Here is a 121896-nt window from a genome sequence, read left to right on the forward strand (position 1 = left end):
TGGTCGGTGCTGGCTCATGTGCAGGACCGCTTGGGTTCGCGGAGATCTGCAGGCGCTCCCTCAAGTTGAGGCCCGACAAGAGACCTCAATGTTGCTTCCAATCAGCAAAAAGGCTCTTATTTGCTGCCGGTGTAGTGGTTGGTAATCACTATGTAAAAGCCTTTCAACAGAGCAAACATGAGCGCAAGGGCAAAAAAGTTAACGAAGGCTTCTTCTAAGAGGGTTGCTTGCTGCTCTATGACATGCTTGCTCATTAACTTCATTATTAGCTGCCATGATGACATGGCTGTTTTGATTAACCAGCGGTGAATCAAGTTCTCACAAGAAAGGCACAGCCAGGGGTACCATGTCGTCTTAAATGTAGAGTAGCACAAGGTAAAACTTGCGTGTGGTTGGACAGTTTGGTACTGTTCGAGGCAGCTGGTAGGGACCATGTGCAGCAGTTGCAAGCCAGTAGTTTTAGCCCCTTGCAATGGTCATTGTTTCATGTGTCTTGCAGACACAGGAAGCGTGCGGACATTGAGTTTTCGGGTAATGTTGAACTTCTTATTAGGGCAGGTCAGCCTCTGTTAACAGCCGATGGCACAGTTTCTCGTTTGAGATGCTGAGTCATTATTGGTTAGCAAGAACACTGATTTTTTGTTACTGCACCAGTAATGAGTGAGTTGAGCAATCAGTTGACTGCCTTCTCGGTGGTGATGTCATCAAAAATATGAGTGGTGGCACTGGTGGGAGAGTCTGGAAGGGATAACCTCATCAATATGAATGCTGCGGGGTTTTTCTAGAACAGCCTAATGTTAATGCAGCCAGCAAGGCTATGAATGACTCTTGATTTCTAGCCCAGTTTTCCAAAGGTCACTTGACTGTTAGTTGGCAATGATGGGGGAGTCGAAAGACAAACTGCACTCATTCATTGATTACTGTGAGCTGAATGCATTTGTCGAGTGTTATACTGGTGGTGACCTAGTGGCGGTGAGCGCTGATAAGATTGAGAAATCGCGGCAGCTGCGAGGCAAGTGACAAGTGCTAGACCTGAAGTCAAGCATTTCCAAGAACCTGTGGAAGTATCAGGTCGTGAGGGACAAGGGTGTGCACTATGCTTATGCGTTATGGGTTTTGGCCTGCATTGCGCCCAATCATGTGCCATGTGTCTTGTGAATCAAGTCCTCAATTCTTAAAAAGGTTATTGGACTGTTCACTATATTGATGACATGGTGGTTCAAAAGTCCGTGTTGAGTGCTAAAGAGTTGAGTGACCACTTGGCTGGGTATGGGCTTGAGACAAAGGAGCCTGGAGCCCTAGACTGAGGCGAGTTGCTGAGTGTTGCTTTGCGGAAAGATACCAGCGGACATCAGCAGATGCCGAAGGAAATAGCTCTTTCGGAGCACAACTTTGAGTCATCAACGCTCACGAAGAAGGAGCTGTCTGGGCTCTGGTCTAAGTTGTGGCTGACTGGTCGACCACTACCCTATGGCGGAGTGCCTGCGACCACACTGCAGTTTTCTAAACCAGCTAGGCTACAGTGGAGCTTGAGACTTTCCTGTTGGGAAGACATTTAGCAGTCTGGAAAGTGAGCTCTAGATGGGAGCCCCATCGTGAGGACCCAGTCAAAGAAGATTGGAGGGTGCACCCTCACAGTACTGTTACAGTGTGGACTGATGCAAGCTCCTTGGCATGGATGTGGCCTTAGAGGTTGATGGTAACGTTGTGGAGGGAGTCTGACCATCAGCACATAGTCAGAGTTGCTGAGTTGGAGGCAGTTGGTCAAGGGATCACCTTAGGACACTTATATTTCGCTAGTATTTAGTTTCGTGAGTAGCGTACAGAGTAAAATTTCGCTGCAACTTAATTTCGCAGCTCTGATGAGTGCGAAAATATAGTGATGTGAAAAAAATGCAGTGGAACAAACATCATCAGATTTCTCAAGTCTAGTTCACTGGTACAAAATAATTTTCAATTTGGGACTATCGTACTTTTCGGACTATAAACCTCACCTCTATATAAGCTGCATCCGCTTTATTGTCCAAAAACAATAATAAAACAATACATAAGCCGCATCTTTGTATAGGCCGCAGAACTAAAGACTGTGCTTTTTAACGTGGCAGCAACTTTGACGTTTAAAACAGAACAGTGCAGAACGGCACAGTTTCGTATTATCCAACACTTTTTAACTTAGTGTCTAATGGGCCAGTACCGACAGGCATTGTTTCGAATTTTTTTTCACCGCTAGAAGCGCACTAATTGGAGATTCCCGTTAGTGTGCCCTAGCGGTGAAAGAAAAAGCCACAGATTAGCCGCACCCTTATATAAGCCGCATGGCTCAAATCATCAGAAAAAAGTAGCGGCTAATAGCCCGAAAAGTACGGTAGTTTGTATTTGTGAACCACAGGTAGAAATGTGTAGGCGAGATCAATAATGCAATTTGATTGCTTGCTGCCATTTGTTTCCTGGACTATCAATGACGTCAAGGTCCCTGCCGCCGTGGCTGATGTGGTACCAATATTAGAATTCAAGTATTTATAGCACGTGGTGCTGCGGTGGCCATGGCTCCGGGTTGTTATTGCTTTTGGTTGGTAATAAAATTCATCCCCACGATAATTATTATTCAATTTTATGACTTTCCCTACCAGACTGTCACCCTCATTAGTTACAAATTCAATGACTAAACTAATATCATCACCTTCCTCATTTGTCTAAGCTTTTCCAAAAAACTTATTATCTTATATTGTTTTGCTATGTTACTCAGTCGGTGTATTAGCTATAATGAGTTTAGCAAAAACTGCCCAATGAGTCAACCACACACGAAATTGCCTGCATTTCTAATATGACGATTTTATTGTGAATATCAATGAACAAAGCCATTTAATTTCGCATTTTCGCTCGTTCGTTGTGATAGTTTAGTTTCGCTCATGAAATTTCCGCAGGAGGATGTTGCCGCGAAAATGGGAAAGTTAGATGCCGCGAATACATAAGTGTCCTAGGGTAATTTGACAGCTGTGTGGGAGTTCAAAACTTTCACGTTGGCTATTGATTCGCCTACAGTTGTTACCTGGTTGACCAACACCGTTGATGGAACAACCGCGTCTGAATGAAGGTGTTGCGGTGATGCTTGTGAAGCGTCGTTTAGGGGTAATCCGTGACACGATAGCCGAGTATGGACATAGTCTCTGTTCACTTTGTTCCTTCTGTAAGGAACAAAGCTGATCGAATGACCAGGGCACTAAGGCATTGGCTAGAGCACCAAGAGGCTGACTGTAAAGCAGCTGAGGTGTCATCTGTGATGGTCAGCCGCGAAGTCTTGAAGACACCATTTGGGCAACACGCCTCACTGTTTGAGAGTTGATAGAACGCTGTACCTTGCACGACAGATTCTTCACGATTTTTCACGGGCCCGAGAAATGACTAAGCTATGCCAGCGCATTGATCTTGCACAGCGGGGTGAGAGTATTGTGGCCATTGCAAATTTGGCCATAAAAGAGAACTGGTGCCAAGTTGCTATTGATGTGACTCATTAAGGTGACACTTTTTCTGTCAATTGTGGACTATGGCCCGTCACGGTTTTCCATCTGGCATAGACTGCAAACTGAGTCGGCAGCACAGATAGCAATGCAGCTGTGTAGTATCATGGTTGAGCGTGGGTCGTGTAATGAGTTGTTTCTGGACAACTCAGTGGTGTTCAGGTCAGCAACTGTTTATCAGTTTGCTGACAGGAAAAGAAATTCTCTCTATTTTTGAGCTGCCTATGCCCCTGGCAGTGATGGAATAGTTGAGAAAAACCACTAGACAACCAAAAGGATTGCCGAAAGGGGTGAGAATACTCCAAAGGAGGCGAATTTTTTATATAATGGGACGCCTCGAAAGGAGATGGAGGAGACCTCTGTTCTTTTGAATGTGCTGTTTCGATACCAGTGGCGAATACCCTTTGATATTAACAGTAAGCCATCTGAGAAAGATGTCGAGAGCTGTTTTAGTGTGAATGAAGGGGTAAGGGTAAAACCATACCCCCATATTGCACAAAATAGTGGACGCTAGGTCAAGTTACTAGCCTCGTCTTTAAGCACACAATGTGTGGATTGCATATCTAAGCATGTGAGGGATGTCAGGCGATGGCACTATGGCAGCGATGGAGGTACTGGCCACGTCAGCCATGAGCTTGTCAGTGTCATTCAACTTAGACCTTTGGGTTTAAGTCACAACCAATTCCTGGAAGCGAATGCCATCGATTGCAGTCTGTGGAGATGACTGCTCACTGTGTACAGCCTGTTGAGCCTCTAGGTAAGGCCGATAGAAAGGCAGCGGAGAATCAGAGAGGCGACGGAGCTTAGCTGCCAGCTGAAGAAGTCAAACCCGAAGCTGATTCAGATAGGCCGGTGGTCAATATGGACAGACTGTCTGAGCAGCCTGAACCGCCTAAACAGTCGCAGCATGTGTGACGATATTCTGTGTATCTGGAGAACTATGAGGGCTAGTGAATGGAGACCAATGCATCTTTTTTGTGAGTTTTCTGAGAACCTGGGGAAGATGTAGAATATTATGTGAATATCCGAGGTTTTCCCATTACTTAGCACGTAATGCATGGGTTAGCTTTTATGGAAAGCTTTTATGGCTGGCTTTTCACAAAAAAGCCAGCTTACAGCCAGGAAAAGCGGGAGAACTATCTAACAGGTATTGCTATATAAGCAGACAGGATCCAGAAGCTTGGGAAGAGAAGCCTCAGCAAAGAAAGTGTGTGAGCGGATCTAGTGAACTGCCAAAGCTTTTACTGACAGGAAATCTATGTGTGTTGGTCGGGATTGAGAGTTCATATAGCAGCAAGGCTGCTTATTTCATTTGCCTACAGGTTGGCAGTAGAGACTGCCGTGAGATTGGTGACAGCATTCTGCTTTGTGCCTCACTATAGGGGCGAAGGCTGGTGGCGAAGGCTGGTGTGCCATCGTAGCAGCTTTGTGCTGCGCAGCAACATCCGTGTTGTTTTGCCGACAATTAAATAATGTCTTTATAAATTTCTATCAACACCTGTCAGCCTTCCATTTATTTTTGCATCAAAAAGAAATTAGATTCCTTTGACAAATTAATTTGGAGCAAAATTGTATTAGTGTCATGGCTACCATATTATTGTCACTACTATTATTATGAATTCAATTAGATTTAATTTTTAATAATTTAAAAATAACTCAAAATAAGTAAGACAGTCTTGATTTGTGGGACAAACAGACGATCCTCAGATTAACTTGCTGACAGCTGGTTAGGCATGGAAGGCAGACCTTTAACGCCTCAATAGCAATGAGTGCACAATGATTGCTCTATCACCTATAGAAAAGGAATGCCTAAAGATACATATCGATAAGAAAACAACACTAACCTGTCCAGAACTTTGACCGACACACAGAACTATGAACTAATTAATAACTTAATGTTGTGTAGATGAGACATGGAACTAGCTGGTTAAGATTAGAAACAAAATCAAACTATCATAACAGCAGCCCGAGAATCATTACATCTGAGTGGTGAACAACCTCGGCAATGCACTGAAGTAGATACTACTACAACGTAAATAATCCGTTCCCGAGAACATTTATGTATTAGAGATTTTATGTGATACAAACAGTAAAACACATGCAAATTACCTAATTCATTTTAAGATCGTCTCAAACTCACTCCTTGAACCTTTAAAAACCAAACTGAACTTTTCAATTTAGTGACTGTACAGAAACTGTGGTATTATTGGTTTGTATCGACTTTTTCCTGTTTTATTATTTTCACTCAGTTTAGGGTTCATGACCCGCCAACTACAGTAATTTCCCATCAAGTTAAGGAAAGTGCTCGCATTCAATTGCAATTTAAATCTATCTTTTTTCACTTGTTTCTAGACAGCAAGGACTATGCTGCAAATAAAAAATGAAAAGGAGGTTTATGTTATAGGTGTGTCAACTGTATATTGCTTTCCGTGTGAATGCAACAGAAAACTCCAGTCCCCTAACATGTGGGCTTGAAAGTTGGTATCTGCCTTGACAATAAAATACTGATTTTTTCATTAGGCTATTAATATACAAATACTGTTTCAATGAAACAATATTTGTATTAAAAAAATGATATTTTATTCTATTGTGCTTTTATATAAGCACTTTTTACAGATATTAAATGACTGATAGAAAAATAATTGTTTTTGAATTTTGACACTCGTATGACTAATTAACTTTAAAAAGGTTAAAGATGAACTTGCATATGATTATAGTAGAGTTTATCCGAAAATATTACTATTTTTCTATCATTTGTGATTGTTTTTTAATGTTTGAGGTGCTCTGACTGCCAGGATATATCAAGATTTAAATTAATACTATTTGATCATGATTAAGACATTCAGATCAAATTAAAGTGAGATCATGACATCAATAGTTACGAAGAGACCAACAGAATAGGGACGCGTAATGCTGCAACTCAAACACAACCGATATCAACTATAGCAATGATAGCAACTAGTGACGTCATTTCGCATGTAATTTTCTTCTGAGAATACTGATCATGATCAAGTTATCTCGATTTCAATCTAGAAATATTCTGGCAATCAGATCACCTCAAACATCAAAAACAATCACAAATGATAGAAACATACTGATATTTTCTGAAAAATTCTACAAAAATCTTGTCGAAGTCCATCTCAAAAGCGAAAAAAAGAATATATGCAAAATAGTTTAATAGGCGCCAGACCACTGCTTTTTGCCTCACTAGATAGCAACCAATAAAAACAAAGACATTGCAGCGTAGGAACTGAACTGACTGAATAAACAGACGATACGCTGTAGATGATGACCATATCTGCACGGCTGCCTTCTTGTGAACAGAAAGACTCGATTGAGCAATCAACGACATGTTGTGCGTGATGCAAGATTATCTAATGAGCAAACAATCGCCACACTTGTACCCACTCTACCTCATCACTCTCTTCAAAATCACTTGACAATAACATCAGTGCAAATACAATACTTAAAATATTTATAATAATATTGATTTTATTCTCAGAAAAACAAGCCAGCTTTCAGCCTCCATTGTTTCATGCAAAACATTAATTCAACAACTTGGGATTCCTCGTCATAATGTAATTTTTCATGTATAAAGGTGAGTGGACATTCTCCGGTGTTGACCGACACTTATCAAGTGCTGCGTGTCATTGCATGAAAAGAAATTGAATAATATCAAGACATTGAATCGAGCTACTTAACAAGATTAAAGAGAGAGAGAGCAACGATCAGGAGGGTGTTCCTGCAAGGACAATCAGCTTCCACAACCTGACTTGATAGAAAGCCTCCCCTGCTCCCTCCCAGTCAAACATTGGAAGAAATAATGCTGCTAAAATCCTTCCGTCTGCTGTCATCTCTATGGCTACTCACAATCCTCAGCACCACCAACTTAGGTAAGTACCACGAGTACTTACAGCTTAGTGAGGTATTTTGTGATAGGCTTAAATAAAGTTGCTGATAAAAAAGTTGCAACAGGAAGGACTAAAGCCGTTGTCGAAGGTAGGTAGGGGAACATAGGATTTCTGCATCGGCAAGTATGGCCAGAATGACATGACTAACAAGTGTTTCCAGATGGGTTTGTGGTGGCACAGCAGTACGTAGAACAGTTAAAATACTTTTACAGCCCAGTTGGCTTGTAATTGCCAATCAAGGAGAAAAAACTAAGGCAAATTTATCAATCCAGTGTAAGCATCGCAAATCAGAAACATGGAGACATGGTTTACACTGGATAATCAACCCGAACACAAAAACCGAGTTTTCATGATGGAACAGGTTAACATCTTAGAACTCACAGCGTTGAAGGATATGGGCTGCAAGGCGTTTGTAGCGCAAAATAATTTTACAAAAGATTTGGAAATAATTTTTTTAAGCTGTAAGTATAGGATAAAGGCATGTTGTGAAGTGTTTAAAAACAATGTTAAGTGCGCTAACAGAAATAGGTACAATAGCAAATACAGAAACAGGTATCGAATGTTCAAAGTATAGTCAATGTTAATATTTAGTTATTTCAATACCAATTCTCATTTTGAAAAATAAGTAAGTTTATAATGACAGTTTGTATACATTTTATTGCAAAGATAAATAGTTATAGGACACCTGCTTAGCTAGTCAAATGCGTGGAGAAATGATTTTAGCACATACAATGCGTAGAATGATGCATAGCTAACAATATTAATATTTTCACATTCTAAATGACTTACAATGATTCACCTCTGTCTCTCGATGTAAATATATTCCACTAAATTTAATATCTATTAACATAATCAACACTCTTCTTGACTGCTATGAAGGGTTGACATATTTGAGCAAAAATGAAAGATATAGTGCTCCGTCGCATTGAAACAAAAATAGAAGAAATTTGATTTTTCAAATTTCTGCTAATTTCTGTGTCGACGCCATGACTCCTAACCAACCAATTTTGAATAGCTATAGCGCTTGACACAAGGATTTCATATCTAGTTTACGTTGTTCCTTCACTGCTTTAAATTGCCTGATGTTTTCACCCTATTTGGAGAGAACAAACATGTATTAACTACGTATGTTATGGCTATATATGAGTCAATGCTAGCACTTGTAAAGCAGGAAATCCAGTTGCCTAAGCAACATAGACCGCTGAAATGCACAAACCAGTAATTGGTAGAGTCCTATATATTGGTGAATAACTCTTTTTAAATATAAAGAAGGTGACATACAACAATTTAATTGCAACATGTATTTTCTACTCTCTCTCTCTCAGCAAACATGCATATATGTTTACTTCTATGATTGCAAATGAAAAATAGTATGCAAAATATGTAAATATGTTTGCATGCGAAGGTTTGCTTTGCCTTTCTCCGTAGCATGGTGATATCATATCAGATTAGATTTGTTAGTTCTAATGCAAGCAAGATGACTTGCCTTCCAAGAGCAATCTGAAAATGTCTGAGAAAATCTGAGCAATCTAGGTATTCTTGAGTATTCTATGTAACAACATTATTTAATATATATAATTAATTGATGAGTTCATCACAGTAGCTAATGTAGGCAGGCCAACAATAGCATTTTTATGATTATAAACCCGCTTGTGATAAAAAGATTATGTTAGATATCAATAACTGCTTCAACAGATGATCATCAACTTTCCATACCTGCAGATGATAAGACCAAATATGGCTTTAGCTGAAGTATGATAGACTCTGTGGTGCTGGGAGATATAATGGCCTCATATATTGCATCAACAAAATACGCTTTCCAACATCTACAGAGCAGACAATAATACATTATCCTATATGACTTCATGTTATAATTATTCTCTGGCAGAATTGTAGAATTCTTAATGCACCAGAACAAACTGTACATACAGTATATAGGCGGATTAAAGCTCTTGTTGAACTATGCTAATATGAAACAGTCTGTTAACACCAAGTTATGGAATAACACCTTACACATTGTAGGCCATTACAGTCAGTTCTCTTGTAACTGACTTAAATCAACAGGCATTGGTTGTCCACAACATAAAAAAGATATAGCCTCAACCATGCATTTAAGAGTATATTATAATGAATGATAGTTATTTATAATTATATATAATAAATTTAATAATATATAATTCTATTATATAATTATATACAATTAAAGCTAATATAATAATATATTTAACTGATAATATATAACTACATTATATATTACATTACGTTTTAATTGACATTGTTCGCTGATGCAGGTTTTTCATATTTTGTTCTGTTCTAACACCTTGTTCCCTTTTACTGCTGATAAACGCAAATACAGTTAATCCGTTCTGATATTTTTTGTGCAAGTCAAATCATCATGCGCTGAGACAAATATTCTTATAGGCATACACATAGGGAATTTATTTCAGAACCTAATAAAAAACAACAAGAAAACTTCTGAGTCATTCCATAAAGCCTTAAATCAAATGCATCATATAAAACTATGTGCAAAAATTAATGTAAAACTAAATTAATAACAGAATAATAATAACAATAATAATAGTAATGATAATAATAATACATGTAATAACAATAATAATAATGAGTAAGAAGATTTTGCTGTTATTTTATCATAGAGACAAGTGAACAGAAGTGCAGACTCAACAATGCCTTGGATCAGTACTAGAGTAAGTAGTAATAATACCCAGCGTAACTTACTCTAACGTACTCTTTACGTAACTTACTCTAACTTATACTAGACAGAACTCAAATTAATTTAAATTAAATAATTGTTATTTTTACATTTTGAATTTCTACCAGCTTCTTTACATTTACTGACAAAACTGTAATGTTTCATGACAGTGCGATAAATATGACCTGTTGAAGCAAATAGTTCCACAAGTTTTATGTAAGAAACCAACAAATTTGTGAGTCGATGATTGACTGTAAGCTGTATTTTTGCATATTCATGTTTCAGGAGGTTAAGAGATCTGTAAGTGTATAAATGGATACAATTCAAAAATATCTTTTGAGAACTTTTTAGAAAACTGTTGAATGCAACAAAACTAAACAAAAGGAAATAGACAGCTTGGCGCTTTTCTCCATAAATTGTATCAACTTTATACTGAGCTTCTGTATTATTTATAAAATCACCCAACTACAAAGAAATGACAGCAAATATAGTCTCAAACCAAATAATTATACAGCTGACGAAAATCAGCGACAATAGTAAAATAATACCATGAGGAATTGATATGTAAAATTATGTCAATGTCTGACAACAGATTTATTATAATTGGCTCCGTGAGCAGGACACATGGGGATACATGAAAGGCTAGCGAGCTATAACAAAATGCTATTAGAGCACTGGGGAGTATCCTACTTTACGATGCTTGTTGTATGACTCTTACAGACCAGACTTCCTGCCTTCATTACCGCATGACAAAAACAGAATAACAGATGTCATATGTGCAATTATTTCTGTAGAAGAGCTGTAAATCTGTAGGAGACCATGTTTGCTAGTTTTAACACACAAGAGATATTTGCTAAACTGAGATTTTTGTCACTGCAATATTGCTGTCAATTACTAAATATCACGAATATGCAAGCATCAAGTCCAGAGTGATAATATTAGAGTAGAGACAATGATAGCTGACATATTGGATACTACGAGTTTCACTTTTGAAAAAATAAAGCTCAGATTATCAAAACTGCTATAGGAAAAGTTCCCGTTTAACTCCTCACATAGCTGACATCAAAATACTAAATGATGCCATTTTTTATTTCTTTCTGGTAGCCACAAAGGCAGCATAAAAATTTTAAAACTAAAATTTTAAAAGTCCACTAAAAATTTTTTTATTCCTGTCTGTCTCATGAGACACTTGGTGACACATGTGATATTTAATAGAAACATTTTTGCGCTATAAAAATTCAAAATTTTTAATTAGTTTTAAAAATAATTATTTAACATGGCATTTATTTTTAGTATGATTATTAGTATTTGTTGAGTTTGTAGTTGTCTATCCTTTAAAGTATAAGCTTCTCGAACTTAAAAAAAATAAACAGTTGAAGTCACTTAGATGAGCATTTTGAAACTTGATGGTCGTAGTATTTCTAGTCCACTAACTTTATACAAGAGAACATTTGAAAGTCAACCCTTGTGGAAGGCTAAACAAGAAGCAAAATAAGTTTTTGCAATTAAAGGTTGTGAAGAATAAACAACTCCCCATATCTGAGTCATAATGTCAAGTGGATAGTGAAGGGATTTACACACATGCACCTCAACCGTTAGCTAACTTTTCAACCCGCTCGTGGCAAAAACAGTGAGCAATGACAATAATGACATAACTACTATCGACATGTCTTTTTGAACAAATAATAATTTATTAATCAATTATTATTTATCAAAGCCAGTAAATAATTGATTAAATAAACAATAACTGTAGACTAGATATAGATTAGTACTCTATTTAGAAATAACGTGAAGTCAAAAAGTCATGTGAAAGAAGAGCACGACTCCAACTACTTTTTCATAAAATAATAACATGGCAGCTTCTGGCTAAGTTATTGCTCTTTGTAGTCGAGTTCTCTATTGGATAGCCAGTGTTTAGTCACACCTTTACTTGCAGTGAACAGGAAGTGACAATCAGGTCAACCAGAGTTTATGCACCTATTAACTTAGTCGTATAAAGGTGTCAAAGCCTTACACGTCTTACTATTCTCCATTATTCTCTCGCTAACCGAGCAGACACTACTTAATTTTAAACACAACTACATGTAAATGCAACGTAATAATTATTTCCTTCAGTAGAAAAAGGCCATGAGATAAATATTTTTCATCCAGCCTTGCAGTTATAAAAATAACTCTGCAATTCAGATATGCAAACACTTCACAACAACTAATCTTGTTTCATTGTAGTTGAGATGAAAATAAAAAACTGCTTACATAAAAGCCTAAGCCGTCAGCAATCAATAGAGATATTAAGAGTCTTGTCCTTTCAAAACAAGTCAAGACAACTTCCTGCAGAAGAAATTTGCATATGCTCAAGTATGCTAAACACAAATGTAATTGAAATGTTTCAAAGTTGAATGATGATAAGACTGGGTAACTCCCAACATCAATAGCCTGAAATGAGAAGGCCTGATAACAAGTCTCCAAGTTTTCTGGCTATCAGTATTTGTATGATAATCGGTGCTAGGCTCTTTAGATAGGACATGGCGATAACAATTTAGTTGTTGATTCATCAACAAAGCATTATAAAATTTTAATTAAAAATCTTTAATCAAAATCTGAAGGCTAATTTGCAAACCAAATTCACAAACATGTAGTGATCTATTGGCATTAACATACAAAGGAGTAATAGCAGTAGGTGTAGATAAAGCTATTATGTATTATGGCATCATATTTATAAGAAATTGAAATAACAATGAGCTCTTCAGTATATTGAAAAACATGCTTTTTTCTTTAGTATATGGATTAATCAATGAGTCCAACATCTTCAGTATATTAAAAAGCATGCTTATTTTATAGGATATGAATTACTTAATGGGTCCAACATCTTCAGTATATTGAAAAGCATGCTTACTTTTAGGATATGAATTACTCAATGGGTCCAACATATTCAGTATATTAAAAAGCATGCTTACTTTTAGGATATGAATTACTCAATGGGTCCAGCATATTCAGTATATTGAAAAACATGCTTATTTTTTAGCATATGGATTACTCGATGAGTCCAACATACCGGAAGAGTCTCGGCTGAAAGCAGATTTGTTAAAGTACTATGATCCGTCCGTTCGTCCTGCTTTCGCCTTTTCTAATGCTACACGAGTAGCAGTTGACATAGCGTTACAGCAAATCATAGACGTGGTAGGTAATGGTTTGCTTTACCTATAAATCTATTATTAAGTTCCCATATAGCGACAGTCTAGCGATACCTGGGGCGATACCTGGGGCGATACCTGGGGCGCCAATGCAGTGGTGCTTTACTGCGCTGACAAGCAGATTCTGGTTTCCATAGGATGCTAACTAGTAGAGCGATGGTTGTGCGACATCTTTACATGTTTACATTTTTATGGCAAGCAGGTCATGCTTAATAGGGTGCTATAATAGAGGGATGGTTGTGCGACGGCTTGTGTCAAGGTTGTATGTTTGTAACTGAGTCCTGCATCACTTCAGTTTTGATAAAATCGTTGTTGGCTAGAAATTTTGACATCTTTACATAAAAATTTAAATGTTTCTACCTTTTAGTATTCAAAGGTTGACTTGCAACAAAATTCACATTACAGTTATTTGATATCAAAAGATTCACCATGTCTTACTCAGCTGTGTTGTAGGTGCAAAATATGTGGAAATGTGATTACAAGCTCTTAAAAGTTCAAAAACGAACAGTTAATCGCAGCCATCACAAAACCACCGTAGATTGTGACGGCTACGGCAGTTTTGTGATGGCTGAGACCAACAGCGTTGCACAAGTGCAACGTCGTTGGTCGCTAAGGCCATTTTCATGGCACAAAGATGGCGCATTGCACGGGTGTCTCGCTTACAAACAGCGTCACTGAACCACGACAGAATGAGAGTGACACTGGTGTTTCCATGATGGCATTGCAGAGCAATATAAGGGTGTCGTTACGCTATCACTCTATGGAAACTCAGTGGTTATTAACCCATTCAGGACTAATTAGTTATTGGTTGACTGCTCCCCCAGCCCAATTAATTTTTTACTAGCCTTACAATTAAAATAGAGCTACATAAAATTGAGTATAACTAGAGTTCTTTTCAAAATAATCTTGATTTGTTTTTTGAGCTTTACAAAGACATTCCAGGCTACAATGTGATATAAGTTTTGTGCCCCTTTACAAATTCTACTGACCACAATTTCTAATAATTCTGTGAACTTTCTTTTTATCAAAATTGTTTTTCATGTTTCGTTGCAGCTCACAAGCAGTTTTTTGATACTGACATTGTTGGACCTATGTTAGATTGATAGCAAACTTTATCAGCAGCAAATAAAAAAAAAGATTTCTCAATTCCGAGCAATAGAACAGGTGTTGCTAGCTTCTAACCAACACTACGTCACTGACAGTTTTATCAATTATATAATCAAACAATTTGTTAATTTATATTGAAATGCATTGCAGAGGTTATTATGAATATATTATGCATAAAAAATACTCAAGTTACCAGCTAACAGACAATCAATTACCAGCAAAAAAAATAGGTGTAAAAATACAGTAAAATATATTGTTAAAAATACAGTAAAAATGAATATGCATGAAAACGAAACAATATATACATGTATAATAAGGGTGTGTTCATTAAAAAAGTATGACACGGTGAGAGTTATTTGATGCCAACTACACATGCATATTTGCTGCCATTATAAGTTAGTTGATGCAGCATTCATCAGATATTGGTGTTGAAGCCCTAGGCTCATCATCAACGGCATCATCACTCACAAGCCCTTGACTGTCTTCACCTTCATGTAGCAAATATGATACAGCCTAAAAAAATTGTGCTTTAGTAGCTTTTCAGAGTAAATACCTGATAACAAATTGAAAATAAGTAGTCTACTGCAGCTAACAATTGGTAATACAAATTGCAAATATTTTTTGATACCGTAGATATAAACACAAAAAGTCATGAAGATGATTACTGTGGTAAGTGTCCCCTATCGACCAATATTAGAGCCTAGTGGTTGGGGCTAGTTTATAGTAGATGTTGAGGTTGAGAACTATATGCTTGCCTAATTGTGGGTTGAACAATTGGATATAAATGAAATAAGAAATTTTTATTATCTTGTAGTTCTACAAGGAAATCATAAAACTATTGTTTATTATGGGGTAATAGAGTGATAAGTTCATGCTGCAAAAAGATCTAAATTTTATTGGATTGAAAATGTTATAATCATGTGTATCATGAAATAAATCCATATCTTACACTGTTAGAATAAAGTTTGTTAGAAATTCACAAGAAAAATTTTGGCTTTTTATCGTTTTTATTTTCAGTAAAATTCTATAAATAGCAACATAAAACTTACCTTCTTCCATCAGAAAATTCTCAATTTCTTCTTGAACATTACTTTTGTTGCTATTTTCTTCCCCTGAGCTGATTACCGCATCTAACTCACTTAAAAATTTTGCCATCGTTCGAATAAACTTTTTCCAAAATGGCGATCATCAAATTTCCAAAATAGTTGATATCTATCACATAATTTGTTAGTTAAAACTTTCTTGTCCAATCACATATTTGGTATCAAAATGATGCCCAGACTCTTAAACTTCGTTTGGTGAATGAATAAAACCGATGTACCTAAACAGCTAAGCAATAGAGCAAATCAAAGTTTAACCCGAGTACTTCGGGAATGGGCCCTGGAGAGCACAACTCTTCCCGAGGTATTCGGGAACAGTCCTGAGTGGGTTAATAAATCCCACTTTGTAATTATGTCTGTCTGTTAGTCTGCGGAAAAGCTATGCATTTCTAAATTTTTTTGGTCGAGTTCGTCAAAACTTCACATGCTTGTGCTTCATGCCTTCCGCCAGGTCTCCAAAAATATTTTGTTTTCAAACTTCATCTGATTTCTGAGAATCAGCCTCTTAAACACCCATCTGCTGACTATCTGACTGAAAACAAAAGAAAGCCTAAGTTTACTGTTTGTCTCATATAGAAGAATAAGTCTCCCAGCTAATCTTGCAGGGAGACTAATAACCTGGATGATTTTGTGTCCAATCTAGTAGATGGCCATAGATCGTGGCCCAGACGTCTAGAAAGTCTGACCGGCAGACTTCAAAACGGCAGACTTCAGACTTCAAAAGTTATAACTTATGGTTCAATTTTCTGAAAATGCTACTGGTGGTTACAGGAATGACATCAAACATTTAATTGCTCTCTTGAACTGAGCATGTCTCCAGTCATTGAGATTTCCTTGCCACTAGACTCAGACATGTCCAGCCAGGATCACAGAGCCATTGTTTGTGCAACAATGCTCTTAAAAAACACGTACAGCCTCTGTTTGCTGTAAACTGGACTGACATCATACTCGATCAGTGAGCGATTTCTCGTACACATATAACTGACCAGAAACCTTTTTACTTAATAAGGTGACATTTTCGCAAAACTCACAAATCTTGCCAAAAATGGATATGAGGCAACCAACTTTACTCTAAGTGGGTTTTCATGAAACAATTTGTAATGATTTGACAAGCTTGTAAACAAACAGTAACACAGGTCAATGTCAAAGGTGAATGACAATGTTGCTAACTATCTATTCAACTAAATAATAATACATTCTTTATAAGTAGTGCACTATCAGCGCGCCATTTTTGTTGTTCAACGATCTTAAAAAAACTTTGCTAAAGGTATCCAAATATTTGTCACGAAAACATTCTTACTACCAACATTATTTCAATTGTGTTGTCATTCCGATAGCTCTTCATTGCTAAAGAACTTAAGTGCACTAGCGTAATTGTTTTCATATTGCTATTGAATTAGCAACGTTTATATTACATGTATTTGAATTTCGCTTTATTTTTATCAAATTTTGTTAGATATTAGAAAACAACTCATTCAACGTGTTGATAAGACTAATTTCATGTTACTAAAAAACTCCCAAAATAAATTTCATCTAGCTAACACTCATCCCTTTTTCATTTTCAACAAACCAATTTGTCAAACAGATCCCACTAAATTCTTAGGTACTTTCATTGATTCAAATCTCACTTGGAAAAAACACATCAAATATTTACTAAAAAAACTGAGACCCTTATCAAGCTTACTCCACCGCACATCTGAATATTTACCCCGCAAACCTCTGCTTTTATTATGCAATTCCATGGTTAATTTCAAACTTTCATATTGCATTGAGGCATGGGGCAATGCACCTCCCATCTATCTTACAAATTTAATAACATTTCAAAAGCGCATGATAAGGACCATTCACAAAAAACCTCGCCTCACCCACACCAAACCTCTTTTCAAATCATCATCCATACTACCTATCAGTTCACTATATTCATACCGCATTATACCTTTAGGCCATCAAGAATTTTATTGTAATTACGTCCCTCGCACAATATATCAAAACCGATTCTAAACCTTGTCTCAATCTCCCACAATCTTCTTCCCGTGCAGGCCATCGCAGGGTGGATTTCCAACAAGCCATTTTTTGGAACCAACTCCCTAAGACTATTAAAGGCATAGAGAAGGTGGTCAGTTTCAAGAGAGAACTCTGGTTGTATCTGTTAACATGTGAATAAAACCCATGACGACCAGCCCAACACCCCGACTAGCTATGCTATTGCGTATTATAAGCTTCATCACTCCTCCAGCTTTTTCTTTTGCTCAACTAATTTTGTTGATGAAAATAAATCACAAATCACAATGTCTACCATTTTTAGCTAAGCAACAAAATATGAAAACAACACAAATTTTTAATACATCTGCTTATAGTATGTACTGTACAGGCAGCAATTACCCTGCATAGCCATCAGAATTTCAACCCAACATCGCACAAATATATAGTTGGTTTAAGCACGAAAGCAGGCTGCAGAAAATTGTTACTGTTTAAAGCTAATAAAACTCTGGTGTCCTGCCTTTTCTAAAACTCAATTTATACAAACAGACTAAATCCTGATTCTTAAAGGAGAAGAGTGCAGTGACTCACATGTTTCCGGGAGTTGTCAGTCCGCGCTTGCTCTAATCACAATAGATTATAGATTATACTAATGACAGCTTTTTTAAATTCACAACTATTTCATGTCAGCTTTAATATTGTTGGTGTTTTCGCAGCACCATGTTATTTCAGTGCGAAACATTTCATTGAGCATTCAAGACATGTCTATGAGCAGATGACTCCAAAAGTGGAATGATCCAAAATCAAAAAATTTTTTTTTGCTCTGGTCTTTCGTCTTAATAAGCAATGAAGTTCACACAAAATGAGATAAAACTATTTGCATTTATGTCTATGAGCTGGCAGGAGGCGGGTCCAAAGAATTTTTAAGGTCCAAAGAATTCTGAGGGTCCAAAGAATTATACTTAACATGATATTAACAGACTGTTTTACATTGAGGTCGTTCAATAGAGCCTTTTAATTGAATGTTTGCACCTTAGCAACTTTATTCAAGCCTGGTTATTTTGTAGATCCTCAAGTACTTGGTTGCAGTGCTAGACATGATTCGTGAAGGGGCAATGGTGGGCTATAGTTTATAAACTCATGCTACCCACTCCTCACTAGCTCTCTTATTCACCCGATAACAACATAAACTCAAGTATCAAATCAATAAGGAGTAAATATTTATATGGATCTCTGGCATATTTAGATATGTCTGTACGACTAGGTCAGTTAGCTTTTCATCTGTAAAACTGAGTGTACACTAGCGAATAATCAGACAAATTTTACTACAATCTCAGTTGACTGATAATTTTTAAAAACCTTTACCATCAATTGACCAAAAGTCTGATGAAAAGCTGGCACAACTTTAGTTTAAGCACGTTAAATCTGCAGACGAATATTCGAATACAACAACCAATCATAGCAGATAAAGCAGAACAATTGCAGTCTCATTTGACAAAAATAAATAAAAACTCTATCATGTTTTCGTAATGCCAAGATGAACGATGAATGTGTTTGTGCACTTTTTATCAACCAGCAGGGGAGATTGATCAAAGTGCTCGCTTGCGACACGAATAGGTTGGTACAAAAATAAATGACAACTAATGACAGCATATGATTGGCTAGTTAAAACACAGTTTAAGTGATCTGCTGGAAGAACAGAAATGAATTTTCCGACTTATTGTAGGATGAAAAGCAGCAATTGGTACAGGCAGCAGTCTGGATGAGATTGGTGAGTCATTCATAATTGTATAATTTTGTGTCCAAAGATTCTTTAAAGATGACCTTACACAAAACTTTAGTAGATTTTATCAAAAAGAATCAGTATTTTTCTATCATTTGTGATTATTTTTGATGTTTGAGGTGATCTGACTGCCAAGATGTGTCAAAAGTAAACTTGATGCTGTTAAAACCACTCATTGCTAATGTTTGAGGTGATCTGATGGTCAGGATGTTTCAAGATTAAAATTGATAAAACTTGATAACGATTAAAACACTCTGAAAAAATACGTGTGAAATGATGTCCCTATTTTTTATCATTACCGTAGTCCATATTGGCTGTTGTGTTCGAGGTGGAGTGTTACGCATCTCTATTCCGTCTGTCTCTTTGCAATTATAGACGTTTTTTGCAACCTAGTTATAGCAACTTTAATCCTTTAAACATCCTGGCAATCAAATCACCTCAAATATGCAAAACAGTCGCAATTGATAGAAAAATAGCGATACTTCCTAATAAAATCTAAAGATTTGTTATGTAAGTTCATCCTTGAGAACACAGTCGCTAAGTGCAACTAAACATACCTATGCTGATGTTGCAGTATTGGAAAGATGAATATATGACTTGGAACCCTGCAGACTATGGAAATGTGGCCAGTGTTAAGTTTCTACCTGAAAAATTGTGGCTACCGGACATCTGCATATATGATGCGTAAGTGGCCTTAGATCTACGTAAACAACAAGCCCTAACTATAACAAGTAAAGAAACGCAATATCAGCTTGGTAGAGCAAGAGCGGCTTTAGTGCTTAGTGTGTTCTCTACATTTACATATATCCGAATGTTACCAAATATTACTGAATGTTTGCTATGAAATTTAAATAACAATGTTATTTAAATTGTTATTTAAACCTAACTAAATGTATATTTAAATAATAATAAAAACAATTTTACTGATTAATATTATATAACGTAAAACTTTTATTTGGATGCCCCTCTAATAGACCGTCACGGTAGAAAAACATTTAGTAAAAATGCTGAGATGGAAGGCATTAGTATCGAATCACCGGAAAGGGAGTGTAAAATATAAGCGGCATCAGTATCGCTTCACCTGCAAAAGAGTTCAATTTATCTTCCCAAAAATCTGACGAGCTAGTCGAAAAATACAGATCCACCCTCTATTTGAATGTCACCTCTAATAAAACGTCACTATACGAACAGGGGTGAAGTGTCAGAGTGGGGTGTCAGGGTCGGGTGTCAGGGTTGGGTGTCAGGGTTGCCTAGTAGTAGCGCCTTTGATTGTCAACCTTGGGGTTGGTGGTTCGAGTCCTGCTTAATGACGATCTGACAAAAAACTCTCAGCAAACTTTCAACCTTAAAATGCTGGGTCTTTCGGATCTAGACCATAGTTTGGTGGTCCCGTGTACCACACTGACATTGTGGGCATGCTAAAGATCCACCTATGTCCTTCACAAATTGCGCAAGTAAAATGGCTACCTGGCTCTGTCATACTGGACGTGTTGCAAATGCATCCCTTCGGATTAATCGGACAGTTCCGGAAGTGGTAGATACTGAGAACAGGGTCACCTCTTCTCTACCATACTGCTCGACCAAAGCATGCCTCACTATGATGCAAGTTAATGTCGATTTCTGACAGACAGCAAGCCACGTAGGAGAAGGGTAAAAAAATAGAGCAAGATGGTGTTCAAATAGAGATTTTACGCTATCATCAGTCTTTACATATAATTTGGTTTTTAGCATAATTTTCAGAAATTAAGAAATACCAAATTGTTGGGCATAATTCTCCTTATTACAATTTAAACTTTTACAATTTAACATGAGAAACAAGTAATATAGCAAATATCATGTCAGGTTGAGTTTGCTTACACTGGATGTTGTCTGACTGATAAAACAATCATAATGACTGACATGAATTGAGATTGGTTGGCAGGTGGTTAGCAGGTGGTTAGATTGAAGCCTCAATTAGCGTTCAGCCACCTTTTACTATTTTTGCACTCGTAACATTAAAGGTTTTTTGTAGTGAAGTTGAATTGACAGTAGAATAGCTGAGAGGGTACTTGTTAATGAATTTTTACATAAAATACCACCAAGAAGGTTGTGTAGTTCAATGTAGTTTTGAACAAGAATGCTTGTTTGTAAAAAATCACAGGTTACTGTGTTGTTATCCTTTCAATGCCCCGAACATGGACCCTAAATGAACCCTGCACCCCTGTTTGCAACTCATTTTTATTTTTACTTTAGCTTGGAGCCTGCTGTCCATGCAAACGAAATGCAAGACTTTTATGTTTCTATCGACCATAAAGGAAATGTACTCTGGTTATCTCCACTAGTCATACAATCAGTGTGTCATCTCAATGTTCGCTATTTCCCTTATGACACACAGTTCTGCAATATAACAATTGGCAGCTGGATCTACCATGGAAATGATGTAGATCTCTGGAATAAAAATGAGGAAGGTAGGCCGACTTAAGAAATGTTTGATGCTAGCAAATATCACAGTCTGTAGCCAGCAGAATCTGAAGTCAATACTCACACTATAAAAGACCCGTCACGAACCATCCACTGCTCCACTTAAAGCTAACCACTTTTTTGAGTATAAAGTATATATTTGTCACAAATATATATTTTATACAAATATATACCATATAACAGTTAACAGTGTGTGCCCACAGATTAAATGCAATGGCTGAGGCTTTCCGTGCCTTGCTGGTCCTTGCTGTTGCGTCTCCTTATATACGGGCTGGCTCCGCTCTTTTTTTCCGAACTTGGTCGGTATTCTCAATGCTCGCCCAGTGGCTGATCGACCTTCTTGGTGTCAGCCTAGTGACTGGTCGGTCATCTCTTTACCGCCCAATAGCCAGCCAGTCGTATTCTCGACGGCTTTGTTCAGTTGGCCCGACTTTATCAGGCAGCTTCTTTCTCGGCCTGGCCAAGCCCTTTCTCTGCCAACCTGCTGGTATGGTGGTCGGCCAGCTGACCGTGTTGTTATCATTCGGCTGGGGGGCTCTGTAATCGTCCTTTAAAATGCCTCAAGTATTTTGCCCTTTAATCCATTGTTTGATATTAGTTTGCTGGCACCAAGATAGGTTTGATGATAACTATTTTTCATAAATTGTTACTCAGGTGACATTACAGCATTCAAAAGCAATGTGGAATGGGAAGTGACCAGTTTTGGAGTTATCAGAACAATACATTATTATGGTTGCTGTCCTGAGCCATATCCAGGTGGGTAGCTGAATTCCGGTGTACTGGATGGAACTGTAATCGTAGATATCAGATATATTTTCGTTACTATTATCCTACTACTTTGTTATTATTGAAATAGTTTCATTTTTACTGCAAACTATTAGTAGCAGTTATTAGTAAGAAAGCTATACTCTCTACGCAGGCAATGTGGAAGTCTAACAATGTGAATGAGACAGAGAGAGGGGAAGATAAAGGGAAGGAAAAGGGAAGAGAGAGGGAAAGAAAGGGGAGAGAAGGGGGGAGAGAGAGAGGGAAAGAAAGGGGAGAGAGAGAAAGGGGGGAAAGAGAGAGAGGAGAAAGAGAGAGGGGGAGAGAGAGAGCGGAGAAAGAGAGAGGGGGAAAGAAAGAGGGGGAGAAAAAGAAAGGGGGAGAGAGAGAAGGGGGGAGAGAGAGGGGAGACGAAAAGAGAGAGAGAGGGGGAGAGAGAGGGGAGACGGAAAGAGAGAGAGGGGAGACGGAAAGAGAGAGAGAGGAGAGACAGAGAGAGGGGGAGACAGAGAGAAAGAGAAGACAGGGAGAGAGAGAGGGGAGACGGAGAGGGAGAGGGAAGATGGAGAGAGAGGGGAGATGGAGAGAGAGAGAGGGGACGCGGAGAGAGAGAGAGGGGAGATGGAGAGAGGGGAGACGAAGAGAGAGAGGGGAGACGGAGAGAGAGGGGAGACGGAGAAAGAGAGGGGAGACGGAGAGGGGAGACGGAGAAAGAGAGGGGAGACGGAGAGAGAGAGGGGAGATGGAGAGAGAGGGGAGACGGAGAGAAAGGGGAGACGAAGATGGAAAAAGAGGGGAGAAAGGGAGAGGAGAGAGAGAGGGGGAAAAGAGGGGGAGAGAGGGAGAGAGGGGAGAGAGAGAAGGAAGAGAGAGAGGGGAGAGAGAGAGGAGAGAGAGAAGGGAGAGAGATAGAGAGGGGGTAGAGAGAGAATGTAAGTGAGAGAGATAGAGAGGATAAGATAGAGTGAGAGAGCAGGGGTGAAAGATAGAGAAAGAGAGAGAGAGAGAGGGGGTGAGAGATGAAGAAAGAGAGTGAGAGATGGAGAAAAAGAGTGAGAGAAAAAGGGTAAGCGGGGGAGACAGAAGGAGGGAAAAAGAGAGAGGGAGAGAGAGAGCGAGAGAAAGAAGGAGAGGGGAAGAGAAAGGGGGAGAGAAAGAGTAGAGGGAAAAAGGAGGGTGAGTGTGGCTGTCCAGTACATTATCAGCAGTTTTCTGTATGACACGCACTTCAAGCTGTTGATAGTTTACCCGAGTGCTTTGATCTTCAAGCATATTTTTACCATACTCGTATTTTTATTTACTTATATTATAAATATTGCTGTTAGCAAGTGTAATCTTAGTGTGTGTTACGTCACATGCTGACAAAATCGGTAGACTGCAACAGCAATTGACTACAGTTTGCGGCTAAGGAGACAGCATACTTGCTCTAATTACATCTTTCCCAAGAAGAATATGAATAGTGGTAGTTGTCTTTTCTTGGAAGACTTGATGCAAAATGACAAAACCATTCGCTTTTCAGAGTAATGGTTGTTTACTATATACCACGGAGTGCAAACAGGAATATACTTTATGCATGTCTTACCTTTTTATAATTGGTTGCTAGCACGCCTTGAGTCCTTAAACCAAATGAAAGCTCGTAAGTACCTGTACATAGACATTAACCAATACCTTCATTGTAGTTGTTGACTTCACGCTGATCATCCAAAGAAGGCCAGGGTTCTACATCACATATCTCTATATCCCGTCGGTGGTGATCATCGTCTCGTCACTCTTTGCTTTCTACTTGCCCCCTGGATCAGATGCTAAAGTAGATTTAGGAGTTACAGGCCTCCTGTCACAGACAGTCTTTCTCCTTCTTATATCTGACTTGATGCCACCAGACTCCCATAACCCTCCACTGCTAGGTACGTTTCTCATTCCTTCAAATGAAAGAAGCACCAGTTAGGTTTGTTAGACCAGCATGTCTGTTTTAAACATCTTAAATATTGCAAATGGTGTAAGAAAGACGAAAAGACTGCCTTTACAGTATACAATGGATTCTCTACTATGATTTTACCTGTATTTTACTAGCCAAAAGCAACACAAAAAACTTAGGCTATGTGAAAAAAAATAAATACATAAATAAATAAAATTATAACATGTAAATTCAATAGGATTTAAAACAGTAAATCCTATAATATAAGGATGTTCTAGATATAAGATGTTTGTCTGTGATCGTTTGTATCAGTGATTTTTGTATGTAGAGTGAAGCTATGAAGTGGGTGGCTGGGTATACAGGATAGTCTGTTGAAGTACTTTGGATACTAGAGATTTAAAAATAACCAACATTCATCCAGCCCAAAGGCCTCCAATCGTTGATCATAATTCTCTATATAAGGCAACATCACTCCAACATAGTCTTTGTAGTCTTTCTAGCCTCTCCATATAGTGTATATACATCGCAAAGTTTGTATGTCTTCCGGTATGTCCGTCTATAGCTATTCAAATCTTGGAGTGAAAAATCTATATTGCAGAAGATTTGATCTCAGAAACTCCCCTTCAACTTCCCGTTCACAAGCTTAATGGATTCTATGGGCAATATATGTCGCTATGTGGGTGAAAATATGCTAACGCTCTCCGTTACGGTGCAACTTCATTCTATGTATTAGTAAGAACTTACGTAAATTATCCAATGGCAATGTGCCAGACTAATGACAAGTGGCATTGTTTATGAGCTGAGTTTATAAGTATGGTATTGTTATCACTGATTAAAAGCTGACTTTTAATACCAGTGCAACACCGAGCATTCCGCTAGTATTTCTATACAATAAATATGAAAACCAGCAAGAAGCTGTGTATGACAAGATGGATAACATTGCCAAACCTACATTTCCACTGATGTGTCTGTAAATTAAAACAATAGTAAGACAAAATTACTAAATATTATTTTATTGATTTAGACTTCACATAGAATTGTCTTCAAAATCATTTTATATGTAATTATTTGAAGGATTCCTTCTTACTTTTTGAGCTCTAAAATGAACTAAATATAAATACAATGTATTTTTATTAAATAGTTGCTCCGACAGGACGGGTTTGACATAGGAAGCAAATATTGGACTAGACTAATTTTGTATATCAAGATTTAACTGTACACACATTTTCTAGAACCATTAATTTTTGTACTATCACCGACATATTATCTCCAATTTCAGGCAGACAAAACAGGTGTCTATCAGATATAATTACTATTTTTATTATCTTGTCATTCTTATTACTGTTTCTTTTACAAAGCAGAAAACTCAACTAGTTGTACTAAATGAATCCTTATTTAATCCAGGAATATGTCTCACGATGCTGCTCCTGGTACAGGCAATCGCTGTGGTCGTCATTGTCATAATCAAGAGGGTCCATGATGACTCTGTGCACAAAAAGAAGCCTCCTAAAAGGTGGATGTATACCCTGATGAATTACCTGAAATATCCGTTTTTACTTCACCACATCAATTACAAGGCAGAGGCTAAAAAGTACTACCCTTCTAAGCCAAATTCAGGACAGAGAAAGAAAGTAAATGCAGAAAAATCCGATCCAGATCCAGAAGAAATGACTGAAGCAAAAAAAGAAATAATTGGAACAGAAAGCAAAAGAGAAGTCAATCCTGTGGGCATAACGAATGGTGCATTTATGGGAGATATTCAAAATGCTAGTAGCAAACAGGTATGACCAAAGATGGAGCCATAAGAATCTCCAGACATTAGTTAGATGGGTCAAAGAATTAGCATAATACAGATAACTCTATGGTTAGTGACTCTAGTACAACCCAACACAGATAACTCTATGGTTAGTGACTCTGGTACAACCCAACACAGATAAATCTATAGTTAGTTACTTTAGCACAACCTAACACAGATAATTCTATGGCTAGTGACTTTAGCACAACCTAACACAGATAATTCTATGGCTAGTGACTCTAGTACAATCCAACACAGATAACTCTATGGTTAGTAGCTCTAGCAAAGCACAGCCCAACACGGATAACTGTATGTTTAGTGATACTAGCATAAAGCAATGCTGATACTCTATGGTTAATGAGTCTGGCATATCACAATGCTCCTATAGCTGGTAGCTCTGATGTAACCCAATACTGACTTCTATAGTTCTCAACTCTAACACCGCAATGCTGATAACTCTATGGCTAGTAACTCTAGTATAGCTCTATACTAATAACTCTATTGTTTCCTATAGCTTTAGCAGCTAAAAGCTGTGTTGATTTCTAATAAAATCTAAAGCTTTTTAATAATATTTTGTATACAAACCTCTTCAAAATTATAATTTTATTAGTTCATTTTTCACCGACCATTTGAATTAGTGAATCACCGCTGATCTTCAAAACTATGACCGCAGCAATATAAATCCGATTAGCTGCTACAAAGTATTGCCATTGTTCACTTTATAAATTTAGCCTTATCTATGTGTTTGATCTATGCATTTGATCTAAGCGGTGTGAGCTCGAGTGTTTTGCTGAACTTGTAAATTTCAAACTGGTAAAATTCAAATTAGCAAACTTCAAAGAATATTTTAGAATAAACTTAATACTAGGCTGTGTTTTCACTACAGAATGGCTACCATGGCCCTACATTCAAGAAGAATGGTGTTGAAACATCTGACGATATTGACAGTCTCAGTCATATCATAGATTTCAAAGATAGACATTCCTCAGCAAAACGGAATACACAAGACGCTAACAGACCCAGTGACTCAACAAAGGCTAAAATGGAACTCTTGTTAAAACACATGCTGTCAGAGCTGAAGGAGAAGAGAGCAAGGTACACTGAAACACGCAATGAAGAAGAGATAGTCGAGCAATGGCAGCTAATGACGGCAATGTATGACAGGCTGTTTTTCGTCATCTTTTTAGGCATTGTGGGTGGCATTTCTATTTGGTTCCTCAGCATGGATGCGCGAATCTAGCCATGCAAATCACAGCTTCACAAACAATAGTCCTTCCAATGTTATTATCATTTATAGATTTTTAGCAAAAGAATATTTTTACGTTGTCTTTATTTTTTTACCTAAATATCCTACTTTTCTTGAATGCTGACAGCATACAATTACATAATTAAGGAAAAAGGCTATCGATAAACTATGAAACCATAATAATAATAATACTTGTAATACGCACGAGGCTATGAAATAATTGGTTGTTTGTTACCCCGTAGACTGTCAGCACCTTTTGTACCCAAAAACAAGGTGGGGCCAACTTTTTCAAAAATGCTGAGTATGTCATGTGAATAATAATAATTTTCATGAATAATTTTCAGAGATAGCGTTATTGTCTAGCAATACTTTTTAACATTACAGTTCAATAAAGTGAACCACTCAATGACAAATAATCATTACTATCACGATGTACATAAAGAGCTGATTCATCTATAATACTCAAGTATATTAAAAATGGTCGTATGGGGAGTAATTAGAGACAAACACTCCAGCATTGCTCCAGCATCCTGTTATGCTTCCTACAACAGGGTCTTCTACTGTTAAAACAGCTGGACTCAGCCTGTTTCAGGTAGGCCATAGCTTTCTTTTTGTTACATGAATGTAGAGGTGTATAATACACACCACCACATTCATGTAAGTAGGGTAAGTATGACTGTTGCAGCCAGCATTCCTTGTCAAATGTTGATCCATAGCAATTGTTGATGAATGTCATTATTGAAATGCCCAGACCATAATTAAATTGGTTTTGCACATTTTATGTGGATATTCAGCGAAATATCGCAAAGGTTTGATAGCTACAATGTTTCCAGACATATCCGTGTTGCCTCAGCGATGTCTTCAGTTTATGATGCACAGACAACTCCGACCTACAGCAATACAGTGTGAACTGACCTAACCTTAGCCGACAGTAAACCACACTCAAGTGCATGACCACCAACCTTGCATAAGCATTCTCAAATGCAACACTTTTCTGAATGTTTATCATAATTGGTGCGTTGAACTGTGGCAGATATAAAACACAAAAGACGGGCTACATGAAAATATGCTGACATCTTTTACTTGAGAAAAAGTTTCTTGCAACTATGTAACTTTGAGTTTTGTTATTCTTAGGGAGCATATTAGAAAATGTAAATCAAAAATATATTAATAATCATCAATGATATGTGATACTAGCAGTAGGCTCAACATTGTCTAAAACTTTAATTCGAACAGCCCACATGTTGTGGTTTGAGAGGCCAGCCCTCAGGAGCCAGACTGAGCTTTGAAACCAAATATTATTGGAACCTGGCAAATGGCAAATGGCATAGAGCATATGTAAGTGAAGTTTGCACAAAATCAGTCAAAAAAATTTGAAAATGCGTGTTTATGCAGACTAGCAGGAACACGCACGCACCAAGAGGGATTTATTAATTTGGATAACAAAATATTTATTATTATTTATTGTTATTTATACATCCAACAGATAAAATCACTCATTAGCTATCACTGCTGTAGCAAAGATTTACTGCTGAAGCAAAGATTTACTGCTGTAGCAAAGATTCACTGCTGAAGCAAAGATTTCACATTGAACAACACATTTTTGAACCACTCATTTGACTAGGAACTTTCTCGACCAGTAATATGGCAGATATCAGAAAAAATATCCTTAATATATGTTTTTATACATGTTAATAATATTTTTTATCATTACCATGGCAAAAATGTGACTAAACTTTCTTATTATATTAAAGTACTAAAAAAATGTCCGGCGTTGCATGGGTGATAAAAAATGTTTTTACACAAAAAATTTACTTTTAATCAGCAGAAGCAACGTTGACCATTCTAACTTTTAAATGAAGGTGTTTGTTTATTTCTGCCTGTGTTATAAGTTTAATTAAGTTTATGCTATAGATACATAATATTTAGAGCACTTTGGGAAAGTAGAGGCATATACTTTTCTTCTAGTAGTTTAGGAATTTTTGCTGAAGCATGCGTATTTTTACCAATCGCCATTCAAGATTGGCAAGTGTAATAAGTAGGTTCACAATTGTTCCATAGTATAGCAAGGTGGCCGCGTGGTGTAGCGGTTAGCACGCCTGCCCGCAATACCAGAGTTTTCGAGTTGAATTCTAGTGCAAACAGGTTTTTAGTTAGCATATTTTATCATTGAATTGGACATACGGATGACAGACTAACAAACACTTGGACTTATTTATAAAGAATCAGTACAGATGTTATGTTACTACTGCTTACTTTTATGACTGGAGTCAAACCTCAGCATTCCAAATTTTTTTTCATGTTAAAGCCTCTATATTTTAAATGAAATATTTCCAAAAGCATACATCGTATTCCAGTTAATTCATTCCAACGAATTAATGATGAAGCATTTGAAGAAATATATTACATAAAAATACAGAAACACATTAGTAAAGTAGTAATAAATTAAAAAGAGGCGTTTATCATCATACTGTCTTTATCTTATATGTATCTCTGAAAATTAGTGTCAACTTTAAAAACAAGACCTTCCATGAGAACATGTAACCATTTGCTTCAAAGACAGTATTGGTGATACAGAAGAAGGGTGTTCAGCAGATAAAGGTGATGAATAAGGTAAAGGGGACTTAAATGTAGAGTACACATACTCTGTTTATAATTCTTTATATTTATTAGGTTTTGTCATTAATTATCCTGCTCTTTCACTTTGTATTAGGCTTTCTTTGTATCACATTCAGTTTCTTCACCACACTAACTAGTTTGCAACATTGTAGAATTTCTAAAGAATTTATCAGAGAATGCTTGTTCATGTTATTCTAGAAATTGCAACTTTCATGCTAAGGATAGCCTTGCCTCCTTCCCTTTTTACCGCTACTATTACTTGAACTAGACTGCTTTGGGTTCATGATTTTAAAGCTAAAACAGAATATTATGAATGAATGAATCAATGTGAAGAAGAGCTGCACATATATGCACTGCAACTTTGTGAGACGCTTCAGATGCTATATACTGAAAACAAAAAATATTTTCTTACTTTTTACATCAACTGTTTAAAAGTTCATACATTAATGTGATTGCAAGTCGATGATTGTTGTACTAGATTATAGCGTTCTTGTCATAAGCAGACAACTCCTGAAAACTAATACAGCAAACACTGCCATTAACCATTTACTATGATTATCAATGACATTTGAATTGCTCAACTTTAGTTGGCTATCACAAGTCTGTCATATAAGCTCTACGAGTGGCACCATGCTACACGTTGTGAATGACACAAGGGAGGAGATTGAACAGACCAGAAGCATGTTTATTATCATAAAGTATGGCAGTGAGTAATGCATTAAATACTTAGCTTGCTCCTAACCTAAAATTAACTATATGCAGATTTAAAAACATGTTTATCTTTAAGAACTTTATATAACAAATATTAAAGACCTGAATTATAAGCAAAATTTGAGTTTTTGCTAACATTGTTAAAACGTTAGCGGGGTTAAACGCAAGTTTGACTTCGAATTAACCCTAAATTTACACTTATCTAACTATTTAATGCTCAAATGTGAAACAATCATGCAAAACTAGGAAGATTATATTCAGCTTATTACAACTTGGAATTGTCTCCTCATGGTATAATTAATTATAACTAAACTTCAATCGCTAAACCGCTTTTTGTTACGTTTTGTTCATGCAAACCAGAAAGGTTTTCCTCTAGCTGATGTGCACGCAAAAAACCACTGACCTTACACTATTTTATTCTGTACACTGTATAACTATGTGCAAAACTCCATACAAACTACAAACATTGCTTCTAGCATTAACCATAACAATAATAATAGCAGTATTGACACTGATCGCAGGTGGCCTCGAGAGACTGATCATAAACCCTGACTGCCAATGCAAGGTGCTTGTTGCTCATATTCGAGCAAAGGTTCCCCTCATCCAGGCCTATGAGAGTCAGAATGAAGATGAAGGTAAATACTCAATTGATCAAAAATCACGCTTTAACTTTCGAGCCAACTAGTTGATTTGCAGTGGCGTAGTCACTGGTTGGCTAAAGGCTAGACAACTCCAACTTAATATTATTGAAGTCTGCAACTAAACAAATTTTAGTACCTTTGGCCATGATAGAAGCAGTTGATTACAAATGAAGGCCGAGAGCTATCATAAAAAGTTTGGAACAAAAACTATTTATTTTGCGAATAAGTTTTCCCACGACCAAACGAGCGGAGCGAAGTGTGGGAGTTTTTATGATAAATGTATGTGCACACAACTTACGAAAATTATTCATCAACAATGCGACGAACCCTCGTCAAGAAATTTCATCAACAAATTTAAGCATTGTTATGTAAAGTCGTTAAAGTATAATAACGATACAAAACACATTTAAACCTATTTAAATATGTTACCAAGTCTTTGTAAACCGTTGGTATTATCTTAAAACTTTCCCATCTGATCGGATTATACACAAATAGACAGATTAATTTCAACAAAAATCGCCACAAAATACTTGAAAAGCTTGGTTTAATAAAAGTTAAGACCGAAAATTGAAACGCCGAGGGACAGATAATAGAACGATAAAGTCTTGCGCATTTCACGAAAAAATAACGTGCACTTTTCACCAGTCTATAGCATTGTCGAATTGCCGATGGTTTTGGCAATTAACATATGAGTACAGAAATCGTTTCATTTTTGCCAATTTCAATTTTTTCATTTTCATTTGCCGACACATTTGAATACTTTCCCATTCTAACTGATGTCCAACGCAGTATAAGTAAAGCAAATGACGATGATATTTTTTAACGTTTCTTATGAGATTATTACAATAATTAATTATAAGTTTGGATGACTACAGAACAATGACTACGTAGTACAGACTTTCTAAAAATCTAACGCAGTGTAAGTAAAGGCATGACGATGATATTTTTTCTAACGGTTCTAATGAGATTATTGCAATAAGTAATTATAAGTTTGGATGACTACAGGACAATGACTACGTAGTACAGATTTTCTAAAAATCTACATAAATATCACAACTTCGTGATATTGTTAGCTATGCCTTTTTGAAATGTAAACAAAATTGTCCATTGGTTTTTTATTATTACTATATAAATAATATTGGTTATTCTAATAATATTAGTGCATTTTACTTCTAATATTGGCCAATATCGCATTTCTTTTTTTGCAGGAGGAGAGATATAAACATATAATCTTTTCCTTTCATTATTGCTATTTGTTGTATATAATAACACCCAGTACATTACAGCTACCATTGCAGTTATCCTATTTGACTGCTAATATTGCATTTCTCAACCATCAGTACCCTTTCTTTTTTCTAATATCACTTTGGTCGTGGGCTGTATGACAGTGGAATTTCTAGTATTAACACTGGCTGTTTAGTTAGCTGATCAGCCAAGTCATTTGCTGCGACTTTTAGATCGTCACCAAACAAATAATTTTATGTGATGTCAAAGCCTCTCATGTATCCGTCTCAATTTCTCGATGGTTCTATTCAGGGCCATGGCAGCTTGACCTTTGTGATGAGAATGGATACCTGAGAAATCTTCCAGAAAGATCTCCACTAGAAAACCTCAACAGATTGTTTGAGCAGCGAGCAGCATACATTCCCATATTAGTTACGAGTAGGTGGAATTTAGTTGTTATTCTATGAGTTAGTAGTAGGTGGAGCCTAGTTGTTATTCTATGAGTTAGTAGTAGGTGGATAGTTGTTATTCTATGAGTTAGTAGTAGGTGGAGCCTAGTTGTTATTTTATGAGTTAGTATGAGTTAGTTGCTAGTAAGGTGGAGCTTAGTTGTTCTGCTAAAAGTTAGTAGTAGGTGGAGCTTAGTTGCTACTTATGTATTAGAAGCCCTTAAAAAGAAGCTAAAATATTCCATATGCAGACTTTTAAGGCTTATTTGCAGAGACCCCTGAAGGGCAGTTTAAGAATCTAGTACCATTAATAGAGGATGTCACAACAGAGATGGACAGTAAGTTATTATGTATTACGTCTATTACATTGGTTCAAGAAAAGGACTTCGAGCTGTATAATACGCTCCTTAAATTTTTGGTTTAAAGAAATTTTTATACTCATTATTCCGAAATACTGATGGCGGAACAAAACATTTGTGCGACTGAAACCATTACATGTAGGATTTATTATCTTAAGTGATTTCGGTAATATAATAAATAACAAATTTTAAAGGAAGCCATTACTCATGAGCCCTTTTGTAATTATGGAGCAGTCGTAATCAATGAGTTAATAACATGATAGAAACTATGAAAATACAAAAGTTGATTAGTAGAATGTATCATCTCAGTTCAGTAGATTAGCTGTCTGTGACTTAACTATTTGTTAAAGTGGTTCAGTATTTCAAAGACCACATAATCTTGTAGAGCGATTAAAGAAATACCTCCGTGCAAGGAAAGGACAAAAAGGATTGGATGACAGCAAAACAAACAGCCCACCCTTTAGAAGCAAAAAGTCTGACAAACTAGAGCATCCTAAAAGAGAGAATACTTCTCCAAGCTCCAGCGACTTTAGAAAAGACAAAAAGAAATCCGCAACAAATCGCTCTCGGAATTAATCATTTTCTAGAAAGTTGTTGGAAAATTCATGAACATATTCATAGCGTCGTTTCTGATGATGTTCAGCTACCAAACGAAGTACAGAGTTAGTTTTAGCTATTATCATTAATTCCAACATTAACATTTCATGAACAGGAAATCACCAGAACAAAAAGCAAAATGTGACGAATGCCATATCAGAAACATCGCAAACATGAGGGCTTGGTCTGAAAATTACCAACACACTATCTTAAAATTCCTAGCACACACATTATTTGTGATAAACCTTAATATGAAACTCTGCGCACAAATTATAACAACAAACGTTTTTCTCAAACACAATAACAATACAAGGCAATTCCTCCATAGCCTGTGTTACCACTGAAACCACTATTCCTACCATTATTCATACACTACTACCTTGAAGCTCAAATAGAAATTGCTACAGGACAGAGCTAAAATAATACAAAGGAAAGCTTAGACAAATTTGAGTATTATTTACACACCCGAGGTTAGTTTAATTCACTAATTCGGTTTATAGTCTAAAGAAACAGAGTGTATATGATTTGTATCAGAAAGTCTTCAACACTAAACACACTTAATAGTTTTAGTGAACACAACTCCTACTAAACTGCGTCTCAAGCAGGCCTATTTCTCTGCACTTAATTAAGGACAACATCTGGTTCTATAGGTGACCAGCCAATTTAACAATTCCATTTTCATTAATTCTATGGTTTATAATACTTGAATCCACATTATTTTTGCCATGTGCCAAGCTGCTATCTAAGTTTGCTGAAGTATTGATTGCCAAAGCTTTCATGAACAGGGATGATGTTGTAAGGAAAAGGGACTGTCTTATAAAAAATTCCATCTGGTAATATATATACAAATTATCTGCGATTTTGGAATTCAGGTATATCAAGCATTGCGGTTTAACATATACCAGTGATGCAAAACTCCAAATTACTACAAATAGTAATTTTTTTAAATATAAAAATAATAGAGAGAATGAAACTCTTCAAAAGAACACAATTTATTAACAGTGAACAATTTTAATCTACTATATCAGAGAATTCCAGCCAATAATGAATTAATTATATAGCCTACAATTATAACTTCAGTTGAATATCTATGTTACTTACTCATTGCTTAACCTCTCAACCTGCTTGTATTAGAAATTGTAAACTAAAATAATAGAATTATAAAATAAAGTAAATGAAAATAAATATAACTGAGTTATTTTGATTTGAAATTTATCTAGTTTAGCGTCATGCCTTAATCGTATCACAACACTACCAGCTTACCATTTGTCTCCTGTATTGCCAAGGCCATACCTCAATTAGTCTTTCACTAGTGTCAAGGTCATGTAACAATCACATTTATTTTTATCGATTATTAATTAATAATTAAGCTTCTTATGAACAATATTTTTCATTATAATGCTACGTATTTATTTTACAAGTTTGTAGGTCTGTAGAATTAAATGACATATATTTATTGAAATATATGCTCCAATATATGCTGCACATATATTTATTGAAATATATGCTCCAATTACCGACAATCTTAACATACGAAGCAAATATCAAAACATATGGCAAGAATTAAAGGTTTACTGGTAGCTTTGGCTGTAGCAAGGAAAATATTTTCTTGGCATGAAACTTTTAATTGTTGAATTTCTATCAGCGCGCCTTAAGATACCTGATCCATTGTTTGCTTTATAAAATATTTTTGAACAGAAATGTCTCTATAAAGATGACTGGCAAAGAGAATAGTTGATTTCAAGATTTCCTGCTATATCAGGTTAGTTGCGGTAGCGTGTATTTCTCAAAACTATTCGCTAACACTTAAATCCTTGAAGCAACTCAATGTGACAACCGAAAACAGTATAAAATATAGCAATTTGAAAGGTGACTGACCATCAGCTTGCCTATTGCGCGAATCACTTGGACTAGGCTGTTTGAGATGAACTTTCAGAGAACTTTCAATTATTCAAAGGTTTTCGTTGCCAGAAAAGCTGTACAACCCAGCATTGCCCGGGTAATAAAAAAGTCTTTGCATAAAAAATTTATTTTTATTTAACATATATACCATTTATCGTTCTGACCTTTAAGTGAAAGTATTTGTTTATTTCTGTATGTCTGGCCAATACATTATTAAAAAATTTGAAAGCTCAAGGCAACAGATTGTTGAAAAACATTTTTTACTTAGGCTACAAATTCACAAGATTTAAAGCAGTTTATAAATAGTGGCAGGCAAGATAGTTGCCATAGGCTAAGTTTCTTTACCCAATAAATTTGAGGAACTTAATCTAGTATAAATACATATAATAAAGTTTTTGATATACCAAACAGTTCATTATACGTTTGATATTTTCAAAGTTACAAAAACAAATTATTTGATTTAATATGAAGTGATAACTGCATGCAAAAACAATTAAAAGGCTCAGTTTATGTCAAAAACAAACGAATTGTCCGTTTGTTTATGAGCTCAGCTTGGAGCTTTGTGTTACTTTGCACAAAGTAATGCCTTTTTATCTCAGCGCTTATCATCATCGCTAGAAAATTACTTTTAGCTTGAGTATTGCTGTTTAGCCTCAGTGACTAAGTGTGGATAGGAAACAGCATACGAGTCAGATAAGCACCAAAACAATCTTGTGCCTCTGTCTATGTATTGCATAGTTCAAGTCTTATTCAGACCTACTTCTCTAAAACGGGACTGAAATACATCTAGGTGCAGCTAGTGACTGACAACGTTAGTTGAATGAGTTAAACTTTATATATTTGTTATCTAACTGCCGACAGACTAAATTCCATATATAAACTAGTAGACATCAGTATCGGCAAAGAATTCATCCCTTCAATAAAATTTGTAAAACTGGAATTGATATACCATAGCAAGAAATCAAGCTTACCTTTGATTTGATTGAAAATTGATTCGAACTGATCTGATTTTCAGAATACCTACAGACAGTCTAACAAACTAGCATCCATGATAGATAATTAAATACAATATCATATTTATTAATATAATATTATACTTATAGTATTAGAACTATCCCACGACCAAACATGAGCGAAGCGATTGGTTGGGAGATTTATGATAAATGCACATGTGCACACAACCCCCGAAAATTATTCATCAACAATGAGGCGAACCCTTAAATCAAAATTTCATCAACAAATTTAACCATCGTTTTGCAGCGTCATTAAAGTATAATAATGATACAAAACACATACAAACTTATTTAAATATGTTACCAAGTCTTTGTAAACCGTCGTTATTATCTTAAAACTTACCTATCTGATCGGATTATACACAAATATTTGGACGAAAATCGTTATTAAAACTTGTCAAGCCTCACTTTTATAGAAGTTAAGACCGGAAATTGAAACGCCGAGCGACAAAGAATAGAACGATTAAATCGTGCGCATTTCACGAAAAAATAACGCGCAATTTTCACCAGTCTATAGCATTGTCAAAGGTTTCGGTGATTAACGTAGGAGTACTGAAATCGTTTCATTTTGGCCGATTTCAAATTAACTGACATTTCAGACACATTTGAGTACTTTGGTATTTTAACTGATGTCCAACGCAGTGTAAGTAAAGGATATGACGATGATATTTGTTTCTAACGATTTTCATGAGATTACGATATTTAATTATAAGTTTGGATATTCTTGTTGATACTTATTGATATTGTTAGCTATGATGTTTTGAGATGTAAACAAAATTGCGCATTGGTTTTCTATTATTACTGTATTACTATATTAATAATATTGGTTATTCTAATAATATCAGTGCATTTTACTTCTAATATTGCATTTCTCCTATTGCAGGGGGAGAGATATAAACATATAATCTTTTCCTTTCATTATTGCTGTTTGTCATGACCAAACACTTTTTTAAATAGATTTTCTAAAAATCTACATAATAAATATCACTTTTTGATATTGTTAGCTATGACGTTTTAAAATGTAAACAAAATTGTGCATTGGTTTTATATTATTACATGTACTATATTAATAATCTCTTATTAATATCTTGGTTATTCTAATAATATCAGTGCATTCTACTGCTAATATTGGCCAATATTGCATTTCTCCTATTGCAGGGGGAGAGATATAAACATATAATCTTTTCCTTTCATTATTGCTGTTTGTTGTATATAATAACACCCACACCCGGTACATTACAGCTACATGTACCATTGCAGTTATCCTGTTGCACTGCAGTGTCATTTGACTGCTAATATTGCATTTCTCAACCATCAGTACTCTTTCTTTTTTCCAATATCACTTTGGTCGTGGGCTGTATGACAGTGGAATTTCTAGTAATATATATTACAATTATTAAATATAATATATGTACATGTATATAATATATATACTGATAATATAATATATAATGTATATAATTATTAATATGTATATTATATTTAATAGTATTAATATTATATATTGTTACATATATAGACCCACAACAACCGTGATAAAAGATTAAAGGTAACATGCTAGAGTGCTGTGCATAGGCAGAGTATGAAATGCTTAGAGTAATCTTCTCTTGCATTTTTCTCTTCAAGATGATGGCTTTTCAGTGTGAACCAAGAACCGACCTGATTGAGACCTACCCTGCTTGTGTGAATAATTTTGCAAAGTCTGAGCTGTATGTCATCAGGTATTGTATAAGGATATTATGATGCCATACCATAAATTTACTCTACATACAAAATTTTCAAATTACGAAACGTCTTTTAGCAGAAATTTTGCGTCGACTTACAAAAAATACTTCTAAATGCGAATGGCCTTTGAGTGCTTTGATTTGCGTGTTAGTGTCATCCCTTGGCCCATTCGCTTTACAAGTATACTGCTTATAACACATCTCACTCAGTTTCGTCTGTTTGAGAAATTTAATAAATTGATGGTTTTGTCTTCATACATTGTATACGGTAATTTGAAGTTATCATATCTTAACTTATCTAATGCCTCATACAGAGTAAGACAAGCTGCGTTTCTAGCAATTTATGTTCAAGCTCTCAATATAATGACAGATTTTCTGGACATGCCGATAAAAATAAATTTATCAAATTACGTTTTTGAAAATATTTTTTGAGAAGAACAAAACCAAGACAACAATAAAACACCCACCGTTTCTGACCGACATCTTCCAACTTCCCATAAGATTTTCTCAGCTCCATCTAGAAAGCCACTGAAAACAAACCAAAATACTGTTCATAGTTTTTATTCTTATTTCTGTTTTTTATTTGTACTTTTTCAATTTATTATGTAGTAGTATAACTTCTAACAGATATTTGTTACATATTAAACTTTATCAGGCTTTACCCATTCATTATATGTATTTATAATTAATGCAAATCATACATCTGAGTTTTGTGAAAGTTTGGAACGGTTCAGGGCATTTATATGGTAACATCAGTTTCAACCTGAAATGAAATTTTCTACATATGAAACTGCTTCCGGAACAAATTATTTTAGTAAGTAGAGGGTCCACTGTGTATATTTAAATAATAAGCCTAATTATTGGGTTGATTTTTCCAATCTGCAGATGTGAGAGCTCAGAAATCAAAGTAGTAAAAACAGCATTGCAATTGCAAAGCAAATAATCATTCAGCAGCAATGATCAAAGCTATAAATAGTTTATTCTTCCGGTGCTCAGTGATTATATAAGATTCGTAGTACAGCCATGCCTTGAGATACGAGTGTCCTGACATACGAGCAATTTGAGATGCGAGTAACATTTTGAGCTAGTTTCTGCTTTGAGATATGAGACAACTTTGAGATTTGAGCTGGTTCTTGATGAAGCCGCGAAGTATGCGAAAGGTTGCTTTCCAGAACGGCTAAGCTTTTAATGTTTAAAAAAGGCCAGCTAAAGGTTGAAAAAAGGCATCAAAAAAGCCAAACCAAAAAAATAAAATAAAAAGTTAACGCGTGAACAAAATTAGAGTTTAGTAAAAGATTAAAACTAGCTTTAAGTTGGTGTTTAGTAAGCAAAGTTCATTTAAGTTAAATTTAAAGTTTTTTTATGAAGTTGTCACATTGGTTTAGCGCACCAAACGTGTTGCCCTCAAGTCTCTCACACCGCCATTAGCCGCTACAGCCGGTCGCGAAGGTAAAATCTCTATAAGGTACTGTACATAATTATGCCACATTTTATAGCAGTTTATAACCATTAGATAGGTATTTGTTACTTTTTGAACATAGGTGAAAAGTTAGAACAATTAAAAACATGTTTTTCAATGCAATATCCTATTTTAGCTGGTTTTTCAGAAGTGAGAATGAATTAACATGCATTTAGTTATTTATATTAGAAAAAATTGATTCGACATACAAATGAATTAACATACGAGCTCTATCCCGGAACGCATTAAGCTCGTATTTCAAGGTATTACTGTATAATTAATGCAGTTCCGGTGGCATAAGATTTCAGATAAGTTTGTTGAAAGATCTGCTGACAGATGGATTGCTAACTTTTGACCATCTGCCGTGTGACCATTAACTTATCCGGCTATAGCCTATTTCTCAGCCAATATAAAGTGCATGATTAGATTATAAATACAGCATATCCTATGTCTTAAATATGTGAATGCTGAATCACAAGAACATCGGCTACCACATGAAATTCTATCATAAAAACTGTATAAAAATAATGCACACATGGATGCATTGCCTGTATTGAAGCACTCACAAAACTCATCATATGTACATCACCACAATATATGTAGCCTACAGAGCTGTTGTCATCAAATTCAGGCAAATGTAGCAATTATATAGCTTTTCTTGGGCTGAAGGGCTAAGCTGAAGGGCTGAATAGGCGGTTATATAAAAATGTAAGCATTGAAGAGCGTGCCGTATAGAGTAAGAGATAGCTTTGCATTAGAAACCTTGTTCACTCACCGGTTTAGTTCAACTTGGGCACTAGTCATGTCGACGCATTTCATCATTGCACTGCGTCGGTTTTCCACAATAGTGTATCGCTAACGGACAGTTACGGTCAGTCTTCCACTATCGCGTATCACACTGTAAAAACAACGAGTGCAAATAAGTAACCTGTAACAATTGTAAAAAATAGACTATATTACTATAATTTTATCCATTTCTATCTTATATATGGCCTGAATGTGTTCTACCCTACAACACCTGTAAAATATACTAACACACTATTTATGTTACAAAAATGCTTTACGACTTATATGCAAAGACCTAAACATATCCTATAAAAACCATCACTTACCACCTACCAACTTAATAACAAGCACTACTGGTGTTCTTCCCTTACCTAAGCTATAACAGTACTTTACCTGCCTCAATGCTCATTCAATACTCCACGATAACTGCCCTAAATATCTCAGTTATAGCTTTCAAACTGTAAACCATGGTCACAAAACGAGGACAAGATTTAAATTACCTAGTGCCATAAACCACAACAAACTCAACAATAACCTGCTAAATTCCTTTAATAACCTCTGCACTCATTTAAAAACTCTTCCTCTGCAATCTTTTAAAACAAAACTCAAACTACACCTACTATCCTCTGACCAATAATACCATTCACCATATAGCCTTACCTATTTTAACATTTTTATATTACACGTTGTTTCATAACTCGAAATTTGTTGTCATAGATAGGTATAACTATTTTCACAGAGCTTTTATTTTTCCACTTTACAACATTATTATATTAGCTAGACTATCCACTAGTGTTTTTAGTTTAGACTATAGTTTCTTTGCGTTTTTTTTTGTACACTGCTTTTTAGTTAGTTTAATTGCTGTGGTACCTTGTGGTAAACATATTGTAAAATATGACTATTGATTACCACAATAAAGATGGCTCATATACAAGTACTTGTGCAAGAACACATGGACATCTGTAACCACCTTGCTTTGAAGGCATTATGAAGAACACGGGACCACAGCTAAAAACCCGTTCTTTCAAACTAAACTGCAAACATCTGTGAACTTGTTGCGAAATCTGATTGCGCGACCTAATTGGCTATTTTGTCGGTTACGGCATAATTATTGGTACATGCATTTGTTAATGAGTCAGTTTTATACGTTTGTAAAAATGTTTCTCCGGCGTAATTTTGAGATACAGAACATTAGGAGCTGCTAGATTTTAGCTTTTTGGTACATAGCGGCTGGTATAAAATAACTTAATTCTTAATGTCGTTATTTGTAAAGTGGGAACTTAAAAAATCTGTGAAATGGTAAAAAGTTGTCAAAATTGCCAAAAACGTCCATAATTATCTGTATATACAAATGTAGCCTATATATGAGCAGTCTTTATTGTAGTAATCAATAATCATATTTAACAACATGTTTTTTTACAAGGTACCACAGCAAGTAAGCTAACTAAAAAGCAGTGTACAAAAAAACTATAGCCTATATTTAAAAAAACGAATGAAACTAATGAACTAATATAGGTATAATAATGTTGGAACTGAAAGCATAAAGTATGTAAAAAGCAAACTTGAGGATTGATATGAATATTGTTTAAACAAAAAGTGGACAAATAAAAGCTCTGTAAAAATAGTTATGCATATCTATGACAACAAATTTTGAGTTATGAAAACAAGGTATAATATAAAAATGTTAAAATAGGTGAGAGTAGATGGTGAATGGTATTATTGGTCAAAGGATAGTAGGTGTAGTTCGTGTTCTGTTTTAAAACATTGCAGAGGAAGAGTTCTTAAAATGAGTGCAAAGGTTCTTAAATGAATCTTGCAGGTTACTGTTGAGTTTGTTGTGGTTTATGGCACTAGGTAATTTAAATCTCATCTTGGTTTTGCGATCATGGTTTACGGTTTGAAAGCTATAGCTGAGATATTTAGGGCAGTTATTGTGGAGTGTTGAATGAGCAGTGAGGCAGGTAAAGTACTGTAATAGCTTAGGTAAGGGAAGAACACCAGTAGTGCTTGTTATTAAGTTGGTAAGTGGTAAGCGATGGTTTTTATGAGGATGTTCAGGTCTGCATATAAATGGCAAAACTTTTTTGTAACATAAATAGTGTGTTGGTATATTTCACAGGTGTTGTAGGGTAGAACACATGTAAGTCATATATAAAATAGGAATAAATAAAATTATAATAATATAGTCTGGCAGTATCAAAGTTCATAAGATGACGAATGTTATAAAATAAACATAGGTTAGATGATATTTTATTTAAAATGAAATGAGATGTGATCCAGCCATGATAAAGATTCATTGATGATAAAGCCAAGTAGTTTAGAGTTAGATTGTCTTTTTAGGGCACTGTCAAATATAGAAATTGTCAGAGAGAAATTCAACGGTAGATTTAAGATATAGTGAGATTTCGAGATGTTAAAAACATTTGATTTGTCACGCAGCACACCAGCAGTAATTTAATATAAAACCAAGATTGATGTAATTCAATGATTTATCATATAATGATGCAGAGCAGACATTACCAAGCATGAAGGAGAGCTAACAGGTGCTGTCGTTCTGAAAGAATACATTCCAGAAGATAGTGCTTTCACATTCAAGGCTAACGATAAAAGGGCGAGAAAAAAAGTTGAGGAAATCTTATTGTCTCTGCCAGTGAAAAAAGTTAGCGCAACTTTGGACTGCAAGCACCAGGTTGTATCTTAAAACATTTATGAAAAGATAGGAAAAAATAAAAAATAAATAGGAATAAAGATAGAAACTTGTTGATAAATTACTTGGAAATGTAACATAATAATTTTGAGTTATAGACGAAATGCAATTGTAGTAATAGAACTTTATAAAAGTAATTCTATGCCATAAAACAATAACATAATGTTTTAAATGAAGTTATTTCTATTTATTGTTAATGCTATAAATTTATGTATCACAATTAGTGTAGCGATATTTTACGTATCTAAATTATGTTTGATTTTAAATAAAAATCTCACCGATAGTAACTCTAGCAGTTCTATTAATAGCCATTGTAAGAATGTTTGCTATCTTTATCTCAAACGTGATGAAGGTACTACCATACTACATAACCATATTTCATTAAAAAACATGTATTATAAAATATATATATTAAAATATATATGCGTCATTTATATGCATTATAAAATATCAGCAATAGTCTTATCATAATTATAGCTGCCGTCAGTTTCTAGGTTTCTATGATCTTTAGGCTGAAAATTGCAGGAAGCAATAAGTCGACTGGCTAAAGATTTTATTTAGTATCAATATCATTTTCTTTAAAAATCTACGATAGAGGTCGAATACAACCTCATAACACTTTATTTTTCTATCTTACAACACTCATACTGTTCATAGAAAACTTAGAATCATTTTTTAGAGCTGTTCACATATTAATCATTAAGAACAAACTAAATCATACAAAATTAAATATTTTTATGGCAACAAGTTTAGCCGATCTTCAAATTAACATTATTTCCGGAAATACAAAAAATAAACATATCTTACCATTCTACAGCTTATCCCACACTTCCAGCACATCATACTTTTATTTCTAAATTTTAACGCTAACCATTAAAATATAATCTCTTCAAATCAACTCTTTCGATGGATGTTTTGGAATTTTTTGCAAGGATCGATCATTTTCCCCAAGAAGACTTTCATTTTTCAGAAGCCTCGTGGAAGGTATTGAACAACCAGAAGCTGTTCATTCCATCGAAAGCAACAATCAGAACGAAGCTATCCGAGCAAACGATGCGAATATTTTTGTTTTGAAAAAGCTAATTTTTGTTTCTGCATGTAGTATACTTAAAAAACTTCGAAGTATTCGGACCGTGTTAAACAAGGAACCACTATTAGCCTTAGTAATTATTTCTATGGTGTTGCTTTCAAAGTTTCATATGCCATATGGAACATAAATTTAAACCATCTCTTATATATGTACATGCATGTGGAAGTATCAGGACCGCGTTAAACAAGGAACCACTATTAGCCTTAGACAGTAATTATTTCTATAGCGTTGCTTTGAAAGTTCATTTACCATCATAAATTTAAGTCAGTTTTCATATATGAAGGCTACATTGTAGTAGAAAGACTGCGTTATACAGAGAGCTACTACTAGTCTGGTACCATTATTGCTTATTGCTATGGTGTTGCTAACAAAGTTTTAATGAAAAAACGAAAAGCTTTGGAATTGGACAACAAGAGAATTGATTGTTATTGATATAAACAATTCATTATTAATACGATTTTGTGAACATTTTTTCTACTGATCAGCTGATATTATGGGCTCGTAAAGATCAAATAATGTCATAGTGGCGGTCAAATGGAGGTGGCGTTCAATTGGAGAGTGGCGGGTCTATTTGTCAACCCTCCTCTCAGGGTGGCGGTCAATTGGAGGTGGCGTTCAAATAGAGGTGCCGTTCAAATAGAGGTGCCGTTCAATTAGTGGTTTTACAGTATATTTTTGTCACTTGCTCATGAATGTATATTTGTAGCATTTGATACGGTAGATTATTATTATTATTATATAACTTGAGAATTTTGCAGGTTTACAGCATATTATTTGATAACATCATTGAGGTATTCTGATCTTACAATTTATTGACGCTCTTAACTCCTCTCCTATTGCACATAAAAAGCTAGTTTTGGCTGCAAACTGTAGCAAACATATCAATGAGTGCAATGAGATTTTATGCAATGTTGATAAATTTGGATATAGAATAAAAAATTGGTCTTCAAATTTAGGATGAAATAAAATTAAAAGCAGCAACAATTTACAAAGCAGGACACAGGCTATAATATCATTGCAGGTTAATTGCAAGCAATAGATATCAACTGATAGAGATATTTCTCGGTTTCTCAATGCATATTTATTAAGAGATCTTTGACAAGTTGGAGGTAAGTTAGTAGATTTATTGCATCCAAAAGGTTTAATATCGCTCCACCTTAAAAATAGGGCAAAATATAGGTAACATTCGTCTCGTCCGTACAAAGACTAAATTTGTCCTCTCAAAATTCTGACAAGGCATCTGAAAAATTCAACGCCAGCTCCTATTTGAACGCCACCTCCAATTGGCAGCCACTATAGAGTAAGGGTTGAAAAATAAAGCGACATGGCATTCAATTAGAAGTTGTACGGTAATTGTTATCGTAGCACGGTAGCAATGCGGTTCTGGGATTCCAACAATTTTATGAATGGTATACAGGGCTGTGTTCTAGAGTTATTAGTGTGCAAGATTAGTAAGCAAATTAGCAAATCATTGAGAGCACAATAACATTTTATATAATCGGCGGGCTTTTCTCTTAATTGATTCAGTGATAGTTGGTAGTTTACTTACATCTCACCCAACTATCACAAAGACATAAATATAAGTACTAAACTGGAATTATTCTGTTGTGTTGAGCAATCGGCTATTTGTAGTACTCTAATTTGTCTATAACAACATAGCTGCTTAAAACCAATGTATTATATAATACATATATTATATGTATTATATAACACATATATATATTATAACATCAAACCAAATAAATAATATACATTATTATACATAGAATATTATATAATACATGTGAATATAATATATGTACTATATAAGGCATTTTTGTATAATACATATATTATATAATACATTCGTATACATTATATAATACATATATACATGTATATATTTATTTTACTTGAGGTTATAATATATGTATTATATAATACATATATTATATGTATTATATAACACATATATTATAACATCAAGCCAAATAAATAATATACATTATTATACATAGAATATTATATAATACATGTGAATATAATATATGTACTGTATAAGGCATTTTTTATATAATACATATATTTTATAATACATTCGTATACATTGTATAATGCATATATATATATTTATTTGACTTGAGGTTATAATTTATGTACTATATAATACATATATTATATGTATTATATAATTCTTATATTATATATTGTAACATCAAGCCAAATAAATAATGTATTGCATATAGATTACTTCAGAGGCCAATTTTAAAAATCTAGAATATATAATGGCAAAATATCATAAAGTTTTTGTACTATATCACAGTGTTGTATTTTGCCAGCATATAGTTCATCGTGGCGGCAATGTTGACCCTTAATCTTCTGTTGCATGAACTCTACTAGCTGAGATACGCTATGAATATGTCACTATCAATTACAATAACTTTATGGAATCATGTTTATTTGGATTATTATTACAAATAAAATATTATCATATTTTATTTGTATCTGCAGAATAAATTGTGGAGATGTGATAGCTTTATAGAAATACACTTTGATGGCCTCAATTGTCTCTCAAAGTCTCATATGGATTAACTGATATAATTCTGAAAATTATGCTTCCAGGCTACAGGCTTTATCATCCAAGGTCTGCTCCCAAAAATATCTAAGGAGAGTCTCACCTACAGAGTTCTGACACTCTCAAAATGGCAAACGAAGGAAATGGCGACGCTAGTTCGGGTAAGCAACTACACTGTACTGCATCTTTTGCACACTAGCAATAATCTAAACCTTTTTAAATATTATCAAATTTGATTTTATTATCTTTAAATAGTGACTTGGCCATTTTTATTTACTGTAACGAAAATAACGAAGCAAGCTGAGGCATATTTCATCAGTATGTCTAGCCTTCTAAAAGATGTTTTCCAGTTACAAACTAAAAAGCAGAGCTTTCTAGCATAGTTTGGGTGTTTACTGGCTGCGCCAATGAAGCATCTAAAAATTCAAACTTATTTTCGAAGTTGCTTTCTCTTCTATCTTGTAGCAAATTTATAAACAATAGTCATCTAGCTCTAGCTATATGTAATAAATAGCCTCACAAAGCTACTCTTTACTAGAAGAAACTTCTTTATAGCATCTGACTTTTCATGGTTACTTTTTACATATGTATGAAAATATTTGGAGGATATTGTTAGAATCTAACTTTATGCCTGCAAGTATTTGATTGCACTTTCTTTGCTCTTGTAGTTTGTTCTCGTGGTGGTTGTCAATCCGCAAAGCTACGCTATAAGATTGTGTTACCTGTTCAATGTTATATTATTGATCAGGGCAAAGGTTATCGTTTGAACATCTACTTTCTTCAGCACTTACCTCTTTGGTTGTTGGTTGTCTAATTATTTTTAAGTTTTACTTCTATGCAATGTAGGTGCTAGTGGAGTTATCCCTAAGCATTTCTATGAACTTGTAACAAATAGCATAAACTTTAATCCTTACACCAGACTGTCACCTGACCTGTGACACCGGACTGTCACCCGACCAGTGACAGCCGACCTGTAGCAACAGACAGTCACCTGAACAGTGACACAAAACTGGAACCTGATCAGTATGGCGCCTTACAGTGCCTCGCGTTGCGTGTTTGCAACTCGAGTTGTACAACTCAAGTTGCCGAGTTGTACAACTCGGCCTGGGTTTTTGGTCAACTCGAGTTGTGTTACGCAAAACTAACACGGGTTTGTAAAAAAAAGTAAAGTGAGTAATTGGGGTGTCTCATTTACAGAACATTTACAGAAATTTTTAATAATAATAATTTAAATACATAGACACATTTAAGTTATATATATTGACGATATTTGCGCATATTTATTTCTATAAATATAGCGAGACAAAAACAATTGTAGAATGTAAAATGCAAACTAAAAAACAATCTATGTGGGAGTCGGGCCACTTCTTTTTCAAATGAAAAAAGAGTTATCTCTCAAGAAACTGAATGAACACCGAAAATGAACATAGAAATTATTTCAACGGCGTTTAATGATGCACCAAAAAAAATTCCATATAGAAAATATAGCTAGAGAAAATGAAATGATGAGATGTTCTCAACTCGAGTTGTTGAACTCGAGTTGCTGTTGAAAGAACTCGGCTTGGGTTTTTGATGAACTTGAGTTGTGTAACTCGAGTTGTACAACTCGAGTTATATTTACAAACTCGAGTTTGTAAATATTACTCGAGTTGCACAACTCGAGTTGCAAACTCGGGACACTATAATTCGCCATTAGCTCTAGTTTTACAGTACATACATACATAGTTTAATTTCTATTAGCTAACGAGTGCCTATTTATGTACCATTGTTAATATAACCAGATCTATGGTTATGCTACTGTAATACCAATATATTGCACCTTACTTTTACAAAGTCGCGTTCCGTGTTCACAACTCGAGTTGTGAAGACGCAACGCGAGGCACTGTAAGGCGCCATAGACCAGTGGCACCAGACTGTCACTCGACCAGTGACACAAAACTGTCATCCAACCAGTGACACCAAACTGTCACGTGACCAGCAACACTAGACTCTCACCTGACCTGTGACACCAGACTCTCACCTGACCAGTTACACCAGACTTTCACCCGACCAATTACACCAGATCAGTGACACCTGACCGGCACGGCACCAGCAGGGAAAGTATCATCTCAAGATAAGTATAAGTTAAGGTCAAGTTGTCATCTGCTTTCCACCATGTTGCTGATGCAAAGTGTCCTTGGCAAGAACCATTATCAGGTGTCTAATGCTAGGGATCGTCGGCAAAACAGCTAATGATGAATCAATACTTTTGGCTGCTCAAGAACAGCTGCTGCCTGCCAGACAGGTAGATCTATCACCCTGGGATAAGCATACTCACAAAATGCAGCCATTGTCTGAACAGCAGACCAAGTCAAAATTAGTTTTACCTTGGTGGCAAATATGTCAGGAAGTAATTTGGAGGTGTAAGTTTTGTAGCCGTTTAGTTTAGGAATACAACAAATGTAAATGTATCACTTATTGATGTTACATGTAGAAGTTGGAAGTTGATGATCATTTTAGCTTCAACTCTATAAAATTCAAGGTAAGACGAAGCTTGCCCATTTTCTGCTAAAAATGACCATAAGCGAGTCAGAGTACTTTCGTGAAAAAGGACCATACAGGAATAGCCGTCGCTTCAATCTAGCACAAATATGTTCTGACCAATTACTGTCAGCTTGACTCACAATAAACTGTATACAACGGTCTGGGTGCAATCACATAATTTTCTAACAAATGACTTTGTGTGTAATTCTTTTTGGGTTGAAAAAAATGGAAAAGCTGTAAACTGATAGTTTGTGGCTAAAGATTCATGGATATAAAATAAGAATAAATATATTACAGGCAGTAGTGCAGAAAAAGCCAGAAGTGGATACGTACCAAGCGGAGCCCCACCACCCAGCAGTTGAAGAATACATACCGTGTCAGACAGCTGATAGACTTATGCCTGACTATGTTTTTGATAATGCTGGAAATCAAAGGGTAATCTATTGATACAAACATTCTGGTTCTGAGAGATGCCAGGCTGCTGATTGCTGACTTGGAGGCGTTTAGTAACGCATAATTATACCATTCGTTACTTGACAATTCAATTGGTGTTGTCACCCTTTTCCCCTCTTTCCTTCACTCTTTCAACTTCCCTCCTCTCTCACTCTCCTCCTTCCCTTCCTCTTTGTATCTCTTTCTCTTTTTCTCTCTCTCTCACAGTTGTTCATTTCGACAATGACTGTCTTATGGTTCTGTTGTCACTGAAGATGTTAAGCAGATGTTTCTTTTTTAATAAAGAATTGTAATGTCAAGTGGCAAAACTGTTCTACAATCAGACTTGGGGCGAATAGAATAAAGCTGTTTACTTGTCTTCTCTTTGCTATAGCTTATAGCTTTGTTGTTTCTCTCTGTTATGTTTATAGCGCTTCACGATTTCCAAAAATCACCAGAATTTGATATAGTAAATACATGATTTGCGATATTATTATTACGTAAAAAACTTGTAAATTTCTGTTAATGTTGTTTGGTATATTTTAACTCAAAAAGAAACTGTTTCCTGTTCATGATAATAAGAAATATTTATGTCATGAAAATCTTTGTGCGAAAAAGACCATGGAATGAGCTTATTATAAGACTATGGGTAGAAGGTTCGTGCACTTTAGTTCCAGTATCACTAACTCTGAAAATTATTAGGTGTGAAATAAATCATCATTACATGATTACATCGTTTATGCGACTGTCGATATCTCTTTAAATGGTGGCGAGTTTCAAACCGTCTACCTTAAAAATTGCCCCCTAACAACTAAATCGCCACATCATGAAGCTCTAATGTTTTTCACATTTTTTGACAACTCCAGACTGTCAATGCATACTGAATAGAAGTTTTTATGTTTGTTTGGTACGAATTCTGTACCTTTTGATATTTGGATAAATTCAGATAACGGTCTTAAAGCGTTGAAGTAGCACAAGGCTGTACTTTTTTATTGCTATACTTTTTAGGTCCTAGGTTCACAGGCTAATCAACCCAGTTCATAGCAATGTTTTCAGCTATGGTGACTCAAAGCTTACCATCGTGTAATGTATATTATAAATCTCTTTCACCTCATCAAAGCCTATTGGATATTTTAACAGGTCATTTTAGAAATCCTCACTGATGTATTTTTAAAACTGACCAATTTAGCGATGTAGTTTTTTTGGACTTCAAAAACATTGTAGCCTAAGATGTAATTTGCTCTGTCTAGGGGATGGGGAGGGTTACCTGTATATATTTTCCATAGGCTACCGTAGCCAAATTTTGCTACGGATTCTGCTAGCAAGAAAGATAAATGCGTCACTAGATCAGTATACTTTACCAACTCAGAAACTCCTTACATGGAATGCTGATGTAATATCTGTTTACGCTCATCCATTACAGGGCCTTATTCGGAAAGTTCGCAAGAAGAAGCTCCATAAATCTGACAGTCTAATAGCAGCGGGTATTGCTGAGATCACGGCCACCTATGAAAACTCAGTTAGACTGATGCCAGAGAATGTAGTGGAGCGTTGCAGGCCGCCTCAAACTATTATCTGCAAAACCAGCACGCCTGTGATTGAGTGCGCTCAGCCTCGTCTTGTTGTGCCTAAAGAGTCTGTTACAGTCAACAAAGTGGCTAGCGTGATATCTAACGTTTTCGAAAAGGCCATGCATGGTCAGGTATGATTTTGAACTTTTGAAAGATTTAAAATTTCAAATATTCAAATTTGTGTTCTAACAATTAAAGCACCAATAGCTAACCATGCCATTGGTTTATTGTAGCTTTATAAAATATATAGGTAGCTTTGCAGAATAAACTATATTAAATTGCTGGAGTTGCTATCTCTAGTTAATTCTGCATGTTTCGCTATTATAGCAATCTATTCAATATTGTGTATCAAATTCTCTGCTGTATATTTGTAGGTTGCTGTCAGCTCTAACTTACCTACGAGTAGTAATCCAATGTTTGAGAAGGCTCTGACAAAGGCTGTTAAGGAATGCAACATAAAAGAGCCGTTTTATGTGCAGGTAACTCCTGCTTGCGAGGGAAGCCCAGACAATGTAAGTTTGCTGTTAGCTATTTAGTGAATGAATTTGTAGTTACTAGAACTACAATATTTAGAGAAGCATGCAATCATGAGCAGATAAATCTAACAAACCACAAATGGATATCACATCAAATACCAGTATTATTCTCCTGGTCTAGAAGTGGATTTTTCTACTAGCAGACTACCGCTAGTAGCAGACTACTGCTAGTAGCAGTAGTTTGCTACTAGCGGTAGTCTGCTACTAGCGGTAGTCTACCACTAGCGGTAGTCTGCTACTGCTAATAGCAGACTATTGCTAGTAGCAAACTACTGCTAGTAGCAGACTACCGCTAGTGGCAGACTACCACTAGTAGCAGACCACTGCTAGTAGCAGACTATTGCTAGTAGCAGACTACAGACTAGCTACTAGCAATTGCTAGTAGCTACAGTTAGTAGCTACTAGCAATTGCTAGTAGCTACTAACAGACTACTGCTAGTAGCAGACTACTGCTAGTAGCAGACTACTGCTAGTAGCAGACTATTGCTAGTAGCAAACTATTGCTAGTAGCAAACTATTGCTAGTAGCAGACTACCGCTAGTAGCAGATCACTGCTAGTAGCAGACTATTGCTAGTAGCAGACTACAGGCTACTAGCAATTGCTAGTAGCTACTAGCAGACTAGTGCTAGTAGCAGACTACTGCTAGTAGCAGACTATTGCTAGTAGCAAACTATTGCTAGTAGCAAACTATTGCTAGTAGCAGACTACCGCTAGTAGCAGACTACCGCTAGTAGCAGACTACCGCTAGTAGCAGACTGCCGCTAGTAGCAGACCGCCGCTAGTAGCAGACTGCCGCTAGTAGCAGACTGCTGCTAGTAGCAAACTACTGCTAGTAGCAGACTACTGCTAGTAGCAGACTACTGCTAGTAGCAAACTACCGCTAGTAGCAATATGTACATGTATATATAATATGAATCATGACATAAAGCTACTGCCAAATCATTTAGTAATTGAATGAAAGACATATTAAGTGTTCAGATCAGTTTCACTATTTTCAAGTGATTATGTATGCGTAGATGTTATTTAATATAATCAAGTTTTAATACATTCAATGAACACGTGATGCATTTTATTTTATGGATTAGTTAATAAACATTTAATGTGTCATCAACTAGTGAGAATAGATGTTTGCTAAATTTATCCAAAAAAATTGTGTTGTATTCCCGTTTTTCTTGCTAAGCTTGATGTTGTTTGTGTTATACGAGTTTGGATATTATTTCACATGCTATTTAGAGCTTTGACATAACTGCTATGCCTGTAGGTTATTATCGTTCCAAAAAGTGTCTTTGATACGAATCCGCGACTAAAAGAAGGGGGCGGAGTCTGGACACTACGCACTCCTCCTGGCTACCAAGTGCCTGTCAGCGTGAAGCAGCAAAGGAATGATCCAATAGTGACCGAGTTACATCCTCAGCAACTGCCACCAGAGACAAGCTCTGAGTTTTATTCCACCTTCACAGATATTGACTGCTCCGTTTCAAACTCAAATCCAAATTCTACCGCTTTCAATTCATTCAACACTCCTAATTCCTCATCATTTGCGAAAATGGCAACATTTGACCAGCTACGAAATGAGCCGAATGTAAAGCGGAATGTTATCGGAAAGCCTCCTCTCAACTATGGAAATCAGCTAAAAGTGCCCAGCACCTCTTATTTTAGCCAATCAGACAACTCAAGCAAGGCGAAGAAGACATGTGATTGGTTGCTTAGCGACAGCAGGAAAAAACTCGAGAAAGAATTAGATTTCTACAAATACATGCTCTGTGGCAAGGACTGTTGGGACGATAAGATGGCTAGTCGACTTGAAGGGCCGATGCAATATTAGAGAAGCTAGTTAATGGCCTCTTTGTATCGTTTGCATTAGCTGAATATTTCTTGTGAAAGATGCTGCCTTAATGCACGCTGTTCTAAGTATTCTGTATTCAAATATAGTTCGTAAATTCTGCAAGAAATGTTAAATGTTTTTTATTTCTCACTTTATTACTTGCGTTTTAGCAGCTTCGCATTTTTAAAACTCTACAGCTTTTTGTTGAGTACTTGACTTGGGCAATTGTAAAATGTATAGATAAATATACACATCTTTAAAAAGTACCATTTAAATAAAATAGGCAAAACTCATGCTAAAAAGCTCACACTGCCATAAGAAGTAGTTATACATGTATATGTTAGGGATTGAAAATTACTAAAACAAAAGCTCAAGCATTAGCTGATGTCTCAATGGACTAGATAAGTTTTGGAATCAAACCAGGTAGGATCCGAAACTGTCTGCTAAGAGGTGCCCCTGTTTAGCTCTTGGTGTAAACAAGCATCATGATACGTGGTACGCCCCGAGCTGTAACTGAGGTTAAAAACTAACAATGACCTGTCATGGCTGCATTCATCTTATCTACGCTACGGTTGAGATAACAGAGATAGTGTTGGTAGTAAGTTACTAGGATTCAACTTGGCAGTTCCAGTTCAATGGCTTCTATCAAAGGATTAACTTTGCGTCTACCTTTTGTTTTATATACCAGTTCTCATCTCTATCTCGCTGCAAGGCAGGTTAGTAAGAACTATTACTAGTAAATCACCCTTATTCTCAATTTGTTGTATTACTACACAAGTAACAGTGGGTCTGTGGAGTTCTTCTGAAATTGACATTAGAGGTAAGGACACTACCAGCTATACCATGCTATCATATGCATGTACATATATGTATATATACATCTATACAAACATGCATAGCCTATGTATATTATACATATGTGTATATACATTCATATATATACACAGACATATGTACATATGTATATACATGCATGCATATATACATATATATATACATACATATAATAAGAAGTCAGATCTACTGCTAACAGCACTCCAGGCTATGAGAAGGTGACTGATGGTGATTCACCACCAGTCACCTGAAGAGTGCAGAAGCACGAAACAGAACTGTGGTGACTACAAAGAAAAACATCAAGGTGAATAAAAATAAGGTACGGTTAACGTATTCCAACACTTTAGTTATTTATATGTGTATATGCACGTATATAATATACATATCTATTGTTTGCATAATTAGGATCATTCCATTGCAGGTACTGGCTAGATCTATTGTCGGTTTGAGTGGGTGGTGCCTTCTGTTTGTTTCCGGTTGCTTCAATGTGGCTTTAGCTTGTTACTTGAGTGCAGCATTGACTGCTTTACTAATTTTAGGTTGTTCTGAAATTTTTCTTTCTCTCCTATTTTAAGACAATTCTGTACTTCTAATGGGCCTTAGTTCGATGACTTTAATACAGCCGTCACCGCTTTTGCTCTCATCGAAATTGCTATCATGTTTGAGAAGTTATCCCCTCAGTGAAGACAAAGCGTGAAGCACTATTTAGATGATATTCTGCTGTTATTAAAACCAGAGTCACGGCAAAGACTCGCTACCAAGCATTTTTCGGCATAGATTGTTAAGTTTCGTGGCCATCTCTACAGTCATGATGGGTCTTTGTTGCTCTGCCCCAAACCCCAAAACCCTGCACAATTTTATGGTAGAGCTTCATGATAAGGAAACTTAATCGATTGGTGGCAATTTTTAAGGTAAGCGATTTAAAAACTACCACCATTTAAAGAGATCGACAGTCGTATAAATGATGTGATGGTGTAATGGCGATTTATCTCACACCTGACGATTTTGAGAGCGAGCGATACTGGAACTGAACCGCACGAGTCTTCTACCAGTTGTCTTAAAATAAGCTCATTCCATGGTCTTCCAAGCGCATGGGCATTCATAAAATGAATGTTTCAAATTATCACGAACACCAAATAGTTTCTATTTCAAGCTTTACTTTAAAGCTATACCATGTAGCATGTATGTGTAGACAGGTACACATGTAGAAAACATGTACACTATGTATGCGTCTATATTATATTGTATGGCTGAAGAGATGTTTTAGTTGACAGAAAGGACTGGTGCCCCACCACTTGTTGCGTTGCCACTGCTAGTGGTGACCTTAGGATGTTCCATAGACAACTTTCGTCTGACTTTAGGAGTTGGAACTTTGGGAAAATGTCTGACCTATATATCCTATTTCTTACATCTCGTAGTTCTGCCCATCCTAGTGTTTTCAACCGTGATTATAATGCAGGTATGTGGATATCTTAAACACAAACATATCAGACTATATAAATGCCGAGTCATCGTTAAAAATACTTAGCATTATATTATGCTGTTCACATATACAAACCTGACATAAACTAGCCTGTATAGTATGGATATCAATGGCAACTTGTCTCGAAGGTATTACAGCCTTTTCGTATTTTTTCTTCAAGCATAACACGCTACATGTAGATTCTCTATCTTTCATCTTGCTAAAAAAACCTTAATAAGGGGTTGTGTAAATCTGGGACTTGTGGGAAATTATGTGAATATCAGAGGTGTTCCTGTTATTAGCCAGTAATGCAGGGTCTGACTTTCATGAAAAGCCAGGTCTTTTGATAAACTAGCTTTCCACAGGAAAGTCGAGGGGGAGGACCTTTTAAAAGGTCTTTCTATATAAACGGGCCTGAATCAGTGATTAGTGGGAGAAGCCCCAATGAGGAGAACAGAGAGAGTAAAGTTAGTTACTGAGTTACCGTGCCTTTGTTGATGTGTGGTGGTCTGAGCATACAAGACCATCGTATAGCAGCGAGGCTGCTGATTGGCTTGTGCACAGGTTAGCAATAGAGACTGCAGTGAGATTGGTGACAGCATTTTGTTTTGGGCATGTAACGTTGTAGTGGTGAAGGCTGGTGAAAAAGGGGAGATTAGTGTGCCATCTATGCAGCTTGGTGCTGCGTAACAATGGGCCTTATAAGTACAATACAATGAACCAAGTGGGGCAACTAGCTCAAAATGCAATATAACGTATTTTCATCTATCTGAGTTTGCCTTATGGCCCTGCCTATAAGAACACAGACTGTTCAAAATATAAAAAAGTACTTGCTCACAATCACCGAGTAGGTCATGGCAGTGTCATAAAGGCCATATTGAATGTGTCTCTACGGTGTGTTACAATTACCTTGCTATGTCACCATGTTCATCACGCTAGTACAATTCACTGTATTTTCATGCTTCGAATGGGTTTGAAGTTGCCCGCTGCAGGAAAATTTGCACTCTACAGTTTTAACAATTTGAGCTGCACTATATAGATCGTTGCAAGGTTCATGATGCACCCCTCAAAACAAAACTTGTTTAAATAGGCTCGCTTTCTCACAGCAAACGCCTTCGCACAAATTTAGCGAAGTGACACGCCGTTGAATGTGCTCAGATTTTACCATTTTCATGATTCTAAGTGGAAGCAACCCCGAACCTATTCGAAGCATGGACCCACAGTGATTAAGGACAGGAGGTAAATATGGTGCAGTAAAAATCCAGCGCAATAGAAAACTACACATTCCTGAACATTTTACATGAGTTCCTGTTGCAGGACTTCACGGGTGGTTTAAAAGTCGGCGCCATGAGTGAGAGAGCTATTAATGGCATAGCTATATTATTGGTTGCTGGACTGACCATAGACGGCTTTTACATGTTCTTCCAAGACGTCTACCAGAATATAGTAGTGAAGCCATCACCCACCAATGGCCTGAATCAATATGGACTAATTAAGGTGGGTAGAATTGCTCGACTACCTGAATAGCACGGCACCTGCACCAAAGCATGCAAGGCTGTATGAATAGCAATTTACAGAAAGAAATTTAATAATAGTGTACATACCAAAATCCTACATTTCCAAATTGAGTACGAAAAAGCACTGAAGAAGTATGCACTATAGTCGGCCGTAGCACTCACTACAGACCTACTAATAGTTTATTTCTTTAACCTTGCAATTTTACAACTTCTAGCAAAAACCTGTCATCTATAGCATGAAGATTTACTTTGTGGTTGTAGACACCGCCGAGGTTCCTTCTGGGAGTTATTGTCCTAAGCCTTTCACTGCTGATTTCCACAGCCCTCTGGTGGAAGCAAAGAGGAGAGTATTCTCACTTTCTTGTACAAATTATCTGTTTTATTGGACAGGCTGCAACGCCTGCTGTAATATCTAGAACTTGGCTAATGCAAGCTATGAATGCATTTGAAGTGGTTGTTATTGCTGATATGATGTCAATCACTGCAGCAGTCTATTAGCAGCTGGTTTTATATAATTTATGAGCAAATGACTTTCATTAAGTTGAATAAAAATAATGAAATATGTTTTGTATCATCAGGCAGCTGCCTGGGATGCTCATCTGTTGGCAGACCTGCTGCTTCGAGCCAGTAGTGATGTTTGCGAAGAGCTTTCTGCCACACGTGATGATAGCCATAAAGTTGAGTTTAAACAAGAGCAGATAAACCTCTCTGATGACGATTTCAGAATTGCAACACTAATATCCATGCTTGTGTGGGTCTTTCTATTTGTCAACTATGAGGAGTACATAGGTATAAAAATATTCAACATTTGATTATAACCTTATAGAGAACCGTAAAACTAATCGCAACAGGAAGGAGGAAGTGAACAGTGTCCATTGACTGCATGCGGCTCACCAGCTAAAACTTCGTTAGTTATGCAATGCTTTTGTACTGTCGAGTCCCATGAACAGGAAATGAGCTCCTCCGAGTTCCAGACCAAACCGGTCACGAAGTCCGAGTGATTCTCTGACATATATCTACAAACAAGATTAATTCTGCCTCATAGCTGCAACTTAGCAATGAAGCTCACAAGGTTTAGGGAAGATGAGAGTTACACGGTTATTAAAATCTAGTTCGCGAGACGGTTCAATTCAGAGAGGAGCAAAGTTGGTGTGACCTCACCACATTCCTACCAAATGGCAAACTAATTACCAAATCAAGTCACCAAATCTAAAGTACATTCAAACCTCAATTTACAAGCATCTCTGGCCTCAAGCAATTTGGAACACCAACAAAAAGTTCCAAACGTTTTCCTTCGGATGTCGAATAAACAGCAGGAACTCAAACGCTGTCATTGATGACAAGTGAATTTAAAATAAATCAGATGAATGGATGATAAGGCTATGGCTGTGTAAATTAAAACACATATGAAGGTTTGAACACAACTATAATGTTTATTGCTTTATGTTACCGAATGTAAATAGCTTGTCTTCATTGAATTCTAACCCAGTAACTCATATTATTTAAAAATCAAAACATGTCACACCTAACAATATTCAACCTATAAGCTATTTAACAGGGTCACTAGTCTGGTGTCGCTGTACTTACCGCACAGCATAAACATCTCTGACGACAAGAGGATGATTGTCGCTAAATTATCAAGTTAATGCTTACAGAATTTCTTAGGAAAAAATAATAAGTGAATATTAGCAAGAGCAAAGAATTATATTCTGTAGCTAAGGATATGAGAACAATGAAAAATGATACCATTTGTTTAGAAGTTATCAGTTCATTAAAATATTATTTTGTAGTAACTCAGGCAATGAAAACTTGTTATAGAAACTACTTAATGAGTGACACTAACTTTCGGCAGATGTAACGGAACAGAACTTTGCAATGCTTACTGTACTCGGGCAGTCACTGCTCAAACACTGACAAACGCTAAAACTGGCAAACACAGTTTTACGTAAGACATCTGTTTACTGTGACGCAGTTGCAATGCAAACATTTTATCTAAAGACATATAAAGCAGTTAAGGAGCTGGACCGATGTCAACCTAAACATGGATCACAGGCTATAAGAAATAAGTTAGCAAACTCACATAGACTGAGTGTTTAGCAGATCATATTGGAGGACAGAGACAACACCATCCTCTCCTCCTGTAGCAATCCAACTACTTCTGAAATACAGAAAAGTGTGAGTTAACCTTTACATTCAGACAAATGAGACCTTGTCAACTGGTTGTTAGTCATTATTTAGGTGCCAATCTTACTAGAAGACTTCTGATGGGGACTTGAGCACACGGAATCAACCTTCACATACGAGCTGGTTGTTGAACAGTTGGTAGTCAATAATCTAACACATATGATTATAACAACACGGCTACCTTATAAATATTGTCACTTATAAAAACATGTTGATACAATTGGTTTAAAGATGTGGTTGCGTCAAAAAGGTCGATTTAATGAAATTAAGACCAATAAAAGGCTAAAACATCAGTTACAATTTGGTGTCATTTTTGTCTTTATAGACTAACCCTGTCCAGAGATATATGCATTTGAATGAGGTCATCTTTTAAAAAGCTGAAATGTTAGTGGGTGCTTCATTCGTGACGTAACTAGTGATACATCTGAAAAGAGTCAACAAGCGATAAATATAGGATCGCTTCATTAGCCAATCATCAGCACGAAATTTTTATATAGGTCGTAATAAATGTTATCACTCGTAAAATGCGTTGTCTGTGATGTCAAATTTAGGGATTTTACTCTATTATTAAATTGCATGAACATCGATATTTACTAAATTATTTTAACATCGGTACTTTAATTAATTACTCGATCGACGCGTTTTATTGACGAAAACAGAATTGTAAAGTTACTGCGAAGGTGACCCCAAGTTTTCTGAGCATCAGGTGGTTAAAGTGCTAGAGGAAGATAGGAGATCGAAGGTAAATTTATCTTTCACTTTGAGTTTCCTATATATATACTGTTGTGTTTATATTCAGATTATATTTCCCTGTTTGAGGTTATAATGTAATTTCCTGTGCGCATGCGAGATAAGGATGCATAATGAGTTCTTGACGACTTCATTTTAATCCATAGCATCTAGCAATACAATGGCTTAGATTGATGAATATAGTAAAGGTAATACTTTTAGTACTCACGAATACATTTACTAATTAATAGAATAATAACTTTTTGCTATCACCAATCATCGTTTTATAATTTTTTTTCGTTTCCCCTAGCTATATTTGCTTCAAATTTTCTTTGGTAATTTTAGCTAGCAAATTAGATTTATGATTTGACTTTATGTTCACTTCTCACTTGTAGAAAGTGAAGAAAATCGATTGATCAATGCTCATCTTTAACTTCCAAAACCAAAGCTAAAATCTTCAAAATTCTCATTCAAAAAATCATTCAAAAAAAGCTCAAAACTTCCAAAATTACGCCAGCCATTGTTGGCTTGGCGTAATTATGATTTTGTTAAACATTTATTCATTTTTAAAATTACACTCTCAATCCATTTAACTCCTAACTTGAAAGCTTTCAGTAGATACGCGTTAAAACAATATATCTATGAATGACATATATTTATTAGATTTGTTTTATTTGTCAGTGTGGAAACTGCCATATAAATAGGAAAGAGAGACTTGAATGGGTGCTGCATAAACGATATGTTTTATTTGAGTTTCCTGTGGTAGATAAATTTGTCCTATTGTATGAGCTGAAACTATGTGAGTAGCCACGACTTGGATGGATATTTTTAATAAAAGCTTTATGCGGATATGAAAATTTTTTGGCTTGTAAAAATTATATAATGAAATAATATTGTTGAAGATAATGCAAAACATGATTTGCAGAATATTGAATACATCATAGCCCCATTGACACCTGTGCAGAAATCTTGTCTGATAGATGGATTTATGAAGTGCAATCAGAGCTGCATAGACAGGCGTTTTTGCATAGCTCGACCATTGGTTTAGTACTTGAATACTAATCTAATGTGACCAGTGACTTTTTTTCTACAAATTGATACCAATAATGACTCGATAACGTTGACAGTCGACTATACAATGTACATGACTTTTAGGGATGTAGTTTGTTTCGCCACATATTCTTTTTCAAAGACGCAGGTTGCTTATTTTACTTAGTAAGAAACTAGTTTTCGGTGCGGGCAATGATATACAGCCCCCTCCCTCAGGATAGGCGACGGGCATCATGTGGGTGGGGCTTTTGGGGGGCTGTATATTATTAGTGCGGGTAGCGACGGAACTGTGCCGATACAAAGACCTTCTTCTACATAGTTTGCTTGACAGAATTACCGTAGACCGGTAGAATTGGTAGTCAGTACTAAGATGTTTACACAGCATTTAGAAGAAGCTAATATGACAAGCTTTTAATTTTCCTTGTTTGAGGCGTTTGAGACATTAGTAATAATGTATCTGTAGTTGGATTTAAAATTTTATTCTAGCCAAGGCGAGCAAATACAAGATAAAATATATGCCAATAGAGCCGCGTAGGACTAGACTTTTATCGCAATAGCCGATGTGATTACGAGAGATAGAGACAGGTTGTATCACGCGTTACATCACTTTGGGCAAGTCTGGGCATGTTTTTTGGCCTAAGCGTTTTTACTGCGATAGAATTTTTTCGATTTTAATCTTCAAATATCTTGACATTGTGATCGCCTAACACAACAAACAACTTATCAACTGATAGACAAAGAAAAATACTTTCTTTTAAAATCAACTCAAATTTGACGCAACCACATCTTTAAGTGCCATTATAAACATGGTCACTAAAATACCTAGCCTTGAGTACATAATTTGCCTTACAGAGTACATAATCTCAAAACTAACAGTGAATCTAAAATGACATCTCCCATCAGTTATTACAGCACAAAAAAGAAAATGATTATACTAAGAGTTGTCTGTTCATTATGGTTTTACAAGACGCACAGAAGTACCGGTAACTCATCTCTTCGTATATATATATATAGCGTAGAAATGTACATGGAAGAGAGATCTCAACTAATTGTTGTTATTTCTATTTTTTAACAATTTTGGAACGAAAAAACACATTTCAACCAGTTGTTTCACATTTAACTAGACCATTGGACGTTCAAAAGCAATTTGTCTGTAATAACTATATGGTGAATTTTGAAATAACTTTTTGTAGTTATGTCAGATTAGTATTGTGTTATTAATAAAATTTGTATAAGAAATATTTGAGGATTAGAAAGTTAATGTACGAATAAGTAAACAATAGTAACCTTGATGGACAGAACACAATTCTTCTAATGGAGCGACAGTGGTCATTAGCTTCCTTCAATGGAGTTGTGCCACCCCTCATGTCTTTGACAAGGAGTTGTCCCGCCTCTGTACCAACAGCGAGCTTATCGCCATGATAATTCACGGCTGTGACTACGGCATCCGTGATGGCTAAAGAGAGATAAACATATTTGTTTAGTCTTACAAAACAAATCGTGATGAGGACACAACTTCTACACACTAACACTCATACCAAAATCTAGAAGAACTTGAAGTGAAGCAACCAAACAAGTGTGAAGAGCAGTAACTGGTACTTTTGTTTATAATTTTACATACAAACTATTCTCATTTTTTTTAGAAAGTTCCATTGAAATAAGATGCAGCTAAAAGGGAGAATGATTCACCAATCTAGCACAGAATACGGGTTAAATGCCAATCTAGCAGAGGATATAGGTTGAAAGCCAAGCTAGCACAAGATTTGGGCTGAAAATAAACAATTTCAATTCAAAGCAAGTCTAAACCAAGATTGAGATCATATTTGAATATAAACAAATTTATTGGTTGATTGTAAAGTCTCTTACATCCTTTAAAAACCAAACTCTTCTTTAAAAAAATATCAATACATAAATATTCCAAGATCCAACTTTAGGCATACCAGGTGATAAAACTAACAAGGCACAACTAGGAAAGCGATTGCCTCAGCAAGTAATAGGAAACCACTCACTGACTTACAGATTCTTCGAGCAGGCTGGCTCTTCCGCATGTCATAAATTAAAACGCTTCCATCCATCGAGCAGGAAGCAAAAAGATCTGGTGAGGAATTGTGGGTGTTCACTCGATTAACAATTTCACTGTGCGTATGATATTTGGAGATCAATCTCATCTCATTCAGATCCGCAATATTCACACTACAAGAACAGGCAGAAAATGCATTATGACTTGTCACACACTTGGTATGCAGCCCCGAGAGGAAGACAACTCTACAAAACTTAAAATAGTGGTTTAACTCTGGCTCTACCAAATTAATTTTTTTACTTAATAATTACATACACGTATTCGGTAAAACTTAATATTTGATGAGGGTGCATATAAATTGTCATAATTCCTGAACCACTACTACTAAGTGTTTAGATACCAAATTGATCAACATAAAGTTATACATCAGCTGATGCCATAAATATGGCACAAACGTGTTGCATAATGAGCTCAGTCACTTTTTCAGTCATTTTTGCCCCAACCGGGAGCATATCTGAGTCAAACGAGTTATTAATATTATTACAGCTTACGATATTATTGTTACTACTAAAAATAACCACTTTCAGTAGTATTATAGTTCAATAAAAATCACCCGAAGTTCATCGATCTACATGTACATGTACAATTAGCAAAACCTCCATAGCTGTAATGCGTCTGACATGACTGGACATTGCTAAGAAATTTCGATAAATTAAAGTTTTTGCAAAGCGAAACTATGCTCAGGATGAATTGTAAACATAATTTCTATTGACTCAATGCATACAAATAATTGTTCTCTTTTGTTCAAGTACAGACACGATAGACTAATTAACTAGTTAATGAGGAATGTTTTGTAAGAAGCCTACTAGGGCCGCACCCTGCAGCTCTTGACCATATGGAAATGTTGTCCCCAGCCATACTACCCGGCTCATGGTAGCAACAGAGTTAACCTTTCAACCTCAAGAGACCAAATAGTTACGAACAAAAAATATATAGGATGGAATATATGTCTGGTTGGACGATGTTAATTAAATACCGTAAATTTCGGGGTATATGTCGAGGTCTAAATTTTGGTGGAAAAATCCTGGTTTTGACATGTAGCTGCCGTATAAGTCGACCCCCTTCTCTGGCTAAAATCGTTTGATCGTTAATAATTCAGTCAGCATCAGAGGCGGGCTATGCGTAGCAGAAGAAATGGCAATCAAAATTGCCATCAGCAAAAATGCCCATGTTTTATTATGCCATCGCCAACACAATAACCAACAAAAAAGAGAAAACGGTTCTAGAGAAAACCACAGGGCATGAAAACAGCACTTCACCGTTGTATTGGCACGCCTCACCAATAGAACGAAACTGTCATCTCTGATAATATTGTACATATTTAACGGAAACGCAAAGCTGCAAAACAGATTTCTGTAATGCATCGTGATTCATGTACAGGAAAAATGATGGATGGACAATAATGTATGTGTGAAATGAATCACTGAAGTGTCGGCTTACAGGTGGATACTACGGAAAAAGTATTGAAGTTGAAAAAAGCGTTATTCCACAAGAGAATTCTAGTGATGACAATTTGAATGGTGAATAATGGGACTTTGTGTTGGATCATCTCATGTTGAGTAGGATTACTAGTATTTTACTATTTTATAAATAAATCCCTATACGCTGCATTATATAATTTTGATTTGCAAAGGTTTTTTTAAGTTGAATTTTGCTACAATTCGTGTCCTGATAAATGTGATCGCCGTATAAGTCGAGGATGATTTTTAATTTTGAAATTATGTGTCCAAAAATTTGACTTATACGCTGGAATTTACGGTAATCAGAAGTCCTAATGTATCATTTGTGGAACAAAATTGAACAAGCAAAAGCTCACAGGGTTGTCAATCGAGCCACTTCATAAAAACTCACTGTTCACCTGGTTACTCTGCCACTGAGGCAGCACACCAAAGGATTTTATCTAAAGTTGACAGCATGCAATAAAGGGCATATATAAGCCTACTGGTGGCTTAAAGTTGCATTTCTCAAACCACTACAATCTATGGTAAGTTTAACCAGATCATTCTTGGACCAAAATCTACATATATATACAGTACATGTATAAACATATTAATATATATATACATATTAATACTAGCAGAATGCCAGGCGTTGCACGAGTAACAAAAAAAGTATTTGCATCGAAAATTTAATTTTAATCAACATATATAACATTTACCAGTTTAACTATTAAAGTAATGCATTTGTCTATTTCTGTGTGTCCTACCAATACAGCATTAAAACATTCGAAGGCTCAAGGTATAGCTAAAACAGATTGTTGACAAACATTTCTTACTTCTTATGCTAACCTTTCATTCAAGATTTAAAACAGCTTATAGACAGTGGCAGATAATGTAATTTCCATTGTTTAAGTTTATTTATCAAATAAATTTGAGTAACTCAAGCTAGTAACTTTAGCTAATATACTAATCTATATATTTAAATTTCAATGTTTGTCTGTCTGTCCATTCGTCTGCACTTCTGTCTATCCAGCTATAGGGGTAAAGTTTTGAGAATGAGAAATGCGCTGCGAACTGGATTTGGACTCACAACCTCTAATCTTTACTATAATAAGAGTTGTGTTATTATTATTAGAAAAAGATTGCACCTCAAAGGAATTGAACCTGTACATTTGGATGCACAAATATCAAGGCAAGCGCACTACCACTAAACTATGCAGCCACCTTGCCACATGTACATATAATCGTTACATATCATGATCTCTCACAGCGCACTGGACTTGCGCATTTTCACCAATCATTATTAACTGGATATTTCGAACGACGACAGACAAACACTTGAATTGATGTATATATATAGATGTATATAAATTAATAATATAAATGAATTTCTAATATAATCTAATACAATATTGAACAAAACCAAAAAGCATGAAGCACTGAGACGTAGCTCATGACAAATGATGAAATAACTAACCAGCCGTCTCCACCTCCTGAAACGCAGTGTGCAGAACTACAAGTGACTGAGAGAGAGGTGACATAGGAATGGTGAGATAGAAGGTGACAGGAGTCTACAAAGAATCCATTATCCAAGGTGAAGACCTGGAGATGCCCTGTAATGAGATAGAAACAGCTGAAACAGGCCTAAACATCCTGTGTGCCAGGCAAAGACAAGCAATACAGATACCACAACATTGATACCACAACTTTAATTAGCTAAGGGTCAGATGATGGATAGCTTGTAGGTACTGATTGACTTTTTATGTCCAGTTATTTTAGCTACACGATTAACATTATTGTGAAAGCAACAAGTTTTGAGAAACAGTTGGCCATGTTGCTTCATGGGTGCGACCAATAACATGATCAATAAATAATAATACAGCGGAACCTCGGTTCTCGAACATTTCGGTTGTCGACCAACTCGGTTTTTGACTAAAGAATTTGAGATTTGTTCGTCTCAGATCTCAACCATAAATTCGGTTCTTGACCAAACCGGAGCACGGGCATTGGATTGGAATTAAACGTTCGGAACAGCTCCGGAAACAGCATGTTTATACATTTAATGACGTTGTTATGAGCCACTTTCGGAAGGTTCTCACACAAAGGGAGAGGTTTCACGTCATAAATTCTTTACAAAAAGGAGGAATCTGGAAGGGCGTCGCCTCTACGGAGGAGATTTTCTAGGGACACAACTCCTCCAGTTGAGTTACCCTAAATTGTTTTGAAGGAGGATTCTTCTTCAAAGATGTGAAGTAAACGTGCCATTGGGGTTTCTATTTTTTTTTCACACGACTTTTGATGTAACTGATCTGTTGAATTTTTTTGCTGTTTCATTATCAATTTTTGCGATTTTTGGTATTGTATCGTAACCTTTTATGTTTTCGATGTTTTAAGAGCAAAGCATGCGAAATGTTCACTTTTTGCTTTCTTTTTTCATCATCGTAGATAGAAGACCGTTTATTAAAGTTGAACATGATTTATATCTACCCGTTTTTATTTATAGTATGCAGTAGACAGTACAGTTTATGGTGGAAAATGTTAGAAAATACTTTACTGAAGTTGTTAAACCGACTGAAATGGATTAAAATTTACATACATTAATGCTAATGGGACAACTTGTTTCAGATCTCGAACCAACTCGATTTTTGAACAACCTTCTGGAGCAGATTGTGTTTGCGAACCGAGTTTCCAGTCTATAATAGTTTATAAATAATAACTGTGCAAGCTTCCATATATGCTAGAATGCAGCAACGCAGGCCTGAAATATCCAAAGCACCAAGTCAACCAGCCAGCTGAAATCGCTCAGCATTACAGTGGTCACTCTACACCATTGTTTAGAATTGTCTGCTCATGTTTTCAGAGAGTTCGTGCTTCGTTAAAAATGGGTAACTACTATACTCCAAAACTGATATGATAATCAGACAAATTATTGAAAAAATGGCCGAAGCTTCAATTGGAAAATAATAATTTGTCTTAATCAAAGCTAATAGGAAAAGGATGGGCAATGCGAGGCTTTTACTGATGCAAACACAATATAATTTTGTACTTAAAAAGGTTTTTTAAGAGGCAAAAGGTACTGTGAGAATTGAAGTAGCAATTCAACAAGGAAGAATGACATTTCTTTACCGTTATCTGTTCCAACGACGACAGAATCGGGAGCACACCAGCAGCCGTCTGCAGTGCTGGCAGGCATATGCTTAGAAAGGTGTGTTTGATAAAGTGTACACTCTATATTGGTGGAGTCAGAGAAATAGTTGAGGCCCCCATCCCAGATCTGTCCAGTGAGGTTACTTGACACAACCAGCACACCTCCATCTACAGTCAACAAGACCACTCATGTACTTATCTGTAGGTGCTACTTGGTAATCCCATACTTAGCTAAAGCACTCTGTAATTGGATTACTGAAATCATCTTATCAATCCTAAGAATAGTAAATTAGTTTTCTGGGTAAATGTAAAAAATATGCTAAAAAACCTGTTTGATTATTCATATTGTTGACAATGGTGAGAAAACTCCAATACAATAATGAGCTGGACATAATCAGTGATATAGTTAGATATTTGACAAGATGTAACAATGTCGCTAAATGTAGATGATATGCAAGAAGTTAACACAAATAGCTCTAAATTGCGCTGATACTTCAAAACTATGTTCTATATAGTTTCAGCATAATTACAAAAAGTGTAAAGGAAAGAAAATGAAATCCGTCCACGTATTGTTAGCTCAAGATTTTCTCTAAATTCAGTAGTTTAACTTACATCGCTCAATTACCTGTAGGCATACATTACATGTGTGCTTGTACTATTTATACAGAATCCGTCAGGTCAGAAAGTTCAGGTCAGAAAGACAAACCAAACTTAATTGTACAGCAAAAAAAGAAAAAACTTCTTTCGCAACAAATTGTATGTATTACATTGTGTGGTGTCCCTACGCAATTATTATGATTATCATTTTAATTATTAATACATAATTACGTTTTAAACGATTCTCTTATGAGAACTAACCAACAATAAAATTAATAATACAATATAATATAATATATCGTCGAGTGTGAAACATTATGAGTGATGTAAAAGAAATCATGTAAATTAAAAATTAAATAATTTTGTTTCTGTAGTTCTGTGCAATGGTAACATTCCTGACCGAGATCCTCAGGTAACAAATAAAGTAAGTTTAAAACTGTCAAAAATGCAGACAACTCTTATACAACTATCAATTGTTTATGTTAATGCGGCGAATTTGTGTATGATTTACAATATTTGTCGGAAACAGAAAAGATTCGCCCTCCCTTGAATATATACTTAGTTTTCTGGTAGTTGTCTTGCCTCTCTCAAGCAGTGATAAAAGCCCTTCAATTTGACTGTTTGAATAACCATTCTTATGCGCAAATTGTGTGAATCTCTATCCAATCGCGACTACGTAGCCTCTTTTGGGCATCAACCATAAATTTTTATGCAAACTTGTGACATTTCTGATATGTGAACATAATTAGATTACAACATATCGGCTTTTTCAGGTTACAATGTAATATCTACTCAAATATTAATACTCGGCCTCACTTGGACACAAAGATAAACAGTAATTATTTTGATGTGACACGATATATATGGCACCTCGTAAAGTACTGACAGTAGATGTTGTCCTTAGAACTTATGTATAAATCAAAAAGGGCTCCTTTTCCTTACCTAATCCTCAACATATGGGTGACAAACCCTAACCGACGGGCCTCTCTCTGGCTAACTTTTATTAGAGACCTCTTTTTACACTATCCGTTCAAAAATGTGGTCTTATTAAAAAACTGACTCGGCAGTTGGCAAGTTCTTATTCACAGGTTCCGTTAATCTTGGACTTGTCAAGATTTTGAATAACTTGCGATGATTGACAAACCTTGTTATTTTTGCCCCTGGTTATACTGCAAGTACAGGCAAACACGGATAACTCAAAGTTCATTAGACCGAGCATAAGTGTTTGAGTTATTAGAGCCTTCAAGTTATCAGAGCACTGTCACAAGAGCATGTATTTATCAGTATATACATGTGCATATACAAACTATACAGTAGATGCTTCTATAATGTAGACCTCCTTTAACGTAAATTTCAGATAACGTAAAGAATTTATGTGAAGTTTTTGCTTTGCACTACGAAAAAGATTTCACATAACATGAAGTGTTAAGACGGGATAGTTCTCAAATTCGACTTGACTGGTAACTTATCTCGCTGCACTTGCAAGAGAGAAAATGACATGTGTATAGCGTTATATCTATTATGTATCAACTTTTGTGGCATTCTAGTTTGTCATAATCGATGGTTAGTGCAGACAAAACAAAAAACATGGTAGCTGCGCAATTGTTCATAAATAATATAAGGCGATTGAATAGTGCAGGTGTTACAGCGTCGATCTACCAATCTGAAAGTCAAAAGTGAGTCAAAAATGTTGTGAGCGAGAGTATCGTCAAAAGATAACTTTTATTCAGACCTTAACCCCTGGGTACAAATAGCCCATGAACGGTTAGTATCGCTCTTTTTATAATAAAAAAGATTTATTTGTTTTGCTTTATAGTAGACGTTTAAAATATTTATTAGTTTTACTTTGCAGAATAAACTTTCCTGTCTAGGAAAAATAAGCTAATCATTGTAGATGAACATCGAAGATGTGCGCTCCCATGAAATTATTGTAAAAATACCGCAATTATGGTCACCGTAAAAACCACTGAAGTTGATCGATGTACGATGATGAAAAGTTGTCGATGCAAACCAGTAATACTGCAGTCATGGTACGGCCCGAAAATTAAAAAGGTAAGTCTAGTTGTTCTTTTTTATACGGGCATAGAGTGAGTTTAGAAAGAACAGATTTGGCCATTTACGTGTATTGTACTGTTTTTTAGCGTAAAATCCCTATAACGTAAACATTTCAGGAGCGGATTATTTAGGTTGTAGAAGCCACTACTGTACAATAGGGGCTTTTACAACATATGTACCATAATATAGATAAAAAGAATGCTTGTTGCCAATTTAAGGGCGTTTCATTTCAAATTTTAACAGATTTTATCAGAAAGTACGGTGCACCCTCAGGATACGATTACCCTGATATATGAGTTTTTCCCCTTACGTTGAACATGAGGAAATTTTCCCCTCTCCATACGAATTTCATTTCCTATACGAATTCAAGAAAATTTTTGCCCGAGTTCAAGTTTGGCAGTCGGTGTGCTTATTACGTACGTCGGAATAACAAAGACGCCGAAATGCATTTTTCACAACGTTTAGAAGAGAAACGATGACCGACTTCTCTCAGGTCAGCATTTCACGTGGGAAATTTTGTGAAAAGTGCTCAAGCAAAAGCAAATATTTATTTTAGCATTATACTCCATTTTACTGTAAACTTTTATTCAGCATAACTACAAGTATCTATATTTAATTCGTTAGCTATGTAATCTGAGACCGATACAAACGTTACAAAACAAAAGAAAAATGATTTCTATGACAACAGAGTTGGAGGTCATAAATAGGAAGACGGCCCTCGTATTGTTAATATTGCCAAGGAATATGGTGGCAATCAATTAACACTTGTGATTATTGATACTAAAAACAAGCAATTCGCTAAAGCAAACACAAGGAGCTCAGGACTGACGACATGAAGGAGTTGGAGGTCATGCACGAGATCAGCATTAAGTGGAGCAACCATTTAGTAGTGGCAAGGAAGTTGAAGAGACAGAAAAACCTAAATCGCAGAAAAATTTCAAGTGTTTAATTTACTGGCATGGACTGGTACATAAAAGCAATACTGTACAATGTATGTATAATGTATATAATTAATTTACCCTCTTTGTAGGGGGTGTTTTTCATGTTTTGTTCATTTCATTTTACATTTTATTTTTTTTCTTTAATCATGTCTTTGCAGGCGGGCTGGTTTTCTACTACATAAATACAAATCATCGTATGTATGTAACTCATTTATAACTAGCTACTCGAGATAGTTGACGCATTCACATTACTTTCTAGAACTTACTAAAGCCCTGCCTTCTAGAGTATAAATATTTACAAACCCCTGCATGTATGGTTACATTGATTCTTGTGCACAGTTCATACAAGACAAACTACTGCACAACCTTCTCTGGGTCCTTTAACAAGCATTAGCTCGCTAGCAATTTTCTGCAAGGCACCAGCATTTACGGTGCACCAGCAAGCATCATCCTCAATAAGTGATAAACTAGGCTATCTTCAACATTGCACCAAGTTAGCTTGTTTTCTTGGAGCACTCTCTGCACCAGCAGAAAAGCTGTGTCTTCCTGGCCATTTTTGCCTTTCATGACCCAAATGTATTAAACTTCTTTTAAAATCAGTAAAAAAAATTGGACAGGATTAGACAACTTCCTTTAGCCTGTTAAAAAACTCCAATTCATTGCGTATTAAATTTATTTCAAGTGTACCGTAACATAATTAGCAATGATACGTCTTTGCGTCCTCTCTGTTCTACTCGCTACATGTACCAGCTCAAAAAAAAATTTATTGTTCTTTTCGATGACCTTTAAATGGTCTGTGTGCAAGAGGTCGCTTTAGATAACTGCATCTCTCGGCCTTTCATGTTGAATTAGGCTGAAAAGAGTTTCAACCAGACACGCTAAATGTTATAGTGAAGACAGAAGCTGATGAAGAATAAAATTTTCGTAATATAAAGTTCAAATTCAGTAAAATAGTTAAAAGACAGTAAAACTTAGTTTCAAGTGTGATTTTAGAAAGTTTAACTTATTTGAAGTGAGCTGAAAGTTTATGTTATATGCACGTCTTGAAAGTAAGAACATTTTACCGTACGTACTGCATTTGGTACACACGTTATAATGTTGCATTTATTGCAGATCATAGCCATTAAAATACACTGAATGCAATACAGTTATTGTAGGTAACTATAGTTACTAAAGTTTACATACTACAGTCAAACATGGATAACTCGTCCACGGATAGCTCGAACACATGGTTAATTCGAACATTTCCTTTGGTCCGTTCCCACGTAATGATAAATTGCTATAGATAACTCGAACTCAACACTGTTAATTCGAACTGTTTTTTTGCCCAACGGCTACCGAAACGGTTGTTTTCGCTTTAGAAAATCACTTTATTCAAAGCCATAGAGGTAAACTTCATCTTTTCGTAATTCATAAGCGTCGTTATTACCACCATCGGCAAAATATTTTTGTCAACGACTTTTCTAAAAGTTTGGTGAAATTTGATTTATACTGCGATACGATGAATAGCACGGGCTAGCCGGGTCACGCGCGCAAGAATTTTCGCCACGCACATACAAAACAAAAATCGCATGCTGTTTTGTATGTGCGTGGCGAAAATCCTTGAGTGCGTGACTCGGCTAGCCCGTGATGAATAGTTTTCCGACGTTGATTCCGTGTTGAATCAACGTCGGAATGTTGAATGTTTAAAACGTCTTAAAAAATGTTGTAATTAAAAGTATACGTTGTCTGAGCTACAAAAAACTATTCATCGTTTGACCTAAACACAGAATACGTGTGTACATTCAATAAGTATCTATTAAAAAAGCGTGAGTGATATAGAATGTACCGTAAAACCTCGTAAAACTTCTAATTGAACTGCCTCGGAGTGTTGCTCTTAACGAATCCCAGGTAAAGTAAGGTAATCTGCATAAACTTCAAGAAAAAACGGCAAAATTGATCGTGGGTAAAACCCCAAAAGAAAAAAATGTCTTTTCTTTTGAGCATTTCAACAACGATCAAGTTTTGCCAATGTCAATCTGAAAAACGTCCTGGTAATAACATCACCTCAAACAACAAACCAATCTCAAGTGATAGAAAAATCTCTATACTTTTTCATGAAAACGTTTTAAACTTTACATTAGAAGCATTTAATTTGAAACAAGCCATTTGTGCTTTTGATTTATATTATAGTTTGTATATGTACATGTATCTACTAATAAATAAGTAAATATATGGACTTGTGACAGTGCTCTGATAACTTGAATGCTCTGATAATTCGAACACTTTTGCTCGGTCCCTTGAAGTTCGAGTTATCCATGTTTGACTGTATTTTGTTACTTTCAACTTGTTACTTTGTTGCTTTTGTTACTTTGTTAAGTTTCAATATGTACACATTTTTGGGCAAGGCCAAGCATGGTGTCACACACAAAGGCACTTTTTTTCTGCCTTTTGCAACCGTAATTTTCAGTCAATTAGCGAGTAAACATGTTCAGACATGTGGAAACACAAAAGTTTTCATAATGAAATCTTCTCTCATGAAGATATTGGGCATGCAAGTAGGTTTTTACGGTATGGTGTGTGACGCGCGGGACAATTGATCATATCTTCTCAAACTTTGCAATTCATTCTGAAATAAATTTTGCTTCCATTTTATAATCAATACAAGGATGGATTTTCTAGCCCTGGTGTTTTTTTCGAGCAAATGCAAATTTCTCCTTATAATTCAGGCGAGCGAAAATTAGTTTGTCCCGCGCGTCACAATTTTAGTGCATTTAGTTGCAGCCTGTTCTTCCTAAGCTATCTGAGATGAAAAATTATTATCTATAATTCGATTTTGGGCTGCTATAGCTTAGCCAAACTCGCCAATTTGCTGAAAATACTGCAAGTTTTTGTTTTATAGGTACATGGAAGTATATGTGACGTGCGGGACATTTCTAATAATATGGTGATGTCTGCCTTTGTTTGGGAGTTCTCTTTGATACCCTGGCATGTGAAAGTAATGCTAGATATTCCAAATCTAAAAGCCAGTTTCTTTGAGAAAAATAATGAATTAGAATTACTTCATGATGTTTTGTAACTCAGAATCTGGAGCTTGCCAATATTAGCCTACTCTTCTGATACACACACCTAGTGTGCAAATCACGAGGTAATCTTTGAACCAAATGTGTATTTTTAAAGTACGGTTACAAAAATTCTCTTTCACTCACTCATTGAATTTTCAGTCGGTAGAAAAAGTAGGTTTCCCTTCTAGATACGGTAAAACTTTTTTTCGGAAATGGCATGTATTCTAATGACTCCCAAACTGCTGTTAACATCATGCCACACTTCCGGTCCACAAGCGACGAAAGCTTTAGAAACACCTGCTGAACTTCACATTGAGTGACATCTTTGAGATTTTCAATAAGGAATATCCAGATGTCAAGGTGAGCCCTAGTAAATTAAAAAAGTTGGGCCCAGTAATATGCAAGCCAGTTTCTAGACATGATCAAATTGTCTGTGCTTGCAAATACTGCGAAAATGCAGAATTAGCTCTACCGGGCCTGCGGCAGGCCACTGTCTGTTCTTTGGAAATGCCTACTACTGTTCACCAGCTACTGAAGAGAACTGTGTGTAACATGGAAAATGAATCATGTGTAAAGAGGGAATGTGACTTTTGTGGCGCCGATCCAATCAATAGTTTGGTTGTTAGCGCTAAAGAACGTGAAATTCTATCAGTGGAGAGATGGTGAAAACGGCTTTCTAAACAAGTTTGAAGATCTAAAGCCATCATCTGACTTGCTTGCACTGCTGAAATACCAACAGACATCACTTTCCCTCCATATGTACACTTCCAACCGTCAACACAAATCAATCAGTTACCTCAAACAGAATTTGAAAAAATGGGGATGTGCTCATACACAAAGATTTTGGTGAGAACTTCAACTGTAAACAAGCAACCGAAATCCAAAGCACCTATTACACCACAATAAGGGTGACAGTATTCACTGTCATGATTTATTATAAGCTGATGGAGTCCCAGCTCACAAATGCTGCGCAATAGTTAGTAATAGTTTAGAACACACTAAGGATGCTGTTTACACATTTAATAGAGAACTTGTGATATTTCTGAAAGCAGAAAATATTAATTGGCAACATATTCATTATGTAAGTGATGGATCCGCTTCGCAAATCAAAAATCGGTTCACAGTTGAGAACTTGATTGCCCATAAGGAAGAAATGGGTATGCCAGCTGACTGGAGTTTTTTTGAGACATCGCATGGCAAAGGTACAGTAGATGGTGTTGGGGAAAGCATCAAACAACAGGTTCTAATGGCAGTATATCGAGGATGGTATGTCGTAAACTCGGCAAAGTCATTTGCAGAAGCTGCAACAATAATAACTTCCAAATCAGTGAAACCAATGATGGTTTTATACATCTCAGAAAATATGATCACTAAAACAGCAAGGATCTGCAAAGAACGCTGGTCCACTGCACCTCCAATTCATGGCATTCGATTTTGCCATCATATAGCAATTAAAGGAGATGGTGATGTTACTCTGATGGAATGGTGTTCTTCCTCTTGGCAGCCAGTTCCATCCACACCGAGCAGTGAACTTAATCAAAAGGTGACCACAGGAAATGCTTCACTAACGTTGACTCAGTTTTTACCACAAACACTGGTCGCAATGGCCTATGCCTCCGAAGTCAGCATTGGAGAAATTCACACAGGTAGCTACACTATAAAGTACATACACCGTGCATGCAAGCAGTTCACGTGGCCAAACCTCAACGACATAAGAACCACCCACAGGAATTTTCTTCTTAAAGTTTTTCCAGTTATTGTACCAGCAGCAACTACCAGGTCACTGAGACACTTTGTACTAGAAAATGAGGCAATAACAATGGCAGAATATGTTTTTAAGAAAAAATAGTTTACTGCATGAAAGTCTGACAATCTTCAAGTTATGTGTTTTATGTTTAAATAAAATAAATACAATAAATAGCAATTTTAAACTATTGGTTGGTTTAGCACAAGTATATTCAATGATACAACTGCAACTCATAACAATTTGTGGTATAACAACTATAAAACATAGAAAATGCTTAATTTTTCATAATGTTATTTTTGTTCCGCGCGTCACAGTCCCGCACGTCACAGGTGGTAGTCTTCTTTCAAACCTTACAGAATCATTAAACTTTGGCCTAGAAACAAAATTGTATGCATTCCTAATAGAAGGGCAATAGAGCTTTGATCCTGTCAAATAATAATGTTATGAGTCCAAAATTTTAGAAGATTTTTCCAATTGATCAAAGAGTAGTTTTTCATGCCAAATTATGGTCCCGTGCGTCACACCAGCTTTAATGGTTCATAATTTGTTAATGCACTGCATGACAAAGATGAAATCTCATCCAGTGATAGTTGATGTCAAGTGCTTTCTAAAACAGTATGAATGACACCAGGATTTCGCATTTGAGCTGAGAAGTATGCAAGGAAGCGTTCAAATGTCCCACGCGTCACAAACCCGCCAAAAAACGGCCTTACCCTTTTATAAAACTTTTGACGATTTTTATCAAGGGATGTTTGCATTGTATAATTATAATGGTTTTTATACCCCTACATACAAATTTGTCACCATACGATGCCAACCTTGGAATGGATCAACATCGTATCCTGAGGGTGCATAGTATAGATATTTTCCAAAAATTTGAGATTTTGTTTGTTGTCTTAGGTGATGTGACTGCCAGAATGTTTCAAGTTTAAAATCAGCAAAACTTGATCGTGGTTAAAATGCTCAGAAAAAACATCTTTTTCTCCTTTTAAAGGGTCGAGTTCACAATATTGTAACAGCATAGACTATTTCAAATGTACCTACCTGCTGTCACATTGGATGTAGAATCTATGGTGTGTAGTAGCAGATTAGATTTCTCAGTGTTACCTTTTTAATTATTGTCAGCAATTGAAGCCACATCTGTTTGATCACAGTTGGCACATGACCAAGACCGTGCCGAAAACAGTTGGCAATGGTGTATTTCGTGACGCGGTTCCATACTCTGTGCATCCAGCATATTGCTTGTAAAATATTGATAGATGCATCTAGATTCGTTTCGTGAGTGTCAATGTGATGAGTTGTAAAACTTGCTGATGGTAGTAAGACTTAAAATTTTGAATAATCTCTTGGTCCATAGGTTGCAGCATGCTTGTAGTATTGTGTGGAATGAATCAAAACCTGATTGGTGTAAGCCCATTCGTAGTTGGAGCGCTAGACAGTTGTCAATGATGAGAAGCACTTTTTCTGCTTTTCCTAGTCATCCAGTGATCAAAATCTTTTACCCGTGTTTGAAAGATATCACTCATTCAAGCCATCTTGTTGGGGTAATAATGATATGGAAGGTTAGTAACATTTTTGTAGGGTTTTCCGAACTTTCTTAGTACAGTAGCAACTTCCTTCTCGGTGCCAGACATTATCAAACTGCCACGGTCAGTCTTTCTTTTGACAATTTTCTTCTACTACATTTCTCTCCTTCAACGTGCAATGCTTTGTTGACCATTGTTCATATTAAGTACAGCATCATCAGTGTACATTTACAGTAAAAGAGTCAGCACCTCATCCACATTAACCGCAGCCGACTCTTCAGCACCTCTGTGACCACCAACAGAATGTCATTTCTTTAGAAACAGTGAAACTATTTTCTAAATCCTGAAGAAACTTGTTAGCATCTTTTAGTAGAATTGGTACATCGATAGGTACACCTTCACCATGCACTTTCGTTAACAAAAAGACTTTACTGACCAAAGTATTGATGACGTCCAAGAACTATTAAAAGTTAATCTTTAGCTTCATGGCATGGAATAAAGCGATTTTCTAGTGATAATTGTAGTGTCGTTAGCTGTTAGACAAAACAGTTGTTGGAGTTAATAGAGTTAAGTTCGAGTTATCTAAAGCAATTTATCAATGCATGGGAAGGGACCAAACAAATCCGTTCGAGTGAACAATGTGTTCGAGTTATCCGTGGGTGAGTTATCTATGTTTGACTGTATTTAAATATCGCATTTTATTACCTTCATCTGTTTAAAAAAACATGGATGGTGTACTCCGATTTTTTATGTTGTCTAGCCATCATACATTAGACAAATTATTTATCAACAACCAAAATTATAGAAGTACATTTATATCAGGGTCCTTGGGAGCTCTTAAAGTCCAGTAACTTTGGAGTTACTATTATGATTGGAATCGCAAAACAGGTGAGATTTCTAGTAAGTATTTTGAGAAGAACAATTTTTTGGTTTCTTATAGCTTTCGTAAAACGACCTTGACTATGTTATTTTATAATGAAAATTAAAATTTTTTCTAAAATATAGTGTGCTAAAATGTGCAGTTGATAGATTGAATACACAACTCTCATTAATCTTTCCGTCTGTTGACTATGTGTTGCTCTGAAATATAGACTTTGTTCAATTTACTAGAACTCTACTGCACTTATAGCAATAGTATCATAATTTCTATTTTTATTAGGTGTTGTTTTGACAGCTGACATTCCGTCACAATCAATTTCTGGCTTTGTTGCTGTATTGACTGCTACTGAATTACTTCCGTACGTAGCCTATAATATGTATATATATGTTTGCTATCTAGGCCTGCCAACCCAAGAGTGGGGCAATGTGTGAGATTTGGTTTTTGGGGCAATTGATGTATCAATGATAGTGTGTATAAAATTGTTGAAATTGGGGCAAAAATCTCATGCATTTTCGTTTTTTCTTTGGGGTGATTGCGTGAGTCTCACGCCCAATGCGTGAGAGTTGGCAGGTATGTAACCGTATGTTGCTATCGTAGAAAGATCTAATGTTTGGCATTTGATATCTTGATTTTGTATAAAAGTTGGAAACTGACAACAACAATAATCAATACGACAATAAAAATGATGCTACGACTCACTTTACATAATAATACTCCAAGTATAGCTAGATTGCTTATATTAGAATATTTAAATACTCAGTACGAACACGCAAACAACCGAGAAGCTTCCATAGCGTTTTGAGAATGGCCAACAAGTCAGCTCTAGAAGACCAAGTAATGAAGAACTCTTTGGTCCATCGAAAGTAAAATACTTACCACGATTAATATCAATATTTTCCAAATGTCTTCCAGCAATAAACATATTTATGTTCTGAATTAATTAGTGTGCAAGTTTTCAACGCGAAAAGCTAAAATAGTGAGCGCGTTGCAGCGAGAAAAAACATGTGGGATTGTCGCATAAACGTCTATCGTCGAAACTGTTCAATACGTGTTAGTCCTTGTTCTAAAATGAAGTGTCGGAAATTTGCCAAAGAAAGAAGACAACTTCAAACCATCTTTCAATTCGTCGTCACGTGCACAAATTCCCCGATTCACGAGCATGGAGCAATAGCAACTGTATTGGTATAGTTGTCATTAATCTGACGTTGCTGTAGTTCACACTAGATTTAACATTGTTTGCAAAGCAATTACACAATGTAATTTACAAAAAAACAATTACACAAATGAAACGGCGGAGTATAACAAATGGTGTATCATTAATATCAATATGACGTCAATGAACATTGTGGAACGTCTAATCAGTATATTGTATTTCTAAATAAGTAGTTTCAATTTGTCATGTATTACAAAAAATTAGACAATTATCATCTTTTACCATGTATGCTATCAATAGGTCGAAGAAACAGTGCATAATAACAAAATTTAACTAATAGCGAAAATCAGCAGTATAAAAAAGCAATAAACTAACTATATGATCGAGCATTGGACAGGAAAACTAGATGCCTTAACAATATCTCAAAATAAAATAAGATGACAATTAGCTGACAGACTATGGCAAAGACCTTGACTAGTGTCAACCTTTTGCAAATGAATTTGCGTCACCGTGTTCATACTTGCATTGTAGAGTCGATAGCTATAATTGATAGGGCACTCACTTCGCCCCTCCCGCCATTCCCAAAACCTTGTCACTCGAGGCTAAAAAGAGAATTGACCAAACGCTTGTATTAAAATAATTAAACCACAAACCACACTTACCTCTGATCTGTCAAGTTAATATCACAGCAAATGGGTTCTGTGTGACTTAAATTATGTTAATTACCTAGTAATACATGTAGAGAGAACGTAACTTCCTACTAATATAGCGTGTCTTTATTTAAAACAACCATAGTGGTATATACTTTTTCTCGAATAAATACACTTTTCGAAAGTAATAAAGATTTATGGAAAGCAAGAGAGTTTGCACGAGACTGGTTGATTTAGTGAATTAGATCAGCTAGATCAGCCATGGCCACAGGCTAGATCAGCCATGGCCACAGGCTAGATCAGCCATGGCCACAGGCTAGATCGTTATAACTTTTCATGTGGAACTTTTTAGTGTACGTATGTACTTATGTTTGTATCATTTTGTTGACATTAGTAGTCATTAGCAAAATAGTGTTTATGTCAAAATAAAAATGAGAAAAGAGAAATCAGCAGGGCAAACTTTTTATTGACCTCAAAATCAGAAAAATTGACCTTATTGTTTTGGGAAATTGACTTTATTGACTTTAAATTTAAAATGCATAGTTTTCTAATTAACAAATCGAACTGTCCAAGTGTAGTTTGAAAACATAACATTAATACATGTAGCTACATATTGGATGCATTGCTTGCTGCTGGTAAGAACTTTTGCGTTGACTGGTTTGGCTGTTCCACTTGTTTCTTGTGCTTGGCAGTTTTCTGATGGCTTTCCACAAAAAATCGTTTAGAAGATTTTACTACACAACTGCAAAGTTTACAATACAGATCATTGCCTGGTATCTTGGTAAACTTGGTAGGAAACTCTCTTATAATCTGAAGAATCTTCCAATGAGCTGATTGCTTAGCTTTTGGCATCTTTGCTAGTGTAAAACTGACTGCATACTAGTCATATAATTGGGCATGCTATAAATACAACCAGTGGCTTGAGCAGATTTCATCATTTCATGCTGACTCATTCTATACAAGCGAGAATAAAGCAAGAGTAAAAAACCTACCAAAGTACCATTAGGAAAGGGAAATACCCAAATACCTTAATAAGGGAAATTCTGAATTCCCAGTATGCATAAAGAGTGAAAATTGACCTCAAACATAAAAATTGACCTAAAAGATAAAAATTGACAATTTATTGACCTTATAACTTGGCTATTAATGTACCTAGGGTGCTCATATGTGGTATTTTTGTGTTTTAAAGTGATCCCAACATGAAAAAAAAATTGACTTAATTGACAAAAGTTTGCCCTAGAAATCAGCAATTATTGAACAAATGTTGTAAAAATTGGTAATCTAATAGTATTGCGGAGAAGTGGAACTTTTAAGTATAACTTTCAGATCTTATCACAATACTAACATTATTCTATCATAAATTTAGCCAGAGTTTAAATCTACTATTTGTAAAATTTCTCGCATCGTTATATCACTTTTACAGTTGCTCATTCAAAGCTGTTAGTCATTTTAGATAAAAATAAACATCTGGTTATGGAAATACACAGATTATGACAAAATGTAAAGGTAAAAGTTGGCAGCTGGACTCATAATGAATATTTAAAGTTTTAGCTATGTTTTACAGAGAATCACCGCTATTACTACACCATCTCTAGTCTAGATAGATTGCATCCTAAATAGTGTGCAAATAGGCTTAGTGTTAACATAGAACTGACAGTTATCACTAGCTGGCTGAAAAGGAATGTATTTCTATGAATATGGGCTTGTGGAGTTGCTCACCCTTTGGTAGTTTAGTACTACAAATCCAAATTGCTTCCACCACGATATTCTGACTAGCTCCCAATTTTACTCAGCATTTCTTAATTAATGTTCGATAATGTTCGATACCAGCAAAGTACTGTTTGTGTTATATGTGTCCTTTTTGCTATTTTTTAGCTTAAATTTTGGATTGAATAATGTATATTCTACTATTACTTGAGTAAACCGTAATTTTACCATTCCTTTATCTATCAACCACCCGGTTAGTGCACCAGCATAACTTATCCTAGATCTAGCATTAATACTAGTTATAAACTAAGATAAAGACCCAAACATGCTGACAGAAACCTTTTGAAAAATTTTAGAATAAACAGCTGCCCGAACAGACAACTTACAGTAACCATGTCGCGATCAGAAATCTCAAAATTCTAACTACCCATGACAACAACCGTGTGAAGCTCACAAAATACTATCTATAATTAGTAGACATGAGAAAGCCTTCCAACCAAAAGAAAGCCTCACCGCAGGTGAATACTGACAGCAGTGACCGTACCTAGATCGCTGGTGACCTGTTCAAACTGCCTGAGACTAGAGCTTGAATTTTGTTTAAGGTATGCCTCTTCCTCTGGTGTCAGCGTCTCGCCGAGCTTCCTCAGAGCCGTTAGAATCTCGAGCGCCAGGTGCATGGCAGTGTCTTTCTGCAGTTTACCCACCTTCTCGTCTCTCCGCACCTAATAGTAACCAGACACTTTATAAAATTGTCTGAGTTAAAAAGGGCATAACATTCCCTTGAAGCACCAAAACCTTATGGTTACATTTAGCCCCAGAAAATATCTATAACAAGTGTAAAATTTTATCATTTGCCATTTAATAAAATTTCATAATTATAATCAGTCTCAATAAGTAAATACCAGATATTTTGGAGTTATACACAAGCATAAGACTTGATATAAGCAAAAAACGTATGTGTTGTGATCATATCTGTACAGATTGTTATCTTCTACCATTAAAAACTGAAATGTTCAGAATTCGCCTACACAATCCTTCTAAAACATAATATTACAATTTAGTTTACATATTTAAAATCAGGACAAAAGGGTATTCATTTAATATATAATTTATGACTATTGACTAAATTCTCAATGGGTAACAATGTTGTAAATGAGAATTTTAGTTTTCCAACAAAGTGGTCCCAGTTTATTTCACACCTATGTGTTACGCTGCCAAAAGTTATAAGGTTATCAACACAAAAGAACTACAACACAAAAGGGGTACAACACAAAAGGGCTACAACACAAAAGGGTTACAACAAAATGTTCATGAAATGAACATTGTTATTGAAGTTTGGCAATCCAAGCCTGCATCTGATGCATTCAAAGAAGAAACATGAATATTGAATGTCGCCTTAGGACCATACTCTCACTCATACACATACATACCCAATTCTATGTAATAAGAAGCCTGATGGCCAGCATTTGAAACAGGTCCAAGCTAATTGTTCTACGCAATGGTAAGTCAAATGAGCAAAGATGGCAGGATAAGACAACTACGATTTTTTACATATGCCGTAAAACCTCTATTTGACCGCCAGGGTGCAGTATTTTTCAACACTTCCCCTAAAGCGACGTTTTATTAAATGTGACGTTCAAATAGCTAGCTTTTGACGAGCTCATCAAGATTTTGGGAAGATGAATTTAACCCTTTTATGGGCAAAGGGATGCTAATGCTGCTATTTTGGGAAGATGAATTTAACCCTTTTATGGGTAAAGGGATGCTAATGCTGCTATTTTGGGAAGATGAATTTAACCCTTTTATGGGCAAAGGGATGCTAATGCTGCTATTTTGGGAAGATGAATTTAACCCTTTTATGGGCAAAGGGATGCTAATGCTGCTATTTTGGGAAGATGAATTTAACCCTTTTATGGGCAAAGGGATGCTAATGCTGCTATTTTGGGAAGATGAATTTAACCCTTTTATGGGCAAAGGGATGCTAATGCTGCTATTTTGGGAAGATGAATTTAACCCTTTTATGGGCAAAGGGATGCTAATGCTGCTATTTTGTACTCTTCTTCAGGCGGAGAGACATTAATGCTGTTGGCCTCAACATTTTTCTAAGCTAGTTTTCATATACGTCGAAGTATCAGACCGAATTATACAAGAAACTAATCTGAGTAAAACATATACAGCTATAGTTATACATGGCGTACTAGTTATATAGGCAGATACAGTTATTAATTATTTCGATGCCACATTAAGAGTTTGAAAAAAAAATGTAAAGCTTGTAAATTAGAAAATGTATTTCTAATTTCAATGTTAGAAATACGAGCTGCAACAAATAACTGCTGTATTTCTCTACTCTTTTCCTATAGTAGTGTTCTATTAGAGGTGGTATTCAAATAAAGGTGGCGTTCAATTAGAGGTTTCACAATATAAATACAGCATCAGCAGCATAATCGAATAACAGAAAACTTTTTTTTCTAGGAAAACTTCTACATTTGTGTATTGAGTAGGATGTGTGCATGTAGACTATGACAAACATAGAGCGCCTGTTTCTCTGATCTGCATGCAACTTACCTCAGCCAACCTCTGTCTCAGCTGCCCAGGCTGTTTTTTGGCAAACATCTTTATCACTTCTGGTGTTTTAAACGCTTCACTGATTGCTGCCTGTATAGCCTATAAAAATACACCTCTCGTCTCAGACACATCACTGACTTCACCATGAACCTAACGTCACTGAAAGAGCTTAAGGAAGTAGCGTTCATCAGATACAAGACGGAGTCTAACTAAAAGCTTATTAAAAAAATACATAAAAAACATTAAAAAATGGGTGTTAATTAAAAAATTATGGTTCTGCCAAATGATCTACACTTGCTGAAATTCATAGTCAAATGAATCCATAACTACACTTTTTAGCAGAATTCAAAATATGTTATTTAGATATTTATATGTGCTATCTACATGTAAGTGTGCTATCTACATGTAAGTGTGCTATCTACATGTAAGTGTCCTATCTACATGTAAGTGTGCTATCTGCGTGTAAGTGTCCTATCTATATGTAAGTGTGCTATCTACATGTAAGTGTGCTATCTACATGTAAGTGTGCTATCTACGTGTAAGTGTCCTATCTACATGTAAGTGTGCTATCTACATGTAAGTGTCCTATCTACATGTAAGTGTGCTTCTACATGTAAGTGTCCTATCTACATGTAAGTGTGCTATCTACATGTAAGTGTGCTATCTACATGTAAGTGTCCTATCTACGTGTAAGTGTGCTATCTACGTGTAAGTGTGCTATCTACATGTAAGTGTGCTATCTACATGTAAGTGTGCTATCTACGTGTAAGTGTGCTATCCACATGTAAGTGTGCTATCTACATGTAAGTGTCCTATCTACATGTAAGTGTGCTGTGATACAGGGTGTATCCCAATTATTATTAAACTGCCTGTACAACAGGAACCAAGTTGGCAATGTAAATAAACTGGCATTTCCAAGAGCTTGGGCATTTCTCCACTTGTTCACTTTTGGTTACATCTAAATGACAGGAAAATTTGAACACAGGCCGCAATTGGCCCCCGGGCCAGACATTGGACACGCCTGCCCTAATGGATGTAACATAAGGGTGACTATAATGAACCAACCATGTAATTTACACGGTTGGAATGCGCAGGGAACGTGGCAATGGAGCTCTTGTGTAAAAATATTTGTTTTTTTACAATGTTTGTTGAGCTTAATCTGTTGGAAACTATAAACTACCATACACTAATAAGGGACATCTCTAGTTGACTAACCAGTCTTTGTTTAATGAATGCAAACCGTCAAATTTTAAGAGGTCGAAAAATATGCTCACAAAAGAATTGACTTGAGGTATGCTTGTTCCGGCGAAATGAATCTAAATGCTTGCTTTATAACAAGAACGTTCGGCGTATGCTATAAAGTTTTAACATAAATTGGACGTGTCGGTTTAAAAGCAAACATTCGTTATCATAGCCAAAAGAACAATTAAATATTTCATGATCTCAGGCTACGGCTTTTACTGATGTATTTGCCATGGATGCGTTTATTCACTTCCAATAGAGTCAACTCGATTATTGGGTACCCCGATCAAGGAAAAAATAACCCGCCGTAATTCTAAAATTGTGAGCTGTACTCGATTTGAACCAGACAGCCTTTTGTGCACCGCAATAGCACACCTCCTATATGTAAAGAGTTTAAACACACTAATAAGCACCCCAAGTTTAATTGGATGGCAAAAGCATTTTTTGAGTAGCATATAACACGCCAGGCCATTTTCTGATGATGCTAATATTAATAATCCTAGAAGCTAAAGGAGCATATATTATAGTATATTCTCAGTCATTGATACGTACATGTATCTGGCGATGTTGACAGTCACACGGCTGGATATGGTAAACTTGTACTAAACCAGACAACCAGAAATTCAAATTCAAAACATAGCAGTCTTACCAATTGCATTCCATTGAAGTCATCTACAAGGCTTAAGTTTCCAGCAAGCATTTTATCTAGAGATGACTTGAACTCCTGTAGCTGGTCCAGCGTTTCTGCCTTCGTCTCCTCAAACTCCTCATCATCTAGGTCATCCCTAAATGAGGTACTTCACTTTATAGAGTATGACAATCATCTATGGAGAGGGAGTTAAAGGCTGGTTAAAGACTCGTGAAGGCTACACACAAGGTTAACAAGGGTTTGACCAGTGAGAATTTGCCTCTAAGGGGTAAAGATCCTGGCAGACAAGCAAGATTTTGCTGCAGTTCTACATTCCTAATCTAAGAACATTGGCTCAATTTTTTATGGTGGAGCGTGAAGAGTTGGTTATGGCTATCCATGCTAATGCTAAGTTGATATACCTTTCCCTAAATACGACAAAGGCAATAGAAACTAATGACGGAGCTGTGATCTATCATAAGCAGTGGGCTAATAATATTGGTATAGACTGGAGTATGAATTCTATCTGATAAGAATCTATTTGAGTCTTCGGTCCAACTTCAGTCAGTCACAGATGCATAGATTACTAGTATAGCATGTTAAAGGTAGTTGTGTGTGTCTATGACTATTATACATGGATATTGCTGATCACGCTTTAAAAAACCACACTAAATACCTTATACTTTACAGTACCTCCCTTCTATAGCTATTTTTTAAATAAGAGATCTCAAGATTAGGGCAGTAGTGAAAAGAAAAACACTTTCCTATAGTAATACAAAAAAAGAGAGAAAGGTTTGTGCAATCATCTTCAGTCATTTCTTAACAAAATCTCTGAAGTCATCTAGTTAGTGGTCATCCTAGGAAAATAAAATATGAAAAGCCAGAAACAAGTGAGGATGGAGGGTTGGTTGTAATAATTAAAGATAAAATGTAGAGAGGTATCAACTATAAAAACAAAAACATATACAGTATAAGTTATGTTAATTTAAAGTTCAAATAGTCTATGTTAGACTAGCTCCATATCTCTATCAACACCTCTACCTACACACTATCCGTCTTTTGTATCACCTTGGCTAGACCTCTGCTTATTTATGATGTGAATAATAAAAACATGTTTTTAATTATTAACTTTAGTTATTTAACATGAGAGTTTTAGCGTATCATTTTGTTTCTTGCATTTAATTATTTCTACATCTATATATATAAATATCAATATTAGTCGGTGCGCGTGTTCAGTTATGGCGATAAGGTTTCAGGAATCAAAAATGGCTGCGCACAACATTTGCACGCAGAACCCCCCCCCCTGTTCTGCAGACAGGTATTTATCAAATACACTACACTGTTTAATTGGCTACACTATGGAATAAATTGGGCACATACTTATTACACATGCCAATATTGCATGGCTTCACGCTCAACACTGAAGCTAGCGTTGTGCGTGAAGCCATACCAGAAAAGAAAATATGTGCCCATTCGCGAAGAAAAATGTTTAAACTCGCATGGCCAACAAGACTATTGCTATCAGTATACATCTGTAGTAGACACTGCAGCAGGTACAGTATTTTCTGCAGAAACGCTTATGATATTACCTGTGCAACGCTGGGCATTCAGTAAAAGCTTTAGGTAATGCATTCGTTTTGAGGCTGTATGTTTATTGTGAAGTATTTATTGTGAGACTTACCTGAAATATTTATTGTGAAGTTTTTGAACTGTAAAATGAATTAAACGAAATATGTATTTTATAAAAAAAACATTGCTATGAGATACAACGGTCATACCATGAAAAGAAAAACTCAGGGTTGGGCTATATTTTTGTCCAATATATTTTACAATGTTCAAAAATTATAAAAACTATTATATCATACTATATAAAAACTATACATTTGACAGTTGTTGATGAGAAACCTTTGTTTTACTATTTCCTACAGGAGTCAGAAAATTAAACCTACAAATCTTGTGAGAATGTACAAAAAACGTAAATGAACAAGGGCACACAAATCCTCAGAGGTCTAGTGCTAATCTTGCTAACACAGAAAAACAAATAATTGTGTGTTGTTACCAAGAAGCTTTGTCAAACAAAATTTATGATAGCACTGTACATACATTTGACTTTCCGAGCTTTACTTTTATTGATGATAGTGATTACTACTAATAGTGCAACTGACCAATTCCATATATTCTGGACACTACATTTGATGAACATAAGTCATGGTAGATTTTTGTTGGAACAACATAGAACTGATTTGCTGCTTATTATAGGTAGCCACTGATGGTGTTTACCTCCCACTAATATTTCATGGCTGTGGAGTTGTCCATTTAGCAAAAAAGTTTTAAAAAGTACCCCTTCCGGACACTACTCGATAGAATTGGGAAATTTGTTACCGATTTTCAATGTCAGAATTTATCGAATCGCCCAGGTTTGCCAAAATTAAACTTGGTTTACAATGGAGTAGCACAAACCAGCTTCACAATTATGTATATCTCGACTGGTTTTAACCAATTCTAGACCGAGTACTTGCAAAAAATGAACACACCATACCTTCTGGACATTACATTCTGGACACTACAACTTTGTCCACTATGTATTGTCTATAGAAATTGACTTTTCACAGAACTTTATTAGCTGTATTTATTACCAAAAATTGATAAATTTCTTTACAGCATAATATAAGAGGACAAAAAATGTTCGAATATTATTATGACTAATAAAAATGTAAGTTTATGATAAAATTATTTTTTAAAGCAGCAAGACCAAAAAAACGTAATTAATTTAAAGAATTTAAAGTTCTTTTTCTTGTATTGCTCGCTAACAACTTGGGAGTTTTCAAGTTCGTAAGATAAATGCATCATTAGGGCTTATAATTGGCACTGCAGCAAAAATAAAATTGGCATGAACGAGTTGAGGCTTGTCCTTGGCAGGCATTTGTAGGTTCCATTTGATGTGGCAGTCATGAAATTAACATGTATCTCATTTTGATCACTGTTGATTTTCTCGATTGATCCTATGTATGCTCCACATTCATAAGCTACAGCTACCAGTTTCTCAATAGCGAAGTGGTTAGGAAGACTAACATTGTGACCAGGAGAAATAACCACAGTTGCAGGTGCCAGTGTACTGGGATGTGGAGCTGGCGTTATTGGGATGGTTTTGAGAAAATTTGTTTTAGTTTCAAAGTTGAATGTATGAGTGGTTGAGCAACCAGTGCAACGACAAAAAGAATTTCGGTTGCCGTCTTTGGTTTGACGTAGTGAACGCCATGGGTGCCAGGCAGAATTTATATTCCTTCCCAGATCTTGTCAAATCCTTGCCTTTGGTGTTCTGCAGCAATGTCTTCTTTTAACACAAATATAACATCTACAGCCTGGTTTGAAGATGCAGCCGCATTAAAAAATTCAACGGCATTCCTCGCTTCAACTTTACCAGCTTTCACACGTGTCCATACATATCTTTTCACACACTCACCTACCCCATCAACCGCGCCTTTGCCATGGCTGGTAGCAAAGTAGATCCACTCAAGTGAAGCATCGAGTGTCTTTTGTACATGATACAGATTAGAAAAAATATAGTTTGACTTGAACAACAAGAATAATAATGGAAGGGATTACTAGTTTCGGCTATCATGAGTAGAAATCGATTTGTTTGTTGTTTCCCCTAACAGCTTCCTAGACTGTTCTGTCTCTCCCTCAACAAACAATCTCTTCACCACTCAATAATCAGAGTAAATGTTGAGTGCAACTATCTATAAATATTTCTCAAAGTATGTGTGTGGATATCTGTTGGTCATTCCGGCTATAGATATAGCTTTAGCGCACGCTGATTATTTTACAGATGCGCCCACGGGCTACGACGCCTCTGTTAAGAAATATTTTTCGTGAGGTTCAATTGCTATATTCTTTCGGCGCGGACAAGTATACTGTAGTCGTGAGAAGAGCTTCGACATACTCTCACATTTTGGTCAGACAACGTACGATATCTCATTTTTACATTTGTAGTAGTATCGAGAGATAATAGTATCGTCGTATTCAAAGTTTTGATGGCTATCTTCTGGTGGAACAGTAACCTTTTTCAAACACACACTTCTATGCAAGAATTTCAATTACAAAAAACAAATGTTTTGTGTAAGTTTTATGTATGTACCTCCCAAGTTAGAAAACAGATAATCACTTATGTTTATGGCATTATAGCCAATTCAGATTTTCGTGATTACACAAATAAGTAAAATAGCAGCACTCACTCTGACGGCGGTGAAAGTAATAGTTTTGTAAGAGTAAGGAATGTTGTAGAGGATCGTTTTAGCTTCGTAGTGATCATAGCTTCACATCGCTTTATCAATACACAAAGTATAGATACATTGAATTTATTGCATGGCAGCGTTTTTTAACATATTGGAGAAATAAAATATGTAACAAAACTGTATTAGATAGTTTGAAATTGGAAAAGTATTGTTTACGTATCATGAAGCAGAATCCACATCTTTCAGTAAAATGGATGGCCGTCGGCCGATAGCTAAATTTGTACATGGATGTTATACAAGAATTGTTATTATTAATTCAACATATTCAAGATTTTAATTTGTTTTCCCAGTTTGTAATAATTGTATCATTAACGAATCATCTTTTATTGTAATCGTAGTAAAACAGACTTAATTTAGCTATTACTTGCTAATTTTTTTACATTTATATCTAAACCCTTTTATAGTTGTTTGTTTTTTGTAATTTATTTGACCTGCACAAAACCTTTTCCTCATGATATGAAGTTTGAAAGTTACAGTTTGACAAAGTTAGAAAACCTTTACAGTTGTTTTTATTTTCTATTAAATTATTTCAACTACACAAAACACTTTTCTCATGATATGTAGTTTGAAAGTTAGAATGGCACGCGTTGTTATATATGTTGAATACAAATCAATTTTTCTCGGTAAAGGCTTTTTTATTTAGGTTGTTTTAGTTTTTCTCTTGATTCATTTGAACTGCAGAAAAAATATTTTCTCATTAAATGAAGTTTAAAAGTTAGAATGGTAAACATTGTATACGGTATGTTAAATACAAATAAATTTTCTTACCAAAGACTTTTTTATTACCCAGGCAACGCCGGGTAGCACAGCTAGTTCTTCTATATGTCTAGGACCTTATAACAATGCTCCGAACACACTTGTAAAATATTAATAACAATTTGAAGCTACAGCTTTCTCACTTCTGGACACTACAGTTTCTTCTGGACACTACAATATTTTGGACACTACCAAAATAAATACCATTTTTTTAAACTGCTGAATTACTGTGAAACAAAAGTTTTGCTATTAAAATTTTTTATAGAGGGTACTAACAGAGGATTTAAAGAAAAAAAAATTTTGAATAGTGTATGTGAGAGATATCGAAACTTTTAAAGGTTTTCCCTTCTGGACACTACGCGGGTTCATGTTTTTCTTGTTTATATTTTCAAGGATTAAAATTGAGAATCACATTTTTTTCTATTTTATGTGATTGCTGATAACGCTAGCATGCATTATAATTCATAGTGTCTTTGAGAACAATTGTATAGTTACACAACATGACCATAAAGGATATCAATATTTTTTAGATTTTAGCTCTTTTCCTGGGACAACGTCTTTGATACACTATATATATTTATGTGGCAGCATGAGGTTTAAAAAAATAATAGCATCATGACCTGCAGACTTTTAGTTTCATTTTGATACCCATATCGTTGGTGTACCTTGAATTTTAAAAATCTTCACTAAGGTTGACGTTCATATGGAATTGGTCAACTTGCTCCTTTTTGAATCATGGTAATTCATTACCCACTCTCTTTAGTGTGTCTGCTTTACTTACATAGTTATTTATTTTGTTCCATACGCATCGTCACTCAAATAAACACTAGTTTAAACAAAGTCAGTTTAAAGAATGTTGTTTTATAAATGTCTTAAGCAACAAAAACATTGATTTTCACTTGACGTCAAAGAGTACCTGGTTATACGCCACAAATCATGTACTATGCATTGCTACTGGATGGATTGGCACTGTATGTTATCGGCATTTTAGTATTATTTCATAAAACAGTGTAAACAAGCAAAAGAACATAAATTTCTGCATATGTAATGAGAGCCACTGAAATTTCAAAAGTTGTTCAGTTCATTCAATTTCAAAGCTGTCAATACGGAACTATATTTGATATAGTTTATTAAAGTTTTCAATACAAGTAGCTTTTTGGTTAGGTCTTTGAATCAAGGCATAAGTTTTTCGGGACATAAAAGACACTGGTTTGATCAGGCTTTTTTAACCATAGGCAGATGGTGATTATTGTGATTATACAGACTGCTGACTCATCAGACTGCAGCATGTTTACATGCAGCAGACTGATGAGGGCGACAGGTCTGTACACCACCTCAATATAGGGTAATCACAAGCTGTAAGAAAATCTTGCAACTCCTCATGATTACACACTAATGATAATTAATACTTCCATGCATTTGCTCATTATTTCGGCGTATCAAAAGAGACATTCGAAACAACGTATAAAGAAACCCAGTCATCTCTCTTTCCCTTCCTATCCCCTTTCTCTCCTCCCTACCTCCCCCTCTCTCATGGATAATTTCTGCAAGTAATCTAGGTCTGAGGAAATACATTGCTATTGAGAGGCTTGCTATTATGAAGAACAAGACGTATGCATAGGCCTACTGAAAGGTGGTAATCACCTACTGCATAGGCGGTTATTTGGCATTAGGCAATTAGAAGTATGGTATATATCTAAAGTATAGTTGAAATTTGATGGTTCAATTAAAAAATGAATGCTTCGTGGAGTCCGTATTAGTGGGGTCTAATTTTAGAGCACCATGTGTTGTAAGATTTATTGAGGATTAGAAATATATTAGTCAACTTTGAGCTCCCATAAAAGATTTTTAGGGTAAAGATGTCCTTATTCTTTCCTCCTCAAAACGCAAAATCGTATTTCATTAAAGGCAAACAAAAAGTAAAACCGTATATAAAGACACCGATTTTCATACAATCATACAACACAGATAACCAACAAAAAGCCTGATACCTTAGCGTAAACAACACTTAACATGACCAACCTGCATTCTTCCAAATCGGCGAGTTGTTGCACTAGCCGCTCTAGCTGTTCTTCCAGGTTTTTCTTTAGTTTTTCTGTTTCACTTTTACCTCTTGAAGCCATCCTATCCTTGTACACGAACACAATTTTGAGCTTAGTAACAAAAGGTGTCTTTGCGATATAAGCCACAGGAAAAACTGGCTTAGGAATTCAGCCTATTTTACCTTTCCGAGAGCAAGTCATTTTATGAAGGGTCAGTTTTAACCATCACGTGGGAGGGTTGTTTATTTAATACCTTGAACTCGTAAAGTTTAGTTCCGAACCAGAGTTAAATATGGTATATGTAATCGTCGCGAAATATTTTAAAGAGATTGTGGTTAGAAATATTTGTAGAAAGAAAGTCGTAAAACCTAAGACATCTCCGTTTTTTTCTACGTCTAACACAAACAAAACAGAGACTCAGTTTTCAACGTTTTTAGAACTTGCGTATGTTTGTTTGGATTGCTAGCTGCCCAAACTGGACGCAATTTTTATTGCCCTGTTTCACGGTATCTGTTTGTTTCTAAACGTTTTGTCGTACATTTTTTAATGTTTTTAAATTTTTGTGTTAAACATTTTTTGACAAAATACATGAATTGACGCTAGCACATGATTCTTAAACCAAATCTCTTAGCGCACTGAAGGACATTTATTAAGTCGTGCATAGAATATAGCCATACCTGCCAACTCTCACGCATTGGGCGTGAGACTCACGCAATCACCCCAAAGAAAAAATGAAAATGCGTGAGATTTTTGCCCCAATTTCCACAATTTTATATATACTATCGTTGATACATCAATTGCCCCAAAACCAAATCTCACGCATTGCCCCACTCTTGGGTTGGCAGGTCTGGATATAGCTCCACTCATGAAAGACTCTAATTGTGATTAGTTTTTTGTCTAAGTTATTTTTGGATTTTTCTGAAAACAACAAACATTTTTAGACTGCCATCTCAAACTATTCTGACTCAAGCAGAGAGGTGGCAAAACAACCTAAAAATAGCTGTTGAAGCAAGATAGAGTCTGTAAATTTATGGTGATTTAGCATTTGTAACTTCGTTATGAACCGGATCAAAATCTGAAAATATTAGTTACGTATACTTACTATTTGTATTAAAATAGCTAATATTGTGGAGAAGTTGGCTGAAAATGGAAAATGTTTTTTAAAACATCTAAGTGTTCGGTTATAATTTTTGGAATTTCAAAGACTTGATTTTCATAGTGTACAGTATAAACTAAACAATGTGGTTTTAATACGTGTTAATAGTATCAAGTATTTAGGAGTTCTCATAACTAGTGATTTTAACTGGAGTAAGCACATCTACAAAAAAACTCAGAAGCGATGCAGATTATGGGCATGCTCAGACGTAATCTTTTGACAGCACTACCTTAAATAAAGCTGCTGGTATATTAAACTTTTTGTTGGCCTAAAGCGGAATTTGCATCAGCGGTGTGAGATCCCAGCCTGAAATCTCTTATTCTGCTATTCAATTGCTTAAGATGATACAAAACAAGGCTGTTCATTTTGTTAGTGGTCTGAAGGGGAGGGAGGGTGTTACCCAAGAGAAGAAATTGTTGAGACTTGATTCATTACAGAATCGTAGGAAAATTCAGAGGGTCAAGACTTTTCATAACATATGCAGTTTGAAAACTCTCCTTTCCAAGAACTAAATGATTTTATTGAGCAGTGTTTTTATGATGAGCATCCTGGCACTCGCGCAAAATGTTAGAGCCAGCCAATGGCTATCCCATCTAATCGAAATGCGTATTTTAACAGCTTTATACTAAAAATAACCAGAGATATGCGAATATTTTGATTGACACTTGTGCGAGTCTGATGGAGACCGTCAGACTTCCACCATCCACTTCCACCTACAGGTGGTCTACAGGACTCTATTTGAACTTGAGCTGTACTTTAAAACATTTTCACCTCATAAATTGAAAGACAAAAGCAGAAAAACATTTTTCAGACCACAAAACTTGCCAAAAAATGGCTCACTAAAATAATTCTTTTTAATCATAAGTCTAATTGTAAGGTCGTTTTATTTCAAGTATTTGTGTCTACTTAGATAAAAGCATCTCCAAAAATAACTTGGTATACTTACATGTATATGTTTGATGTTGATATTCAGTACAAACTTACATAAAATTTTAATACTTGGTAATTTTTGAAAGATGTTATGAGCCATAATTTATTAAACCTAAATTAACCAAGACCAACTAATTTTTATAATCGTCATGGTTTACTTGCAACAAAGTTCACATTACAGTTATTTGCTATCGAAAGGTTCACCATGTTTTACTCTGCTGTGTTGTAGGTGCAAAATGTGTGGAAATGTGATTACAAACTCTTAAAAGCTCAAAAACAAACCGTTACTCGCAGCCATCACGAAAACACCCACTGTGGAATCTCTTTACCCCGATGACATACTCAAACATTGTGGTTATTGTTTTGACACATGATGTTATCACTTGAAATGAAAGGCCAATCAAAGGCTCGATACATAAACGTCTCGTAGCACTAGTTTATGACAAACACTTCGGGTTTTACTGGAAAGCCCGTATCAACTATAGATGCTCGCTACTTTACAGTTTCGTTTCAGCTTGGTCTAATCATCTAGCCGTAATCTGATCATGTGACCCATACTTCCTGCCAAATGGTGCAAACAATTTCTGCAACATTTTTTGACTATCACAAGTGACCAACAGGCTTCTCATGTATATCAGAGGATAATATGCCCTCCTTCGAGCTAAGGTTAAAAAACTAAACAAATTTTTACGATAGGTTTTGAGATATCAGTGCTCAAAATGACAGCATTACAATGATGATGAAATAGACATGTAAGGACAATAGACATGGTTTTATTGAATGCGTGAAATGTACATGTATATGCAAAAATATTTCGACGATTGAAGTTGCATGAAAGTGTAAACAGAAGCCATCGTGTTCAACTACATCCCATTTGAGCCGTTTTGGAAACGGATTCAATTTACAGCGTTTTCGTGATGGCTGTGATGAACTGTTCGTTTTTGAGCTTTTAAGAGCTTGCAATCACATTTCCACATATTTTTGACTTACAACGCAGCAGAGTAAGACATGGTGAATCTTTTGATACCAAATAACTGTAATGTGAATTTTGTTGCAAGTCAACCTTTAATGAAATGGTAAATGTTATCTTCATTGCCGAGTTATGCCAACTTCTATGGGCCAATGCTTCGATTAGTTGTAGCGCTAAATATATATATGTATATATAATGTATATATATATATGTGTATCATATGTATACCATATATATGATATACATATGTATATCATATGGTTATTGTGATATATATGTATATCATATGGTTATCGTGATATATATGTATATCCTGTGTATATCATATATGATATATATCATAATGATATACACTATATGATATATAACATATATATCATATAGTATATAGCATATATGATATATATCTTATATGTATCATATATATATATATCATCTCCTTATGTACACAGACTTGTATTGTAGGTATCTGTGTACCTGTTGGCACGGGTATTGATTTGGTAAAATGGAGGAAGTTCATCGAAAGGTTCTTCAAAGGAACCGCCCATTCCTCATAAAGGAGGTAATGCTAGAGCCATTGTGGCCACACATGCTGGCAAGAGAGATTTTCACAGAAGAGATGATAGATCACATCCAAGTAGGTGTATGCAAGCCAGTAGGTGTATGCTTGTTAACAGAAGTCATCAAGGAACTAGTGGGGATTGTAAATTGGCTTCATGTCGGTTATGCTTGTTATACTTCAGCATTAGAATGCTGGGGATGATGTTTAGTAATTCTTTAGTTTGTTGGTTGCCTATTCTTCGTCACACGTTGTGAACATGGACAGAATTAAGCAGGTTTGCAAGGTGATCTCTGCGTGAGTCACATGTTGTTAAGTTTAAGACTAGCTTTTCATTTCCAGCAGGACTTGAGGCTAACTAGCATTTGATAACAGAGATTACTTTGACTCACTTTGGTACTAAATTGTTTTATTATTTTTTAAGTTTTTGATTTTTTATTCATTAAATATTTTGTATTGATTTTTGACCAGTACTTGAAAAATTCTCAGAAAAGAAGTCACAAGCCCGATTTATTTTTTGCATATTTCATTCACTTCTTACATACAGCGTTAGAATATTATGTTTCCACAGCCTTTGTTTCTTATCTTAGGTAACTGGAGCCAAGTCATCACAGATGCAAAGACTGCTGTCAGACCTTTGTAGGAGAGGTCCTGATGCTTATGGTGAATTTATAGAGTGTCTCGTCGACACTGAACAACAGCATATCGTAGATAAACTAAATTCCACCGAACAGGCATTAAGGAGTCGAGAGCCGAAGTTTTTTACTCCACCCGTTATGAGTGTATGTATATGAAGATAGAACTAGAGCTATTTAGGTATATATTGTTATTGATTGTAAACAGCATATGATGGAACACATAGTACTTTGATTAAACACTTGACGATATAAGCAACCAGTTTGTGTGTTGCTGTGGAGAGTTGTGTACGCATTTCTCTGCAGCTATCTGTTTTATTAGTTTCTAGTAAGTGAGAGAGTACTATATGGTTGGTTTTTATCTGCAGCTCGTCATTGACCTTAGCTTCAGATCCATCAAGCTGATATGGGTGAATCTAATATTTACCTTCTGCATGGATTAGACTCCTCTAGTATTTTTCCTTAGCAAATATTAACTACTTGTGTTGTTATTACTTCATGCTTTTTCAAAATTGAACATCTATAGCTGTGAGGTGTAGCTTAGGTTCTAAACATTTGGATATAGAATAACTATGTAGTCTAGCGAATCTATACAAACTGATAGTCGATTAGGGACAAGTTGGGCCAGTCGATGGTCGTTTAGGTTGTACCAAACATTCATTCCTTTCATCGGCTCACTTAAACAAAAGCTATTCACAAATTGTGTGTAGGTTGTAACGCCTTCTGCTCGTGTTTGCATAGTTTCATTACCGTAACCCATAATAAACGTATTGTTCTTTTTGCTTTTGTGCGTTGAGTTTATTGAGATCTTATGCAAGGCAGTTTAGAGATATTAGCCAGCGTAGTTTTTGTTGCCAATGTAATTGTTTTTTTTGTTATTTCTGCTAACAGTCTGAATGAGGTGGCCGAGCCTTTCATGGAGTGCTTAGAAGCGTGAGGCAATACATGCTAAGTGATTTCTATAGATAATAAGTCTGATTATGGGCAGCTCTAATCTCAGGCTGTCAATCAATGTATCAGTAACCGCTGACAGAAACCCTTAATCTATCCCTCGAATGTTATCATACTTACGTGAGGAGAAACCTGTGGTGGTTGTCACTTAATTAAATGATTTTTTATATTCTCATGATGCTGCCGCAGCTGTCTGGTTTACCATATCAGTTTCTTCCATGAGAGGTTTTTTCGTTCAACCTTCAGAGTGGTTCTATCAAGGGCATTCAGGTCTAGAACTACTCTGTTCCTGTTCCGTTCAATACTTCACTTTTTAGGGACCTCCGGACTCTTACAATGTTGGACTTGCCTATCTCTATTATATAGGTCTCAAGTCTTTTGGGTTGAAATTGGTGTAGCATTGTCTCTAAAATTTGCTTTTCGGTCTCAAGTTTTCTGGCAGGACTGCCATTAAAATTGGAGGGCGGATCACGCATCTCTATAAGTTACAGATCCCTTTTTTCATTCGTTTTCCTCATTTTCCATCCGATCACAGCTGGTATTTTCAGGAGGCACTTTGAACAGAAAATATATGAATGGGTTCTTTTTATTGGCATTCGTATCAATTTTATACGCTAAACAGTCTGTTTCTATACCTTGCTAAAGTGATGAAACTTTCTAAATTAAATATATGAGTATAGATTTTATTTATCGAAGAAAATTAGAGTGGTTTGTCGTAGAGGAATGTTGTGTCATAAGTCACTGTTGAAATTGGAGAGTCTGTATTCATTTTGTACTCCATGGTGTATATTCTTAATTTAGTTGCTACAGTTTGATGTCCTTCTGGAGTCAAAATAACCTGAGAAATGTGTACATCCTTTTAACCCTGAATAAAATACACTAGTTTACTAAATTTATATACACTCTATTGCAGCTACCTGCAGCACCATAGGACTTCTTTGGCAACCACTGAATGTATGCGCTTAGTTCGAGTATAAAAGGATTAAAATTGGAATTGGTGTCACCTCACCTAGCTTGAACAAACCTAATCTCTCATATTGCCGGTTAGATAATAATTGGGTAGCATTTTATGTCGGAAGATATGCGCGGGTTAACTACCTACACCGTTCGTTTTTTTGCAGTCGACAACACTAGGCTGTAGTACGGGGGAGAAAAGCTCTCCCAGCACTGGACACAGTTCTGCTCCAACTAGACAGATCCACAGAGAACCTGTAAGTTTGCACAACTCCGCTCCTCCCCATCCACTGGCCAATCAGAATGCTGCTCAGCCTGCAGGACAGAGAGTTTCATATGAGAGGAGCGCAAGTGTTTCTACTACTGACCCTTCACACGAAGTTGTCTCTCTCGAGCCCTCAAACTCAGGTTAGTCTGTTATGGAAATTTCCATCGTGTTGAACGGTTGGTAAATGATTGAGCAATGAGATGACTGGCGCCAACTGCCAGCCATAACTTTTGTTGTTTAAAATTAGAATGATAAATGACAGCAAGCACTGCATTAAAAGATAATGTTGGACTGATGAGCAGAAGAGCAAAAAGGTGCTTACTGTAACATCCTACAAATCTGTTAAGGCTGGTTCACCCTTAATCGCAGTATATCAGGATTGTTCTTTCGGCGATTGTTTGTCACCTATGTACACCATTGGTATCACCGAGGCAATGCAGATATGGAGAAAAATTGCTGCTGTCAAACTTTCTCAATACTTTATGCATCCACGGCAATGATTAGTGGTGCAAACTCCGCCACTTCAGTGATGGTGATTGGCTCTCATGGAATGCTTAATCTATATTTCCCTTCATAATAGTTACTGCGGAACTTGTATTTCATCGTTTTAGGGACCGCATTGTGTAATGAGAACACTATGTCATGTACTACTCACAAATGGGTTTGTGATAGTGTGAACATTGTTATCACAGACGATCACCGATGCGTTGTGGGTTTCTGTCGATATACTGATTGGGATACAGTGTGAACCAGCTTGCAGTTCTAGATTTTATACATACCTTACCATATTAAACGGACTTTTCAATAGTATTATTACCGATAAGTGAACGCTATATAATACATTTTATCAGGTTTTTATGTGTAGGTTATTTTTTCACAATTAGTTACTTAAATAGAGAATAAAACACCTGTTTTTACTTTATGCTTTCACATCCATCGATTTGGTATTATATTATGGCTTATTTACATGCCTTATTTACCTGCTACTCGTTGACAGATTCCTGCCGGGTCGTAAGCTCAAGCACAGCCAAAACAGCTTCGGTCACTTCCATCACTGGTGGCAGAGCTTCTCTCTCCTTTGCCATCTCTTCTCAAATGGACCACAGATATGACAGAACTCCATCTCGCCAGCAAGTCTTCAATAGTGACACTGACAGGGCCAGACGTAACCTTTCTTCTTTTCTTAGGTGATTTGGTTTATTTTATTACAGTTTGACTTCTGCTGGCCTCTTGTTGGACTCGCTTAATTGCGGAAGGCCTTGGTTGACTTCGAGAGTGGTCACGCCTGACTTTCAGTAGCGTTGTTTGACTTCCGTTGGCAGAGCTTGATTTCTAAAGACAAGCAAGGCCTCATTGTGGCTTTGCTCAATTTCTGATAGCCATGCTGTAAGAATGTATGGTTCATCGTTAAGAAATGGCAAATCAAGGGAGTCAACTCCAATTTTTAAGCTTAGATCAAAAATTTGTTTCTTATAAGACGATGAAACTTGTAACATCCCTTCTCTGTTATACACAAGTCATCGGGAAAATCCGGTATTCATTATGGAATGTTTTGTTTATCCAGATTAGTTTTATGTAATAGTCTGACCCATTTTTAATATGATATTATATATGCCTTTCGCCTGCCACTCCTCTACCTCTTGAAAATATTTCATTGATTAGTTTTATCCGTCATGCTGATAAGTTCTACAGTTATTTCATAGATGTATTCAGTTACAATTGTCTTAGATGTTACCTACCGTAAGGAGTATATGCTAGTCTGTGTTTTACACCACTGTGTTATGCAGGTCCCCTGTAACACAGACAGACAATGGAGATGGCATCTCAGTGCCTAGTCACACCGGACTTCTTCAAACTGGATTACAGAGCACTGATCATCCTTTGGCTGTAGAGGTCAATCCGTACCCGCAAGTCCTTGGTTAGTCCATCTCTCCCATGCTCATGCATGGTTCGCGTACTTGTATGTAACTATTAACAGGTGTTTAAAAAGGGTAAAGATTTCTATGACCTAAAATAATGTAGACAATGCGTGGTACGTAGTAACTTACCAATTTTTGATGAATAAATGGGCTGAACAATCCAGGATTAAAAAGAATTATGGTTTTCATAGGAGTTGTCATCTGCTGCATAAAGCAGCTATTAAAGCTGTTCACAGATTGGAGCAATGCTATGGTTAAGATCTATTCACTGTGGTTCTTATATATTTAAATGCAATGAAAGTAATATGTCTGCAGTTGAGAGTGAGCCGTAAGAGTTCAATTGAAATTCAATGATAAAATAACACAAAAGATAAATTTCAATTCAGACAACAGTTCAATGCTATGATAAGAAGAATGCACCTTTTTATGCTCATAGATTGCATGATACATACCTGCTCAAGATTCATAGAAATACATAATACACATGTATTTAATAGCCTTCATGGATCTTGGGCTATTTACTGCTCAGTCATCTATGAGTAAGTATCATTAATAACTTTTCGCACTTCATCATCTCAGAGATTATCTGATATTACGTTAAGTTAAGATCTGTAGGGCACCCCGTTGTTCACAAGACCAGCACTACGCTTTCTCTATTATTTATTTTTATATACCTGCTACACGTTATTATTTAATTTAAGACACTTTTAGTTAGGATTTTCCTTTGCTAATTGAAATTATAATTATCGGTGTGCTACTCAGCTCTCCAGTCTATAATTGAGTACATAACTCCATATATATTTTAGTAGTAAATTGAGCGCACAACTCCATATATCTTAGTAGTAACTTGAGCTCATGGCTCCATATACCTTAGCTGTTAATTGCCCGAGTTGGTTGGCAATGCTTATAGTATTGTATTAGATTATTCTATGTAATAACGTAAACCCTTCTTGGCAAACATGTATTTTATGCCTCTTGTACCTAGTTTATTTTAATTACATACCATATTATTTTATAATGTTTTTATGAAACATGGTGATATCAACTGTTTTTACAGGAATTCCAGAGACATCAGGTCGCTTGAAGTTCTCTTTGCAAGGAACAAGAGTTGACGTAACTCAGGATTGGAATTCTATGTACAAAATGAACTCTGACCCAAGGGGTTACTGTATCATAATCAATAACAGACACTTCACTGGTAGGTGTACAATTGACAGGCGTATGTACACTTGACAGCTGAGTGTACACTTGACCATGTGTACTGTAACTAGGTAATGTGTACTGTAACTAATATGTGTGCAATTGAAATGTGGATGTGCAGTCTTGACACTGCATAGCTCTGTAGTTGTTACAGTGCGTGATGAAATAAAGTAAAAAGATACAAGTCCCTCATTCTCTGTTAGGAAGGCGACGGTGATTTGCATCAGCAGAACTAACAGCGTTTTACCTTGGCATTGATGTCGTGTCTTTTTACATCAGTGTGGAAACTTGAATTCATTCACTCCTTATCCTTCAGTTATTATGTTGTATCTTTTTGGTGTTTGAATGAGTGTTCTGTGCTTGGCACGTTAGATAAGCTTACTTATAGCATTAGGACTATAGGCTTGATCTTTTCTGTCTCCTCAAGGCCTTAAATGTCAAAAAGGCCCTGATTTGTTATCCGCTTCATCTGCAAATGTAACTTCTGTACCTTCACATACCTAATAACTTCTGTACCTTCATATACCTAATAACTTCTGTACCTTCATGTACCTAATAACTTATGTACTTTCATATACCTAATAACCTCTGTACTCTCATATACCTAATAACTTCTGTGCCTTCTTGTACCTAATAACTTTTGAGCATGTCGTTCAAGGCCATCTAAAGGAGAGAATTGGTACAGATGTTGACAGAGACAACCTCTATATGCTCTACAGTCAACTTGGATACCAGATATGCATTCAGGAGAACCTCACAGGCATGGTTAGTTTTGTATCAGCCTACCTCTAGTTATTTTATTCTAGAGATGCTGAAGTTTCTTTGTTCTCTGAGACAGGAATGACTGCTTTCGCTTCATTGATGCATGAGTTTGTTATTGCTTATATATTAGAATTCCAGAGGTTATCTACATACTGTACATGTATCTCCCTATAAACACATTCACTTGAATAGACTTTACCTTTTTCAAATGTAGAGTAGTCCCACCAATGCACTTTAGTTCTTATTTCAACTATTTTAGAAACGGTGACCTCTCTTAGTTTGCTTTGCAGATACAAGTATATTCATTAACTTTACTTCTTAGGAGATGCTGCTGACGCTCAGGGATTTTGCACAGCTCTCTCATCACAAGATGGTGGATAGTTGTGTCATTATTTTACTCACCCATGGTTTAGAAGGACAAATCTATGGATCTGATGCTAAACTCATCAACCTGTCTGAGGTCTTCAACTTCTTTGATGGCAATGTTTGTCCAGGGCTGCATGGAAAGCCTAAGTTCTTTCTTGTGCAAGCTTGCAGGGGAGGTAACTACTTTGTTGAAGAGCTTAGCTTAATTTATTAAAAATCCTAAAAATATTTGTTCATATTTAGTAGTCATGTGTTGGCACACTTGTGTTTAGTTGGCATGTGTTGGCAAACTTGTCTTTAGTTGGCATGTTTTGGCACTGTTGTCTTTAGTTGGCACTGTTGTTTTTAGTTGCCATGTGTTGGCACTGTTGTTTTTAGTTGTCATGTTTTGGCACTGTTGTATTTAGTTGGTATGTGTTGGCACACTTGTCTTTAGTTGGCATGTGTTAGCACACTTGTCTTTAGTTGGCATGTGTTGGCACTGTTGTCTTTATTTGCCATGTGTTAGCACACTTGTCTTTAGTTGGCATGTGTTGGCACTGTTGTTTTTAGTTGTCATATGTTGGCTCACTTGTCTTTAGTTGGCATGTGTTGGACCTGTTGTCTTTAGTTGCCATGTGTTGGCACACTTGTCTTTAGTTGGCATGTGTTGGCGCTGTTTTCTTTAGTTGCCATGTGTTGGCACACTTGTCTTTTTTGTTGTGTTGTCATACTTGTCTTTAGTTGGCATGTGTTGGCACTGTTGTCTTTAGTTGTCATGTGTTGGCACTGTTGTCTTTAGTTGGCATGTGTTGGCACTGTTGTTTTTAGTTGCCATGTGTTGGCACACTTGTCTTTAGTTGGCATGTGTTGGCACACTTGTCTTTACTGGGCATGTGTTGGCACTGTTGTTTTTAGTTGTCATATGTTGGCACACTTGTCTTTAGTTGGCATGTGTTGGACCTGTTGTCTTTAGTTGCCATGTGTTGGCACACTTGTCTTTAGTTGGCATGTGTTGGCACTGTTTTCTTTAGTTGCCATGTGTTGGCACACTTGTCCTTTTTGTTGTGTTGACATACTTGTCTTTAGTTGGCATGTGTTGGCACTGTTGTCTTTAGTTGTCATGTGTTGGCACTGTTGTCTTTAGTTGTCATGTGTTGGCACTGTTGTCTTTAGTTGTCATGTGTTGGCACACTTGTCTTTTTTGTTGTGTTGGCACTGTTGTCTTTAGTTGTCATGTGTTGGCACTGTTGTCTTTAGTTGTCATGTGTTGGCACACTTGTCTTTAGTTGTCATGTGTTGGCACTGTTGTCTTTAGTTGTCATGTGTTGGCACACTTGTCTTTAATTGTCATGTGTTGTAAAATTTGTCTTTAGTAGTCGCTTGTTGTTACACTCTTTCTATTTGTCTCTTACTTCTTGCACCTTTCATACTGCATGCTTTAGCAGCTAATTTTTGTAATTATGTTTACTAACATTGCTAGGTGACAGCGATGACAGGTTTTTGAACATGTTTCCCATGTCATTACTTTCAGAAGTTCTGCTTCAGGAATGTTACTGATTGTCCTTATTTTTATCTAAGCGCATCTGCAGTTAATGGGTTTATCATGAATATTGGCTTTCATCAGTTTTCCAAACAGACGTACAAATGGCTGGTTTTACTGTATTTATGTTTCGTCACGCTGAAGCTAGTAGCAACCTTTAACAAGTATGTTCAGGGGAATGTTTTTATCTCCTTAAAATTTCTGTGTCATGTCTTATTCGATTGCCTGTTATTTTTTTTTAGAAAAATTTGATGCGGGCTTTGACATGTGTGACAACGGACAGACTGACACTGCTGGTCCGGCCTCTCAAGCTATTGTTGACATACAGCAGCATGGAATTGCGGATATAAATTCTCTGAGCCGCAAACTTCCGTCTGGCTCTGATTTTTTGATTGCCTACGCCACTGTTCCAGGTAAGGGGGTTTGCTACGCCACTGTAATAGAAGGGGGTTATCCGTACAAATTACAGTGCACATTATCTAGTTACAATACTCATTACCTAGTTACAATACTTCTGGCCCCATAACCATTCTTAGTACCAGACTGCTTCTTGCCTGTTTGGTTCAAGCATATAATCATGTCATCCTGGTGATATGTATACTGTAGGTTTCGTCTCATGGAGGAATTCTGAGCAGGGCAGTTGGTTTATACAAGCCATGTGTGAAGTATTCTCAAAGCAGTGCCACCATGATGATGCAGTTACCATGCTCGTACAGGTATGCTATGGATAAACAAGTATATTTATGTGAGGATTTGTCCTCTCTTTCATCTCTGGTCGTGTCATATTATATCTTGTAACATCTGGATTCCCCTCAAATGATTTAATCTGATTGCCCCATTTCTCTTTTCATTTGCTGTAATGTGAATTTATTTTGCTGTTATCATCCCTTTCATACGCTTTTATGCGCCAAAACTTTCATTCTCCTGCGTACATTGTCCATGGCTCCAGTATGTGAACCATGAACTGGTCACCTGTCCATGGCTGTACCTTGAAAGACTGCTGCTTGTGTGTTTCATCATTATAACTGTATGAATTATGATCATTAATAAGGACTATAATAACAATAAGAATGAAACTCGTTAGTAGACAGGACTCTTATTACTAATATTGCAGCTCTCATGCTATATGTCATTACTATTGTTACGACTACAACATTATGGTTATTATCATGGTAATACCTTTATAATATTATGAGAATAATAATTATGGCATGAATTATAACAGTTATTAATTAATAATATTAATATTACTATCATTTGAGTTATAGTGATATTTTATTATAACACCAATTATGGTAATAATGTCTATATTACTATAATAAAACCGCATAACTAATTCATACTATGATTAATTTAATGCTGTTATTATTCTTGTCATCTTTATTATTCTTGTAATATTATAAATTTATATCCATGATAATAATAATTTTTCCAAACTAATAATGCGAAGCATCTGCCCAGTAAGCCTCATATCCTTGGGATTTTCCATCTTACAGGTGAATGACAGAGTTGCATCTATCTATGAGTCAGCAACGAAGCACAAGCAGATGCCATCTCCTGTTGTACATTTGCGCAAAAAACTTTTTTTCTTTCCACCGGATTCGCTTTAATAAAGTTTCCCCTTTTTTGTTGATTTAAAGACTGTTTTTGGATCCTTTACTTTATCTACTATTTTGAAAGAGTTGCGTTATTTGTAATGCCAGTTACACCACATTTACTGTTACACCACATTGACTGTTACACCACATTGACTGTTACACCACATTGACTGTTACACCACATTGACTGTTACACCACATTGACTGTTGCAGCACGAGGTAGTGAATTGGTTATGTTGAACAAGTGCCAGCGTCTTCTTATATTCTAGACTTTGGAACCTTAGCAAAAGGATAAACAGTGTATCTTGTAATACATTTATTAATGTTTTCTTGGATTTGTGCCTCATTATTAGTACCTTGTTAACCTTGTTAACCTTGTTACCTGGCACTGTAGATAGAATTGTTTTGTATATCTTGTTCAATTATCTGTAAGCGCAATTATTTATGTTATTTTGTGATGAAAGTTTTGTATATAGTTATATTTTGTATAAAATCCGTATTTCTTCTATAAAATACATGTAACCAATGGGAGTGGTCAGAAGGCATGTTCAGACGACATCCGCTGTGGCAGCGCATGGTATGTTGGTGACATCACAATCAATTGTCACCTTGAGGTGAAAGATGGTTTTATTTGTACGAGTCTATGGACATATTGCATATTGACGTAGATATGCCTCATTTACATTTAATTATTGTCATACCTGAGCATCAAATTTCTGGTTTTTCGTAGCAGAGAACACAACCAAATTCACTTATACAGCAACCTATCATTTGTCGCGGTTAATAGGGCAGACCACCCCCCTCCACCCCAGCGATAGGTTAAAACCCATGAATTCGAAAGTAATAAACCTAATTTAACAAAATCAGTTATTAATCGTCAGCATTATATTCTATTTCTCAGGTTCATTTGACACTTTTGAGGGTCAAGGATATTTATGCGGCACTCTGAAGAGTGTCATAAACGATTTGTACTTTTATACTTTACAAAACATTACCGTAATAGACAAACGGCAAAGCGCGGCCACTGCTATTACAATTGTTTGTGGAGCGATCTCATTGAGCCAGAGTATGAGACAGATGAATTTATTTTAGGTTTATATTCAATTTACTTTTTAATATTTTTACACTGCGAAGTATTTAGGCCGTGAAGTAGAGAGTCATTACTGTAGTAGCAGTTAAAACGAAGCCTCATCACTTGAGGTGATTCATGAATACATCTACATGTATGTAAATACTTGTGCTAGCTCATGACAAGATTCTTGGTAAAGGTCAAAACAGCTGCTTATATTGTGAACTATAAAGATGTATTTTAATTATTCAGTTCCAGTTAAAAAAATGTTGCAGAAGCTAGAGTGTCCTATTGCAATACTGAAGCTATAAATGTGTAGGCAGCAATTATTTTCTGTTATGTTATTAGAGTTTAGAATTGGTCATTACAAAGGCTGTTATTGATTGCGTTTTTCATATTATTGATGTTCATTATTACTGTTCGAGTGACCTTTTCATGCACGATCTTTCCAATATCAACAGAGACCAAGTGACGCAGTTCTTCAGAAATTTAGGATAAAATCAATAAACCCAAGAATTAGGATGCGAAGTGCCAATTAATTAATCCCGTGAGTACATCATCTTCAGTACCCACAAAATAAGCATAATATGGTTCATTCTTTGGAGTAATGGTTTTAAAATCTATGAACTATGCAAAACTTTACATGTGCTTTTGGCTATATCCTGGTACTACATGATATTTGCACTTCAGGCTATACAAACCTGCTATAGGTAATACCTGTACTCCGCCACCATTTGTACAAGAGTCAGCTGACAGCCACAGTCAATCAATGAGAAAGATGAGCTGTACACCCTTACAGAGCCAAAAACACTCTGTAAAAGCGCTGCATTATTCCAGTGATGCAATGTGGTGGCATCTAAAGGGTAGCCAAACTTATCTATCGGCCATCTACTTCAAAAGGATCGAAATGCTAACATGTCTTGACCTGTTCTTACCTGCTGGATACCATTTCCTTCTTGTCGAAAAAGTGAATCTAGTTCAGCGAGGTCCAGCGAAAGCCAGAAATCACATCCACATTCAAATGTAATAAATGGTAAATGTAACAGCTATACACAGCCTTAGCCGAGAGAAAGGGAGAGTGATGTGCAGCACGTTAAACTACAGCCAGGTTTACCGCTGAAGGTTACAAAGTGAGTTATACTTGACACCATATAACCAGTCTAATTGGTGGCTGTATCTCTGGTTACTTGACAATATATTAATGATTTAAGTTTTGTCTGAAAAGATGTCGCTTTCCATCAATGAGATCACAGACACTCTGGTGAAAGCTCAGGATCCGCCTTTCCACAATGTGATAACAATTATTTCATTCCAGTAGCTTGTCTAATTTAGTCCTAGTTGGTTTAACTGTAAAGTCAGCAGTTCAACGCTGCTTTTATTCTCACAGCAGGCTTTTATGGCAGCATCAGTAGGTACTTAGAACCATTTAAAACAAAATCATGACTATCCTCCGATAGTTTGTTATGCTTTGTATAGAGACAAATTCTGCTGGTTTTGGGCTTTGTCAGCGTTTGCTGCCTGCTACAATTAGGAATTACTGGAACCTTGTGTGGGGGAAGATTTCTTGAGTGTTTTTGTCTTACAGCTGTGTATGGAAGAGAGGAGGACTTACTTCGTGGAGTCAAACTGAATTGTCTATAAATAAGGAAGATTTAAAATATCTAGATCTGAAAAAGTAGGAAAATGGAAGAGTGACAAGCTGAATGATAGCACCTCGATCACTCAGCGTGTTTGCAGCTAAATACAAAGAAGTTTTCCAACCATATTTTTTCATTATCATTGGTCATTCTAAATAATATTTACTGTTCTCTTTATTCGTAAGCCTCCATAATTGATGAATGAAAGCTAATGCATCTATTTATCATTGTGTATATTTGATTCATTGAAATAAGTGGCCCTCATTAGACAAGTTTTTTTGTAATTCCATCCATCTAACATAACTTTTCTTTGAGATTAATTTAATAGAACTCAGTTTTGTTATCAATAAAAAGGTTATTATGAATCAAAGGAATACTGTCATAAATGATGAAGTTTGTGTGGATGTCAAGGCCTTTTATATTTGTATTACAGTAGCAGTTGCCTTACATATGCCAACTTTCACGCACTTACAGAATTCTGTATACGCAATTAATGAAACGACTAAAATGTCAGGCAATTCGGTGTCTTGAACCCACAACATCCAGCTTGCTAGACTGACACTCTAACCAACTCAGTCACCTTCCAATGTCTAAGAATAAATGTGCCAATCTTTATTCTCTGTGGTTGTTGACAGAAAATGCAAACGAACATACAGACATACAGACAAACAGATAGAAAATGGTCAATAATAATAATTTTATAGATATGCTAGTTGAACGCTTGACGTTGGACAGGCAATAAAAAAGCCAATATGGTGTCTTGAACCCACAACATCCAGCTTGTTTGTCACTCTAACCAACTGTAAGTAATGAAGATTTAACACCTTTTGATATGAACAAGTCATGTTACAAATATTCAAAGGCAGGAATGGCATCTCTTGTCTTACTATAAGGAATGGCATCTCTTGTCTTACTATAAGAATAAAAGGAAACGGAGCTAAAGTTTTGCTATAGAATATGACACACCTCAAGAGGATCAGTTAGTTCGATAAACCGAGGAGTAAGCCCTAGGACCCAAAGAGTCGGACTTCAGTGACACACAAGTCCGTACCAGTCACAAGTTTTCTAATCTTTATGAACTTGACACCAGCCATATTCCTTGTTTTGATGATAGGATTACTCGTAGCCACATTATTTGAAGCAGCATACTTTGTGGTTGGGTCAATCGAGGTTCCTATATCTATTTGGATGAAAGCCAAGTTTTGTGCTGTAACAAAAAAAATGTTTTCATCTTGCAAGTCAAAATTGATTTTATCTAACCCTACTACTTGGAACTCAAAGCTGCTCTCCACAGAGTTAGTACAAGTGAACTTCATGACCAAAAAACAAGCATTTTTTTGTTGAGTTAAAAAGGCTGCTTCTCACCGTATGACAGTGTGAATCAAACAATACTTCGGTGATCGTCTGTGATAACGTTGTCCACACTTTCACAAACCTTTCTGCATTTACATCTGCGAAAGGTTCACGGCTTAACATTCTCATCATACAAGCTGTCGCAGAAATAATAAAGTACTAGTCTCGCAGCGACTGCCATAAAATAAGCCATAAAAGGCCGTGGATACTTGGTGAACTATCAGGGAAGGTTGACAGATGCAATCTATCCCAAAGCGTCCGCATTGCTTCGATGATGTTTTCAGTTTATGGTGCACATAATTGACGAATCGCCAAAAGGAAAACGGCGACATAGCGTTAACCAACCTTCAACCAAAACCTCAGCTGCCCAAGCCTCTCAAAAGCTCCAACACGCTCAGGGCCATGACCCACACAAAACAATTGTTACACTTACTGTTGCAACTCAGGATAAGAAACGCTGTCATGATAAGAAACGCTGCCATGATAAAAAATGCTGCTATGATAAGAAACGCTGCCATGATAAGAAACGCTGCCATGATAAGAAGCGCTGCCATAATAAGAAACGCTGCAATGATAAGAAACGCTGCCATGATAAGAAGCGCTGCCATAATAAGAAACGCTGCTATGATAAGAAATGCTGCCATGATAAGAAATGCTGCCAGGATAAGAAACGCTGCCATGATAAGAAATGCTGCTATAAGAAATGCTGCTATAAGAAATGCTGCCATCATAAAGTGTTCAAGTAAACAGAGAAATAAATGTTAGAGTTACTGACAAAGTCATTGCAAAAGAGTTTGGCCTTGCTCTGAATCAAAGGGCTAATAAAATACCAAATTAAACAAGTGTTAAGTACTACAAAATATAATCATAATATTTAATACAATGGCAAATTTGCAGCAATTTAGAACATAAAGACATCATTGAAACTGTGTGAGCAATCTGCAGGTAGATCTATTTTTAGGACATTCACCATATTTCAATGCTTTTAAGATATTATACCTTCAAATGGTGACACTTTGAGAACTACGATACCTACAAGTGGTGATGCTTTGAAAGTTATGATATCTACAAGTGGTAATGCTTTGAGAGTTATGATACCTACAGGTGGTGATGCTTTGAGAGTTATGATACCTACAAGTGGTGATGCTTTGAGAGTTATGATACCTACAGGTGGTGATACTTTGGGAGTTATGAAACCTACAAGTGTGATGCTTTGAGAGTTATGATACCTACAGGTGGTGATACTTTGAGAGTTATGATACCTACAAGCGGTGATGCTTGGAGAGTTATGATATCTACAGGTGGTGATGCTTTGAGAGTTATGGTACCTACAAGTGGTAATGCTTTGAGAGTTATGATACCTACGAGTGGTGATGCTTTGAGAGTTATGATACCTACAAGTGGTGATGCTTTGAGAGTTATGATACCTACAAGTGGTGATGCTTTGAGAGTTATGATACCTACAAGTGGTGATGCTTGGAGAGTTATGATATCTACAAGTGGTGATGCTTTGAGAGTTATGATACCTACAAGTGGTGATGCTTGGAGAGTTATGATATCTACAAGTGGTGATGCTTTGAGAGTTATGATACCTGCAAGTGGTGATGCTTGGAGAGTTATGATATTTACAAGTGGTGATGCTTTGAGAGTTATGATATCTACAAGTGGTAATGCTTTGAGAGTTATAATACCTACAGGTGGTGATGCTTTGAGAGTTATGATACCTACAAGTGGTGATGCTTGGAGAGTTATGATATCTACGAGTGGTGATGCTTTGAGAGTTATGATACCTTCAAGTGGTGATGCTTTGAGAGTTATGATACCTACAAGTGGTGATGCTTTGAGAGTTATGATACCTACAAGTGGTGATGCTTGGAGAGTTATGATATCTACAAGTGGTGATGCTTTGAGAGTTATGATACCTACAAGTGGTAATGCTTTGAGAGTTATGATACCTACAAGTGGTGATGCTTTGAGAGTTATGATACCTACAAGTGGTGATGCTTTGAGAGTTATGATACCTACAAGTGGTGATGCTTTGAGAGTTATGATACCTACAAGTGGTGATGCTTTGAGAGTTATGATACCTACAAGTGGTGATGCTTTGAGAGTTATGATACCTACAAGTGGTGATGCTTTGAGAGTTATGATATCCACAAGTGGTGATGCTTTGAGAGTTATGATACCTACAAGCGGTGATGCTTGGAGAGTTATGATATCTACAAGTGGTGATGCTTTGAGAGTTATGATACCTTCAAGTGGTAACGCTTTGAGAGTTGTGATACCTACAAGTGGTAATGCTTTGAGAGTTATGATACCTACAAGCGGTGATGCTTTCGGCGTTATCTTTCAAAAGAAAAATATGTTTTCAAGGAAAAATCTACAAGCTAACTCATGTCACAGAAATGAATGCATTCTAGACACCGATCGTGCAGACACTAAACTATGTTTAGAAACTGAAACATTATCAACATTTTAAGTGGCTGTTAAAATGATACAGTTTTTGATCAAGATCTCTTTGGAACATTAGTAACCTTCGAGGTTATATATAACGTTTGAGGATATATTTAACTGCTAAAAAATCTGAACACCTTCTCGATGAATCAAAGCCTCACGAAATAGCAAAAATATTGCTTTTCAAAAACAGCCTCTTGTTTGAAGCTTGACTTTTGGTAAGCTGGATTATCAATCAATTGAAATGACACACTGGAAATAAATGTAGCAAATGATATCTGAATTATTTTTCAATCGACGGTGTCAATTTTTTTGTCAGCAATCAAAAGAATTTTATTATGTTAGCAACTAGTTTCGTGTAACTTAAAATAAAAATGTATAATAATTAACTCCTATTAAACCTAATTGTAAATAAAATAATCTCAAAGAGAGTAGCTGGTATTACACATATGGGTAACTGGAACAGGTTAATAGCCTAACAAAATATGTTATGCCGTTTGTAAGTCCATGAACCTATTTTGGTTTCATCATTACAATAACCTAGAATTGATGAACGTCACTTATCTGTCATCTTTTCTAACTATAGAGAATAATGGCTTTGATTACTTCTTCAAAGAGATAACAAATGCTACGAGGAATATGTAATAAATACAAGTGTGTAATAGAATGAACCTGTAATCAAAGTGAAAGGTTTTACTGGCACAGACTAGTGAAATCCTGAAAGAGCAAGTTTATTCCACGGGTCATTATGTCACATACTCTTCTCCTCCAATTTTCTGATTCAAGCAATGGAACTCAGGCTGGTGTACAACAGAATACAAAAAGTTATAAACAAAAATAATCAGTAAGTAGCCACGTACCATAGTCACTTCCTCCCCAAATTCGTATCTGTTGCATCGTGAACTCGCTTCTCACTTGCAGGAGCATGTACTAGAGAAAGGTAATACATATAAGATGATGAACCTGTACTAGAGAAAGGTAATACATATAAGATGATGAACCTGTACTAGAGAAAGGTAATACATATAAGATGATGAACCTGTACTAGAGAAAGGTAATACATATAAGATGATGAACCTGTACTATAGAAAGGTAATACATATAAGATGATGAACTTGTACTAGAGAAAGGTAATACATATAAGATGATGAACCTGTACTATAGAAAGGTAATACATATAAGATGATGATCTTGTACTAGAGAAAGGTAATAAATATAAGATGATGATCTTGTACTAGAGAAAGGTAATACATATAAGATGATGAACTTGTACTAGAGAAAGGTAATACATATAAGATGATGAACTTGTACTAGAGAAAGGTAATACATATAAGATGATGAACCTGTACTATAGAAAGGTAATACATATAAGATGATGATCTTGTACTAGAGAAAGGTAATACATATAAGATGATGAACTTGTACTAGAGAAAGGTAATACATATAAGATGATGAACCTGTACTATAGAAAGGTAATACATATAAGATGATGATCTTGTACTAGAGAAAGGTAATAAATATAAGATGATGATCTTGTACTAGAGAAAGGTAATACATATAAGATGATGAACTTGTACTAGAGAAAGGTAATACATATAAGATGATGATCATGTACTAGAGAAAGGTAATAAATATAAGATGATGAACCTGTACTAGAGAAAGGTTAAACAGATAAGATGATGAACTTGTACTAGAGAAAGGTAATACATATAAGATGATGAACCTGTACTAGAGAAAGGTTAAACAGATAAGATGATGAACTTGTACTAGAGAAAGGTAATACATATAAGATGATGAACTTGTACTAGAGAAAGGTAATACAGATAAGATGATGAACCTGTACTAGAGAAAGGTAGTACATATAAGATGATGATCATATACTAGAGAAAGGTAATACATATAACATAGGTTATAGCATATAACATATAACTTATAGGTTATAGTAACAGAAAGTTGATAAACTGAAATATACAAGGGTAGATGTAGTATGTTGGTGTCACGGAAATAACAAACGATGTTTGTCATTTGTGTAGAAGGATAAATATGAATATTCTGGGCATTCCTTATGCAGGATTTTAAAACCTGAAAAGAGGCAAACACACAGAAGAAATTTTATCATGGCGTCAATAGGGGCATGGAGATATCGCTGCACTCTCTAGCATGGACCCAAACACACTCGGGTGATTCACTAGCATGCGGTAATGCGGGCATACCGCAGACACCCCCAAACAGACAAGAACACTCTGTATAACCAGTTTTTTTGGATAAATATAAGTGAATATGATTAGTTATCTTCAATATATGTATATAGCAGAATACATATTAGAATATATATATTTTCATATATGCTATATGAAAATATTATATATAATAGATATTCTAATATATCTACATATATTAGACTCTTCTAGATAGCTACGTAAACAACCTTTTGCTTTCGTTAGGCCTATTTCACTTTCATGAATAGCAGACTACAAGAAGACATAAATAAAAACAATTCTGGGTTCAAGCCCTTAACCTTTTTGGATCAATGCAAGATGGCTACATCGTTGGTCTTCAACCAACTGGGTATTTCTGTAATTCTTGTGTGTCATACAGGACTGGATGCGTTCTTATTAAATCTATGAACAGTTCAGTGTTCATTTTGACGGTGTTTCGATCGTAACAAAATAGCAAAATGTTGATATTGCAAGTTGATAAACATGAGTAAATTAGCAGCCTGAGCAATGCATTTTAGGAAAAAGCAACCAATTGAAATGCACCTTGTGTGTGATAGAGCCCCGATAGAGCAAGCCCAGCGGCTATCACTCAGCATCAACTCGCCCAGCGCAAATGGGCACCACACGGCATGATATCGCACTACACATCGCATAGTGTGTTTCTGCCTTTACACAAATACGGAAATGAGCAACAAAACATAGAATTCTCAAGTCACTAACTCCAACAATTCCTAATTAGGGAAAACTCTATAAATTTACCAGATTATCTCTTTTGTCTGTATCTTTTGTTTGTACCAGTCATTTACATTAAGTCATTGGAATGACCCAACAAAAATAGTTTTAACTAGTGCCTCCTTGTTCAGACCAAATACATGTACATTCAAGTCAGATATACACTATGTGCATTTAAGTCAGGTACATCGTATATGTTCAAGTCAGGTACATCATGTGTGTTCAAGTCAGATATACAATATGTACATTTAAGTCAGGTACAGCATGTATGTTCAAGTCAGATATACACTAGGCACATTCAAGTCAGATATACACTATTTACATTCAAGTCAGATATACACTAGGTACATATAAGTCAGGTACATCATGTATGTTCAAGTCAGGTACATCATGTGTGTTCAAGTCAGATATACACTATGTACATTCAAGTCAGATATACACTATGTGCATTTAAGTCAGGTACATCATGTGTGTTCAAGTCAGATATACACTATGTACATTTAAGTCAGGTACATCATGTATGTTCAAGTCAGGTACATTCTAGGCAAATGGAGCCTTCAACTCACCGGAAGTGTGTCAATAAAGCAAGCAGCAATGACATCATAGATTTCATCTTTAACATTGCCGGGAACACCTGTGTAGGGAGAGCTATAAGCCAACTTCACATATCCTGCAAGATTAGAAACAAGAAATATAAAAAAATTAAAATAAATTTTATTGCACAAAAAATTAACTGCATGTGCAAATACATGTACTTGTACTTATGCTTAACTGCACATACATGTTTACTTAGCTTTTTATACTCTCAAGTTTTACAGTGAAACTAAAAGGAAACGTGTAATTACTGTACTAACATTAGTCATAACATGACTTAAGTGAGGTGAGCAGTGAGTTAGATTAGTCAAACTAAGACTTGGATATGTCAAGTTATGACTTGAATTGAGCAAGTTATGACTTGGATTGGTCAAGTTATGACTTGGATTGGTCAAGTTATGACTTACAATAGCCAAGCTTAGTCTTACGCAAGTCAAGAGACGCCCTAAATGCTTACAAGTTGATAAACTTGCACAAAGAGCTCTGCCCTTACTTATATCAACATTGGGGTATGGTTCATTGGTAGTTGTTGCTGCGGTAGTGGTTGTGGTTGTTTCCGGTTCAGTCGTCGTCGTTGGTACTGGGGTTGTCGTTGTTGACGTCGTAGAGGTGGTCGAGGTGGTCGAGGTAGATGTTGAAGTAGATGTGGAAGTCGTGACAACTTCATCGGTTGTGTATGTGTTAGTTATGGAGTCTGTGCAGTTCATCAGTTGAGTCGTGCTCGATACCAGGCAAGAATACGTCTGAGGATTGTATGAGAATGCCAGGCAGCGAGCTTGGGTAGACAATCCAAGACATTTCGGGACACAGTCGTAAAACTCAGGTACATTCATCGAGAGGTCAACTTCGCCTAAACAGAGCCCTTTCGGTTGTCGTTTGAAATACTTCAAGTTCTCATATGCCTAAAAAAGATCAAGCATTGGTTTACTAGATATTTGCTAAATCTTTACTAGATACTTAACCTTACAGGTGCTTCATTAAAGTTCAATTGTAAACTTAAGTTATGTTGATGACAACACTTGGTTTGGTAGCACCTGTGTTCTAACAGGCTATCCATTTGCTGGCATGCAATGATTCTGGGCCTTTTACCTCACAATTCTCGATGGCAGCAGAGATCATATTTACATATATGATATTTTAAATAATTGACAGCAAAATAGCCAAGAACTTTTTGTATTACTAAGCAATGGTAATAAGAAGTCAGTTTTATGTCGTTAATGATGGGACATCACGAATGTCCCATCATTTATGCAAGTTGCACTTCATAGCTCTGGAACTACTATTTTGAAAGCAGTAAATTTTATATTATCTGAAAGTCAAGAAAATACTGCATCTATTAATTCAATGAATTTTATAGTGGAAGTAAATGTGCATGTTTAGTTGGCATCAAATAACTCTAAATGTCAAATTATTATTTATGGGCATGCCCATATATAATATATATAATTATAAATGATAATTATATATATTATAATATATTTTAATAAAGCACATATATTATATATGTTATAAAAGTAATACCCTCATGCAGTGCAAATCTCTAAACCGTTAATATTAAATTAATCATTAATTTAATTATATTAAATTAGATTTGATAGTTTTAAAGAATCTTCCAGCAACCTCAAGTTAGGTATGAATTTTTTTATTTATTTCGCATTTGTCACAAACACCAAAATATGTAAAACTGTTTTTGCCTTCAGACAGTATACTAAAAAGATATAAGAGATCTAAACATGTCTGCCTTACATAAACTACTGGCATAGCCCATGAGAAGGTACGCATAAAGCATGACTACCTACGAGCCACATACACCCACCAATGGTCGTCAAACATACCTGAGCTGACTTAAAGGTTTGCAGAGCAGCAAAGACTAGCAGAACTCCAATTTTGGAAACCATGTTGAGTCTAGCGCTAAAACTCAGCTAACAGGGTAATAAGAGAATCCAATATGATTTGATGAAAGAAGGGGAGCAGCTGAAGAAGGAGATGAGAGCTGTGTGAAGGAAGGTAATCAATAGCGGTTCAATACAAGCTGATCTGTCATCTATTCACGAGACACACAAACAATAACATGTCTTTACAAAGACATGCTCATTGTATTAATAGATTTCTGGCATTCAGCTGCAAAGGAGACAAAATGGTGACAACAGGCCGTAAACCTTTTCAATATTGACAAAACTTTTAGAAATTTTTTTATACGATTAAATGTATATATATATTTATAACAATAAATGTATATATGTATACGTATTTATAAAAATAAATGTATATTGTGTGAGAAAACATGAAACTGCTGAATAAGTTTAGGAACAAAGAATGTTTAAAAATAAACTGGTACAAAATTTTATTAGGTTTTATTAAAAAGTATCGGTATTTTTCTATCATTTGTGATTGTTTTTGATATTTGAGGTGATCTGACTGGCAAGATGTTTAAAGATTAAAATTGACAAAACTTGATTGCGGTTAAAAACGCTCAAAATTCAAAATACTTTCTAAAGTTTTGATAAAACTTTTTAAAATTCTTTGTAAGTTCATCTTTAATAATGTAAATTTAGTAATTTAAATGTAATTTAAATTTTAATTTTACATTTAAAATTGAGAATCTTACACCTAAATTCTGATTCAAATCACTTTTTAAATTAAATATTAATCAAATCAATTTAGACAATTAAACCACTGTGTGCTGACTGTATTTAATAATGCACTAGCTTGTTCTGCTGGTGCGTCTAAGGAATTTGATGGTTTTTTAAATATTTGGTTGTAGATGAAAGAACATGGTAAAAAAATACAAACCTAAAAATAAATTTTTTGAAGTTACACGATTGCATAATTCGTTAATTGTTTATATTAGTGTGACGGGAGTTTTAATTAGCTGTACCAGGAGTTATTTGAATTTTATGGCTCACTGCCAAATTCATTTTCAATCAAATAACACAATACATTCTTGTATTTTATACACAGCGGATATTAGTTGATGTAAAGTTCTGCTGTCTCTGTTAAATTTCCTAATTTGATAGTGCACTGCAATATCTAGTCACCCTGTATGACTCACTGCTCCTGCCCAAAATGAATGCCAGTTGATCTGTTGATCTTGGGTGGTCTAATGGTCTTGTGTGGTCTGTCTGACTTGCCACAGCGCCATACATTTGATTAGGTGTGCTTGAAGTCATTGTTTGGTCAGCCTTTGAGCCAACGACATGTAGTTTTTCAGCCTTATTTTTTGATGCTGATATTGTCTTTTATATGTATTAAGTTGCTTCATTACGCCAATATCTATCGCATACGTATATAATCAAGAATTAAACAGAAGGAGAATCACATACTATTTAGCAATTTCATGGATGTGTTATTAAGGTAAATATTATATCTTTCATTTTGTGTTTTATTTTGTATGTTGCTGTGAAGAGCCTAGTAAGCATTGCCTCACATTCCTGTAACTGCTTTGGCCATTAGTTTTTGGCACTCTGGTCACCCTCAGTGATGATTCATGGACAGCCAGCCTGTCCTCTGCACCGGTTGCCTTAGGTGGTCTAATGATGATGACCAATGATAGCACTGCTTTTGGGTCACCAA

General features: G+C 35.9%; 6 protein-coding genes and 1 long non-coding RNA gene across 7 annotated transcripts; 4 read left to right on the forward strand and 3 right to left on the reverse strand.

Moving 5' to 3' along the window:
* Positions 1-12577: 12577 nt before the first annotated feature.
* On the forward strand, positions 12578-27475 carry LOC137408668 (neuronal acetylcholine receptor subunit alpha-10-like). Its single transcript, XM_068095251.1, has 9 exons — positions 12578-12620; positions 13162-13316; positions 19244-19288; positions 19875-19984; positions 21533-21747; positions 22415-22516; positions 24205-24429; positions 25845-26221; positions 27122-27475. Exons 1-9 carry the CDS (start codon positions 12578-12580, stop codon positions 27473-27475), a joined length of 1626 nt encoding a protein of 541 aa, XP_067951352.1.
* An 11150-nt stretch (positions 27476-38625) lies between these two features.
* Positions 38626-54204, forward strand: LOC137408670 (uncharacterized). The gene is made up of 7 exons (XM_068095254.1): positions 38626-38717; positions 43474-43654; positions 47364-47477; positions 50137-50274; positions 51695-51973; positions 52217-52354; positions 53641-54204. Exons 1-7 carry the CDS (start codon positions 38626-38628, stop codon positions 54202-54204), a joined length of 1506 nt encoding a protein of 501 aa, XP_067951355.1.
* Positions 54205-54791: 587 nt separating this feature from the next.
* LOC137408784 (uncharacterized) lies at positions 54792-58563 on the forward strand. The gene is made up of 4 exons (XM_068095367.1): positions 54792-54920; positions 56306-56497; positions 57818-57997; positions 58279-58563. Exons 1-4 carry the CDS (start codon positions 54840-54842, stop codon positions 58513-58515), a joined length of 690 nt encoding a protein of 229 aa, XP_067951468.1. The 5' UTR covers positions 54792-54839; the 3' UTR covers positions 58516-58563.
* Positions 58564-58761: 198 nt separating this feature from the next.
* On the reverse strand, positions 58762-80452 carry LOC137408598 (methylosome protein WDR77-like). The gene is made up of 7 exons (XM_068095179.1): positions 80313-80452; positions 68626-68814; positions 66977-67112; positions 63998-64173; positions 63268-63436; positions 60098-60175; positions 58762-59033 (listed from the first exon to the last, which is right to left on the reverse strand). Exons 1-7 carry the CDS (start codon positions 80356-80358, stop codon positions 58856-58858), a joined length of 972 nt encoding a protein of 323 aa, XP_067951280.1. The 5' UTR covers positions 80359-80452; the 3' UTR covers positions 58762-58855.
* A 332-nt stretch (positions 80453-80784) lies between these two features.
* LOC137408442 (protein LZIC-like) lies at positions 80785-94577 on the reverse strand. The gene is made up of 5 exons (XM_068094972.1): positions 94455-94577; positions 87403-87538; positions 85512-85610; positions 83491-83668; positions 80785-81191 (listed from the first exon to the last, which is right to left on the reverse strand). Exons 1-5 carry the CDS (start codon positions 94553-94555, stop codon positions 81148-81150), a joined length of 558 nt encoding a protein of 185 aa, XP_067951073.1. The 5' UTR covers positions 94556-94577; the 3' UTR covers positions 80785-81147.
* Positions 94578-94922: 345 nt separating this feature from the next.
* On the forward strand, positions 94923-108796 carry LOC137408332 (caspase-2-like). Its single transcript, XM_068094824.1, has 12 exons — positions 94923-94980; positions 97997-98168; positions 98681-98872; positions 100798-101038; positions 101896-102085; positions 102686-102816; positions 103875-104015; positions 104676-104782; positions 105102-105321; positions 106910-107080; positions 107274-107383; positions 108164-108796. Exons 2-12 carry the CDS (start codon positions 98037-98039, stop codon positions 108275-108277), a joined length of 1749 nt encoding a protein of 582 aa, XP_067950925.1. The 5' UTR covers positions 94923-94980; positions 97997-98036; the 3' UTR covers positions 108278-108796.
* Positions 108797-112085: 3289 nt separating this feature from the next.
* LOC137408162 (uncharacterized) lies at positions 112086-118395 on the reverse strand. Its single transcript, XR_010980043.1, has 3 exons — positions 118296-118395; positions 115639-115708; positions 112086-112178 (listed from the first exon to the last, which is right to left on the reverse strand). It is a non-coding gene; the product is annotated as an uncharacterized lncRNA (long non-coding RNA).
* Positions 118396-121896: the final 3501 nt, after the last annotated feature.

The sequence above is a fragment of the Watersipora subatra genome, chromosome 11 (assembly GCF_963576615.1).
Source record: "Watersipora subatra chromosome 11, tzWatSuba1.1, whole genome shotgun sequence".
NCBI lineage: Eukaryota > Metazoa > Bryozoa > Gymnolaemata > Cheilostomatida > Watersiporidae > Watersipora > Watersipora subatra.

Coding starts and splice junctions, on each gene's coding strand:
- LOC137408668 (XM_068095251.1), top strand. CDS start 12,578: ATGAGAAGGCCTGATAACAAGTCTCCAAGTTTTCTGGCTATCA. Junction 19,985..21,532: donor GACATCTGCATATATGATGC/GTAAGTGGCCTT, acceptor TTTTTACTTTAG/CTTGGAGCCTGCTGTCCATG. Junction 24,430..25,844: donor CCATAACCCTCCACTGCTAG/GTACGTTTCTCA, acceptor TATTTAATCCAG/GAATATGTCTCACGATGCTG.
- LOC137408670 (XM_068095254.1), top strand. CDS start 38,626: ATGGCTTTTCAGTGTGAACCAAGAACCGACCTGATTGAGACCTACCCT. Junction 47,478..50,136: donor AAATGGCGACGCTAGTTCGG/GTAAGCAACTAC, acceptor AATATATTACAG/GCAGTAGTGCAGAAAAAGCC. Junction 50,275..51,694: donor ATAATGCTGGAAATCAAAGG/GTAATCTATTGA, acceptor CATCCATTACAG/GGCCTTATTCGGAAAGTTCG.
- LOC137408784 (XM_068095367.1), top strand. CDS start 54,840: ATGGCTTCTATCAAAGGATTAACTTTGCGTCTACCTTTTGTTTTATAT. Junction 56,498..57,817: donor CAACCGTGATTATAATGCAG/GTATGTGGATAT, acceptor TTCCTGTTGCAG/GACTTCACGGGTGGTTTAAA. Junction 57,998..58,278: donor ATCAATATGGACTAATTAAG/GTGGGTAGAATT, acceptor TTGTGGTTGTAG/ACACCGCCGAGGTTCCTTCT.
- LOC137408598 (XM_068095179.1), bottom strand. CDS start 80,358: ATGTTTATTGCTGGAAGACATTTGGAAAATATTGATATTAATCGTG. Junction 67,113..68,625: donor CGTCGTTGGAACAGATAACG/GTAAAGAAATGT, acceptor ATCTCATTACAG/GGCATCTCCAGGTCTTCACC. Junction 64,174..66,976: donor TCAGGAGGTGGAGACGGCTG/GTTAGTTATTTC, acceptor CTGTTCTTGTAG/TGTGAATATTGCGGATCTGA.
- LOC137408442 (XM_068094972.1), bottom strand. CDS start 94,555: ATGGCTTCAAGAGGTAAAAGTGAAACAGAAAAACTAAAGAAAAACCTG. Junction 87,539..94,454: donor GCCGATTTGGAAGAATGCAG/GTTGGTCATGTT, acceptor TACCTCATTTAG/GGATGACCTAGATGATGAGG. Junction 85,611..87,402: donor ACTTCAATGGAATGCAATTG/GTAAGACTGCTA, acceptor GTATTTTTATAG/GCTATACAGGCAGCAATCAG.
- LOC137408332 (XM_068094824.1), top strand. CDS start 98,037: ATGGAGGAAGTTCATCGAAAGGTTCTTCAAAGGAACCGCCCATTCCTC. Junction 98,873..100,797: donor TTACTCCACCCGTTATGAGT/GTATGTATATGA, acceptor GTTTTTTTGCAG/TCGACAACACTAGGCTGTAG. Junction 104,783..105,101: donor AGGAGAACCTCACAGGCATG/GTTAGTTTTGTA, acceptor TTTACTTCTTAG/GAGATGCTGCTGACGCTCAG.